The sequence below is a fragment of the Nicotiana sylvestris genome, chromosome 9 (assembly GCF_000393655.2).
Source record: "Nicotiana sylvestris chromosome 9, ASM39365v2, whole genome shotgun sequence".
In the NCBI taxonomy this organism is placed as follows: domain Eukaryota; kingdom Viridiplantae; phylum Streptophyta; class Magnoliopsida; order Solanales; family Solanaceae; genus Nicotiana; species Nicotiana sylvestris.
In genome coordinates, this window is record NC_091065.1 from 69,094,721 (window position 1) to 69,238,899 (window position 144,179).

The window sequence follows — 144,179 nt, forward strand, 5'->3', positions numbered from 1 at the left end:
CACAATCTAATATGACAAAGTTGGCCGGCAATATGAATTTATCAACACGGACAAGAACATCATCAATTATGCCAAAGGGTCGCTTCATCGATCGATTTGCCATTTGAAGTATCATTGAGGTAGGTCGAGGTTTCCCAATTCCCAAAGCTTTGAAGACCGAGTATGGCATCAAATTAATACTAGCCCCCAAGTCACAAATGGCCTTAGAGAAAATCCGCACTTCAGATAGTACAAGGGATAGTAAAAGCTCCGGGATTCTCAAGCTTGGGTGCCATTGAATGCACTATGGCACTCACTTGATGAGTCATCTTAATTGTTTCACACTCCATCGACCTCTTCTTTGTAACCAAATCTTTCATGAACTTCGCATACCCTAGCATTTTCTCAAGTGCCTCAACCAAAGGGACATTGATTGTGAGGCTCTTCATCATGTCAATGAATTATTTGAATTGATTGTCACTCTTTTGCTTTGCTAACCGTTGAGGATAAGGTGGAGGTGGCCTAGGCAAAGGTGCCTTGGCCTTTTGTACAACCGGCTCAGGCATGTGAATCACGTGTTCCCTAGACGGGTTCACGGCATCTTGAGTCTCCACCTCGGCTTCATCATCAATATCAATCCGCACATCATTGTTCACATTTTGATTAACCATATCATCAACAATCAAAGGTACATCAATATCCCGCAACTCAACATCTTCATCCATAGCTTGCTTTTGCATCGAGACATTCACATCACCGCCACTTCCACTTCTTGTTGTAACTGTCATCACATGATTATTATTCCCACCCTTCGGGTTCACCACCGTATCACTTGGTAGAGCACCCTTGGGACGAGTACTCAATGCTTGAGAGATTTGGCCTAATTGTACCTCCAAAATCCGGATAGATGTGTTATGCAAAGCTAATTGGGCCTCGGAATCTTGGTTCTTTTTCATCATTTGCTCGAACATGCTCTCAATTCTTCCCATATCACTTCCGGACGAACTCAGACCTTGAGAAAGAAAGGGGTGGATTGTTCGGTTGCCTTGGTTCTCGCTATTGTTCCACCCTCCTTGAGTGTTGTTGTTTCCCCAATTATTGTTATTGACATTCCAATTTCCTTGGTTGCTTTGATTACCCCAATTGTTGTTTTGGTTGTTGTTATTCCAATTACTTCCGCCTTGTTGTTGATTGTTCCAATTTCCTGGAGGACGCCATTGTTGATTCGAAGAGTTGCCTCTATTCCCTTGGTAGTTATTGACATATTGAACCTCTTCGCTTTGATCGTCATAGCATTCATTTGAATAACCACCACCAACATTGTTGTTGTCATATTGTTCACAATTACCTTGAGGTTGTTGTCCTCTTTGCCTCCTTTTCAACATATACACACCTTCCATTGTATTGACTTAGTGCGGGTTTTGGACTTGTTGCAATTGCGCCTTTGCCAATTGATTCATAGTTGTTGTAAGCTCGGCAATGGCTTGGCCATGATCATGTAATTCCTTGTGCAAATGGATGACCGTGGGGTCACCTTGGGGCACATTTGCTCGGCTTTGCCATGCCGAAGAGGTGTCGGCCATTTCATCAAGTACATCACATGCCTCTTGGTAAGAAAGTTTCATAAAGTTCCCTCCGGCCAATTGGTTCACAATGCATTGATTCGTGGTGTTGATGCCCTGATAAAAGGTTTGTTGAATCATAGCCTCGGTCATGTCATTATTAGGGTACTCTTTCACTATTGTTCTATATCTTTCCCATATCTCGTGCAAAGGTTCCGTTGGCTCTTGCTTGAAAGCTAGAATTTCATCCCGAAGAGCTGCCATATGACTTGGAGAAAAGAACTTGGAAATAAATTTGTCCGCCAAATCATCCCATGTTGTAATAGAATGATTGGGGATCCTTTCTAACAAATCCAATGCTTTACCCCGAAGAAAGAACGGGAAAAGCCTCAATCTCAACGCATCCTCAGACACGTTTGTCTGCTTGCTCCCCCAGCATGTATCCACGAACCCCTTCAAGTCATTGTAGGCATTTTGATCGGAGGCACCAGTGAAATACCCTCTTTGCTCGAGCAAGGTCAACATAACATTTGTGATTTGAAAGTGCCCCGCCCGGATTCGGGGAGGAACAATAGCACTGGCGTATCCTTGATTTGGTAGAACTCTGGGAGGCACTCTCAGCGGTGCCGGAGGAGGGTCTGGAATATTGTTGTTCTCATTTGCATTTACATTGGCATTTCAGCCTCTCCGTGGAACTTGAGGTAAGACCTCATCTTGTTCTATATCCTCTACCTCCTCCCCCGCTATCACATTGCCGAGAGGGTCATTTGCATTAAGAGCCATTGTACCTAATAGTGATCGACACAAACAAAATTAGTAAACAAGAAGGAAAGATAAGTAAAACACAAAACTAACTAAACAGATAGTCAACACCGTAAGCTCCCCGGCAACGGTGCCAAAAAGTGATCGTTGTCGACTCGACACTACACTATAGTAGGAAGAGCGGATCGCAATAGCTTTACCTGAATAGAGGTCCGGGATCAAATTTCCACAGGGAGCTAGTAGTGGAGTTGTATTTTCTGTCTAGCCTAGAGTTGCGGTTGTGCTTCTAATGTCACTTCAAACATTTCTTGAGTTTTTGTATTTGTAACCACTATTATAAAACTAAGGATTAAAGCTAAATTATGCTAGGAGAATATTGGTAAGTTGTAATTAATGGGAAAAAGAGCACAAGGGTCGTAGCATCACCTAGGTGGCTAATTGACGGGTAGATGTTACTAGGGATAGATTAACATATTTGGGGATTATGCTGAACCCGTTGCACAATTGCATCCACTCTCACACCTCTCAGTAGAGAGAGTGATTTTGCCCAATTGACTCTCTCGAGACCAATTGGATAGGCCAATGAGACCAAGCAACTAGGGTTCAAGTAGGGTGATTACTCTCTCGAGATTTAACCCGTTAATTGGGACTACCCTTTCTCATGGGTCCATCCCAATTTCTTATTGAGTCAATTTTGGGGGCATAGACTCTCTTTCTCAAGAAGAGTTAAACCCACTAAGCTTGAATCAGCGTTTGCAACCACCAATTCTTGAATAAAAACATAAAATCAACCCAAATAGCAAACATCCAATATCAATCTAACCCTAGATGGCAACACTCATCAATTACCCACACTAGGGTTGAGCCACAACCCTAGCTAATGGGTTTAGCTACACATAATTAAGGAAAAAACTGAAGAAATAGATGAATAACTAAACATATTAATTAATTATTAAGAAGAAACTACAATAATATATTGTTAATGGGAAGCAAAATATGCCAAAAATGGCTACAACACCAAGCGCAACTTTCGTCTCAAGTTCCCCAGATAAAAACCGACCCTAATAATGGTAAAATGTTCTATTTAAACTAGGCTGGAAAAACTGGAAAAACAAATACCCCTGCGGGGTCAGAGCGGGCTGTACAAAATGGACCGCGGCCGCACTGGCTCTTGGACTTCAACTGTTTGATAACTTGAACTGGGGGATGTAGATCGTATGGAAGTGTACCGCGGCCGCGATGGCAACTGGCGCGGTCCGCGCAATCGTGACTGCGGACCGCGTGATCAAAAGTGCCCTTCTCTGAACCTTATAAACGCGGACCGCACAAAGCAGGAGTGTGGCCATGAAGCTTCACCGCGGAATGCAAAAATCCTACCGCGGCCGCGTGTCTTTAAGCCTGAATATGTCATGTCTCTGAACCTCCAAGTGCGGCCGCGGGCACTGTTATGTGGGCTCCCCAAGGCCCTTTCTTCTTCAATTCTCTTGGTCTTTGATACTTGAGCAGGTTTCACTCCTTTTTGTGCCGATCTTTGACATTTCGTCACTTTGTCGATCAAACCTGCAATCGAGCACAACTTGTGAGCATTTTGGGACTATTTTGTATCAATTTATACTCAAAGTATAGTCAAGTAGGGGCATAAACACGTAAAGATCCTAAGTAATCAACTCCCCCAAACCTAAGCCTTTGTTTGTCCTCAAGCAAACAAAATAAAACCCACCCCTTAAAGGAACGTCTAAGTAATTCTAGCTATCCTGAAAGAACCTCAACAAGCATCAATTGGGACTAACAATGGCCCTCAATACGAATGCATCATTAACACATTTAAAACTTTGAAAACTATGGATCAAGTGTGACACAAGAGCATCAAGAGTTGACACATTTCATCAAAGAGCTTTTTACTTACTTTGGTCATTGTGGAACCTAAACTCCCACATCTTCAACTCTCCCTAAGCGAATCTCACCTTTTAAGTATTGACACACAAACCGAGGTTAATGGAATTTCGCTCATCTCTCTCAAGAAGAAGGTCACAAGTCTGGCTCTAAGTACCATATGTTTGCCCCTTATGTAAGTATCCACTAATGTAAGCTCCCTTCAACTCGAGATCAAATAGGGCTTTTGTGGAGTCATTGTGAAGGCTTTTAGGTAAGGGTAGGACATATTTTTATTCAAGTGGGTTCAATCTTCTCTTAAGCATTTCTTTTGATTCATTTTATCATAATTCTCTTGACTCTTTTGAGTATTTGACTTCTTTACAAGGGGTTAGAGAGACACATTGTCACTCTTTCTTATACAATTCAAAACATTTCTCCTTTTTCTACTTTTTCCACTCACCTTTTTCACTTTTGTTTTCCTTGAGTCCCTTTTTTTATTCTTGTTCACATTGGACTTTCTTTTTGTCTTTTTCTTTTCTTGCTTTTTCATTGCCTTCCTTTTCTTTTGCTTTTGTACCTTTTTACCACTTCACTTCCTTTCTTGTCCCCCCCCCCCAAACATAGATATTTGCCATTACTCAAGGGAAGATTTGGGTACCAAGAGAGGGTAATCATTTAGAACGGGTATAGTCTTGTAGCATTGGTTCTTGAAAGAAAAAGGTTTAAGGCTCAAAAGGGTTAACTAGGGATCATCTCATTCGTAGGCTATGGAATTGTTCAATTTAACATTTGGATCAAGGAGAGCCTATAATCATTTCTCAAGTTAAATTTCACCTAGGATTTCGCCTCAACAAACATTTAGGGCAAGTTCTAGACCATTGGCTCGGGACTTGATTCACATTTTGATTCCTCACCACACACGCTAGGGGATTGCTAAAGACATCGAGTCCAGGGCCCACCACGACCTTAGTTATGATTCAAGCACACAATGGTCCAAAAAGACCACATGATTGTTTGGTCAACGCAAGAGTCTCAAAGCCATGACTTTCCCCATCCGAACACAACATCATGTCTTTGACCATGGGATCAAAGGAAAATGTGCTAGGCCCAAGTGAAGCTTTGTTTGAGGTACCTTTAACTACAACTATCAAAAATAAAAGAAAAATCGAAGAAACGGACTCAAACCCTTAAGAAGGTAGTCACGCCATCTATCATTGGGAAGAGCCACCCGGTTTGCACAATACTCCACCCTTGGAAAGAACCGTGGCATTAAGAAAACCAAGGGCTTATTGGGGGCGTCAAAAACAAAACAAGAGGCTGCGATCTTAACTACAAAGCTAAAAACGAAAATTTTATGCGAAAATAGAAAATAGAATGAATATATACAATAGCGGAGTAGAATATACAACGGGGATGAATACATACAGAAATGTAAAGTTATATACAGCCCAAAACAAAAAAATATCAACAAAAATGTAAACTAAGAATCTATATATATAGTCATCCAGATAAAAGTAAGGCGCACCCCCACGAATAAAAGCTGGCATTGTCCTCAATGCCAACTATCAAATAAGCATCAAAAACAAAGTAAAGGATATAGGATCTCCCTAGGTCTGGTCCGTCTACATGAAATCATTAGTGGCCCCCAAGTCCTCTGTATGTACGGGAACCTCAGACTGGTTCCCGATCTCCTACTGCTCAGCTACTGGGACTGGGGCCTGCTCCTGGACCGGCTGGATGATAGGTGCATCATTGGAGGGGGTCTCTTATGGGTCTGCTAGCTCAATAACTGCACCAACTGAACTGGGGAGCTTCCTCTTCTTCCTTGGAGGCCTGGGTGCCTGCACCTGCTCCTGCTGTGGCTGTGGCACTGGTGCTGCTGCTGGGACTGGATCCCCAAATAGCAAGTCTAAAGGCATCTGGTCCGCCAATAGCTTGTCGACATCAGTCCTTAGCACTCTCACTGACTCCTTGGAAGCCTTTGACTTCCTCATCTTATTGTGCTACTTGGCAAGCTCCCTCAATGCCTTGCCATGTGAATCCACCGCCTTAGTCAAGGCGTCCTGAGTCTTCATAATCTTCTCCTGATTGTCTAGGAGCTTCTTCAGTATATCCTCAATGGACTGAGGAATCTGCGCACTGGAAGGTGCTGAGTGGGCCTCAACTGTAGCAGACAATGTAGACAACTTGGATGTGGCAGCTGACATCCAGTTGTTCAAACTGGCTAGTTTCCGGCTCAATTGATGGGTCGTGAAAGGATGAGTCCGGGAAGAAGGAACCCCCGGGTCAGCTGAAGTACTGTGGCCAGTAGAAGCGGAGGGTCCTGGAGGCAAATCATCTATAGTGGTGGCAGCCGGCATGGTAGAAGGCTTTGTGGAGGGCTCAATAGAAGACTCTACCGCAACTGGCTCCTCAAACTGGCCAGCTGGAGTAGAAACAAGCGGCTTGTAATTTTTGTACTTGGGGTTGTCTGAGCCTTCAAACTGTACCAGGAGAACGGAGCCACAGGTTTGACCTTAACGTCAAACAGTCTCTTCTCCACCTCCAAGTCCTGGAAATATATAGTGAGGGTGCTGGGAAAAGGGTAGTTCTGGTCATGCTCAACCCCTACTGCAGAAATGGTGCAGGACATCACATTGTCCACATTGATAAGATAGCCTGCCATAATAGAAGCAATAAGAACCGCCCGGGTAAGTGGAATAGTTTGATCATGGGTAGTCGGGTCGAGCCGACTACACACAAAGGTCAACTACCCTCTAGCCTCGAAGTTGAAAGTTTTTCGAAGTATTTTGGCCCCTGCTTGTAACTATTCTGGAACCGTACCCGAGATTGCCAGGTATAAAGCTAAACACAGACGAACCTCCTCGCCCATTGCTAACTTTTCATTGTAAAGGGACTCATCTTCATCAATGAACCCCAAGTTCATTCAGTGCCCTCCCGGTGAATACCACATTTTTGTTTCTCACCTTAGTCACCTTAGTGCCCTTCAAGATATGGGCCACATTGCTGTAAAATTCCTTGACCATATTCTCATTCGCCTTCAAACAATTGTCTTTAAAGAACTCCTAACCCGCTCGAGCCTGAAACTGTCTATGCACATTGGGGTGTAGGGGTAGAAGGTCTTTGTCAATGAAGCTTCTCTCAAGAATCAACTTCCGTGACAGCCACCATTCCCTAAACTTGTGGAATGCCACCTGACTGACAAATCGATCTTCCCAAACTTTAGGTTTTCTAGTTCGTTCAACACCCCCAACCTGGGGCACACCACTGTCTGGTACCTCATTATCACTATTAGTCCCACCTTCTGCACTCTCTCCAGATACTGAAGCTGTGAGGGAGGTGGAGTATTCACCGCTGCCTACTGCTGAGCCATCAGACGACTCAGAAGGTACATATTGTGAGGCTTGGGCAGTATGTGAAGCTGAGACTGCAGGAGCTGGCCCTGAGTCAGAAGAGAGGTCTTGAGAGGGTACGTACTCACTGCCCGATTGGTCATCTATAACAACTTGTTTCCTTGTTTTCAGTTTAGGTCGAGAAGTGAGTTTAACTTGTTTTCCTTTTCCTCCTCGGGAGGGGTCACCTCGACCGGGTTGTTTGGCACCTCTTCCTCGTTGTTTTACCATTGTCTTCAAGCAAACGCATCTAACATTGTTAGTTTAAGCACAAGCAGTTAAGCAGGTGAATGAATTAAAGTTGCAGACAGCAAACAAAATTATTGCTGACACTGCTGCAGAACCAGTCACCGCGGCCCGCGCACAAGGGAGCAAGGCTGCGCTGGAGGTACCGCGGACCGCACAAAGGCTATCGCGTTCTGCGTTGATCAAGTCACAACTAAAGTCTTTCTCTAAATCTAAGCACCGTAGTCCGCGTAAAATGGTTACGCAGTCGCGTTGGACCAGCGCGGACCGCATAAAAGTTACCGCGACTGCGCTGGTCACAAGTTATTCCTCAGTCAATCAAGCATCGAGGACCGCGTGGAAGTATAACGCGGACCGTGTTAGGGCACCGCGGACCGTGCTAAGGAAACCACGGACTGCACTGGGTCAATTTCAGGGACTAAGCTAGGGTTGCATGTTTTCTTCTATTTTTGTTCAAATTTTTACCCCTACTTGTCCCTACTCAGGTACCCAATCCTTAGTTACTTTAAACTAACATGAAAGATACCCTAGACTAACAAATTCGAAGAATATCGTGAAGAAAAATAAGTTACAGACTACTGGAAAGAAAATAAAATAAAAAAAATAAGAAAGTAATTAATCATGAATGCATGAAATGTTACCAGAATTAGGAAGAATGAATGCAATCTATCCAATCAATCAATAATTTCAGTATTGGTAGAGGATGAACAGTAGAATTAGGGTTTTGGGTTTTCAAATTGCGAAAAGGGTAAAATGAGACCCTTGGTCTCTATTTATAGGTACCCAGTGGGACTCGTGCTCACCTACCAGCGCGGTCGCACAAAATTGACCGCGGACTGCGCTGGGTTTATTTGTGTGACCCTTCAGTAATCACCCTACGCGGACCGCACACAAGTGCAACGCGGCCGTGAAAGTCCTCCGCGGACCGCACTAACTTGACCGCGGCCGTGGTGAAGAACTTCAGAGAGTCCCCTTCTAAACTCATGTCGGTGCGGACTGCACAAAGTGCACCGCGGCCGCACTGGCAACTTCAGAGACTATGCAATTTCATACTTTGTTTTGCACTGCTTCAACACAATCCCTGCAACATCTCACAAACAATTAGCTCAAAAATTCCTAAGCTATAAAGAAAATAAAAGATAAAGACATGGGTTGCCTCCCAAGAAGCGCCTGATTTAATGTCGCGGTACTATGCATGTTACCACCACATCACTTTAGATGAAGAAGCACCACTACGTGGCTGTCATCGAACTTTCCAAGATAATGCTTGACCCGGTGGCCGTTAACTCTGAAGACTTCACCATTTTTGTTTTTTAGATCAAGATTACCAAACGGGGTCACGAACACAGCTTCAAATGGCCCACTCCATTTTAACTTGAGCTTACCCGGAAACAGACGTAGCCGGGAATTAAACAAGAGAACCATATCCCCAACTTTGAACTCCTTGCCCCGAGCATATTTGTCAAGAAAATACTTCATTTTGTCCTTGTACAAGGATGAGCTGGAGTATGCATGGAATCTAAACTCATCGAGCTCATTAAGTTGTTCAACCCTCAGATTTGCAGCAACATCCCATTCTAAGTTCAACTTCCTCAAGGCCCATATAGCCTTGTGCTCCAATTCCACCGGAAGATGGCAAGCTTTCCCAAACACCAACCGGTACGGAGACATAGCAATTGGGGTTTTGTAAGCTGTCCGATAGGCCCAAAGAGCATCATCCAATTTTTTCGACCAATCGGTCCTATTAGCATTGACAGTTTTGGACAAGATACTCTTAATTTCTTGGTTGGAGACTTCCACTTGACCGCTAGATTGAGGATGATAGGGGGTGGTCACTTTGTGATTAACTCCATATTTGGCAAGCAATGAATCAAAAGCCTTGTTGCAAAAGTGAGATACCTCGTCACTAATGATAGCACGGGAGTGCCAAACCTCGTGAAGATACTCTTTTTGAGAAATGCCACAACACTCCGGGCTTTATTGTTGGGTAAAGCCATTGCTTCAACCCACTCGGAGACATAATCTACCACTACAAGAATGTAAGTGTTTCCACAAGAGCTCACAAAAGGACCCATGAAGTCGAGGCCCCAAACATCAAAAATATCTAGTTCGAGAATTGTATTGAGGGGCATCTCATCCCTTTTTGAAATTCCGTCGGCTCGTTGGCATTCATCACATCTTTTGACCACATCACCGGCATCTTTAAACAAGGTAGGCCAATAAAATCCACAACTGAGTACCTTTGAGGCCGTCCTCGCCCCGCCATGATGGCCACCATAGGGTGAAGAATGGCAAGCCTCTAGGATACTTAATTGTTCCTCCTCCAGAACACATCTACGGATCACACCATCCGTGCAAATATCGAACAAGTATGGCTCATCCCAATAGAAATCCAAACTATCCCGCTTGAGCTTTTTCCTTTGGTTAGAAGAGAGCTCACACGAGATTATTCTGGTCACAAGGTAATTGGCAACATCAGCGAACCACGGCATTCCACTCATTGACACCGCAAGGATTTGCTCGTCGGGAAATGTATCATTGATCTCAAGGCCGTCACAAGGCCTCCCCTCCTCCTCCAAACGGGACAAGTGGTCCGCCACTTGATTCTTACTACCCTTCCGGTCAACAATTTCTAAATCAAACTCTTAAAGAAGAAGAACCCATCTCATCAATCTTGACTTTGAATCTTTCTTGGTTATCAAATACCTAAGGGAGGCAAGGTCGGTGTTCACAATAACTTTGGCTCCCATACGATAAGGACAGAACTTTTCCATAGCAAAAACAATAGCCAATAACTCCTTTTCGGTGATTGTGTAGTTCCTTTGAGCCTCATTTATGGTCTTGCTTGAGTAGTATACTGGATGGAATATCTTGTTGATCCTTTGGCCTAAAATCGGCCCCACCGCAACATCACTAGCATCGCACATGAGCTCAAATGGTAAGCTCCAATTTGGTGCGGTGATGATGGGGATAGTTGTCAGCTTTTGTTTAAGGATCTCAAAAGCCTCCATGCACTTCTCATCGAAAACAAACTTGGCATCTTTCTCTAGCAACTTGCGCAACGGGTTAACTACCTTAGAAAAATCTTTGATGAACCTCCGGTAAAAACCCGCATGCCCAAGAAAACTGCTCACCCCTTTGAAGAAGTAGGGGGAGGAAGCCTTGAAATAATCTCGATCTTGGCCTTATCAACTTCAATTCCTTGCTTCGAGATCTTGTGACCCAACACTATACCTTCTTCTACCATAAAATGGCACTTTTCCCAGTTTAGAAAAAGGTTGGTATCTTCACACCGAGCCAACACTCTATCCAAGTTTACCAAGCACTCCTCAAAAGAATCACTAACCATGCTGAAATCATCCATGAAGACCTCCAAGATATCCTCCACCATGTCGGTGAAAATAGCCAGCATGCAACGTTGGAAGGTCGCCGGAGCATTACATAATCCAAATGGCATTCTAGAGAAAGCGAATGTGCCATAAGGACATGTAAAGGTGGTCTTCTCTTGGTCTTCCGGGGCAATTAGAATTTGATTGTACCCCGAGTAACCATCCAGAAAGCAATAGAAAGTTGGCCCCGCAAGACGATCAAACATTTGGTCAAGGAACGGCAACGGGAAATGATCTTTTCTAGTCACCTTGTTAAGCTTCCGGTAATCCATACAAACTCTCCAACCCATCACTATCCGAGTCGGAATAAGCTCATTGTTGTCATTGGTCACCACAGTCATTCCACCTTTCTTCGGTACACATTGTCGATGCCCCCTTTTTCTACGGGTCGAAATCGGGTTTACGACATTTGGAAGGACAACTCTATTCCCTTTCGAGAATTGGGTTTAGAAATTGAAGAGTCACCACCTAATGATTATAGTGCATTAGGACACTTTAAGAAAGAATTTGAGATGAAGAGACCAGAGATTAGGGTAAGAGCTAGAAATTATCCCGAGGGGAAGGTGTTAGGCACCCCTCAGGATCCACAAGTGTGGTTCCCGGCCATGCTACAATTGTGACTTTACAAGTAAACACTCAAGGCTCAAATAAGGACTCGCATATAACATTGCAATTAGGTTGAAAACTTTTGAAGACAAGTAGAGAGGGCAGAAATTTATGAAAAAGAAATTTGAAGAGTTTTACAAGAAGAGATGCAAGCAAATAAAGGGAAGGGGGGTCCTAGGTTTATGATTAATATGGATCACTTCAATGCAATATCCAGCAATCACTCCTCAAAAGAGGGGTCGCACGTGATATTAGCGCACTGGTCATCATATCCATATTCTACCCTTCCCACCCCGTTAAGGTATTTAAACGCGTGATTGGGTCACGAAAGCTTATTGCGTGTTGTACCCATCTCATCCTATAAGTCCTAGAGGGTATTTATGACCACTATTCCTATAGGGTAAGGACTAGGCTGAACCCTTAGGTTTAAAGGACAAAATGTTAGGCGACATACATAACAAGTAGGACTACACATAAAGGAAACATACAAAGGCAAATAAGAGGCTCACAAATCCCTCCACAAGTAAGCATGTAGTTAGCACGTCTCTAACACATTTATGGTCTCAAATATAGGTGTTTTTTTAGAAAAGAAAAGGAATAAGTGACAGCAGTTTAGGAATTAGTGAAAGTATAGACAGACTTGTTAAAACACCCTTTGAAAATATAGTAGAGGCATTAAAGATGCAGTATCCTGATAAGTCGTAGAAAAAGTAGCACAATTCTGGACAGGAAAGATAACCCAGTGGAAAATATGATAGAAAAGATGCATGATTCTGAGATTATCTCAAAATAGGGCGGAAGTTTTAGTAGAAAAACAGAGCAAACTTTAGAGAGGCAACAGAGTTCAGAAAGTTAAAAGAGGCTGAGTAGTCTCAAACTGGTAAAACATTATTAATAGATTTTTATTGGGCCTAAAGCTTTCCTAGGCGTCGTATGTATTGTCTACTTATCTTAAAGGTGAGCATGCATATTAATCCCAGTTTTAAAAGAACGCAGTTAACCAGACTTGTACTATTAGATTAAACATATTGGCGAGGCGTTCAGCAAATTGCAACTCGGACAAAAATAAAGACCCTAAGTAACATGGTGTCTAATGCACATAAAAGTCCTAAAACATGGTCTCTAAATGCCAGTGAGAATGCACCAGTTATTTTAACAGTTATTCGTTAGTTATTAGCTAGTCGTGATTACGAAATGAGTATGACAACAAAATGAAAGTAAAGAGTCTAAAACAGGATTACTACTATATGAGATGCAGTTTCCTATACATGATATCTATTGCACAAACAAGTATGTAAAGTCCTATAAGCATGTTTTCTACCCATTATTTAAACTAAGCATGCATAACCCCTCCCAATTTCACTATTCAACCCCAATCAGTTGTTTACAAGTTATTACAAACCATGATAGCTGAATTACAATAATAAAGAAAAATAAGAAGTTATTCTATAGGGAGCCTTCAACCAGGCCCAATCTTCTAGTCTCACATCTTTCGAGTTTCACAGCCATGGTCTGGGTGCGGCAAAGCTCCCTAGGGCCCCATTGGGTCCCTAGCCAATACCAGCACCCAAACATTTACCAAAAAATGTTGGACAAGTGCAGTGTGGAATTACCAACCTTGTGCATCAAAGTTTAGTGGGTATTTAGAGATACCCAAAGCAATGCTTACACGAGAGGGGGTAGAACCTATTTTCTAAGAGTAGTGAGAGTGTGTGATAGAGTTTTTTAAGAAATAGAGTTGAGAGGAGAAAACAGTTTAACATGATCCATATAGAATCAGTTCTTGAAAATATAGAAGAGTAAGACAGTTTTTGTGAGGAGATGAGTAAGACAATCTTAGAATCAAAGAATCACACATAGTTTAGGGAAACAAACACAAACGGGGGACTGGGGGGCATGGGGAAAAGTAGTTCACATGTAAGAGCATAGTTGCACATACATAGTCATCAGAGAAAAACATTTCAGAATTTAGGCAGCGACATCATTTTTACCAAAGAGGTTCAGGGTTACATGCTGATAATTGTACTGGGGTAAGGAAGAACATGCATTAGACAAATAAAGGAAGTAATAGGCATACTGAATTAAGGGAAAGATAGACACATCAATTAACACAGAGGCATGCTAATTGCAATGAGAACGGCAGAACCATAAGTAGAAGCATAAAAAGAAACAAGAGGAAGTGCAATACACATAAAAACATGTTGTTTTGGAAACTGTAAATCAAATAGGAGACATACCAGTCAAGAGTAAGATAATATAGAGTTGTGGTGTGCAGGGAAGTAGAGCAGGAGTGTATGCAGACCAAGAGAAGCAGAGCAATTCAGCAGTAGAGTAACAAGCTACTCAATCTTGGCTTTCAGCCGGCTGGGTAACCAGTAGAAGTGAGAGAATGTGTAGAAAAAATAAGAGAGAGAGAGAGCAGTGAAGATGCTTATGTGTGTAAGAGAGAGTTCAGAACAGTGATTGTTCGTGTCTTATGCCAAAGAGAGGGTAGACTATTTATAGTTTTTGAAAACAAGTGGAAAATAAGGTAACACGTATAGACTGATCATAGTTATGGAAATAATACCTATTAGAATCAATTAAAGCCTCGGACTCCCTTCAATTAGGGAGTCATAGTTCAAACGGGTACAAATTGTATCAAATAAGGAAATTATTATTTGCAAGACTGGTATTTCCATAATAAGAGTAGTAAGAGTATGATGCATGTGATAAGGACTGAATACATAATATTTCAAGTAAGAAAAGTATAAGGACAGCATATTGTGCATACAAATTTGTTCAAAGAATCACGGATGAAATTGAAAGTCACAGGGAATCAGTACTAAGTAAGGAGAGCATTTCACGAATAAGGAAGTGATTCAAAAATCAGTGTAAAACTTCTAAGGAAAACATATACAAATCAAGGATTCGAAGAGATGCACAAAATCAGTAGAATATTTGGTAAACGATGAACAATTAGACCTATAAAACACAATAGGCATGAAAATTAGATAACCCTAAGCAAGAAATCACAGAAACAGTAGAAGGTTGGATCCCTAACAACAAAAATAATACAAACATAGAACTCGGAGAACAACCTAGAAGATCACACAAACCAGCAAATAATACAAACACAAACATATAGTACTCAAAATCAGAAAGATAAAGTGATTTCGAAAAGGGGTTCAGAAACCCTAGTTTGAAAAAAGGAACGAAAACGTTTAAAACTTGAACAATCGTAAAGATCGAGTAGAGAGTAGTGTAAAACATAAAGGTGTGAGTTAAAAATCGTTAAAAACACAGAGATTTAAGGGGTTTGGGTCGAGATTAGGGTTTCGTAAGAAACCAGTGAGAGATAAGAGAAACCTGGTTGTGCAACTCAACAATAATGGTGTCCATACCACCATCGGACCAAAACCCATCGGAGAAAGGCTGGAGACAAACCAGACCAAGCCTTCAGTGACCATCTTGTATGGCAGAGGCTTCTGGGGTCTCACCGATAGAGGGAATCAATGAGGTAAGGTTTCACGGCGACTGGTGGTCGAAGAGGGTGAGGCTAGAGGTGGTCGGAGAGGCGGTGAGTTCATCAGAGAAGAAGAGAGAACCAGAAGGTTCTATAAAGAAAGGAGAGTGAGAGACGATATAGAGAGAGATAGAGAATCTCGTGGAAATGAAGGGTCTGGGGGGGTAATTGGATTTAATTAAGGCAAGCAAATCTGGGTCGTTGATCTCATTTGATCAATGGCTTAGATTAAATCGGAGCTGGGCCGGGTTGAAAATATGGGTCGGTCCAATTGGGGTTAGGACTGGGTAAATTGAGGGCTAAAATTGAAATCTGAATGGGCTATAATTGCAATGAGATGAGGCTAAATGTCAAATAGCCAGTTTTCCCTTTTTATTTTATATAAAATAGTTAAAATGATTTTTAAAACAAATTAAAAGCACTAAACTAATTAATAATGTATAATATTAATTTAAATATACTGTAAATAATTTAATAATTATGAAATGCTGTTAATTGTAAAATAGGCTATAATTGCAATTACATGCAATTTAGCTTTTAAATACCAAATAAATTTGTAAAAATATGCAAAAATTACCTTAATTATATTTTGGTGTAAATATAAGAAATAAATAAATTATTCACCAAAATGATGATTTTGGGAATAATTATGGATTTTGCGCTGATAAAATAGACAATAAATTGGTTTTGAAAGTCTTTAAAAATTTGGGAAAAATACCAAAACCTTGGGCATGCTTATGTACGCACATATATGTTATTTTGAAAGTATTTTGAGTGTACAAAAAAATAATACAAAAAAATACTTAGGGAAAAATTGGGTATCAACAACTGCCCCTCTTTACCCGGGAAGGATGAAAGAGTTGTCGGGTAAAGATATGATGGCCAATTTTGACCGAAAGAAACGATTTGAAAAGTTTTGACCGACCTCTAGTTCTTGGGCTGCCTACATATCCCTGGTCTTACAGGAATCAGGCCATGTGTAGTTCACGATCCATTGACGGGATATGCTGATGGAGATTTTGAAAAGAACGGACACGATGTTTGGTTGAGGAAAGTGCTTGAAGTCTGATAGGCTGCGGGAACTGGAGCGGGATCGCACCTGCTGAGACGGCTATTGATAGCCGGTTTACCTGCAAATGAGCAATACCAACATACATTGTGCATAAATTTAAACGTGATGCAAGTTCCCATCGGACCATGAATGTTGTCTTTGGACGGTTAGGATGACGTCCTTGGACCATGACGTCTCGGGCTATGAATAGCGTAAATAAAATTCACAGGACATGAAATGATGTTCTCGGGCCATGTATATGATGCCTCCGAACTATGATGCCTTTGAATAATGATGTGCAAAAGATAAAATGTGGTCCTCAGGCCATGGCATGGCGTTCTCGGGCTATGCAAATGGTGCCTCCGAACAATGACGCCTTTGGACAATTTGGCGATCTTTCAGCCCATGAAATACAGAAGGTGGCGATCTTTCAGCCCATGAAATGTAGGATTTGGTGATATTTCAGCCGATGCAAGACGTAAATAAAAGGCGGCAATATTTCAGCCATGCGAGAGAGATAAGGTGGCGATCTTTCAGCCGATGCAAGAAAATAAAGTGGCGATATTTCAGCCATGCAGGATGGAGACAGAGCTTAGTCTCGGAAGGCAGAAAGGTAGCCTTATGCAATGCAGGAAATGCAGATGGAGGTAGAGCTTAACCTCGGAAGGCAGAAAGGTAGCCTTATGCAAAATGCAGATGGAAACAGAGCTTAGTCTCGAAAGGCAAAAAAGTAGCCTTATGCAGATGATGATGGAGGTAGAGCTTAACTTCGGAAGGTAGAAAAGTTGCCTTATGCAGATGCAGAGAAATGCAGGATGGAGACAATGCTTAGTCTCGGAAGGCAGAAAGGTAGCCTTATACAATGCAGAGAAATGCAGGATGGAGACAATGCTTAGTCTCGGAAGGCAGAAAGGTAGCCTTATGCAATGCAGAGAAATGCAGGATGGAGACAATGCTTAGTCTCAGAAGGCAGAAAGGTAGCCTTATGCAAAATGCAGAGAAATGCAGGATGAGGACAACGCTTAGTCTCGGAAGGCAGAGAGGTAGTCTTATGCAATGCAGGAAATGCAGATGGAGGTAGAGCTTAACCTCGGAAGGCAGAAAAGTAGCCTTGTGCAATGCAGATAAATGCAGGATGGAGACAATGCTTAGTCTCGGAAGGCAGAAAGGTAGCCTTATGCAATGCGGAGAAATGCAGGATAGAGACAATGCTTCATCTCGGAAGGCAGAAAGGTAGCCTTATGCAATGCAGAGAAATGCAGGATGGAGATATACAGATGGAGGTAGAGCTTAACCTCGGAAGGCAGAAAAGTAGCCTTATGCAATGTAGAGATAAGCAGATGGAGGTAGAGCTTAACCTCGGAAGGCAGAAAAGTATCCTTATGCAATGTAGAGATATGCAGATGGAGACAAAGCTTAGTCTCAAAAGGCAGAAAGGTAGCCTTATGCAATGCAAAGATATGCAGATGGAGGTAGAGCTTAACCTCGGAAGGCAGAAAAGGAGCCTTATGCAATGCAGATGGAGGTAGAGTTTAACCTTGGAAGGTAGAAAAGTAACCTTATGTAGTGCAAGAATGTAAAAGGACGATTAGTAGTAAGATCTTTTAGCTGATAGCCGATTATGATAATATGACTACTGGGGAGATTGTGTACGGATAGCAATTTCGGGCACGTGATGGTTCTGAGAAGTTGCATTCTTGGGAAAGTGTGAGTGCATAAATATATCTATTGATATTGCGAATTAAGTGCCTGCATCCAAAGAAAAATCATGAGTTCTGTAAGGGGAAAAGGTTAGTTCGTCTTCCCCGGGCTCTTGACGTTATGTGTCATTGGGGTAGCGTCGCTAAACAACAGCAATCCGGATAATAATTATGCATGATTTAGTAAATATAACGTAAGTATATAATCGAAAATAGTTTTCTTTAGATGAACCAACGGTTGCAACGTGGTTCAAGACATTGCACCTCTTTCACTCCGGAATTTTGAGGGTCCTCCTCAAAATTCTGCCCCAGTTTGCTGAATGAACATTCCTGACGGCTGTGCTGAATGACTAAAAAAAATCGTCTTCGGAATTTTGATGGTCCTCCTCAAAATTCTGCCCCAGTATACTGGGCTGGCACTTCTGGCGATGCATGGACTAAAATCAACTTCGAAATTTTGAGGGTCCTCCTCAAAATTCTGCCCCAGTTCCAATAGCGGGGAAAATGGAATTTTTATTAAATTGTGACCGAACTCATAGGGCTGCCTACGTATCCCCTCTTAAATGGGAATCAGGTCAGGTGTAGTTCAAATTACATCATAGAGGGAATCATAAGTGGTTACACATAATATCATTTTACTGCATCTGAATTGATCTGCTTTGGCCAGACTTCTCCATCCATTTCTGCAAGAATAAGGGCTCCTCCAATTAGAACCCGGTGAACCACGTACAGACCCTACCAATTGGGAAAGAACTTCCCCTTGTCTTCATCTTGATGTGGGAATATTTTCTTCAACACCAGCTGCCCCGGTGTAAACTTTCTTGGTTTAACTCTTTTGTTGAAGACTCCGGACATTCTGTTCTGATACAACTAATCGTGGAAAAATGCATTCATCCTTTTCCCATCTATAAGGGCTAACTGCTCGTAGCGACCTTTTACCCATTCTGCATCATCCAACTCTACTTCTTGTATGATCCTTAAGGAGGGAATTTCTACCTTGGCGGGGATGACCGCCTTTGTACCATAAACCAGCATGTAGGGAGTTGCTCCGGTCGATGTGCGGACTGTGGTGCGGTATCCCAATAAGGCGAATGATAACTTCTCATGCCATTGTTTGTGCCTTTCGACCATCTTCCTTAGTATCTTTTTGATATTCTTGTTGGTTGCCTCCACAGCTCTATTCATCTGAGGCCTGTAGGTTGTAGAGTTCTTGTGTTTGATCTTGAATGTTTCACACATTGCTTTCATCAAGTCGCTGTTGAGATTGAAACCATTATCGGTGATGATTGATTCCGGAATTCCGAACCGACAAATAATGTGTTCGCGGACGAAATCTACCACAACCTTCTTAGTGACTACCTTGTATGATGCTGCTTCGACCCATTTGGTAAAATAATCGATTGCCATTAAGATGAACCTGTGCCCATTTGATGCGGCAGGCTCGATAGGTCCGATAACATCCATTCCCCAAGCGGCGAATGGACATGGTGAGCTTGTTGCAGTAAGCTCGTTTGGAGGCACCTTTATCATATCTGCATGTATCTGACAGCGATGGCATTTGCGAACATATTGGATACAGTCTGTTTCCATAGTCATCCAAAAATACCCTGCTCGGAGTATCTTCTTTGCCAAGACAAAACCATTCATGTGCGGCCTGCAGGTCCCTGCATGCACTTCGTCTAATAGCCTGGATGCTTCTTTTGCTTCGACACGCCTTAGTAAACCCAAATCGGGAACCCTCATGTACAGGATTCCTCCACTGTGAAAGAAGTTTCTGGATAACCTACGAAGTGTGTGCTTCTGAGTAGCGTTGGCAAGTTCTGGATATTCCCCTGTTGTCAAGTCCTCCTTGATGTCATGGCTTTCCATCCGCTTCTTCCTCAAATGGGCGCAATAAGTCGGCTGATCATGAATCTTTACTGGGATGGGATCAATGAAATTTGTATCTGGATGCTGGATCATGGATAATAAAGTAGCTAATGCATCAGCAAACTCGTTCTGGACTCTGGGGACGTGCTGAAATTCTGTCTTTGTGAAACTTTTCCTCAACTCATGTATGTGATGCAAGTAGGGAAGTATCTTAGAGTTCTTGGTTGCCCACTCTCCTCAAACCTGATGTATGAGCAAGTCTGAATCCCTGATTACTAGTAACTCCTGAACATTCATGTCAATGGCCATTTTGAGCCCCAAGATGCAGGCTTCATATTCGGCCATATTATTGGTGCAAGGGAACCTGAGCTTGGCGGATACCGGGCAGTGCTGGCCGGTTTCTGATACTAGGACTGCTCCTATGCCAACTCCTTTGAAATTCGCAGCTCCGTCGAAAAACAACCTACAACCATCATAGGATTCTGCAATATCTTCTCCTATGAAAGATACCTCTTCATCGGGAAAATATGTTTTTAGGGGCTCGTATTCTCCGTCCACGGGATTCTCGGTGAGATGATCCGCCAAGGCTTGCCCTTTGATTGCTTTCTGGGTCACGTAAACAATGTCGAATTCACTTAGCAGGATTTGCCACTTGGCGAGCTTGCCAGTGGGCATGGGTTTCTGGAAGATATACTTCAGAGGGTCCATTCTGGATATGAGATAAGTAGTGTAAGCACAGAAGTAATGCCTCAACTTCTGCGCGACCCAAGTCAGAGCATAACAAGTGCGTTCTAAAAGAGAATATCGGGCCTCGTATGGTGTGAACTTCTTACTGAGATAGTAGATGGCTTGCTCCTTTCTCCCTGTTTTATCATGTTGTCCCAGAACACAACCGAATGCTCCATCCAATACCGCAAGGTAAAGCAATAGGGGTCTTCCTGGCTCAGGCGGAACCAAGACTGGTGGCGTTGACAGGTATTCTTTGACTTTGTCGAAGGCTTTCTGACAATCAACAGTCTACTTGGTAGTAGCATCCTTTTTCAACATTTTGAAGATAGGTTCACAAATGACAGTGGACTAAGCTATGAACCGGCTGATATAGTTGAGTCTCCCTAGGAAACTCATCACGTCCTCCTTGTTCTTTGGCGGCGGCAATTCTTGGATAGCTTTGGCCTTTGATGGATCCAATTCTATTCCTCGGTGACTCACGATGAAACCCAATAATTTACCAGCAGGAACCCCGAATGTACACTTGGTGGGATTCAGTATCAGATTGTACCTCCTCGGTCTGTTGAAGAACTTTCTTAGGTCTTCCATGTGATCCCTAGCTTTCTTGGATTTGATGATGATGTCATCGACATATACCTCAATATCCTTGTGTATCATGTCATGAAAGATGGTAGTCATGGCTCTCATGTAGGTGGCACCAGCATTCTTCAAACCGAATGGCATCATTTTGTATAGTACATTCCCCATGGCGTGATGAAAGCCGTTTTCTATGCATCTTCCTCATCTATCCATATCTGATGATACCCAGTGATACAATTAACAAAAGACTGCAACTCATGCTTGGTGTATGTTAGGCAAGGGGAGGTTGTCTTTGGGACTGGCCCGATTAAGATCCCAATAGTCAACACAAACTCTAACTTTCCCATCCTTTTTTGGCACTGGCACAATGTTGGCTAACCATGTCGGATACTCTACTACCCTGAGAACCTTTGCTTTGACTTGCTTGGTAACCTCATTTTTTATTTTCAAACTCATGTCGGGTTTGAACTTCCTGAGCTTCTGCTTTACCAGCGGACATGTTGGATCTGTTGGCAGTTTGTGAGCTACAATGGATGTACTGAGACCAGTCATATCATCATACGACCAGGAGAATATGTCTCCATACTCCTTTAGGAATTCCGTGTACTCTTTCTTTTCTGATGGTGACAGGTGAACACTGATGCACGTTTCTTTAACATTCTCTACATCTCCCAGATTAATGACCTCAGTTTCGTCCAAGTTAGACTTAGGCCTATTTTCAAAATTCTCAACCCCTCTGACGACCTCTTCTGGTATATCATCTTCTTCTAAATCCGTATCCGTTTGTTGTGTTGTCTCGTTGCAAGTCACAATCGTTGGTTCATCGTCAAGGCAAGTAATAGTAATGCTGTGTAAAATAAAGTGAATGATAGAAATAATAATAAGAGCAAGATATATAATAAACTGAAATGGTTCGATTGAATTCATAATTGTTTTAAATATCCGAGCTCTTTTCAAAATTAAAGACAATGCGGAAATAAAATCAGCTAGTAAAAAGTAAAATGTGATGCATGGTGCTTTTGTTTAGCCTTGCTACCCCGAAGCTTTCCGGGCCCTGGTGGTTCTGATTGACCAATTGCTGAGGTGCTCTCCTCGATTCACAACTTGTATAGAAGGGCCTTCCTCCCCTTCCTCCTCGAAAATAACACAGCAGTCCATATCATCGTCTTCCAAAAATAGATTCTTCATGGCTGCCAAGGCTTTATCTTCCTCTGATCCATATATGATGTCTGTCGGCTGGAAGGTCTGCTCCAGGTGAGGTATCGGATGCTCCAGTGGGTAGTAGGGACCGCACCATGGTGGTGACCAGTGATTGAACTCCTCCCAAGTGTACTCATACCCCAAACCAAAAGTAGTGTCATGTTTCTTCAGCTTGATGGGTTTGGCGATTCCCTGGAGGTTTTTGCCGAGTCCCTTTCCAGGTTCATATACACACCAATTCAGGATATTTTCAATCTTGTTATCCCACCATTTATCTTTGTCTACAGCGTTGACTTTTTCAATGTGGTGGTATGTTTCTCTGCCTATTCTCCTTCTACCTCCAATCATCGGGATGGTCTGGCGACTATATATAGGGTTTCTACCATCGCTATGAATAATCACCTCTTGGTGATTCCATTCGAACTTCACTACCTGATGCAAGGTCGGTGCTACAGCTCCAGCGGCGTGGATCCATGGTCGTCCCAACAGCAAATTATAGGATGCTGGGACATCTATCACTTGAAAGTCAATGTCGAACCAGGTTGGCCCCATTTGTAAGCATAGGCTTATCTCTCCTATAGTAAACCTTTGGGACCCATCGAAGGCTTTGACATTGATGGCCCCATCTTTGATCTCGTGCAGGCTCTTTCCCAATGTTTTGAGAGTTATCAACGGACAGATGTTGAGGCTGGAGCCTCCATCGATCAAGACTCTAGTGATGAAGTAATCCTTGCATTGCACGGTGATGTGCAGAGCCATGTTGTGACTCAGTCCTTCCGGTGGTAGCTCATCTTCGTGGAAGGTGATTTTGTGGCTTTCCAGTATTTGTCCTACCATATTTGCCATTTCGCCTCCAGTTATATTACTAGGCACATAAGCTTCACTCAATATCTTCATCAAGGCATTTTTGTGTGCGTCAGAGCTCTGTAGAAGAGCTAGGATGGAGATCTGCGTTGATGTCTTGTTCAACTGCTCAACGAACGAATACTCCTTAGCTTGTATTTTCCTCCAAAGATCATCGGGCCCAGTTTCAATAGTTCATCCAAAGGCTTGCTTACTGGACTCATCTAGGTGCTCTGGAGTGTAAACCCTTCCTGTTCTGGTCATACCCTGTGCAACAATTGCTTCTCCCGTCTTGGTCTTCCCTTTCTTCCTAGCTTCAGCTGTGTAATCCCATGGTATGGCATTTGAGTGGAACGGTGCTATGTCAGACATTGCTACAGGAATGGGTACCCTCGGTGGTAACACAGCAACTTCAAAGGGTACAGGTGCTTTTGGATCCCCAAACTCAACCTCAATTGGCCCGGCCACCTTCGCAGAAGAAGGTGCTTCAAATTCGAGAGGTATAGACATGTTTACTTCATCGCCCTTGGAGGGCTGATTCTGTACAACAATCGGGTTAAGTGTGACTGCCGGTTTCTTTGGCTCATCATCCTCAGCAATCAATCCTATCGACCCCTTGGGGTCCCATTCATCTTCGATCTCAATCATGTGAATGTCTCCACCGTTGTGGTCAGGTAGAGGGTTGTTGTGGACATTAGGAGTGGGCTCCTTTGCTACGATAACCTTATTGTCGATCAGAGTTTGAATCTTGTCCTTCAACGAGCGGCACTCGTCAATGGTATGTCCCTTCATGCCGGAGTGGTACGCAAGGTCTTATTAGGGTTGACCCATTGGGAAGGATTTTGTAAAGTTATGGCAGGGATAGGGGAGACGTAACCAGCAGATTTAAGTTTCTCATACAGCTGTTCAATTGGCTCAGCGATAGCTGTATATTGTCTTAGAGGTCTGCGGTCAAAATTTGGTCTAGTCTAGGGAAATTTTGGTGAGTGGGAGGGGATTGGTAGTGAGAGGGTTGGGCATTATAACCTTGGTAAACATGTGCAAGTTGAGAGTATCTGGGTGAAGTGGGTTGATATGCGGGAAGTGGGGATGATTGGTAAACGGGTAGTGGATTTTGGTAAGAGGGTGCGGGTGCTTGGTAATTTGGGATGGGCTGATATGTAAGTGGAGGTGACGGGTAAGTGCGGTATTTTAGTGGTGATTTGGCTCCCTGTGTGACCATCACAGCACTCACATCATTCTTCGTGGATGTGCCACCAGACTGTAAAGCCTTGTTGGTGGCCTGCAATGCTTCAAGAATAGTAACCATACCATTCTTAATGCCTTCCTCAATTTTTTCTCCCAGCTTGATGATATCGGAGAATTTCTGGCCCTCGATCAGCATCAACCTCTCATAATATTGTGGATCCTGAGCCCGAATGAGGAATCTGTTCATCTGTTCCTCTTCTAAGGCCGATATGATCTTAGAAGCCTCTGATCTCTAACGAGTAGCATACTCGCGGAATATCTTGGTAGGCTTCTTCTTCAAATTCTGGATGAAGAATACATCCGGTGCATTCTCTATATTGAATCGGAACCTATCCATGAAATCCAATGCCATACCTACCCAGGTTGTCCATTTCTTGGGGTCCTGACTGATGTACCAGGATAAAGCATCCCCCTTCAGACTTCTCATGAAGAGTTTCATACAGATTTTCTCATTCCTTCCGACTCCGACCAGCTTATCACAATATGTCCTCAAATGGACTCTGGGATCTCCCATGCCATCGAACATTTCAAACTTGGGAGGTTTGTACCCCTCCGGAAGTTCAATATCTGGCTAAATGTAGAGGTCCTCATAATTCAGCCCCTCTATGCCTTTGTTTCCTTCCATGCCTTGGACTCGGCTGGTCAACTTCTTGAGTTCTACTGCCAAGTTTCTGATAAGAGAGTCCTTGTCATCGGACTCAGGTGCACTTGAGATTGGTTGAGTGTAGTGGGGTATGGTATCGATGTAGATGGGAGTGTTGTGGAGGTGGTCATTTGTGGTGTTCAGTGGTTCAGGAATGAGTAGTGGAGTGTTGTTTGGAGTGTGGCATGTGTTGCAGTGTTGAGCATGAGTGGGTTGCATTTGTGGTTGTGGGGTGTTCTGTGGAGGTGCGGGATTTTGAGCATTTGGAAAGTTGACATCAGGAGCGGTGAGAGAGAATGATAAATTTGCCAAGTTCCGAACTTGGTCCAATTCTTCTCGGAACTTCAATAATTTCTGCTCAAGTTGGGCAGCAGATTCCTTAGTAACCGGGTGAGGAATCTCAATTCTTTCAATTTCCTTTCTGGCGCTTGAATCTCTCATTCTACCTTTGTTCTTGTTCCGGATAGGACTCGGAGGAGGAGGAGGTGGAGGGTCCTTGGATCTTGTACTGTATGATGATGGTGCCAGAATGCACGAACTAACCTTTGGGGAGGGGAATAATAAAAGAAAAGAAAAACAAAAAAGGTAACAAGTTAGTGCGGATTATGAAAAAAAATGTCACATTATTTGAACATATTGTGCAAGGATGTAAATCGCGTCCTAATTTGGGTGCCTCGTTGTGCCCGAGGTAGGCCTAGTGACAAATTAATTTGAAGACCTTATAACGCTAAATGCCTCATTTTATTGATAAAAATAAAACGAATCCAAAACAACACTAAATAACGAAAAGTAAAATGTCACTAGTGGCCATTGGCCTTATTACATCATTAAAGCAAAATAAAAGACTCCTAACTACTTGGTCCCAGAAGGACCTTCCCCAGATTCGGCATCTTTGTCTCCTTCAAACGGTTACAGCAGCTCGCGCAGTCCTAGCAGCAGATAAGCTTGGGCCAAATGTCCGCCTGCATTCCCTCCAGCATTTCGACAGTCTTCAATCCTCTTGAGCAACTTTCCTTCTAGCTCCACTAGACCCCGCTCCAAATACCCAAGTCGTTTGTTGGCGCTGACAGCCATATCCTTCCATTCCTCGATCAACTTCTGATGGGCTTCTTGTATTTCCCGATGCTCACTTTCACACTCTCGAATTCTCTTTCGCAATTGATTGTACTTAACTCGCGCTTCAGCTTTCTCGTCGATAATTCTGTGTCCTCGAATGAACCCGGGTTGACCCATACCATTGTGATTATCTTCCAACCAACCCGAATAGTGCGGCACATAACCGGCGTGATACCTGTCTGGCTCAATAGATTCTCTCCCCAAAATGAGCTTGCTATGCCACATGTGCTGAACTTGGCATTTGTGAGTGCTATCATCATCTTGAAAATCAGCCCTAAAGTGACTCATTTTGTCGACCCTTGGTATGATTTGCTTTCTTCCAGCCTGCCTCATGGCCCGGAGGGAACGTAGGGATAAGTTCCTCTCAGACCAATGAGTATGAGAAATGGTGCGTCTCGGGATTGAACAATGAATTCTTCCGTAGGGAACCATTCGACCATCCACTGTATCTGGTCTTCTTTTAGATTCTCAAATAACTCCACCCATCCTCCAGCGTCCTCTGGCTGAGCGAACATGTTAGGCATATAATTCATATGCCTTTGCTGGTGGAAGGCAATGTGATCATCCCAGTCTCTGCCTAAGATCTCTTGTTGGTATTCTCCTTTCTAGAGGTGCTCCATGAGCCAGAGCTAAAGTAATAAATTGCATCCCTCAAAATGACTGGCCCTTCGCTGACAGTTGTCCAGGGCCCGGTATATCTCAACAATGACCATGGGCACTATACTAAAAGGTTGTCCGCCAATTCCTTCCATCAGAGTCTTGGTTACCATGGCCAGTCTGGTGTAGATCCTAGCCTTCTTCATAGGGAACACTATCATCCCCAGGAAACAAAATATGAATACGAAGACCCTTCTGTGAATATGCCCTAGTGAGGTGAGGGCAAATTCGTCTAAGTAGGTGCAGTATGACTTGCTATGGTCGTACCTCTCGTACAGATAGTTGAATGGGATGTAGGAGTCTTTCAAACAGTTCAAGTCTGGGTTCTTCTTTAGTCCCATCATCTTAAGGAAACCCCTACCCTTGCGATTCTCTGGCATAAGCAAACCCAGAGTCTCCCAAGGAATACCAGCTAAACCTCCTATTTCTTCGAGCAAAGGAGTCATTTCAAGGTCCCCGAAGCGGAACACGGACCTATCACTATCCCAGAACAGAGTTGCGGCCTCTATGATTTTGTTGTCAGGCTGGATTTCTACAAGAGAAGGCAGATTTCCTAAGTATTTGCGGACGAGCATCTGATCACTAGAGTAGAGATCTTCCCACCAATTTAGCAGCCTTAGTTACCATGCCAAATCTGGGGACTTCGTGCCGCATTTTCTGTAAAATAGAGTGTTATACCATTACCCCACCAGACTCGACTATTTAAACCAATAATTAGCATAGCAAGCACTTAGTTCTCCAAATAAATGCACAGAACATGTAGGTGTCCGTTTGGGTTTCAGGGAAACCCGATGGATTTTGGACAAGGCTATCTTAATGAGTCATTATGCGGACAACATAACTGACTCGGCTAGGTTTGACCCTGATGCATGCACAATTAAACAGAGTAGGGTTTCTATTAGGGTATTAGACAGGTACCCTTGAGCGGACAACTCAAGAGGGAAAAGCACGAAACCGTCAACTACACCGCTGATCGACTGGTTTTACCGCAAATACGCCTTTGCCAAACTTAAAGGGTGATAATATTGGAAGAGCGCAACCACTCATTATAAGCGTTGCTATGGTATTTGTTTGGCACGAATGGAATATGATGTTGAAGATGCAGTTTACAAGAATGAAACAAATTGACATGTATTGTCACGTTCATAAGATAAATGATTACAATAATTGCAGTAATTACAATAGTATTGAAATAAAGCAGTAAAGGAAAGCAGTTAAAGGAAAGAAAAGACATGAAGAGCCAAGTCGATTTCGTAGTGAAAGAATAAAAGACAGTGAATAAAGCAATTAACGAGATAGTAAAGTCACAAGCAACATGAAATGGTAAAAGCGTAAAGAAGCTCCCCAGCAGAGTCACCATGTTGTCGACGCCCCCTTTTTCTACGGGTCGAAATCGGGTTTACGACATTTGGAAGGACAACTTTATTCCCTTTCAAGAATTGGGTTTAGAAATTGAAGAGTCGCCACCTAATGATTATAGTGCATTAGGACACTTTAAGAAAGAATTTGAGATGAAGAGACCAGAGATTAGGGTAAGGGCTAGAAATTATCCCGAGAGGAAGGTGTTAGGCACCCCTCAGGATCCACAAGTGTGGTTCTCTACCATGCTACAATTGTGACTTTACAAGTAAACACTCAAGGCTCAAATAAGGACTCGCATATAATATTGCAATTAGGTTGAAAACTTTTGAAGACAAGTAGAGAGGGCAGAAATTTATGAAAAAGGAATTTGAAAAGTTTTACAAGAAGAGATGCAAGCAAATAAAGGGAAAGGGGTCCTAGGTTTATGATTAATGTGGATCACTTCAATGCAATATCCAGCAATCACTCCTCAAAAGAGGGGTTGCACGTGATATTAGCGCACCGGTCATTATATCCATATTCTACCCTTCCCACCCCGTTAAGGTATTTAAACGCGTGATTGGGTCACGAAAGCTTATTGCGTGTTGTACCCGTCCCATCCTATAAGTCCTAGAGGGTATTTAGGACCACTATTCCTATAGGGTAAGGACTAGGCTGAACCCTTAGGTTTAAAGGACAAAATGCTAGGCGACATACATAACAAGTAGGACTACACATAAAGGAAACATACAAAGGCAAATAAGAGGCTCACAAATCCCTTCACAAGTAAGCATGTAGTTAGCACGTCTCTAACACATTTAAGGTCTCAAAGATAGGAGTTTTTTTAAAAAAGAAAAGGAATAAGTGATTGCAGTTTAGGAATTAGTGAAAGTATAGACAGACTTGTTAAAACACCCTTTGAAAATATAGTAGAGGCATTAAAGATGCAGGATCCTGATAAGTCGTAGAAAAAGTAGCACGATTCTGGACAAGAAAGATAACCCAGTGGAAAACATGATAGAACAGATGCATGATTCTAAGATTATCTCAAAATAGGGCGGAAGTTTTAGTAGAAAAACAGAGCAAACTTCAGTGAGGCAACAGAGTTCAGAAAGTTAAAAGAGGCTGAGTAGTCTGAAACTGGTAAAACATGATTAATCGATTTTTATTGGGCCTAAAGCTTGCCTAGGCGTCGTATGTATTGCCTACTTATCTTAAAGGTGAGCATGCATATTAATCCCAGTTTTAAAAGAACACAGTTACCAGACTTGTACTATTAGATTAAACATATTGGTGAGGCGTTCAGCAAATTGCAACTCGGACAAAAATAAAGACCCTAAGTAACATGGTGTTTAATGCACATAAAAGTCCTAAAACATGGTCTCTAAATGCCAGTGAGAATGCACAAGTTATTTTAACAGTTATTCGTTAGTTATTAGCTAGTCGTGATTACGAAATGAGTATGACAACAAGCTGAAAGTAAAGAGTCTAAAACAGGATTACTACTATATGAGATGCATGTCCTATACATGATATCTATTGCACAAACAAGTAAGTAAAGTCCTATAAGCATGTTTTCTACCCATTATTTAAACTAAGCATGCATAACCCCTCCCAATTTCACTATTCAACCCCAATCAGTTGTTTACAAGTTATTACAAACCATGACAGCTGAATTACAATAATAAAGAAAAATAAGAAGTTATTCTATAGGGAGCCTTCAACCAGGCCCAATCTTCCAGTCTCACATCTTTCGAGTTTCACAGCCATGGTCTGGGTGCGGCAAAGCTCCCTAGGGCCCCATTGGGTCCCTAGCCAATACCAGCACCCAAACATTTACTAAAAAATGTTGGACAAGTGCAGTGTGGAATTACCAGCCTTGTGCATCAAATTTTAGTGGGTATTCAGAGATACCCAAAGCAATGCTTGCACGAGAGGGGCAGAACCTATTTTCTAAGAGTAGTGAGAGTGTGTGATAGAGTTTTTTAAAAAATTGTGTTGATAGGAGAAAACAATTTAACATGATCCATATAGAATCAGTTCTTGAAAAAATAGAAGAGTACGACAGTTTTTGTGAGGAGATGAGTAAGACAATCTCAGAATCAAAGCATCACACATAGTTCAGGGAAACAAACACAAACGGGGGACAAGGGGTCATGGGGACAATTAGTTCCCATGTAAGAGCATAGTTGCACATACATAGTCATCAGAGAAAGACATTTTAGAATTTAGGCAGTGACAACATTTTTACCAAAGAGGTTCAGGGTTACATGCTGATAATTGTACTGGGGTAAGGAAGAACATGCATTAGACAAATAAAGGAAGTAGTAGGCATGTTGAATTAAGGGAAATATAGACACATCAATTAACATAGAGGCATGCTAATTGCAATGAGAACAGCAGAATCATAAGTAGAAGCATAAAAAGAAACAAGAGGAAGTGCAATACACATAAAAATATGTTGTTTTGGAAACTGTAAATCAAATAGGCGACATACCAGTCAAGAGTAAGATAATATAGAGTTGTGGTGTGCAGGGAAGTAGAGCAGGAGTGTATAAAGACCAAGAGAAGCAGAGCAATTCAGCAGTAGAGTAACAAGCTACTCAATCTTGGCTTTCAGCATGCTGGGTAACCAGTAGAAGTGAGAGAATGTGTAGAAAAAATAAGAGAGAGAGAGTAGTGAAGATGCTTATGTGTGTAAGAGAGAGTTCAGAACAGTGATTGTTCGTGTCTTATGCCAAAGAGAGGGTAAACTATTTATAGTTTTTGAAAACAAGTGGAAAATAAGGTAACACGTATAGACTGATCATAGTTATGGAAATAATACCTATTAGAATCAATTAAAACCTCGGACTCCCTTCAATTAGGGAGTCATAGTTCAAACGGGTACAAAATATATCAAATAAGGAAATTATTATTTGCAAGACTGGTATTTCTATAATAGGAGTAGTAAGAGTATGATGCATGTGATAAGGACTGAATACAGAATATTTCAAGTAAGGAAAGTATAAGGACAGCATATTGTGCATACAAATTTGTTCAAAGAATCACGGATGAAATTGAAAGTCACAGGGAATCAGTACTAAGTAAGGAGAGCATTTCACGAATAAGGAAGTGATTCAAAAATCAATGTAAAACTTCTAAGGAAAACATATACAAATCAGGGATTCGAAGAGATGCACAAAATCAGCAGAATATTTGGTAAACGATGAACAATTAGACCTATAAAACACAATAGGCATGAAAATCAGAGAACCCTAAGCAAGAAATCACAGAAATAGTAGAAGGTTGGAACCCTAACAACAAAATTATAGCATAGAACTCGGATAACAACCCAGAAGATCATACACACCAGCAAATAATACAAACACAAACATATAGTACTCAAAATCAGAAAGATAAAGTGATTTCGAAAAGGGGTTCAGAAACCCTAGTTTGAAAAAGGGAACGAAAATGTTTAAAACTGAAACAATCGTAAAGATCGAGTAAAGAGTAGTGTAAAACATAAAGGTGTGAGTTAAAAATCGTTAAAAACACAGAGATTTAAGGGGTTTGGGTCGAGATTAGGGTTTCGTAAGAAACCAGTGAGAGATAAGAGAAACCTGGTTGTGCAACTCAACAATAATGGTGTCCATAGCACCATCTGACCAAAACCCATCGGAGAAAGGCTGGAGACAAACCAGACCAAGCCTTCAGTGACCATCTTCTATGGCGGAGGCTTCTGGGGTCTCACCGATAGAGGGAATCAATGAGGTAAGGTTTCACGGCGACTGGTGGTCGAAGGGGGTGAGGCTAGAGATGGTCGGAGAGGCGGTGAGTTCATCGGAGAAGAAGAGAGAACCAGAAGGTTCTAGAGAGAAGGGGGAGTGAGAGACTATATCGAGAGAGATAGAGAATCTCGTGGAAATGAAGGGTCTGGGGGGTAATTGGATTTAATTAAGGCAAGCAAATCTGGGTCGTTGATCTCATTTGATCAATGGCTCAGATTAAATCGGAGCTGGGTCGGGTTGAAAATATGGGTCGGTCCAATTGGGGTTAGGACTGGGTAAATTGAGGGCTAAAATTAAAATCTGAATGGGCTATAATTGCAATGAGATGAGGCTAAATGTCAAATAGCCAGTTTTTCCTTTTTATTTTATATAAAATAGTTAAAATGATTTTTAAAACAAATTAAAAGCACTGAACTAATTAATAAGGTATAACTATTAATTTAAAAATACTGGAAATAATTTAATAATTATGAAATGCTGTTAATTGTAAAATAGGCTATAATTGCAATTACATGCAATTTAGCTTTTAAATACCAAATAAATTTGTAAAAATATGAAAAAGTCACCTTAATTATATTTTGGTGTAAATATAAGAAATAAATAAATTATTCACCAAAATGATGATTTTGGGAATAATTATGGATTTTGCGCTGCTAAAATAGACAATAAATTGGTTTTGAAAGTCTTTAAAAATTTGGGAAAATACCAAAACCTTGGGCATGCTTATGTACGCATATATATGTTATTTTGAAAGTATTTTGAGTGTAAAAAAATAATAAAAAAATACTTAGGGAAAAATTGGGTATCAACACACATTGCACCAGAGAAGTCCATGAACTGTCAGAAATGGGATAAACCACAACGGCGTCAAGCCACTTGATAACCTCTTTATTTACTACTTCTTGCATAGCCTCATTTAGTCTTCTTTGATGCTCAAGTGAAGGCCTCGCATCCTCCTCCAATATGATTTTATGCATGCAAAAGGCGGGGCTTATACCCTGAATATCAGCTAAAGTCCATCCGATTGCCCTTTTTCACTTTTGAATAACTGCCAAGGTGGCCTCAACCTGCATGTTAGTATGGCAAGAAAAAAGAATAACGGGTAAAGTATAATTTGAACCCAAGAATTCATACCTGAGGTGTGGAGGAAGTGACTTCAACTCCAACACCGGTGGATCCTCAATCGATGGCTTTGTTGGTGGAGTTTTGCAGTTTTCAAGATCTAAAGATAGCCTTCTAGGCTTATAAGAATGTGAACCCATACCGTGCAATGCATTCACGCACTCCACTCTACTAGTATCATCATTGACATCCATATTAAGAAGCACGGCCTCAAGAGGATCTTCAACATTGATCATGGAACTTGTGTCATCCACTATCACAGCTGTGACAATGTCCACAAATGAACACACCTCTATGCTATTGGGTTGTCTCATTGATTTGCAAACATGGAATACACCTTCTCATCTCCCACTCGGAATGTCAACTCACCCGCTTCAACATCAACCAATGCCTTCCCCGTAGCCAGGAAAGGCCTACCAAGAATAATCGGCACTTCAAAGTCCACCTCACAATCTAATATGACAAAGTCGGCCGACAATATGATTTTATCAACACGGACAAGAACATCATCAATTATGCCCAAGGGTCGCTTCATTGATCGATTCGCCATTTGAAGTCTCATTGAGGTAGGTCGAGGTTACCCAATTACCAAAGTTTTGAAGACCGAGTACGGCATCAAATTAATACTAGCCCCCAAGTCACAAAGGGCCTTAGCAAAATCCGCACTTCCGATAGTACAAGGGATAGTAAAAGCTTCGGGATCCTCAAGCTTGGGTACCATTGAATGCACTATGGCACTCACTTGATGAGTCATCTTAATTGTTTCACACTCCATCGACCTCTTCTTTGTAACCAAATCTTTCATGAACTTCGCATACCCTAGCATTTGCTCAAGTGCCTCAACCAAAGGGACATTGATTGTGAGGCTCTTCATCATGTTAATGAAGTTTTTGAATTGATTTTCACTCTTTTGCTTTGCTAACCATTGAGGATAAGGTGGAGGTGGCCTAGGCAAAGGTGCCTTGGCCTTTTGTACAACCGGCTTGGGCATGTCAATCACGTGTTCCCTAGACGGGTTCACGACATCTTGAGTCTCCACCTCGGCTTCATCATCAATATCAATCCGCACATCATTGTTCACATTTTGATTAACCATATCATCAACAATCAAAGGTACATCATCATCCCGCAACTCAACATCTTCATCCATGGCTTGCTTTTGCATCAAGGCATTCACATCACCGCCTCTTCCACTTTTTGTTGTAACTGCAATCACATGGTTATTATTCCCACCCTTCAGGTTCACCACCGTATCACTTGGTAGAGCAACCTTGGGACGAGTATTCAATGCTTGAGAGATTTGGCCTAATTGTACCTCCAAATTCCGGATAGATATGTAATGCAAAGCTAATTGGGCCTCGGAATCTTGGTTCTTTTTCATCATTTGCTCGAACATGCTCTCAATACTTCCCAAATTACTTCCGGACAAACTCGGACCTTGAGAAGGAAAGGGGGTGGATTGTTCGGTTGTTGGTACATGGGGGGTCTTTGAAAGCCTTGGCCCTGATTGCCTTGGTTCCCGCTATTGTTCCACCCTCCTTGAGTGTTGTTGTTTCCCCAATTATTGTTATTGTCATTCCAATTTCCTTGGTTGCTTTGATTACCCCAATTGTTGTTTTGGTTGTTGTTATTCCAATTACTTCCGCCTTGTTGTTGATTGTTCCAATTTCCTGGAGGACGCCATTGTTGATTCGAAGAGTTGCCTCTATTCCCTTGGTAGTTATTGACATATTGGACCTCTTCGCTTTGATCGTCATAGCATTCATTTGAATAACCACCACCATAATTGTTGTTGTCATATTGTTCACAATTACCTTAAGGTTGTTGTCCTCTTTGCCTCCTTTTCAACATAGACACACCTTCCATTGCATTGACTTGGCGTGGGTTTTGGACTTGTTGCAATTGCGCCTTTGCCAATTGATTCATAGTTGTTGTAAGCTCGGCGATGGCTTGGCCATGATCATGTAATTCCTTGTGCAAATGGATGACTGTAGGGGTCACCTTGGGGCACATTTGCTCGGCTTTGCCATGCCGAAGAGGTGTTGTCCGTTTCATCAAGTACATCACATGCCTCTTGGTAATAAAGCTTCATAAAGTTCCCTCCGACCAATTGGTTCACAATGCATTGATTCGTGGTGTTGATGCCCCGATAAAAGGTTTCTTGAATCATAGCCTCGGTCATGTCATTATTAGGGCACTCTTTCACCATTGTTCTATATCTTTCCCATATCTCATGCAAAGGTTCCGTTGGCTCTTGCTTAAAAGCTAGAATTTCATCTCGAAGAGCTGCCATATGACTTGGAGAAAAGAACTTGGAAATAAATTTGTCCGCCAATTCATCCCATGTTGTAATAGAATGATTGGGGAGCCTTTCTAACAAATCCAATGCTTTACTCCGAAGAGAGAACGGGAAAAGCCTCAATCCCAATGCATCCTCAGACACGTTTGTCTGCTTGCTACCCCAGCATGTATCCACGAACCCATTCAAGTGCTTGTAGGCATTTTGATCGGAGGCACCCGTGAAATACCCTCTTTGCTCGAGCAAGGTCAACATAACATTTGTGATTTGAAAGTTCCCCGCCCGGATTTGGGGAGGAACAATAGCACTGGCGTATCCTTAATTTGGTAGAACTCTGGGAGCCACTCTCGGCGGTGCCGGAGGAGGGTCTAGAATATTGGTGTTCTCATTTGCATTTACATTGGCATTTCAGCCTCTCCGTGGAACTTGAGGTAAGACCTCATCTTGTTCTAGATCCTCTACCTCCTCCCCCCGCTATCACATTGCCAAAAGGGTCATTTGTATTAAGAGCCATTGTACCTGATAGTGATCGACACAAACAAAATCAGTAAACAAGAAGGAAAGAGAAGTAAAACACAAAAATAACTAAACAGATAGTCAACACCGTAAGCTCCCCGGCAACGGCGCCAAAAAGTGATCGCTGCCGACTCGACACTACACTATGGTAGGAAGAGCGGGTCGCAATAGCTTTTACCCGAATAGAGGTCCGGGATCGAATTTCCACATGGAGCTAGTAGTGGAGTTGTATTTTCTGTCTAGCCTAGAGTTGCAGTTGTGCTTCTAATGTCATTTCAAACATTTCTTGAGTTTTTGTATTTATAACCACTATTATAAAACTAAGGATTAAAGCTAAATTATGCTAGGAGAATATTGTTAAGTTGTAATTAATGGGAAGAAGAGCGCTAGGGTCGTAGCATCACCTAGGTGGCTAATTGACGGGTAGATGTTACTAGGGATAGATTGACATATTTGGGGATTATATTGAACCCATTGCACAATTGCATCCACTCTCACACCTCTCAGTAGAGAGAGTGATTTTGACCAATTGACTCTCTCGAGACCAATTGGATAGGCCAATGAGACCAAGCAACTAGGGTTCAAGTAGGGTGATTACTCTCTCGAGATTTAACCCATTAATAGGGACTACCATTTCTTATGGGTCCATCCCAATTTCTTATTGAGTCAATTTTGGGGCCATAGACTCTCTTTCTCAAGAAGAGTTAAACCCACTAAGCTTGAATCAGCATTTGCAACCACCAATTCTTGAATAAAAACATAAAATCAACCCAAATAGCAAACACCCAATATCAATCTAACCCTAGATGGCAATACCCATCAATTACCCATACTAGGGTTGAGCCACAACCCTAGCTAATGGGTTTATCTACACATAATTAAGGAAAAAACTGAAGAAATAGATGAAGAACTAAACATATTAATTAATTACTAAGAAGAAACTACAATAATCTATTGTTAATGGGAAGCAAAATATGCCAAAAATGGCTACAACACCAAGCGCAGCTTTAGTCTCAAGTTCCCCAGATAAAAACCGACCCTAATAATGGTAAAATGTTCTATTTATACTAGGCTAGAAAACCTGGACAAAAATACCCCTGCGGGGTCAGTGCGGGCCGCACAAAACGGACTGCGGCTGCACTGGCTCTTGGACTTCAACTGTTTGATAACTTGAACTAGGGGACGCGGACCATGTGAAAGTGTACCGCGGCCGTGATGGCAACTGGCGCCGTCCGCGCAGTCGTGACCGCGGACCGCGTGATCAAAAGTTCCCTTCTCTGAACCTTATGAACGCGGACCGCACAAAGCAGGAGTGCGGCCGCGAAGCTTCACAGTGGACCGCGAAAATCCTACTGCGGCCGCATGTCTTTAAGCCTGAATATGTCATGTCTCTGAACCTCCTAGTGTGGCCGCGGTCACTGTTATGCGGTCCGCACTAGGCCCTTTATGCTTCAATTCTCTTGGTCTTTGATACTTGAGCAGGTTTCACTCCTTTTTGAGCCGATCTTTGACATTTCGTCACTTTGTCGATCAAACCTGCAATCGAGCACAGCTTGTGAGCATTTTGGGACTATTTTGTATCAATTTATACTCAAAGCATAGGCAAGTAGGGGCATAAACACGTAAAAATCCTAAGTTATCAGGTACCCGCGTTCACTGGGGGTGTACAAACTCCGGAAGGGGCCCCTGACGGCCCAAGCATAATATCAAGCCATCTCGTGGCATAATCCATAGGCTCTCGGCCTCATATCAAGCCACCTCGTGGCATAACAACTTAGGCCCTCGACCTCATAATCATAAAACAGTACAATACTGTTGCGGCATATAGCCCGATCCCATAATAACCGCACAACACAGGCCCTCGGCCTTACTCAGTCAGAAATCTCTGAAAGCCACTCGGGCACAGTAAAATATGATACTCAGCTCAAAATATCATATAAGATGTCAAAACAGAGTAAACATGGCTGAGTTATAAAAATAGTAGAATATAGCATGACTGAGTACAAGTATAAAGTCAAAACAGTGAGGAATAGGAGTAAAAATCCCCTAAGGGTCCAAAAACAGTTAGCCCGAGGCCCAATATGGCATTCAGCCCAAAACATGATGATAGCAAACAATTTTCAATCAAATACACAGTAAAATAGTCTTTTGGGACGAACTAAGTCAGAATCCCCAACAGTGCATGACACCACACTCGCCATCTAGCGTGTGTGTCACCTCAAAATAGCACAACAATATGAAATCCGGGGTGTCATACCCTCAGGACAACATTTAAAATCATTACTCACCTCTATCCGGTCCAAACTCTAACATGTGATGCCTTTGCCTCTTTAACGGCCTCCGGATGCTCCAAATCTAGCCAAAATCAGTGCAAAACCATCAAAATATGCTAAGGGAACAAACCCCACTCAAAAATATCCAATTTATACCAAAAATTCCGAAATTGGCCAAACTCGGCCCCCGGAACCACGTCTCAGAATCCGATAAAAATCACACCAATCGAACCCTTACACTCTCACGAGTTTGTACCTACCCAGAACATCAAAATCAAACCTCAAATGGCCCCTCAAATCCCCAATTTACACTCTCCAGTTTCAAGCCCTAATTCCCCAATTTTAGGCTTTAAATTCCACAAATTTCATGTTTAAACAAGTAAGAATCAACATAGGATCGAGTATCGAGTTCAAAAATCTTGCCTCCAAGTGTTCCCCTTTGATTCCCTCTTCAATCCTTCTCAAAAAGCTCCAAAATCGCTCAAAATTGGTGAAAGATAGACCAAAAATCGCAAACATGGCTATTTAAACATTCTGCTCAAGCCAAAAACTCCTTCTTCGCCAATACGGTCAAAGCCTCGCGTTTGCGAAGCACAATTAATTCACAACTCAAATTCCTCTTATGCGAACGCATTTCTTCAGTCGCGAACGTGATGCTTTAGGACCTGGTGCCCAAGACTGCTTCACCCTTCTACGCGAACGCGAACCATGCCACGTGTTCGCGATGTACAATCAGACTCAACCTTCGCGAACGTGGGACCAACATCGCGAACGCGAAGGGTAACTGGCCTACCTTACTCAACATCTCTTCGCGAACGCAAAGAGCAAAACTCTGCAACACTGATCTGAAGAAATCTACAACTTTTAAAACAAGAATTTGATCCTGTTAACCACCCGAAACTCACCCGAGGCCCTCGAGACCTCAACCAAACATTCCAACACATCCCATAACATCATTCAAACTTGTCCAACCCTTGGAATGCTGAAAACAACATTAAAACACCAAATTTACATTGGATTCAAGCCTAAGAATTCCAAAAACTTCCAAATTCCGCATTTAATCAAAAAGTGTATCAAACCTTGTCCGAATGACCTGAAATTTTGCACACATATCACAAATGACACAACAGACCTACTCCAACTGTCGGAATTCCATTCCGGCCCCTATATCAAAATCTCACCTATCAACCGGAAAACGCCAAAATTTCAATTTCGCCAATCCAAACCTAAACTTTCCACGGACCTCCAAAGTACATTCCGATCACGCTCCCAAGTCCCAAATCACCTAACGGAGCTATCCAAATCATAAAAATTCCAATCAGAGATCATATACTAACAAGTCAAAACTTGGTCAAACCTTTCAAATTTTAAGCTTCAAACTGAACTGTTCTTCCAAATCTGTTCTGATTACCCTGAAAATCAAGACCGACGATTTACACAAGTCATAATACATCACACGGGACTAGTCATGCCCGAGAACTGGCGAGCGAAGTGCAAAAACTCAGAACGACCAGTCGGGTCGTTACATGCTCCCCCACTTAACCATACGTTCGTCCTCGAACGTGCTCAAAGTTGTTCCGAAAACCATCAAATCGCTATGTAATCCTACCATGCACATACCCGAGGGTGATCCCACGTCACCCTATCTCATATAGGTCCAATAACACAATGTAACTGAAATTTCACAATCCAACTTAGCCCATAAACCTTAGAACCACATTTTCACTTCTGAAATCATCCGTAAGTCCAGAATCTCACAACTATACTCTGAATAAGCCCGAACAAGCTGTAAGAAACCATACCTACAACCTCATATGTAATTACATGCTATACTACATAACTCAAACACTTGTAGCGATAACTTCTGATCACAGCAGTTGCTCAAAACATCCGAATTTCGATAATAAGCCTTTTATCAAATAAAGCCTTATTCCAACACTTTCGTATACTATCAGTGATAAATGAAACACGTAGAAAGTCAACCATTCCTAAGATCAACCCTTCGTGAAGCCACTTCTCCTTTGGCAAGGACCATAGCAAATCTTTGAGCCAAACATCGATATTATCTTTCCAACACGCTGAAACCGAATCCATTTGTATTCATTCTAGATCCACATGATCTCATCTAATCCAACACAACTACTCTGGTGACATGACACATCAACACCATCTAAAGCTACAACTCGTGCAATCCGCGCACCAATAAGCAATAATTCGAACATACTCAAATCATGAGAATGACTCAAATGAGAGAGTTGTACCGCAAGCTCACCAGTACCATCACAACACAATGTTGAGAACCCATCACACGTCGTAGAAACATAACACACGAATCCAACCCGAAGGATTATACCTCCACATAACTTCGCTATAACGCGCAACCCTATCCAAACACTGGTCCACATGAAACACCTCAAGTTACTATGCTCAAAATGGACAACTACGCGCAATTTGATGTTTAGAACCAAAGCAAATCATCATAACCACGGCGAAGCAATTGACATAACATTACACAAACCCGAAAGGACATAACCGATGCGCCATCCGCCGAGCAATACCCAATACTTTTCTCGCTCGAATTCCACTATGAAATCCCAATAGAACCGCACCATACGTGCGTATAACCAACAAATCATATGCCTCCCAACACGGAAAAATAACTCCTAGATCACCTCAGAACACTAATAGCTCAATAACAACCGAATCAACGCATCCCTCAATAATAGCAACTCGAAGTCAACCAAGCCGACTCAAGTTAGTACACACATCCATATGGGCCTAGCAATGAACCCCTTATCAAGGAGTCCCTAAAGTTGTTCCTTCAACTCCTTTAACTCTGCCGATGCCATACGCTACGGTGTCTGGCACCATATCAATACCAAAATCAACAACCCTGTCTGGCGACATGCCCGGCAGCAGGAAACACATTCGGAAAAATCTCTTATCACCGGAACTGAATCAATGGTAGAAGTCTCTACACTGACATCCATCACGAAGGCCAAATAAGAAAGACAACCCTTCCCAACAGTCCATTGGGTCTTCAAAAATGAAATCACCTTACTGGGAATGTAATCCGTCAAACCTCTCCACTCAATTTGTGGCATCCCCAACATAGCCAACGTCGCTGCCTTAGCGCAACAGCCCATAATAACACGACACGGAGACCACCAATCCGTACCTAATATCACATCAAAATCCACCATATTAAGCAACAAAATATCCACCTGGTCTCCAAACCTCCCACTATTACCACACAAGACCGACATACGCAGTCTACAACCACGACCTAACCTGTTTGTGAGAACTCCTAGTCTCCAAATCCATACAACACGCGAATCACCATATCTGATCCCAATTCCACCGTTTGAATATGCAACACATCTCCAATACCCAATCATCCCATGAGAGGTACTCCTATAATTCTTCTGTGCCACCAAGAAAACTCAAATATCAATAGTTGATCCAACAAGAGAGTGTCGCAATACTAATAAAGTATCATCAACTCATTACATTGACCTTTTCTAAAATGTATACCCTCATCATGCCACACCAATTAGTAATATCATTTCCCTAATCATCTAAAGCTGCCCGTGCTGCTTAAGAATTTTATGGCCTTCCTTTCAGAACTGAACTGTGAACTTACACATACAAATCTCAATCCTGCACAACATAATGCATATACCATACCATCCTAGGATAAACATGGAAACTTCGTATCCTTTTCGAGACACAAGCATCTACGTACTCAACTAGCCAAGAACTTTCCAAATGATCCCATCCAGAAGGAACTCACTATACATCACATGTTCCTCACACCCGTAGAAAATATACATCTCTAACCGTGGTAGAAATCATCAAGAACTCCCCGAATTCCATTTGCACAAAACTAAACCATCAGGACTGAATCTTTTTAACTCAACCAAGCTATGCATGCCACTAAAACCCAAGAGCATTGCCGCGAGACACTTGCAGAAACTTATTACCTCGTAAGCATCCAAAGAACTAATCATATCCTTACCATGCCGATCAGTCCTGCTACCAAGTTATCCCATCTATCCAAGTTAAGTCTGATTTACCTTTACTTGATACTTCTTTTTGCTATAACACCACATTTCCTCAACCCAGACTCCCCACACGAGACCCAAGCATAAAACCACGCTGTCTAAGGCTTATACGCCACTGGATACTCTCTTAAATATTCCCAAACGCACCACACACAAAATACCTACCCTTAAGTGACTCCCTGCGAACCCAAAGCCATTACCTTCACCCTCCTGATACTGATATATATAATCCCATAATGATATAGAAATACCACGAGTCTTGACACCCTCCAATGCAAACTTTCATTTCTAGCAAAATATACAACTTGAAAATCTCCAATTATTACATGTAAAGTGTTGAACCCATTAAGACCATTCTCAAGAGTCATCCTCTCTACTCAAACCGCAATTAGACCTCTCAAACGGACCAGACGACCTGTGCTCCAATAGCACTCCAACACCGCAGAATGTAACCTCACATTAATGCAACCAAGCAACTTCCTGTCCTATGCACCGTACATCCTTTACCAATAACAACTCAAGTCATCACGTGATTCTCATACACCCATAAAACATAACATAACCTTTGTTGAAATTTCCTTTATTCGAGCCATCCTCGGTCTCAACCTCCGTAAGCCATAACTGATTCGCCAGTACGCCTCAAAATAGAACTAACATAGCATATAATCGTGCAATCAACTAATCAATAGCAGACTCCCCCACTTGGATCAAAGCCATAGATCAAAATACTCAATAACTCATAATGCATATACTCTATTACTGCCATAATACCATAGTGAGATTAAACTCAATCTTTCATAAGCTCGTGCAACACAGACCATCTAGTACTTCAAATCTTCTACAAATCTCGCGTTCACCCTTGTAACAGTCAAGCCCACTCTCTTAAGCGACCCAAATTTAAATTGCAATACATATATTTCACTTGTAAAAGAGATCTTCCAACAGACAACATAAGGATCACACAAACTTTAGAACACTCTGAAGAAGATAACCCACCTGCTTCGCCTCAAACTAACATCTCTTTATACCCTTCCACCATCATAAACATTACGCATTCACTTAATCTTCCTGAGTCTGAACTCATATCACAACATGAAATTTACTTCACTCCCCAACTAGAAAACATGAAAAGATTCTTTACACTCCCATAACTCGGGGCTATACATCAAATCAAGATGAAAATCAAGCACCAAATAGTTCTTTCCATCCTCATGCAGACCCTTCTCGTCTCATTCAATTCATATGAACACATCTCGCAGTCACATCACACTCATCGCGTAGCTATCCAGTCATCACTCCTACTAATAGGGACACTATCGGACATGTAGATCCAAAAGCACATGCTCACGCGATCAACACCTCAGAGCTCAAGCTATAGGCATAATTGGCCCTCAAGTCCTCCAAACTGGCCCAACATCAACACAGAGGGATCACACCTTGCCCCTCGATCAGGGAATCACAAACCAAATATGCATATCTGATACCGAGCACTCATGCGCGCATACAAACGCGTGAAAGGAATACAAATAGTTCCATTTCAAGCTGAATCAAGGACGTACGATAAGAGTTCAAGAATGTGAAGTTTTTCTTAAAGGTTCTGCAGCCTCCCGAGGATAAGTACAGACATCTCCGTACCGATCCGCGAGACTATACTAAACCTGCTCATGACTCGTGAGACCTATGTAACCTAGGCTCTGATACCAACTTGTCACAACCCTAAACCCGGACTCGGTCATGATGGCGCCTATAGTGAAACAAGGCCAGCCGACACAATCTCCCAATCCTTTTTTAACAGTTATAATAATCCAATTTAAAACATTAACAAATGATAAATCCCAAAATAAAGTGACATAGAACAACGCGGAAATAAACACAGCCCGACATTGGGGTGTTACCAGTCATGAGCATCTAACATAATTCTAAGAATATGGAAAAGGACTAAACAATCGATTACAGAATCCAATACAAGGGAAATATAAGGATAGGAGGGAGAAACACTGGGCTGCAAACGCCGAGCAGCTACCTAGTAAACTCTACAATGGCTTGCTGGAAGCAATCAGCCCTCGCTAGCAGGATCCGAGACTCCTGTATCTTCACACAGGGTGTAGGAAGTAATGTAAGTACGCCAACTTAGTGAGTAATAAAAGTAAAGCAGTTGAGCGATAAGAAAACATGTAGAATACAACAACATGCTACAAAGAGGTAGTATAAAGCCAATACAATGCAATAAAATAGTGAAAATTTATAAAAACACCTTAGTTCAACAAAAAGCTCTTTAAAACCTCTTTTAATAGTTCGAACGAGTAAATGAAATACAGGGAGAAAAGACAGAAACCCAAATCAGCCCCTCGGGCAAAATGCCAACACAACCAGCCCCTCGGGCAATAACATGGAACAACATCAGCCCCTCGGGCTATATCACATCTCACACTGGGTACCAGTGCTCACTAGGGGGTGTACAAACTCCGGGAGGGGCCCCTGACGGCCCAAGCGCAATATCAAGCCATCTCGTGGCATAATCCATAGGCTCTCGGCCTCATATCAAGCCACCTCTTGGCATAACAACTCAAGCCCTCGGCCTCATAATCATAAATAAGTACAACATTGATGCGGCGTAAAACCCGATACCATAATAACCTCACAACACAGGCCCTCGACCTTACTCAGTCAGAAATCTCTAAAAGTCACTCGGGCACAATAAAATATGATACTCAGCTCAAAATATCATATAAGATGTCAAAACAGAGTAAACATGGTTGAGTTATAAAAATAGTAGAATATAGCATGACTGAGTACAAGTATAAAGTCAAAACAGTGAGGAATAGGAGTAAAAATCCCCTAAGGGTCCAAAACAGTTGGCACGAGCCCAAATATTGCATTCAGCCCAAAACATGATGATAGCAAATAGTTTTCAATCAAATACACAGTAAAACAGTCTTTCGGGACGAACTAAGTCAGAATCCCCAATAGTGCACGATACCACACTCGCCATCTAGCGTGTGTGTCACCTCAAAATAGCACAACAATGTGAAATCCGGGGTTTCATACCCTCAGGACAACATGTAGAATCATTACTCACCTCTATCCGGTCCAAACTCTAGCCTGTGATGCCTTTGCCTCTTGAACGGCCTCCGGATGCTCCAAATCTAACCAAAATCAGTGCAAAACCATCAAAATATGCTAAGGAAACAAAGCCCACTCAAAAATATCCAATTTATACCAAAAATTCCGAAATTGGCCAAACTCGGCCCCCGGACCCACGTCTCGGAATCCGATAAAAATCACACCAATAGAACCCTTACATTCTCACGAGTTTGTACCTACCCAGAACATCAAAATCAGACCTCAAATGGCCCCTCAAATCCCCAATCTACACTCTTTAGTTTCAAGCCCTAATTCCCCAATTTTAGGCTTTAAATTTCATAAATTTCATGTTTAAACAAGTAAGAATCAATATAGGATCGAGTATCGAGTTCAAAAATCATACCTCCTAGTGTTCCCCTTTGATTCCCTCTTCAATCCTTCTCAAAAAGCTCCAACATCTCTCAAAAATGGTGAAAGATAGACCAAAAATCGCAAATATGGCTATTTAAACATTCTGCCCAGGCCAAAAATTCCTTCTTCGCGAACTCGGTCAAAGCCTCGCGTTCGCGAAACACAAATAATTCACAGCTCAAATTCCTCTTACGCGAACGTGAACGCGATGCCTTACTCAGCTCAGCCTACACGAACGCGTTTCTTCAGTCGCGAACGCGATGCATTAGGACCTGGTGCCCAAGTCTGTTTCACCCTTCTACGCGAACGCGAACCATGCCACGCATTCGCGATGCACAATCAGACTCAACCTTCGCGAACACGGGACCAACATCACGAACATGAAGGGTAACTCGCCTACCTCACTCAACATCTCTTCGCGAACGCGAGGGCTCTCTCGCGAACGCGAAGAGCAAAACTCTGCAACACTGATCTGAAGAAATCTGCAACTTTTAAAATAAGAATTTGATCCGTTTAACCACCCGAAACTCATCCGAGGCCCTCGGGACCTCAACCAAACATGCCAACACATCCCATAACATCATTCAAACTTGTTCCAACCCTCGAAACCTTCAAAACAACATTAAAACACCAAATTTGCATCGGATTCAAGCCTAAGAATTCGAAAAACTTTTAAATTCCGCTTTCGATCAAAAAGTCTATCAAACCTCGTCCGAATGACCTAAAATTTTGCACACACGTCACAAATGACACAAAGGACCTACTCCAACTATCGGAATTCCATTCCGACTCCTATTCAAAATCTCACCTATCAACCGGAAAACGCCAAAAATCGAATTTCGCAAATTCAAACCTAAACTTTCCACGGACTTCCAAAATACATTCTGATCACTCTCCCAAGTACCAAATCACCTAACGGAGCTATTCAAATTATAAAAATTCCAATCCGAGATCATATACTAACAAGTCAAAACTTGGTCAAACCTTTCAAATTTTAAGCTTCAAACTAAGAACTGTTCTTCCAAATCCGTTCCGATTACCCTGAAAACCAAGACCGACGATTTACATAAGTCATAATACATCTCACGGGGCTAGTCATGCCCGAGAACTAGCGAGCAAATTGCAAAAGTTCAGAACGACCGGTCGGGTCGTTACAGTTTGCCATATTCTCTTCTGTATACATGTGTTTAGAAGAAAACTAAGCAATTCAATCTCTGTGTGACATATAGTCACTGACTTGCCACATAATTACACATTCTTTCCTAACCATTTGAATGATGATTAGAGACTCTGATTCGATACAAACATTGTCAAATCCATTATCTAAGCACAATGTGTTTCTGCATTGGGTGTGAATACAATAGCAGCACACGAAAGGCCTCTGTATTCCAAACCTCTGTACAACTTCTTTCTATGCCATATTTTAGTACTTGTCAGTCTAGTATATATTCTTCACCTGCCTAAAGGTTCAATAAGCAGTTCTACAGGAAAATTTATCGGAGCGATCAGGGGTCCAAATCGTGAGGAGAAGTTACAACATCCATACGAGGAACCAAATACTGCAAAATGTTTCTTAATAATTTATCCTAACATAACATATTATATACTATAAAATGTCAAACGTTTACAAGATAGGAGTAGTACAAGATAAAACAAAATGTTCTGCTAACCAAAAACAACTACAACTCTATTTTGTTTTTTATCTAAAACATATCTTGATCTTCTATTTTTTGAAACTAGATAATACAAAACAAAACAATTATTCTCACAAAATTTCAATAATAATATCCCATACCAAATCCAAGCACTCGAAAAAGAAAGAAAACAAAACAAAACAAAAGTAAAACTATGAAACAAACAAGCACCATCTGACGGATATAAGTTGAACATGTAGTGTGCCTCTCCTTGTTGCCTTCAACTGAATGCACATTTATTTTAGACTGATGAATAAAATCAGTTCCCTTTTCAACAAAACAAAAAAAATCCTAAAGCTCACATGTCATTCCAACTTTTAACATGCGCTTGGTAGGGATATCAAATAATTTGTTACTCTGCCTTAAGTTACTCTTGAGGAAATTGTACGCGTAATCGATCACCACTCTTTTTGCTAAACCAGACCCTTTGCTTGCTATCACATCTTGTTCTCCTACCAAATGAACCACCCCAGTACTAGAAGCTTTCTCAAGCATTTCTACGTCTCTCTTAATTAATGAAGCAGCATCCTCTTGGTTATCACCATTTGCTGCGATTGAGAACATGTAATCTTCCTTGATAAAGTGCTTTAGCCTCTCTACTAGTAATTTTTCGAAGGGCTCTTCCTCGTTTCGTATATCATTGTATCCATTGTATTGGAAAAAAACTGAATTTATATTAAAGATGTTGTGGCATGACACGTGGATTAGTTGAATGGTCAAAGAACAGCAATTGACTAAGAGGCACGGTGAAAACAGCCACGGGAAGAAGAATTTAAATAGGCACGAGACGACGTATAGATACGAGTCTCGTACCAATTTAAATTATTTACAGCCAACGGATTAGAAGGCATTGAAAGCAAGGATCAGATGACAGAAAGGAGTCCAAATTCATTATTAAACGTTTGATACGTTATAAAGTTGGTATTTAATAGGAATGATTGTATAACGGCTTATTTAATGTCATTTATTGCTCATGATTATATCATTAAAGCTGAGGCTTTATTCCTTTACCTAGAATGATCTATAAAAGGAAGAAGTATCATCATTTGTAAGGACACGGAATACTATTGAGAATTCATTGAAATACTTATCTATTTACCTTCTACCATTGTTCTCAAAAGTATTTTATTTTTTGTCTCCTGATTATCAGTAACCCGAATTTCTTTTTTAGCTTTGACCAAGGACTCAGATTTTTGGTTAAACAAATTGGTTCCGTTACCGGGAATCTGATAATCTTTCCTTTTAAGCTATATCTTATCTATTATCGTCACCATGTCAAACAATAACGCCGACAACAACAGTAACAACACATTGGGAAACCATGAGAATCAAATACATCAAAATCAAGATATCGTGGTTCCCTCTCCTTTAAATTCACCACGTCAATCTCGTGAAGGCACTCCTGTTACTGAATCCCGTGCTGATCAACAAGAGCAATCTGAACATTTTGAAGGAGTTACAACTGAAGCTTTGCAAAAGCTAATCGATGCACAAGTCGGCAAAGCTCTTCAGGCACTTGTTAGTCGATTGCCTGCTGCGCCACCTACACCAACTCCTAATAATAATACATTGGAGAACCCCCGTTCTGGTCTTGATAATTCTGGAAACGGAGCAACCCCCAGTGAACCACAAGAAGGGGGACCAGGTAATTTAAATAATTCATATTTGCAAAATTTAGTACTAACCTTGCAGAAACAGCTGAAGGAACAAAATGAGCGAATAGAACAAATCCCTGGAGTTCCACCTGTAATAAAAGGAGTAGACATGGACAAATACTCACAACAACCATGGAAGCCTAGTGCTGCTCCCCTTCCAATTCCGAAAAAATTCAAAATGCCTGACATCCCGAAATATGATGGTACTACAGACCCACGTGACTGCATTTACAACCGGCGTAAAAGGCAACGACTTGACCAAACAAGAAATTGAATCAGTATTGGTCAAGAAATTTGGAGAAACACTCACCAAGGGTGCATTAACCTGGTATTCTCTTTTATCTGAAAATTCTATTAATTCTTTTGCTGAGCTTGCAGATTCTTTTATTAAAGCACATTCGGGAGCACAAAAAGTTGAGAAAAGGGATGGAAGATATTTTCAAAATCAAACAAGGGGATTCGGAGTTGCTTAGAAACTTCGTTGATAGATTCCAACGTGAAAGAATGACTCTACCTCGTGTGCCAGACAATTGGGCTGCTATAGCTTTTGCAAGTAATTTAAATGACAAAAGTTCTGAAGCCACGAGACGACTCAAAGAAAGTCTTCGAGAATTTCCTGCAACCACATGGAATGATGTTTACAACAGGTATAGCACGAAGCTGCGAATCGAAGAAGATACCGTACCTAAGCTCCATCATGAAGAAAGGGGCGGTACCCGAAGGTCAGATTCCGAAAAAAGATCAGGTAAAAACAGGTACGATCCATATATGGGACCCGCAGGAAAGGACCAACGGTCGAAGCAAGATAACCAGCAATATGATCAAAAGTCAAGGAACCGGGATTCTGGCTCTTCTTCAAAGTTCAGGAATGATCGGAATAGACAAGAATCACGTGATGATGACAAGAGTTTAAAGGCATGATTCAGTGGATATAATTTTAACGTCTCTACCTCCGAGCTCGTAGCTGTTTTAAGAAGCATGGGAGATAAGGTACGGTGGCCGAAAGAAATGCGGTCAAATCCAAGTAGACGCAATCCGGATCATTGGTGCGAATTTCACAACGATCACGGGCACAAAACTTCAGAATGCAGATTCCTGCAGAGTGAAGTAGATCATTTATTGAAGCAAGGATACCTCACTGAGTTATTTAGTGAGAAAGGAAAACAAGCTTATATGAAAAACAGACAAGAACCACCACAACCTCCTTCACCCAAGAGGACAGTGAATGTCATAAGCGGGGGAGAAGATATTCATGGCATAACTTACACAGCTTCCAACAAGGTTTCTAAGGTAACGATTACACACGGGAAACGGGTGCGGCAGGTCCTTGACAATGAAAGCATTTCGTTCGATGACGCAGATACCGAAGGAGTGACAACTCCACATAATGATGCACTGGTAATATCTTTACTTGTACATGATACTAATGTAAAACGAGTTTTGATTGATCCAGGAAGTTCTGTAAATATTATATTACTAAGGGTACTGCGGGAAATGCAAGCTGAAGACAAAATGTTACCCAAGGCGCACACCTTGTCAGGCTTCGACAATTCAAGTGTAGTAACAAAAGGTGAGGTAATACTAACAACTTTTGCTATGGGTGTTGTGAAGGAAACTAAATTTCAGGTAGTTGATATGGAAATGGCCTACAATATGATCATGGGAAGGCCATGGATACACGATATGGATGCTGTCCCATCAACCCTGCATCAGGTTATCAAATTCCCATCACCATGGGGAATTTGTCAAATTCGTGGGGATCAGCAGATGGCCAGAAGTGTCGACGCTGTAACAAGTACGAGCGTCGTAAATAAAGCAAAATAGCAATTACAGGAAACAGTTGAAGGTAAAAAAGATCAAACTTCAACTGAACAAGAGAAAACAGATTTGGACTCAAGGCCTGACACAATTCAAGAACCTGAAGAGAATGAAAGCATCAAAACGACGATTGAAGAGCTTGATGCAGTGATGTTATTTGATCAACAACCTGAACGGAAGGTTTATATCGGGGCTAATTTAAACACGAACATGCGAGGTATGATAATCGAATTTTTAAAAGCTAACTTAGATTGCTTTGCTTGGTCCCACGCTGATATGACAGGGATACCACCAAATGTGATGACTCACAAACTCAACGAGGACCCTTCTTTCACACCAATAAAGCAAAAGAAACGGAAACAAGGTGCTTTCAAGTTTTTGGGTTTTCTTGTTTCTAACCGTGGTATTGAAGTGAATCCTTCTCAGATCAAAGCAATAGAAGAAATCCCGGATATCCTTACTAATAAAAAGGAAGTACAACGATTAACGGGAAGAATTGCAGCTTTGGGGAGATTTATTTCCAAATCCTCAGAAAGGTGTTTTAAGTTTTTCTCTGCACTTAAAAAGCAAGATCATTTTGAATGGAATGAAGATTGTCAGCAAGCCCTTAGAAATTTGAAAGCTTATTTGTCAAAACCACCGTTGTTGGCAAAACCGAAGGTAGGGGAAAAACATCTCATTTATCTGGCCGTATCTGAAGTCGCGGTAAGTGCTGTTTTAGTCCGCGAGGACCAAGGTAAACAATCTCCTATTTATTACGTAAGTAAGTCCTTATTGGAAGCTGAGACACGATACCCACAGCTAGAAAAATTAGCATTAGCTTTGGTCATGGCATCTAGAAAGTTAAGACCTTATTTTCAATGTCATCCCATTGTTGTAGTTACTGCTTTTCCGCTTCGAAATATTTTGCATAAACACGAACTTTCAGGAAGATTAGCAAAATGGGCTATAGAACTAAGTGAATATGAAGTTATTTATCAACCCAGGACCGCTATAAAGTCTCAAGTACTAGCTGATTTCGTGGCTGATTTTAGCCAGGGGATGCATTTAGAAGCAGAAAAAGAATTATTAGTTTTTAATGGTGCGAACCCGGGGACTTGGGTTTTATACACTGACGGTTCATCTAATGTAAAAGGGGCAGGCTTAGGAATAGTCCTCGTACCACCTGCGGGTGAGACCATTAGACAGGCTATAAAATGTCATTCTATAACTAACAATGAAGCAGAATATGAAGCTGTAATTGCAGGTTTAGAATTGGCACGAGAACTCGGCATAACACAGATTATAATCAAGAGTGATTCTCAACTCGTGGTTAATCAGATGCTGGGGACTTACACAGCCAGAGAGTCACGAATGCAAGAATACCTCGCAAAGGTACGGGAGTTAATAAAGCAATTCCAAACTTGGAAAGTAGTGCAGGTCCCAAGAGATGAGAATGTAGAGGCATATGCTTTAGCAAACCTTGCATCCGCAGCAGACGTGGCAAACAATACAGATGCTTCAGTCATACATCTATTTCATTCCGTTCTTGAACCTGACAAAAACGAGGTAAATTTTAATCATCTAACATGGGATTGGAGAAATGAAATTGTTGCCTTTTTACAGCACGGAACCGTGCCTAATGACAAAGGAAAGGCTTACGCGCTTCGCAAAAAAGCTGCACGATATTGTTTATATCAAGGTAATCTTTATCGAAAGATGTTCGGCGGACCACTAGCAAGGTGTCTCGGTCCTTCTCAAACCGAATATGTCATGAGAGAAGTACATGAAGGACATTGTGGGAATCACGCAGGAGGACGGTCACTGGTAAGAACGTTAATTCGCACAGGATATTATTGGCCTAAGATGGAAGAAGAGGCAACCAGTTTCGTGTCCAAGTGTGATAAATGTCAAAGGTACGGCAATAATATGCACAGACCAGCTGAGTTACTACATCCTGTTTTAGCCCCTTGGCCCTTTATGAAATGGGGAATGGATATCGTAGGTCCACTTCCACAAGCAAAAGGTCAGGTAAAATTTCTACTTGTACTTACAGATTATTTCACTAAATGGGTAGAAGCAGGGGCATTTAAACAGGTACGAGAAAAAGAAGTTAAAGACTTCATATGGCGAAATATAATATGCCGCTTTGGAGTACCAAAGGAGATCGTGTGTGACAATGGACCACAATTCATTGGAGCACAAGTTACAGAATTTCTTCGAAGTTGGCAGATCAAAAGAATAACGTCTGCGCCATATCATCCAGTGGGGAATGGACAAGCGGAATCAACTAACAAAGTTATTATCAATAACTTGAAAAAGAGGTTACAAGATTCAAAAGGTAATTGGCCTGAGGTGTTACCCGGAATACTATGGGCTTATCGTACAACGACCAAAACAGGCACTGGAGAAACACCATTTTTGATGGTTTATGGTACGGAAGCCTTAATTCCAGTTGAAATAGGTGAGCCAAGCACATGGTACGATCAGGCAACGGAGGAATCCAATAATGAGGAGATGCGGGTTAGCCTAGATTTACTTGAAGGAAGAAGAGAAGCTGCTTTGATAAGGATGGCAGCACAAAAGCAAGTAATAGAACGATATTACAACAGGAAAGCACGCCTCAGATTTTTCAAAATTGGGGACTTCGTGCTTAAAAAGGTGTTCCAATCTGCAAAAGTTGTTAACTCAGGAAAGCTAAGTCCAACATGGGAAGGACCATACAAAGTCCGTGGCATTGCGGGAAAAGGAGCATACCAGTTGGAAACAATGGATGGTAAAGTTTTACCCTCACATTGGAATGCTGTCCACTTAAAAAGATATTACTTTTAAGAAAGTACCTACGGTCAGGTATCATCATGTTAAAATTTCTCTCTTGGTTTATTAATATTTTACTAACGATTTTAGATGCTAGGCTAAATATCCTAACTCGTGCCAAATGATGAGTCACAACCTGCAAGGCAAAATGGAGTATGCTTAAATTCCTAGCCCAGGGTTACAATTAATCTGATGGAAATACACACGAGTTAGGCAGTCTTCATCTATAATCACACCGTCGAGTCCCGTATATCTTTCTGTTTCAGGAAAAGGGCCAAAGTAAAAGAAATAAACAAGTGTTCGAGGCTTCATACTTCACCGCTCAAACACTTGGGGGACTACATATTATACACAGATAGGTGCAAAGAAACAGATACGAGTATCGAACAAAAATCGGCCACAAAGAAGCAAGTGGTTAGAAAAAGTTACGAAGTCTTCAGCATTCATGAGAACAACAGAGTCATCTCTCAAACTCATAAACAAAGTCACCTCTCAAACCCTTCTTAACATGTAAAGATAGGGTCATGACTATGTACTGAAACAGGTTATAAAAAAAACCTTGTTTAGTTTATGTTATTTACAAATCTGTTACAAGAAAAACAGTTACGAGAAAAGTTGTAGATGTATTGTAATACATGTAACAGTCAAACACTTGTTAAAAGTTTATGAATGAAAACTTGCCAAAGTTGTTTCATACAAAACGTGTGTTTTCCTATTACTTTCATCGTATTTTAACACCATTATGAAGTTGAGACGTCTTCTTCATTAAGTGTCGATAAAATAAAAGGGCCCTCTTTTATAAGCCTCATGTCAATAAGTCATGGGAAGAATCATAAAGCATTTTCAAAGGATAAAAATGCTAAACTATTCTATAAGTCCTAAATAAGTAAGGAAAAGGCAAGAGTAGAACACATTGAAGTACTAACAAAACTTCTTGATATAATTAAAAAGACTAAGTAGAAACTTAGTCAATAAAAGTTTATACAAGTGCCCCATTATGATAACTGGGGACTTTCACCAAAAAATCCTTTAAAAAAACTAAGGGATAAAACCATCATTCAATTGAGGGGGTTGTCACGGAAGCTTCAACTTCCACAGACTGGGTTGTAGAAGTTTCACCCTCTGAAGCTGGAATAGCAACATTTTCAGGAACTTCAAGGGCAGGAGAAGGAGTATCAGTAGACTGTTGGCTTTTCTCGATGGTATCTATGACTTTGGCCAGTTCAGACTGCAAGTCAAAACCCTCTTGAGCAGCTTCCGTCAAAGCATCACGACGAGAATTCAGGAAAGCCCAACTCACTTCTATGTTAAAATTTTCCTCTAGAAGTCCATATTCCTTTTCCCACATAGCAAGATCGTTTTTTAAAATTTGATTTTCAGCTAAATGGGAATCAAGGGAAGCTTCAAGAGAAGCATGAGAACTCTTCAAGGCTTGAATCTCGTCAGAAGAAGTCTGTAAGTCAGCCTGAGCTTGAGTCAAGCTTTGCACTAAGCTTTGACTGTTGCCAGTTCAGAAGTTAAACCACGGTTTTGCTGCTCTAGGGGATTTTTATCTTCTTGCAACTCTTCTATGGTCCCTTGAGCATTTTCGAACTGCTCCTTCCAATTGGTTGCTTCAAGTTGGGCTCCCCTAGCTATTTCCTCAGCCTCGTGGACAGACTTTTCAAACTCACGAGCTTTTCTTTCTAGTAAGGAAATTCTTCTCATTAATTCCGTGCCAATAAGGTTAGCCTACATAGGTAAGTCATGGAAATGAGAAATTGAAGATAATTTAAAAAAAAAGAGAAAAAAACTTGTTGGTAGAAATACCTTCAAAGTAGAATGAACTACGTCATTCATCAAAGTTAAGCAGCTATGGCTCTCCATCTTCTTCTTCTCGATATCTCCAATTAGAGGTTCGAGCCAAACATCGGCTCTGCCGGTCTTTCTCAGGAGGCTATGATTGGCAGGAACCTCCAAAGTAACACTTCTCATTGTCATATTTCCGCTGCTAGAACCTGTCTCTGTATGATGAACAGAGGGAAGAGGAGCAGCGGAAGGAATGGAGGGAAAAGATGTAGAAACCAACACCGGAGCAGAAGCAGGTGCGGTCGAAGCAGCCAAGGGAACAGATATAGGAGCGGTAGAAATTGGCAAACAAACGGAAGTTGTTAAAGCTGGTAAAGAAATACTTACGGCTGGCAGAGGAATAGAGGAAATAGGAACAAATGAGGAAAGAGGAGCTTCATCAAAAACAGGTCCGAGCTCGCCACTCCCGAAACCACTGTCAAAAAGGTGCTGAATTGACTCATTATTATCTCTTGGTTCGGCATCCTCATCAGATTGAATCAAAACAGGCTCGGTGGCGGAGGTACGAGCAGGAGTGTTTTCAATTTCATTATCAATGATTATTCGTCTCCTGGCCCTTGGCCTGGTAATTAGGGAGGTACCCTCCTCTTCTTCTTCAGAACTTTCCTTTGTAGCTTTTCTTTTAGGCAGCAAGGCTCGAGCCTTATCTAAATCCAGAGCAGCATTCGCAGACATGCGAATGGCCATAGCTACTTCAGCTGTCATTCCTCTAATGCCAAATCCTGATTAAAGAATGGATATACATGATTAAAGTTGAGGAAAAAGTGCTTAACATGTAAAACAAAAAAAATTTTAAAAAAAAGGGGATACCATGTGTTTTGACTTTCCAGCCATGTAAAGAAGAAATTGATTTCCAAGTTCTCTGCTCCCTAGTAGCAATCTTCAAAAGTGAGTCTACCCAACCACGAAAGTTGGGAATAGGTTCCACATCTCCCATGGTTGCTACAAAAAACCAAGAAGGGACGAGGTTAAAAACAACATTCTTTTGAAATTCTCAAAAGTAGGTACGGTAAATAAGAGGAAACTTACGTTCAAAATTCCACTTCTCAGGAAAGGGAATATTTGTTTCGCCAATCAAATCCACTGTACGGACAGCAACGTAACGGATATACCATCCACGATCTTTATCATCCTCAGGGTTTACCAAAACTTTTTTGCTCCTTGCAGTTAAAGGTGAAAACCCCATGGCGTATTAAGTTGGGATGGTATAGATGAATGAGATGAGAAAAGGTGAAATTGACATTGGCCTTGGATGATAAATATCTCAAACAAGCCACTGTTCTCCACACCAATGGACCAATTTGGGCCAAACAAATTGTAAAGAAACGACAAAAATCGAGAATAACTGGGTCAATCGGAGGATTAAAACCTAAAGTGAAGGGGTAAGTGTAAACAGAAGAATACCCATTTCTAAAAGAGGAAATTCTTTGATTTGGGGAAGGAATTGACATTCGGAGACTATCCTTCCAGTTACAATCTCTTCTTATGGTGGGGATTGTAAGCTCGGTTACTAATGTTGGGTAAGTATCGGCTCTTTCTAAATTTTTAATTTGTTTTTGAAGAGATGTTTTGTCACTTTCAAAAGACAAATCGCCGGGAACTATATCATCAACTGAGGGTTCTTGAGAAGTATCAAGAATTTCCCTACTTTTAGAAGAAGGGGCTTTTGGGACAAAACTCCTTGAAGAAGAACCAGAGGAGCCGCCTCGCGTAGATTCTAACCCTGTTCGAAGCCTACTTCCTCCGCCTCTTCTGTGTCTAACAGGGGCGTTGGGGAACTGATCTAGAATTGGAACTTTTTTACGGTTAGGGTTTGAAGAAGACATTGTTAAGAAGAAAGTATGTGCTGAAGATTTGTGAAGAAGACAAAGGAAGACAAAGTTATGTGTAAAATGGGAACCGTCAACTTTTTAAGTATAATGATGAAAAGCCTATAATAAAGGCAGCTATCACTTCGTAAATAGTGAGAATGAAGAAGTCTCGAAGAAGGGTATGAATAGCGGAATCAATTATAAAATGACACATGGACAGAACATTAAATGGAAAAGACTGCTGAGACGTTAGTACTGTCATGAGCATTAATTGTGGCAAAAGTTCTTTTTACATGAAGATCCACTTCCCAATTATTTAATTGATAAAAAAAATGGAAAGTGGGGGGACTATCTGTATTGGAAAAAAACTGAATTTATATTAAAGATGATGTGGCATGACACGTGGATTAGTTGAATGGTCAAAGAACAGCAATTGACTAAGAGGCACGGTGAAAACAGCCACGGGAAGAAGAATTTAAATAGGCACGAGACGACGTATAGATACGAGTCTCGTACCAATTTAAATTATTTACAGCCAACGGATTAGAAGGCATTGAAAGCAAGGATCAGATGACAGAAAGGAGTCCAAATTCATTATTAAACGTTTGATACGTTATAAAGTTGGTATTTAATAGGAATGATTGTATAACGGCTTATTTAATGTCATTTATTGCTCATGATTATATCATTAAAGCTGAGGCTTTATTCCTTTACCTAGAATGATCTATAAAAGGAAGAAGTATCATCATTTGTAAGGACACGGAATACTATTGAGAATTCATTGAAATACTTATCTATTTACCTTCTACCATTGTTCTCAAAAGTATTTTATTTTTTGTCTCCTGATTATCAGTAACCCGAATTTCTTTTTTAGCTTTGACCAAGGACTCAGATTTTTGGTTAAACATCCATAACGTACCACACAACGAAACACGTAGAGATCATATGGCTTCACCCTGCGGAAGAGGAACCTTTCTTCTAATGGCACTTTGCTTATGGGAAGCGATTTGACCGAAGCAAAGACAAGGACAGAGTGTAAAGCTGGCACATTCTCCACATAATGTTTGAAAATTGGTGGAATTCCATGTACAAGCTCAGAATAGAAAATTGCAAGTCCGGGAAGACGATGATATGAATTTGTCTCATCGACCGTTTCTTTAACTTTTTCAGGAGAGATCTTGTTTTTTAGCTCGAAGTGGTATTTCTTTCGGTACACATAATTCCATACGTACATGATAAACAATAGGAACATTGCAAAAGCCAGTGGAAGGTAACCACCTTGATCAAACTTGTACAGGACTGCACTTAGGTATACAAGCTCAACCGAACCAATGACTAGAACGTAGGCGATTATAAGAAGAATGTGAGTTTTCCATATCATGATCATGACTAGTACGAGGAAGCATGATGTTAGTACCATCACAAACACCACCGCTATTCCTGTAATTAATAACAACAAAACGGATGTGTTAAAATATAGTCCTTTTTTTTACACTATCGATAATTGTATATAACTAACGAAGTTCCAATGATAAATGGCCTTACCATATGCATTGCTAAGCTTTTCAGTGGTTCTGAACGCAAGAGTGACAAGAACACAAGCCAACATGAGAAGGGTATTGATTTCAGGAATGTAGATTTGACCATGATGCTTTTTTGATGTGTGCATAATTTTAACACGAGGAAAACATCCTAATGCAAGGGATTGTTGGATTATAGCGAAAGTCCCAGAGATCAAGGCTTGACTTGCAATGATGGCTGCCAATACAGCTACCCCAAACATTGGCCAATATATACTCTCTGCATTTGTAAGGCAAAAGAAAAGAGCATGATGAGCGATACATAACTATATGTTTGTATAAAAGAATTTAAATTATATACACAGACCGTACAAAAGAATTGTACTATCTATGCTTACTAGGTAAGGACTTGTAGAAAGTATCAGCAACATCATCACTGTGCTTTGTTAAAAAGGCGCCTTGACCAAGATATGCTAATATGAGCGCTGGGTATGTTACACAGCACATGCTTATTTGTACAGATCTAACAGTAAAATGACCAACGTCAGCAAATAGTGCCTCAGCTCCTGCAATTATTCATCCAACATTTTACTCGTCATAAAAATTGTTACAAAAGCTATTTATATTTTTCTTCTTCTCCTCTCGAAATTTAATTAAGGGTGTTGGAATTATTGTAACCTGTTATGCACATAACAACCCCGCCAAGGGAAACCCAAGCATCCTTTCCGTTCCTTTGAAAATAGGCGACGATGTACATAGGATTAAGAGCTCGGAATATAGTTATATCAATGGTCACGAAGTTGTAGATGCCAATGCCAGTAATCAAAACAAACCACATGCAAAGTATAGGTGCAAATGTGTAGCCAACTTTTTCAGTTCCAAATCTTTGAAACACGAATAGCAATATCAAGATGGCTACTGAAAGCCACACGATTCTATCTGCATTCAATGTCAAAAAAATATAAACATTAGTCCGCATTTCATATGACTTTCAAAATTAACTCATAGGACAAATTTAAGATGCAAAGTTTACCTTCAGTCATGACTGAGGGAGCAGCTGCTTTGACTCCTCCAACAGCAGACAAAACTGGCCACATCAATTATAGAAATTCTCATTAGTACCATAAACGCCTATGATGTTCTTAACCTAGTATCATTCTGTTTAATAAAAAGGGGAAAACTGTGACGTGCCTGAAATACAGGGCGTGAGGACACCATCTCCAATAACCATGGAAGTACCAAGCATTGTGGCTAATAACAAAAAGAACTTTGCAAAGTTGCTGTTTTCTAGCGTTGACTTAAGCTTTGAAGCTCGACGTGTACGTCTATCTGGCATATCAAGTTTAAAAGTCGACACATCTTTGTCTTCTGCCTGTGTACTTGGAATTAATCCCACCTTAGTATATCGGCATATCAATGAATATAACGCAAATGTACCTCCTGCCATAATAATAATAATAATAATAATAATAATAATAATATGATTTAAAGAAATTAATGCATTGGGTACCTAGTAAAAGAAGTGAAGTTACCATCTCCGTTGTCGTTAGCTTGGAGAACAATGAAGACATACTTGACGACAGGAATCAAAGTGATAGTGTAAATGATGAGAGAAAGAGCGCCAAGTACATCCTCTTCATGTTTTATACCATCAAGGAAAATGGTCGAAAACACGTACAATGGTGACGTTCCAATATCTCCGTACACCACCCCTAAGCTCTGAAATGCCAGTTTCATTATCACTGACCATCCCACTACCTGCTTGGCACCGGGCATTTTGCTGGATTCCAAATCTAAGGGGTCGTGTCGCTTTAATTTCTGGCTAGTAACTGTCTTTTCCTTAAGATTTTTCTCATGAGGAACATCATCTTGGCTTTGCTCAATGTTGCTCCCCATCTTTTTTTATTCATTAAAAGATTGGTTTATTACCCTTCTTTTGTTTGGAAAAAAGAGATGATCAAAATTAGAGTTCCATCGACATGGTATACTTACTAACCAATGAATTGGTTGATCAAAGAGAAAAGGCAAGAGAAGTAGGTGGGAGACACCAACGAAATAAAAATGAATTTTGAGTCCGAGAACTCAATATGAAATTTCGCACAAGCGTTTCCCAACACTACAATTCTCTACGAGAACTTTGAAGTAGATACAAAAATCGACTTAATAAAAATGAGGAAAAGGAGGCACTTATTTATACGAGAAGAAAACCGTGTTCGTCCTCTCATCTTATACGTAAATGGCGCCTAAGATGTCATGACCAACAAATATACCAATGGACAACCGCGTTTCTCGTATCTCCTCTAATTCTCAACTATCATATGTCCTGTTTTCTCGACTCTCATATGTCCTGTTTGTTAACTGGTGGTCAATGTACGTAACTAAACTTAGAAATAACACATTTCTATTAATGGAATAAGATGAAATTTTTATGTTTAAAAAACAGATTGCAAAGCATATGTGGAGTATCCAAATACTTACTACTACCTTCGATCCTAAATATTAGTCGTATTAGCAAACAAAATTTGTTTCAAAGTATTTGATATTTTAAAATTACAGCAAATCATTTATTTATTTTTATTATTTTTTTTCAACTCTATCCTTACTGTTTTCTATTATGTAGTTTAGTTAAGTGATATGTTTAAGGAGAAATAAAGGGTAGTTTATACAAATAATTTAAAATATTAAATGGTGTACATAATAGTCTTAGAAGGCAGATAATATGTACAAGAGGAAGTATTGTTTAATGGACATGCATTTCTTTCTTGCTGAACAAGACAATCGTCAGTCAAAAGCTTTTAATAATTTTCCTCTAGAAATGGTAGTTTTTTAGAAATTACAAGGCATTTGGCAATGCAAATCTTATCATGAAGTATGTGAGCTTTTGAAGAAAAAAAAGGTTTTCAAAAAACAAATTTAGAAAATCCAAGCTTTTTCAAAATACTTATAAAATTTCTCAATCCGAAATAACCAGTTTAACTCTTATATAAGAAAGTTATTTTCCAAAAAAAAAAAAAAAAGACACTTACCCAGAAACAGTTTTCTTCCAAAAATGTTGTTCAAACTGCGTAGCATACGGTTTCTTAGGGTTTCAATCTTTGCTATAATTTCTCAAATTTACTCTTTCTGTTTAATTTTGATTCGATAATAAGCGTTTCATTTATTGATCTCCATGTATAATATGGACAAACCTAGTATATAGTGAGATGAGTTTCTGGTTAAAGTTTGCTTCTAATCTATGGCCTAATTGGCTAAATCAATAAGGTAGTTTCATTTTGTTCCACTCCCGTTTATCCTCTTGCCTAACCCCTAATTTTTGCATGTGTGTTGTTTTTTTTTTTGGGAAGGCAGTTTTTGGTATGAGTTTTAATGTAAATGTAACAAGATAAGTATGTAAATATTTTATTTACTACCAATTAAAAAAGTGACAATTTTTCAAAGGACAAACTTTTTATGGGCGCTGTATTTTTTTTTTTCTATCTTTCTCGTGCTATTTTAACCGGGCTGACTTATAGCGTGTTTCAATTTGGCCAAGCTTCTCCGAGGTCAAAAGTATCTTTTTTTTCAAAGTTGAAGTGTTTGGCAGAAAGTACACTTAGAAGTACTTCGAAAAACTTAATCAAACATTAATTGCTGCTTAGAAATGCTTTTCAAATTAATTAGCCAAACACAGAGCAGATGTAGTGTGTACTAGATGGGTTCAATTGAACCCATAACTTCCGACGCGAAGTAAAAATTTATATGTAAAAATTTATTAAAATTACAAAAATAATAGATGTGAATCCATAACTTTAAAAATATAATGGGTTCAATGCTAAAAAATTTAAAAGTTAAACCGACAGGATTTGAATCCTGGATCCGCCTCTGGCTAAACACAAAATCTTTCTCACCAAAAGTAATTTTAAAAAGCGCTTCTGACAAAAAAAAAAAATACTTGGCCAAAATAAATTGATTTGAAAAGTTCGGTGAAACAGACTATTAAAGCTTAGCCGAATTTTTCAACGGCTTTCCTTTTCATTTATTCGTTTTTCTTTTTTTAAAAAAATATTGGCCTGCATCGTGAATATATACGTGAAGGCAAATGAAGAATTTAGAATTTACTGGTGCAATTTGAACCCCGCACCCAAGGAAACTTGTTTGAACTGCAGTAATAGATACAACTCCAATCCCGCCGTTTTTTTCAACTTCCCATCTAGAAGTTTTCTCCTCCTTCTCAAATCTCACTACACTTTTAGAGTGAGAAACCACATTTCTTCAACAAAGGGCAAGCCACTACCCCTCACCAATGAACAACATGCAGGAAAAAGAAGACCACCAGATGACAGAATAAGAAATTGACCAGTTGGATCGCAGCAATCGTAAACCAAAATCGGCACAACCAATAACTAACACTACTAGAAATTCGGGCGAAATCGTCCAAAAAAACCGATCAAAATTGATCGGTAATGGCCAAACCGTCCAAAACGCGATCATTTACGTGTGAACTGTATTTTGAAGATCGGAAGGGCATACCGACCAAAGTTGGTCGAAAATTTACCGACCAACTTTGGTCGGCCAATTAAATTCAAAAAAAAATATTGTCGGTCGGTATTTTAATTATGTAATTAAAAAAATACACCGTCTAAAAATCGAACTGGGGTCTGTACTGTGGCACAATACTATTCTACCACTAGACTATTGGTGCATTTCGTTTTTAAAATGTCGTACAAAAATAACCGACCAAAGTTGTTTTATTAAAAAATAAAATTACCGACCAAAGTTGGTCGGTTTTTTAAAATGACCGGCCGAATTAACCGACCAATTTTGGTCGATTTTTTTAATATTTATTTTAATTTATTTTAAATAAAAACCCGACCAAAGTTGGTCGGTTTCTTGAAAAATAAATTTCACGGACTCAAAAATAGTTTCCCGTATTTTTGCGCCATAAAAAAATTAAAAATATCGATCAACTTTGATCGATTTTTTGGCCGGTTTCTTGGTCGATTTTTGCCGAATTTCTAGTAGGGCAACCTGTCCTCAACTGAACATGTAAGTTTTCGTGATAAATTATTTCTAGAACCATCCCCTATGCCTACTGATGTTGATACTCAATTTCTTAGCAAACTTTCACTAGAAGATAGAAACAAAAAATCAAACAAACCACCCATATTTTATTTTCATTACCCACTGTGATAAATCACAATTTTATCATCCTTGGAACCAAGCCCTTATTATAAAATTACTTGGAAAAAAAATCTCATACCATCTTCTAAAACATAAAATAGAACAACTAAGGAAACTAAATGAACCTCTTATTCTGATTGACTTAGGTTATGAATATTACTTATTAAAAATAGCAAACTTTGTTAACTACAACCACATGCTCCACAATGGACCATGGTTTATTGGATCCCAATATCGTACTATTCGACAATGGAAACCTAAATTTAACTAGGCGACCGCTAATATTAACTTATCCACTATATAGATTCGCCCACAGGAATTGCCCACTGAGTATTATGACTTGGAGATACTCAAAAAAAAAATAGCAAATCACATTGGTACCCTTTTAAAAATAGACACATGCACAGTCCACACTATTAGAGGTCGATATGCACGTCTTTGCATTCTCACACCCCTAGGCAAACCGCTGCCTAAAAATGTGTTATTAGGATCTCACCTACAATAAATTTACTATGAAAATGCTACTTCCATTTGCACTAATTGTGGATGTTTAGGACATACTAATTCCCAATGCCCTAACACCCCACCTACAACATCCCCCACTACTGCTAATACAATAACAACGCCTTCTCAACCTACAACATAATCACCCACACAGGGCCAATGAAAAACAGTTACCTATACCAAACCTTCACGTATTTCCACTAATCGCAATTATCCTAACCAAAACAACCTTCTTCTTCCAAAATCGCCCACTACTCCTTGACATGCAAACATATCAAATATCCCCAAGTAGGGACCCACAAAATCAAAAACAACCAAACCACTCCAAATACCATCTCCCTAACCAATAAATTTTCCTATACCACTACCAACGAAAATCCTGAGCTCTATAAATAACCTAACACTATGGTCCCTCCACCCTCAGTAATTATTTCCTCACCGGATACACCCCCTGCCATACACCCCGCCGAAATTCAGCCTACCAATCATCACATACACATGCATCCATTACCTACTATTTTCACTATCTATACCCCATCATCAAACTCTACCCTAAATAATCCTCTTTTTACCTCCCATGTATTAACAGCCAATGACCAACCCAGACACCTTCTAATCGCTGTCAAAAATAATAAAAAAATAAAGCTCTTATTACACAAGCTACCAACCAAAAATAAAAAATAAAGTCGGATATAAAATTAGCTCCTCCAGCATCCTTACCTGATCCTATCACCTCTTCTACTCTACCCTCCTCAAACGACACTACGGAACCTATACTACCACCCATAAACTCCCAACACATGCAAAGCCAATCCATGCAACAACAACACACCATACTGCTACATGCCACCTCCAACACTGATACACCAGATCCTAACATGCAAACCACCATTTTCAAAGCTACCTTACTTCCTTCAATAACCATAAACGTCGCTGCAAACACTCACGTTAGCCAAAACCTCAAGAAACATCATGAATCTATAATACCCTCTACTGAACCTACTTTTTCATTTATTCCCCTACAAAACATTCTTGATAGCCAGGGCCATAATCACACTCAATCACCACTGCCACAACCCACTTCCACCAACAATACTCAAATTCCCTACTTGCCACTTCCCGTTTCAACGGATGACTCCTCAAACCTACCCCTTGCACTTCAACCAGACCATGACATCCCTACGACCCCCATTGCCGGCATTTCAAAAAATCACAATCAAAGCCCACCAGTCACTTCAACAATTATACCACTGCAATCACCGCCATTTCCACCTACAAAATTTGATTCCCCTTACAATATGTTAATCCAACCTTCCTTCTCAAACACCACTACATCCCCTACTAATATTAACTCTACAATTCACGCTATAATCTCAAAGATTGATATCCTAACAACTAACAGTGTACCCCCGTCAACACCCACATCATAATCGTCGTTCTCATAGGCAGCAGAGACACTACCACCACCATATGCATATAGCCCAATCTACCTTTTCACCTCGACTTCTTCTTCCACCACTTCATCCCCTACCAACATTGCCCATGCATCAACTAACACACACCTTTCAACCACCCTACACCTACCTCCATGCCCAACACAGACTCATCCTTCCACCACACATAACTATACCTCCACCACTGCAAGACATCCCCTTGATGTAACAACAAGCAGTGATCCTCCTGGACAACACGGAGGCGCTTACCAACATTATTCAGCAGGGCATCTTCACGCCCATGAATTACGAAGCTGCCATGCAAATACTACAACAACAGGAGATTATCACGTTGGCATTCCAAACACAACTCCTCAACATTCATCAATGGAATGCACACCTCCGTCAACACTATCAGCATTGGAATAGACACCAACCTCACAGCTGCTTGCCATGGTTTGTGCCTCACCAACAATACGTGGAGGACGATCTGCATCCAATACCTCCAACCCAGGAGCAGATACAAGTGACAGGATAGGTATGTACCCACCAACATCTCCACCAACGCCGCCGATGGAAGAATATCCTCAACACCAACCAGCAGAAGAAGAGGCAGATGCTCCGGAGACATTTATGGAATCATAACACTGAACGACTCTCTCACGATCTCCATGCCCGAAAATATAGAAAGAAAATTCTTAATCTTCATTCCACCACACTTGGAAAAGATATCATTGAATGTTCGCCCCGACCCTTATTCCTTGGAAGACAAATATATTGTCCTGATGATACCAACTCTCAACGACACGATACTGCCACAGGCTCTTTACCAACCTCCACACCTTCTCATGCATCTGGAGCTCTCATTACCACAGGAGGGAACTCAACGCAATGATCATCTCATGAAGATTATGCTATGGAATTATAGGGGAGCAAATGGTCTGGAATTTCGTAGGAACCTACAATTTTTACTATAATGAAACAATCCATCTATATTGTGCCTCACAGAGATAAAGATGCAAGATTACACCTCACTACGTCAAGAATTTGATTTCACTGATCTTATACAAGTAGTTGCACATGGACACTCTGGCGGGATAGTTCTCTTTTGGCATGCACATGAGTTAACTGTGGATCATGTGGCTGTTACAGGCCAAAAAATGCATGCCACTATTTAGGTTAGTCACTATTTTCCCAAATGGTATTTATCTGTTGTTTATGCTAGTAATCAATATGTTAATAGAAAGATGTTATGGCAGAATCTTACAGAATTTAATAAATATACTAACAATTCGGCTTGACTATTATGTGGGGACTTCAATGAATTGTGTTCTGATAAATTTGGGGTAACCCTATTAAACTAAATACAACGGCTAATTTTAATAATTTCCTTAATTCTATTAATATGCTAGACCTTGATTTTAGTGGGTCTCGTTTTACATGGGCTAACAAACCTAAATTAAGAACTATTGCCCACTTGTCTAATACAGTACCTAAAAAACTAATAATGGAATGACTGGACAAATTCTTTGCAAATGAATCTTGGATAAAATTATATGAAGATGCTACAGTTTTACACCTACCACGCACTCACTCCGACCATTGTCCACTAATTCTTAACTTACAAAAACCCTTCTCCAAGCCTACCTTTAATTTTAAGTTTGAAAAAATGTGGTTTTGCCACCCGGATTTTATGCATATTGTGTCTATCTCATTGGCACTCTAGTCCTTTATATTTCAATTCACTTAAAAACTTTACTACTCATATTAAAGAATGGAACTTTAATATATTTGGCAATATTTTCTACAAAAAGAAAAATCTCATCTCTAGAATAGGAGGCATTCAACGAATGAACCCAAACTAAAAAAATTCCTTCTACTACAATCTAGAAAATCGACTAATAACAGACTTAAATATAATCCTAAAAGCTAAGGAAGATTTTTGAAAATTAAAATTTAGGGTTCAATGGCTAAATGAAGGAGATGCAAATACCAAATTATTTTACCTTACAACTATTCATAGACGCAGATTCAAACGTATCCTTGGGCTACTTAATAAGGTAGGTAATTGGACGTTTGATTCTAATATCATTCACACTACAATTATCGACCGCTTTCAACTTTTATACACAATGCAATTCACCTCAACTCCAAAATCTTATACTAACTATTACTATAATGTACTATTCGATGATATACACCCAAAACTAATACAACCTCTAACCCTTAATGAAATCTATAAAGCAATCTCTTCATTCCAACCCTTTAAGGCACCTGGGCCAGATGGCCTGCATCCTTTTTTTCTTCCAAAAATTTTGGGAAGATACAAAAATAGATGTAACTACTATTTGTACAGATGCTTTCTCTTCAGCTACTATCCCAGATGACCTTAATAAAATATTTCTAACATTGATTCCTAAGGTTCATCATCCTGAAAACATTGCACAATATCGTCCCATAGGACTTTGTAATATAATTTATAAGACAATTACAAAGATAAGTACTAACCCTATTAGATCATATCAATCTACAATTATTAGTCCTGCGCAAAGTAGTTTTGTACCAGGGAGACGTGCCATTGACAATACTATCATAGTTCAGGAAGCAGCACACTCCTTTAAAAGACAAAAAGGAAAAATTGGTAACATGTTACTAAAAATTGACCTCGAAAAAGTCTTTGATTTTTTAGAATGATCTTTTATTCACTATTCACTACAACAATTAAATTTCTCACCACATTTAATCAAACTAATCATGTCATGTGTCTCAAAAACTACCATATCAATACTAATCAATGGCAAACCTACTCATTTCTTTCAACCCACACAGCGCATTAGGCAGGGAGACCCCTTAAGTCCTTATCTTTTTACCATCTGCATGGAATCACTCTCCCACCTGACTGACCATGCGGTAGACCTATTATAGTGGACGCATGTTAAACTATCTCGTAAATCAATACCCCTTTCATATCTACTCTTTGCAGATGATGTAGTCTTATTTGCCAAAGCTACTGAGAAGAATGTACACACAATCAACAACATCTTCAACCAATTACATAACCACTCAGGACAACGCATTAACTTTTCCAAATCAAAAAATCTTTTCTCTAATAATATTCCTACTCACACTCAAAAATAAATTTCGTCCCTACTTAATATCACACCCACCACTACTTTCGGCAAGTACCTAGACCTGCCTATAACCAACACCACACTAACTTCCACTAATTATCAATACTTAATCGATCAGTTAACTAGAAAACTGGTAGGTTGGAAACAAAACTTCTTAACGTTTGTTGGCAGAACGACACTCGTCAAGTTAGTCTTAAATACTATCCCCACATATGCCATGCAAATAAATCTCCTCCCAAATAAGACACTAAAAAATACAGATCGTATTCAAAGAAACTTTCTCTGGGGCTCTTCTCCTGCCAAACAAAAGCTTCACCTTATTAACTAGGACAAAATTACTATACCAAAAAGTTATAGAGGCTTAGGAATTCAAAAACTCTACCTAAAAAATATCTCATTATTAATGGTCCTCCTTTGGCGTCACTACAATAATACTAACACTTCTTGAGCAACTACTCTACATTTTAAATACCAATCTCATCTACATTAACCTCACCCTCAATTCCATCACCCAAAAATTAACTCTTCTTCCTACATTTGGAAAAGCATGGTAAAAGCTTACCCTTCTTTCAAACAAGGACTAGGTTGAAATATAGCTATTAGCAATCAAATTCAACTTTGGTCTGACTATTGGCTACCTACGCACCAACTTTTACGCCATCTAATTCATTGTCCACTTAATCAAAATGAGGAAAACCTTCCACTAAGCTCTGTAATCCGACATGGCTCGTGGAACCTCCAACCACTTTCCTTTGACATATCCCAATCTCTATTCTCACTCATCCATCATATTTTGTTGAGCTCGGTATTAAGAGATACCGACCAATTCTTTTGGCATCCCTCCTCCACCGAGGTTTTCTCCACCTCAACTGCCTATGCCTTAATAACATCTCCTCCGCCTAAGGAACAACACTATTCTCCACTCACTTGGATATGGAAGATACATGCCACCAACAAAATTAAACACTTCATCTAGATCATGCTACAAGCAAAATTACCAACCCTTACATTTCTCTCTAATCGAAATCTTACTAATGATCTCATCTGTCCATTATGCTGACAAGCACAAGAAGATATTGTTCACATATTTTTTCATTGCACCACTGTCTCCAATATATGGTATTATTTAAATATCTCTCTTCCCCCATGCATCACTCTAAATTGGATCAAACAACTTTGCCTTCCAACCACCTCACCTCCTAATATAATTCCATTACATATTCTAGTTATAATTACCTTCTAGCACATCTAGATCAATCATAATAACAATATCTTCAATCACACACATGCGAACGTTAATCCCCTTAATATATACAACTAGACATCCCAATATTATTACCTAGCTAACGCAGTTACTCAAAAACACACGCTAACTACTACAATTCCAATCAAATGGCAACCTCACCCCAAGGTTCCTATAAGTTAAATATTGATGGAACATTTGACAAGCATAACCACATGGGTGGGGCCGCTGGAGTTTTTCGTAATGCCTCTGGCACTTGGGTGTATGGTTTTACCAAATCACTAAGTCATACCGATTTTCTCCAAGCTGAACTGCTAGCCTTATATCACGGGCTACAACTAGCAAATGCTCACAATTTTCGACCTTTACAAGTGGAAACGGACTCTCAGGTACTCCTACACATCCTATCTAATGCTCCACTAAAACACTTACAAATCATTTTTGCATGCAAGTCGATACTCCAGGGTCTCCAGGTGCCCCAGATCCAACACACATTTAGGGAAGGCAATGTTGTGGCGGATGTATTAGCCAAACATGGGAAGGCAATCAAGAATTTCCAACCTACTGATGTTATCCTTTTTGAAAATCCACCTTATTTTGCTTTACTGCTTTTAGCTACTGATGTAACTGGAATTGTAACTTACCGTTTAGTTCCAACCCCTATAACACACTAGTTATGTTTTAATAAAAGCCTTCTTAGCAACCAAAAAAAACTCCAATCCCGCTTATTCGTTCATCCTTTTTGTGTCTCTCAAAAAAAAGTTCTTTACAATTTTCCATTCATTTGTTACAAAAGAAGAAGAAAAAAAATATTGACAGCAACAAACAGAAAGAAGAATCATAGTGAGGTATAACACTTGGAACAATAAAAGGTCAAGCTGACCACTAGACCGTAGACATTGAGCAAAGTATATATATAGCCTTGTGCCCTTGTCTACTGAATGAGGATTTTCCCAATAACTTTTCTGTCGGACAAGTTGATTTATTCTATTTGCTACAAGAGAAAGCCTTTTCTAATCGCCTAAATAGGCTGCCCTGTCATAAAATAAAGACTATAAAATAAAGACAAGTATAGAAAGAAACTGATATATTATTCAACTTCAAATTGATGCACATAATGAATTGAAATCTCTTCTATTTATAGAATAAAGGAAGCTGATGTGTAAGCTGCTACTATACCAGATATGGATAATGTTTTACTGAGAGTAATGTTTATCCATAACGGAGTACTGAAAGGATAAGCTCATTGTACCATGTATAGATAATCTTCTACTATGGGTAATATTTATCCATAACGGAGTAATAAAAGAATAAGCTCATTGTACCCGGTGTGGATAATCTTCTACCAGTGGTAACATTTATCCATAATGGAGTATTGAAAGGATAAGTTTATTATACCTGGTATGGATAATCTTCTACAGGGGTAATATTTATCCATAACGGAGTATCAAAAGGATAAGCTTATTATACCCAGTATAGATAATCTTCTACCGGGGGTAATATTTATCCATAACCGGGTATCAAAGTGATAAGCTTCTTCAGGAGGCTTATTTCCAATAGAGTACTAAATAGATAAACATATTTACGGCAGAATCCCATATGGATAAGCTTCTTCAGGAAGCTTATTTACAACGAAGTAATAAATGAACATCCATAATATAATACATTTATAACACTCCCCCTTGGATATTCATTAAAAGATAATGTACCTCATTAAAACCTTACTAGGAAAAACCACGTGGAAAAAAAAACCTAGTGAAGAAAAAAGAGTACACATATTTAGTAATACGCATTGCTAGGTGCCTCATTAAAAACCTTATAAGGAAAACCCTGTGGGAAAAAACCTTAGTAAGGAAAAAAGAGTGCATCGCGTATTTTACTCCTCCTGATGAAAATCTTGTTTCAAATATTTGAGTCTCCGCATTCGAATCTTGTATCTTCATAACCAATACGATCTGCACCACCTATAAATGCATAACAATTACACTAAGATAGAGTATTTCAGAACCAAGGAGTTCATCGTCCTCTTCTGGAGGTCGGAACGGATCCTTATTCACTTCAAGTGATCGAACACCCATTGTTGTACTTAATGAGTGCGTTTTGTCCATGAAAAAGCATTTAAAGACCCTTTCTATATAGGCAAATTGATGGATAAAGATCTCGTCTGCTAAATATTCAATTTGCAGACCAAAGACAAATTTTTATTTTTCGAAGACCTTTCATCTCAAATTCTTTCTTAAGATATTCAATTGCCTTTTGGAGCTCTTCTGGAGTTCCAACAAATTTTATGTCATCAACATAAACAGCAAGTATAACAAAATCTTATAACATTTTCTTTATAAAAATATATGGACAAATAACATCATTTATGTAATCTTCTTTCAGCAAATATTTACTGAGACGATTATACCACTTGCGCACTGATTGCTTTAAATCGTACAAAGATCTTTATAATTTGATCGACTACATTTCTCAAGACTTTGAAATATATGCTTTAAGCATTTTCAATCTTTCAAGGATCTTCATATAGATTTAATCAAATAAGTCATATAGTTAAGACTTGTATCTAAATGGTATGACATCTTCAAGTGTCTGGACTGCTGGTCCGATCCTCACAATCTTTTACAATATTGTGCACTATATTGTATCAAATATATCGTCGAGGATCATTTTGTGTCAGTTCCTAAGCGACATAACTTTGAGATATCATCACTTTCTTTATTTTCAGGTACCTGAACTTCTTCGGGAGTTTCATGAAATGTTATGTTGTGGGCTCTTCTAGAGCTTCTTTCCTCCTCATTATGAGCATTTTGATCATTAGCTCCTACCATTTTTCAAGGATTGTTACCTTTGAAACCGATTGGTCTACCACACTTCATGCGTACAGTAAACTCTATCCTTCAGGGACTTTAATTTTAATAGGAGCGTTTGTAGCTGAAATATGATATTAAATTTTGGATCAGCAAATGTTTCTGGTATTTGACTTGAATTATCTTCTAAGTGAGGATCATATTAATGATAATTCGATTCATATAGCATATTTTTCAGTTGTTTATTCCATCCCCCAAATGTTAGAAAAATTAACATATATCCCCAATCTTCTTTGAGGAACATATCTTTGTGTATTTTGTAGAGAAATTAATCATATACCACACATCAAAAGATAGTAAAAATATTTGATTTCTGATCCTAAACCAATTGTGAGGGGTGGGCTTTATCATATATTGTTGGTCCGATGCATACAAGTGTTGTTGTATACAATTTAGAATATCTTAGACCAATACATGAAGCTTTGTTCTCATAAGCCATAGTTTAGCCATTAGTATGAGGTATTCAATGCTACCAGCTTGGATATAAACCAGCATTATTAAGATGAACTGTCTTGATTTCATAATCTGAAAGTTATGCTCTTAATTGAGAAAACCAATCTCAAATGCCAAACTGCAGGTTGACAATAAACATGCATGTAACCATCTTATATATGCATCTATAAGTGGTTCACATGACAGGTGAATAGGCTCATATTCACCTTTTATATATTTCAGAATTAGGGGTCTTAGTCAATTTATTATGAGAACAAGCAACACATGAGAATTCTTGAAGAATCTTCTATTTCTTCAATATATGGTTATCTGAATTCTTAAATAGCTCATTCAAAAATGGCAAATGAAAACTTCAAGTTTATCATGACATGTGCTATCTCTTAGTAAACTTCTGGTTTACTATGGCATAAACGTTTGCATTAGTAAACTTCTGGTTTACCGTGACTGCTTTTGCATTAGTAGATTTCTGATTTACTGTGATACATGATATAATATAAATTAAAGAATAAGGTGGGTAACTTCTCATATACATATTATTTTACCCTCTATGATTGTGGAAACATGAAAATTTTCAATCTTTCAGTCATTTGTAGTCTCAATATGATAATCATTTGTATTAGTAAACCTTCAGGTTTAATACAACATATGTTTTGACCATAATCATATAATATGAATGACATATTTATATATAAGATCTTCGAGAGCCTTCATTTATTATCCACAATCTAATATTTATCGGACACTACTGGTGTCATGTGTCTTCTAGGCAAACAGTTAGCTCTTCAGGAGTTGTTGATACATTTTGTACTATCAAATATTGCTCATACACTTCTGGTATCATGAGAGAAAATCACAATCAAATAAACAATGTAAAATAATTGTTTAAGCGCAAGAAAACTCTTCTTCATAATATTTTCCTACTTCAGGAGGCAATTTCAATTGTGTTACTTCTTCGAGAGCAAATTTAAAATACGAAATATTGAGTATATATTCTCTCAATTATATTACTTCTTCTGGAGGTGAATTGTAATATCTTCACATCAATAGCGCGTTCATATTTACTAGATTTATTAATATTGTCACATTCACTTCAGGGAATGGATTAATATTATCAAAAGTTCTCATCATTTAGGAAATCGAACATAATTATCTGAATGCGCATTAATCACATCAAATTGTGATGCCTCAAACTCTTTCAAAATATTTACTACTTCAGGAGCAAATCAAGGCGTGCATTTAATATAGAGAATATTTATGAAGTTTATCTTCAATTGTAACCATAGAAAGCTTAAATTATCACTTCTGGTGATCATAGTCATATACCACTTTTGGTGGTTAACAAAATATAATTACAATGAGATATACGAAATATAACCACTTCTCGTGGTTGTATATTTCCTGCAAACTCTGCTAGAGTTTGAGTTGATCTAATAATGTTATCCATATTCTTCAAAATAACATAAATAAGATATATTATAGTAAACATCATTATCAAATCATAATTTTTTTTTATGTACAACAATTACATAACCATACTATATATTACAAACAACAAAAATTAAAATATTTACACTTCTACAGATTCACCACCGATTACATGACTTGTTTCTCCTTCTGGGAGTGCAAGGTAATCAACTACATCCAAATGCATGAAGTCTAAATTATCTTCAGAAATAAAATTTTCTTCAGCATTTTTCTCTGTCTTCTTTAGGGAGGCTTGATAAAGCTCAACCAGGTACTTTGGCATACGGCAGGTACATGACCAGTGCCCTTTTCCTCCACATCTATAACATGCATTTTCTGCATTTGGTGCTTGCACCGCTTCATGCTTTTGTTCCTTCCTTTTTCGCTGCTAGTGGTGAGGAGGGTTCTTTGGTGCATTACTATTACCATGATTAAAATTTCTTCCCCGACCACGGCCATGACAACAACTGGGGCCACGACCTCTTCCACGTTTAGCTTGGTGGAAGTTCGTCTCATTCACTTCAGGGAATGGACAAGAACCAATAGGTCGGCTTTCATGATTTTTCATTAATAGCCCATTATGTTGCTCTGCTATAAGAAGATGTGAGATAAGTTCAGAATACTTTTTAAATCCCATCTCTCGATATTGCTGCTGCAGGAGCATATTCGAGGCATGAAAAGTGGTGAAAGTTTTCTCCAACATATCATGATCAGTAATATTATCACCACATAATTTTAATTGGGAAATAATTCTGAACATAGCAGAATTATACTCACTGATAGATTTAAAATCTTGTAGCCTTAGATGAGTCCAATCATAACGTGCCTGTGGAAGAACGACCATCTTCAGGTGGTCATATCTATCTTTCAAATTATTCCACAGTATGACTGGATCTTTAATAGTGAGATATTCCATTTTCAGGCCCTCATCAAGGTGATGGCGTAGGAATATCATTGTTTTGGTACGGTCTTTGTTTGATGCCTGATTTTTATCCTTGATAGTGTCTGCCAGACTCATCGCATCAAGATGAATTTCAGCATCAAGCACCCAAGACATGTAACTTTTGCTCGATATATCCAGGGCTGCAAATTCAAGTTTAGAAAGATTTGACATTATATAGAAAAAGAAAGTTCTTACATCAGATACTTTCAAAGTATTTGCTCGAGATGGCAGAGTATCGTGCTGATAACGTGTTATAAAATAAAAACTATAAAGTAAAGACAAGTATAGAGAGAAACGGATATATTATTCAACTTCAAACTGATGTACATAATGAACTAAAATTTCTTCTATTTATAGAAGAAAGGAAGTTGTTGTGTAAGCTGCTAGTGCAAGCTGCTGTGTAAGCTGCTACTGCAAGCTGTTGTGTAAGCTGCTACTGCAAGCTGTTGTGTAAGCTGCTACTATACCAGATATGGATAATCTTTTACTGAGAGTAATGTTTATCCATAATGGAGTACTGAAAGGATAAGCTCATTGTACCAGGTATAGATAATCTTCTACTGGGGATAATATTTATCCATAACGGAGTACTGAAAGAATAAGCTCATTGTACCCAGTATGGATAATCTTCTACCGGGGGTAATATTTATCCATAACGGAGTATCGAAAAGATAAGCTTATTATATCTGGTATGGATAATCTTCTACCGGGGGTAATGTTTATCCATAACCAGGTACCAAAGTGATAAACTTCTTCAGGAGGCTTATTTCCAATAGAGTACTAAATAGATAAACATATTTATGGCGGAATCCATATGGATAAGCTTATTCGGGAAGCTTATTTACTAACGAAGTACTAAATGAACATCCATAATATAATATATTTATAACATGCCCCTTTTTTTGGGATTTTTTCGTGTATATACTATATTAAGAAGTTATTTACTCAGTTTATCTTATTTCTAAGTTTTCAAAAAGTATTTTGATTTTTTCACATTTTGTGTACAGAAGTGTTTAAATAGACTTACAGCGCCAGAGCACAAATATCCATATAGATACGTGATTCACCTATAGTTGTACCGCATATCCTTCCCAAAATAATCCATGTTCAACTCCATAGCTAATTGCTATTGACGATCACCTTCTTCTTCACCAAAAATATCCTTTATTTATCTTACTAAAGCGAAATCAGCCATTAATGATTACTTTATAGCATCACAAATTGACAAATTCGACTTAGTTTGCTACAATCAGAAAAGCAAATTTTGTTCGGCGTCAATATACACAATTAGCAAGCTACAAAATGCAATAATTCTCTCTCGCACAGAATCTGCCATTAACGGTCATTGAAATTCTTCTCAAAAGCTTTCAATTGGAATACAAATATTTTGAGAAACAACAATCAATTTGATGCGAGCATCGAAAGAAAAATTGATATAGTTTTGAAATATTGCAAACACAAATAAATTCAAAAGCAACAGACCAATCTAATCAAGTAGGAACAAAAATTTCTGATACATCATAAAAGAATATGCAGCGTGTGTTCATTATCGGTTAAAGTTTGTTGTCATGCCTCATATAATTTCATACAACTTTCATGCAATTTTCATACAACATTATATAACTTTCATAGAACTCATCATACATACTTTATACAACTCATCATACCAGCTTTCATACAAAATTGATACATCTTCAAATGTGTGGTCAATTATAATTTGCTTATCATGCTTCATACAACATCATACAACTTTGATACAATCTGCATACAGCTTTCACACAATTATGTCATTGTATATATTTTGTATATCGTATGTAGAGCTGTCAAAACGGACCAACCTAGACCAAGCCTCGCGTGCTTTTAAATTGGTAGGCTAGGACGGGCCAGCCCGCCATCTAAATGGGTCTTAAATGGCCAGTCCAACCCAACCCTAAGAGGGTCGCGGGCTAGGGAAAAACATTCTTCAAATTTTTAAATATTTCTTTCGTGACATAGTCTCATAATCATATGAACTACTTCTGTTTGTTTAGAGCATACAAGAATCTTGATATTTGAGAAGGAATCTCGTAATTGAAATGCAAATTCTCTATATTTCTAGCTCTTTTTTTTTTAACGTTACATGAATAATCTTTTAATACTTTTTTTTTTACTTTCTTCAGGTTCAGGGATTGCTTCAATAAATTTATATGTTGAGATATTTTTAATTTAGATTTAACATTATTTGCTGATTTCATCATTATAGTCCATAAAATTTTTAAAATTCCTGAAATTTTCTAGTGTTGTCAATTTTTGTTGGGTATTAAAACTTGATCATTTCCTGTACTGAAGAGCAACTTAATTATTAATAACGTATTAAAGTAACCAAACTGATCATTGGCCACTTAAAGTAACATTTTCTTTTGAAAAAAATTATTATTGACCACTTAAAACATTCCTAGTTCGTTATTGAGTAAGCAAAAAGAAAAACTAATCTTGTCATACGATATGCATATCAAAAATTTATATTCTAGTTGATATGGAAGGGTAAATGAGCAATCTAGGGTTGAGGAATGAGGATTATAGATAATAGTTTTTTTAGTTTTTACTTTTTAAAAATATTAAATATATAATTATAAATTTAATTAATTTTTGGCCCACGGACCGGCCCTAGCCCAGCCTCGGCCAAGCCTCAATGACCAACTGGCTGACTTGGACCTGGCTTATAAGCTTCAGCTTTAAATAAGCTAATAAAATTGCAATCCAACCCTACCCAAGTAGCGGTTGGGTTGGGCTGGCCTCATGGGCCAAGCCCATTTTGACGGCTCTAATTGTATGTTCTTCTTGGGGTATTTGCATCTATACCCGCTTTTTGGGTCACGTTTTAACTTGTGCCCGCTTTGCAAAAAAAATTGCAAGTGTACCCATTTTTTCGCGTAATTTCAGCATACGGGGTTGAAGTAGCAAAGACAATCACGCAAAACTTTAGCATTCTAGTAGACGGGCCTGAAGTAGCAAGTGTGCTGAAGTTTTTGTTTGTAATTACTGAACTTAAGCATAGTAGCTAAAGTTTTGTTCTCTATTTGCTGAAGTTTTTGTTTGTAATTGCTGAACTGAAGCATAGTAGCTGAAGTTTTGTTCTCCATTTGCTGAAGTTTTTAATTGTTTGTAATTGCACTAAATAAGTTGAAGTTTTTTTTTTGTCCTAGACAAGCTTTTTCAAAAATTTCAGCAGAAGATGCTGAAGTTATTTAGTTCATTTGTAAAAACTTCAGCACTAAAAACTGAAGTTTTTTTGTCCGGGATTCATTAATTTTGTCATAAAGCTTTTTCAAAAACTTCAACAGAAGATGATGAAGTTATTTAGTTCATTTGTAAAAACTTCAGCACTATATAAGCTGAAGTTTTTGAAAAAGTTTTCTAACATACTAGATAAATAATCAGATTGTCAACAGTATCTAAATCATAAATTTTGAAAACAATAAAGGTGAAAAGAACAAAATTATCATTGTCTACTAACTTACGTACGTGAAAATATTCACAAATTATTATTTATAATTTGTTTTTAAATAATCTGATAAACATATTTATGACAATCATCACATGAACTGAAGTTTCATAGCAGCACCAACAACAGCAGAAGAAAGAAGAAGAAGAAGAAGAAGAAGAAGGAGAAGGAGAAGGAGAAGGAGAAAGGGGGTTGAAGTTGTTTAAAAAGTGGGTACAAGTTAAAACTTTTTTTAAAAAAATGGGTATAGGTTAAATGGGGCGACCAAATAGGGCACCCCGTGCAATTTTTACGTTCTTCTTCCTCTTCCAGTTTCAATCTAAAAATTCACCCAAAACAAACTCTAATCTTAACCAATCTCCTTCAAAATTGAGATATAAATTCCAAAGGATATTCTCAATCTTGCAATTTTGTAAAACCCAAATTTTGAATTCAAAGTTCAAAACTTTTTAATAGTTGTCAGTAAAGTTTACAGCTTTGTCATTATTTCTTAATCATTATTATTGAATAAATAATATATGATTTGGAAAAACTTTCGAACCACGCCAGCACGTTCAATTAATTAATGTTTATTGGTGTGATTGCATTTTCATAAGCTTATATATTTGGTAATTCATTAAAAATTAAAATGATTGTATTATTGTGTGGGATATGATGATTCAGAAATCGGCAGTAGAATTTTCATGATTTTTAGAGAGAGGAAACGGGGTTTTGAAGAGGAACAGAGGGTCAGATCAGAACATGAGTCAGAGGGGTTTGGCTCTTAGGAGTGGGTTACCCATTTAATTGCCTATACTTGGGGGATCACTACTAGTCTGAAGTCAGAAATTTTCTTATTTCCGTCTGCAGAATACGACTACAAAAATGTAGCCGGAAGTCCGACTACTTTTCCGACGTTTATTGTTTCGGCTACTAGTTTTTGGTCCGTACGGCATCAGAAATCTAATTTTTCGACTACTTTCTAGCGATTTTGATGGTTGAAAAAATGTGATTTTCTAGTATTAGATCCAATATTAATATAGATTTGTATACAAATTATAAATATAAATATGATATGCTATTAAAAAGAATCTCTATAAAAGTGGTAATTAAGTCTATAAAAAAGCATAGCTATAAAAATTCCCCGTAGAACACCATTTTTTCATCAAAAAATGGGCTACCCCTTATTCTTTCATAGAATCACCAAACTCCAGGAGAATAAAAGGACAATTATTTTAGACAGATAAATGCAGTTATTATTGTTGTAAAAATATTGGATTATGGAGAATAAGATTTAGCTTGAGGCGTGTCAAAGACACTGTCCTTAAGGATATTTCGCTCACACCGTGATAAATAAAATTAGACGTATTCCGGCGAATTCAACAAGCCCTTCTAGTATAACTAGGAGCAGAAACAACACAGATTGAATAAAAAAAAACCAAGCACAAAAGAAAGAGAAGAAAGAAACTTTCTTAGGTTTTTTCTCCTTTTTCCAAAATAACCACACAAAGGACTTATGTAGTCCAAAAAATTGAATGCACCATCTCATCAAAAAATGTCTGAGCTAAGCCATAAAGGCTCTTCAAAAGTTTATACGTTAAAAGCATAAGCCATTAAGGCTATCAAATGTAATAGACGGTTAAAATTTTGTAACCAAACGTAACGTTCAAATCTCATTCAATAGCCAAATTAATTTTGTCCAAATTGACTACAAAATTAAATTAATTTGCTGTTACAAATATATTTAAAATAATTAGTACTATAATAAAGGCTCATTAACATAATATCAAAAGAATGAATCTAGACATCAATTTGAATATTTCTTTTTGAGTTATCAAATTATTTTCCAACAATTATAACTTAATTAAAGCTCATATATCATTCCAACTGTTAGCATACGCTTGTGAGGGATGTCAAAAACCTTGTTACTTTGCCTCAGGTTCTTCTTCAAGAAATTGTAAGCATAATTTCTTTGCTTTACCAGACCCCTTACTCGCAATCACTTCATGTTCACCTACCAAATGAACCACCCCCGTACTATATGCTCTCTCTAGTACGTACTTCTACTTCTTTTTCCCCTAATATAGCAAAATCCTCCTCTTTTTCGACTTGTTTTATATTTGAATTCTCCTCCTCGGACTTCATTGAACCAACATTAATGCATAAATCATTCTCTAATTGTTTGATTTTTTCAGTAGATAGTCTGTGACTTTTTATTGCAACTGAAAACAAGCAATATTCACGTATGAACTCTTTGAGCCTCTCCACCTCGAGGTCGTCTTGCTCATTACACACATCATTGTATCCATAACGTACCATGCACACAGCGAAACACGTAGAGATCAGATGGCTGCACCCAACGGAAGAGGAATCGTTCTTTTACTGGAACTTTACTGATGGGAAGTGATTTGAATGAAACAAACACAAGATCACGGTGTAAACATGGCACATTCGCCACATATTGCTTGAAAATTGGTGGAATTCCATGAACAAGTTCAGAATAGAAAATGGCAAGTCCGGGTAATCGAGAGAAATTTGTCTTATCTACTATTGCCTTAACTTTCTCAGGAGAAATCTTGTGTTCAAGCTCGAAGTAGTATTTCTTTTGATACACGTAATTCCATACGCACATGCATTAGGAACATAGCATAAAAGCTAGTGGAAGGTAACCGCCTTTATCAAACTTGTAAAGGACCGAACTTTGGTACACAAGCTCAACAGTTCCAATGATTAGAGCATAGGCGATTATAAAAGAATGTGAGTTTTCCAGATCATAATCATGACTAGTATAAGGAAGGATGATGTTAATGTCATCACAAACACCACTGCTATTCCTGTAAATATTGAGAAACACAAATGGTTTCATGATGTGTTAGATATATGTCTCTTGGTTTGATTTGACGTATAGTCACTGAATTTTATCCATTATTACAATAAAGTTAAAAAACTAAAACATAACTGAATTTTATTCATTATAACAGTAATGTTACTAAACGTTACCCACTAAAGCATTAAAACTCAAGTGAATTTGATCAGTTACTTTAATATGACAAAAATAGTTTTGTGATTTTGTTGTTATAGTAGGTAATTAATTTCAGTAACTATACGTAAAATTAAACATGTACATTACCACCAACAAACATCAGTTTGATATATCTTCAAGAAAGAGAGGGAATAACTAGAAATGAAATGTCTTACCATAAGCGTTGCTAATTTTTGCAGTAGTCTTGAATCCAAGAGTAACAGCAACACAAGCCAACATGAGAAGGTAATTGACTTCAGGGATATAGACTTGCCCTTGATGTTTGGTTGATGTATGCACAATTTTAACCCGAGGAAAGCATCCTAATGCGAGCGATTGCTGGATTATAGCGAAGGTCCCGGAAATCATGGCTTGACTTGCAATGATAGCTGCAAACACTGCCACCACATATATGCCATCTACAATATGTGTTCATGAGGAAAGAAAAGCATAAATGTTCATTAATTTTGTCTCACGATAACATAAAACCTATGTTGTTTAGACTGTTCAAAAAAGTTATCAGGTACGTCTAAGATCCTCTAAAAGTAGTGTAGTTTTGGAAGATTTAACATGGGTGCAGCAACAGTTTTAGAGAGTCCGAGCAATATAACATAAAACCTAAGTATTTATATGTATATAGATGTTATGCTTACTGAGGTATATACTTGAAAAAAGTATCAGAAACGTCATCCGCATTCTTCCTTAAAAAGGAGGCTTGACCAGTGTAAGCTAATATGAGCGCTGGTTATGTTACACAGCACATGCTTATCTGTATAGACTGAACAGTAAAATGACCAACATCTGCAAGTAGTGCCTCCGTTCCTGCAATTCGTCATTCACTATTATATTTACTCCGGACTCACAGTACTCTTTCTTCGCTGAAAAATTATAGTTTTTTTAATCTAGTATTTACACAAAATCCATCAGTTTAACCTGATGAATACTCAAATATTAATTAAAGTGAAGGATGTTAGAGCCCAGTCAACTGCACACACAGCTGGCTCAAATACTATGACCCGGCCCAGTCTCCTTTATTCCTTATTCTTTTATATTCAATGCATTGTATAAGTGTAGTATTGATTCTTTCATTTTACACACATTTTCCCGTAAATATAAATACTGAACAAGTTGAGAAATAAAAGGTTAGACGGATATTTTCCAAATTTCATTTCTCTGTTTCTCTTTCTTCTCTCTCGAACTTCTAGGGTCTGTTTCTAATGGAGTCACCATAGCTCGTTGAGCTTCATCCTGACAAGGTATCAGAGCGGGATTTTTGATTCCTTGCCATGTAAGCTTCATCTTCAACGGTAAATCGATTGAAGATCTCACTGAAATCGGTCCTTTGGGTAAAGTTCGAAAACTCGGTGAATTCGCTACTACGGGACAGAAAATTTGGGTTTTTTACTGGAATCTCTTCTTATATCAATTAAGTCGACTGGAATTCATGATTTCGTAATGAATTCAAGCGATTTGGGGCTAATCTCAAGCTAGGGTTTGGTTTCTGTTCACTTCTTCTGGTTTTGAGTAGAAGGTTGGTAATACCGTTCTAATCTACAACTCTGAAACTTATATTGATGTGATTTAGGTCATGTAGTTTGGAGATCCATGTATATGACAGATTGCATGTTATTTTTTGAGCCTATTGTCTATTACTGTGTCGATTAGATTGTGTTAGTAGAAAATACGGGTAGTCATGGAGATGATATCACTTCACCCTCAGTTCCCACTACTGAAGGATTTGCTCCCTTTACAATAGATCCTTCTCATCCTTTCTATGTGTACCCATCAGACAATCCGGGTAGCCAATTAGTACATGTTCCCTTCAATGGACATGGTTTTGTATTGAGGAGAAGTAGCATGCTTACTTCTCTTTCTGCTAAAAATAAATTAGGTTTGTTAGATGGGAGAATTGCCCAACCTCCTGCCAACTCTCCTTTTTTATTACTATTGGGAGAGTCTTGGATTATCAACTCTGTTTCCATAGACATAGCCACAAGTGTCATGTGTTTTAGGGCTGCAAAGGAGGTTTGGACTGACATTAATGAAAGATTTGGACAGTCCAATGGGTTTAAATATCTTCAAATTCAGAGAGAAATCAGTTCAACTATCCAAGGGTCATCTGATATTGCCACCTACTTTACCAAATTTAGGAGTCTTTGGGATAAATTAAATTCCTCATATGTAGGCCCTATATGCTCTTGTGGAGCTCTTCCCAAGTTTATAGAGGATCAACAACTATTTCAATTCCTAAATGGGCTAAATGACTCTTATTCAAATGTGAAGAGTGCTATTATGCTCATAAATCCCTTACCACCAATAAGCAAAGCTTACTCTCTCTTACAACAAGATGAGAGTCAAAGAGAAACTCCAGCTTCAGTTACAAATTTTTCTAATGAATCTTCCTCCTTCTCTGTATCCTCAACAACACCAAATAGAAATTTCAATCAAAGATCAACTTTAACTCCAGGAAACCCAACTCTGTTTCTTGCAAATACTGCAAGAAACCTGGACACACAATGGAGAAATGCTATATATTACATGATTTTCCTGCAGATTTCAAATTTACCAAAGGCAAGAAATCAGCCTCATGTGTCCAGTCTGACATCCCAATCAATCAGTTTGCAGTTTCTCCTCAACCATCTACTGAGAATTCTGCCCATGGTTTCACCAAGGAACAGTATCATCACCTAATAACTTTATTCCAACAAGTCCAGGTGTCTTCTAGTGCTGGATTTGACAATCTTCATGTTGAGAAATCTGGATTTGCACATTTTGCAGGTTTGTTCACCGATTATGCTGCAGAATCTACTGATTTTCATGTATGTGCATCTTCTCAATTAGGTGTAAATCCTTGGATATTAGACTCAGGGGCAATAAATTAGATGACTCCACACAAACACTTACTTTACAACCTTATACCTTTACCTAAACCATTTCTTGTCACTCTATCTAATGGATATAAAGTTAAAGTGTTGTCAACTGGCTCTTTATATCTCAGGCATGACATAACTTTACTCAATGTCCTTCTTGTGCCTTCCTTTCATTTTAATCTAATATCTATACATCAACTAATATCCCAGCTGAATTGTATAGCTATTCTTACCAAATTTAATTGTTCTTTACAGGGCTCTTCTCTGAAGATGCCACCGGTAATTGGTAAGGCTGCTGGAAGACTATACTATCTACATCCTAATGCTGAATTGTTTCCATCTCAACATATTTCTTCTGTTCTTTCAAATTCTATTTCTTGCAATAAGTCTGTTTTCTTCCAATTTCTGTAAATAATCTGCCATGTAATCAGACATCTACTATGAATAAAATGGATTTGTTTTGGCACCAAAGGTTAGGGCATATGCCTTTCATATAATGATATCTATTTCATTCTTGTCTGATAAAGTTTCTTCAAAGCAGTCTTTCATATGCTCTATTTATCCAGTAGCTAGACAACAAAGATTACCTTTTTATGACAGCCACATTCATTCCACTACTCCTTTTCAGCTGGTTCACATTGATGTTTGGTGACCCTATAATACTAGGACATACAATGGATTTATATACTTCTTAACTTTAGTTGATGACTATAGTAGAGCTACCTGGACCCATCTTTTATCTTGTAAAGGTAATGCTCTTTCTGTGTTAAAAGCATTCACCTCTATGGTCAAAACACATTTTCAATCCTTAGTCCATACTTTCAGGTCTAATAATGCTTATGAGCTTGGTAGCAGCTCTAAAGCTACTGCTTTCTTAAGCAACCAAGGTATTCTACATCAAACTACTATTCCACATACACCACAACAAAATGGTGTTGTGCAAAGAAAACATAAACATTTATTGGAAGTTTCTAGAGCTCTCTTTTTCCAATCTAAACTTCCTCGCAAATTCTGGGGTGATTTTATACTAACTGCTACCTACCTGATCAATAGAATGCCTCTAACTGTCTTAAACAACATTTCTCCTTATGAAAAACTGCATGGAAATCCACTTTCTTATGTTCACTTAAAGTCTTTTGGTTCCTTATGCTTTGCAACTTCTCCCAAGTTTGGAAGGGATACAAGTTCTAATCTAGAGCTATACATAGTCTTTTCTTAGGATATCCCGGTGGCAAGAAGGGTTACAAACTCATGAACCTTTCTAATTATTCTATTTTTTACTCTAGGGATGTGGTATTCCATGAACACATCTTCCCTTATGGTTCAACAACATCTTCTACCACTCCTCCCTCCACTTTTCCACCTTTTGTGGATATTGATACATCTTCTGCTCCTGCTCCTACTTATGCAACAGAAGTGCCTACAACATCTAATATTTCCTCCCTTCCTATTGCTGAAACAAACATTCCTGATGCATCCTCTGCCTCACTTCTTCCTTCTCCTTCTTTCTTATTCTGCCCCCATTCCACCTTGTGTGGATCAGCCTTCTCCACTTCCACCACTTGCTCCTGCTTTAAGAAAATCCACCAGAACTATCATTCAACCATCCTACCTTCAAGACTATGTCTGTAACTCTATCCTTCCTCTTACTCCTATTTCTGCAATATCTAAGGTGTCCTAAACTTAGCTACATGTGCATGAACCTCAATATTACCAGCAGGCAGCTTCGCATCCTGCTTGGCAAGAGACAATGCTAAAGGAATTTCAGGCTCTTGAGTCCAATCAAACTTGGGACATTGTTCCCCTTCCTCCTCACAAAAAGGTCATCCCTTGTAAGTGGGTTTACAAGATTAAACAAATGGCAGATGGTTCCATTGAGATATACAAAACAAGGCTTGTTATTAGAGGGGATACTCAGAGAGAAGGTATTGACTTCACTGAGACCTCTTCACCTGTTGTCACGCTGACAACCATCAAATGTCTCCTGACCTTAGTTGTGAAAATGGGTTGGACTATTTTTCAGTTGGATGTGAACAATGTTTTTCTCCATGATGACCTTCATGAGGAAGTTTATATAAAGATCCCACCTAAGATGGATGTCTCTTCTACTTCTGAATCTTCTCCTTTTATTTATAGACTCAAGAAGTCTTTATATGGCCTCAGGCAGGCTTCTAGGCAATGGTTTTCTAAATTGTCTGAAGCACTGCACTCCAGAGGCTACATTTCTAGTCTCAATGACTATTCCCTCTTCACAAAGTCCTCTTCTGATTCTCTAGTTGTATTGGCAGTCTATGTTGATGATATATTGTTAGTTGTTGATGACATTTCTGAACTTAACTCTTTAAAACAATTCTTGGACTCTCAATTTAAAATCAAGGATCTAGGTTTGGTGCACTACTTCCTAGGTTTGGAAATTTCTCAGCATCCCCAAGGATACTTAATGAATCAACAAAAGTACACCACTGATCTCCTTCAAGAATTCAACTTTCATCACTTCTCCCCTGTTACTACTCCTTTGGATTCTTATGTTAAGCTTACTATGGACATGGGTACTCCTGTTTCTGATCCTAATATATACAGAAGATTAATTGGGAAATTGAATTTCCTCCAACATACAACACCTGATATTTCTTTCTTTGTTCAATACCTAAGTCAGTTTCTTCAGAAGCCCCAGGTACCTCATATGATGGCAGTTATCCATGTTCTAAGATACCTTATGAATGATCCTGCTCAAGGTATACTGCTCTCTAGTTCTGATGATTTGTCTCTTGTGGGATTTTCTGACTCTGATTGGGGATCTTGTGCCATCTCTCGCAAGTCTGTGAGTAGGTTTTACATATCTCTTAGTGGCAGTCTTGTGTCCTGCAAGAGTAAGAAATATCCTACCATCTCTTTGTCTTCAGCTGAGGATGAATATAGAGCATTGAGGAAGCTGGTTGCAGACGTTGTTTAGTTGGTCAGGCTTTTGGGTGACCTTGGTTTGGTTATTTTATATCTTGTTCCTGTCTATTGTGACAGTCAAACTGCCTTCCACATAGTCAAGAACCCTATTTTTCATGAGCGAACCAAACACATCGAGATTGATTGCCATTATGTGAGGGAGTGCGTCACTGCTGGTTTTCTTACTTTGCATTTTGTCTTTTCTTCAGGATAGCTAGCAGATATTATGACTAAAGCATTACCCAGCCAGCTGCATTATGGTATTCTTGGCAAGCTTGGTGTTTCATCACCCTCAAGCTTGAGGGGAGTGTTAGAGCCCAGTCTGCTGCACACACAGCTGGCCCAACACTATGATCTGGACCAGTCTCATTTATTCCTTATTCTTTTATATTCAATGCATTGTATAAGTGTAGTATTAATTTTTTTTATTTTACACACATTTTTCCTGTAAATATAAATACTGAACAAGTTGAGAAATAAAAGGTTAGACAGATATTTTCCAAATTTTATTTCTCTGTTTCTCTTTCTTCTCCTTCGAACCTTCTAGGGTCTCTCTCTAATGAAGTCCCCATAGCTCGTTGAGCTTCATCCTGACAAAGGAAATGATACATGTAATTGAAAGAACAACCAGCCAAGAGAATCCAAGCATCTTTTTTATTTCTCTTGAAGTAGTCTATGATGTATTTAGGATTAATAGCTTTGACAATTTTTTATCATGCTTTACGAAGTTGTAAATTCCAATACCATCAATGAGTGAGAACCACACACAAATTATTGGTGCAAATGTGTAGCCAACTTTGTCAATTCCAAATCTTTGAAACACAAACAGCAAGACCAGGATAGCAATTGAAATCCAGACAACCCTTTCTGCATTCCAAGAAAACAAATATTATATTATATTTACATATGGAGCGTAAAACAATTAATTTCACGAACAATTTTTCTCTCAATATTTCTGACTATTATTTTAAATACTTTTTTACTAGAGTCAATAAAATTTTCTGGTAAAGAAAATGATCTTAACTAAAAGTGGGTAAATGCTTGCTCGCACCCAATATTAACACCAAATCATATCAACTTATCATGGTTAAGTGATTTAATGATGTGAGAATAAATATTAATTATTCATATTAAGTACTACAAGCTTATGTACAAATACATGTCATGCATTAATTCGTATAGTTTACTTACTGGGAACTATAAGGGCCAAAATTCGACCAAGGAAATTCCGTGCGAAGAGAAACCGTAGTGGTGGGATCGTGATTCGCCATGGGCGCCTTGGCTAAGCACGACCCAGGCAAACACCTGAAAATTCCATCTTGGACAAGGTCGAGGACAAACAGAACAAGCCATGTTCGAAAGTCAATTGGTCTGAGGTCATGTTTCTGAAGCAACGCTAACGAGCCGAACAACCGAGGTCGAAGTCACGCACTTAGGTTGGCCAGAAACGGCTTGTTTTAGCAATAGAATATTAAAAGGAAATATTCTATTGGATATCCTCTGCAACTTGTACTTTCAGTAGATAAGAGATATATCTCATATAAAAAGGAAGAGAGAGAGGGGAGAAAGGGGATCCCATTTTTGGAAGAGTTATCTCTAGAGAAGTTGATTCTCATGTAAATAACTACTAAACATCATCTATAAAGAACATTCAATTTGTTGAGTCGGTCCAGGCTGTTCCACACTAGATCCGATAAAATGATAGATGCTTACACATTTGGCCATCATACATCACTATCAGAAAGAGAATCATCCACTTTGTTGCACGGTTGGGTGAATTACTCCTTTTATAAATAAATACTACCATTCATTTCATTTATGGCTTGTCTTCATTTCTTCGTTTGTTCATAAGAACATCATTAAACCACTCTTTTGCTTTAAATAGCTTTAAATACGATTTTTGAATGTTTTATTTCTTACTAACCTTGGATCTAGAACTTATTACATTTAACCAGAATTTACCCAGCATCATTTACTTAATTAGTTTAACAAAAAAGGTTCAAGACTTTTTGGTCAAATAATTTGGCACCGTCTGTGGAGATTTTTTAGTTAAAATTTTAGTCCTATTTAGATCTGAGAAGAAAAAGGCATAAACTTCGCAAAAACTGGTGTTTCCTTTGTTTGCAAGAATTTGACATGACAGGCAACAGAGAGGAAAAGAGGAAAGCAGTAGCCGACACCCCTGCCAACCTCTTCCGCACCATCAACAAAGAAGAAATCGGTGAACGGCTCCTCGTCTGCTTGGCTACATCTGATGTAGCTGTGAGCGCGGTCCTAGCCCAAGAAATCCAAGCTACACAATCTCTAATATACTACATTAGCGAAACCCTGGTCAATGCCGAAATGAGGTATCTACACCTCCAGAAGCTGGCCCTGACTCTAGTTGTAGCTTCAGAGAAGCTTAGACCCTAATTCTAGTTCCACCCCATCTCGGCAGTAACAACCTTCCCCCTAAGGAGTATTCGGCACAAACCTGAACTATCAGGCTGATTGGCCAAATGGGCTGTAGAACTCAGCGAGCACGACATAACCTATCAGCCACAAACGGTGATAAAGCCATAAGTGCTCGCCGACTTCAGTGTAAATATAATGCTCGAAGTCGAAAACCATCTACACTCGTACCAAACTACACAACCTAGGGGTACAATACATGGATGGCGCATCTAATGTCTTGGGATCGGGACTGGGACTCGTACTCGAGGTCCCGACTGGCAAAATAATTCACCAATCCATTCGATGCCCTGACATGACTAGCAATGAGGCCGAGTACAAGGCCGTGATTGCAGGTTTAATCCTGAGCACCCCCTCGAGCTCGCTGTATCGGTAAATGGTTTGTACGAGCTCGTCATCTTTCTATTTTAACTCCTCCCTGAGAGATTGAAGATCCCCCTAGATTGGAACCGAGTACGCAGCACACGGTACTTATCATGGATTCGGCAGTACTTGGTAACCATCTTTATAAATACCACCTTCTTCTTATTTGCTCGGCGGGCACTCTCAATCTCTAAGATGAGTGTCTATAAATAAAGATAGCAAGCAAGAAAAAAAGAGGAGGGTCAGTAGGGTACAAAAAAAAAGAAGGGAAAACAAAAGAAGTAACTCACCCATAGAGCCAACCCGGATAGGTCGGCATCCTTGAACGACTCCAGAGTCTTATGCTCGATGCTAGAACAAATGGTCACCAGAGCAGGGACTACGCTTTCCATGCTGGTCATCAAGTTGCAGTCCAAAGGAATCACTATCAAATGAGAAGTCCCATCGGTCCTCACCTCGACCGGGGTAAGCCCCTCATCGAACATCCTCTCTTCCTCGGGATCGATGTAGGAATCGGATTCAAACTCGTCGCCAATCTCACCCTTCTCCGCCTCCTCGGTAGAAGAAGGAATCTCGACTGGCACAGAGCTTGAAAGATCACTCGCCGGCACGACTGCGGCAGCCACTAGCGAAGCAATCTCAGCATCGGGAGCCGGAATCTCAGCATCCGAGGTTACGCCAGTATCATGCACAGGAATGGCGAGCTCGGGCTCACCACCACCGAGCCTTCAACCATATCGACACCACCTCCGGTTCCAATTCACCGCCTCTTTAAGGGACCACTTTCTTCCTCGTTTGCCGATGGCTCATCCACCAAATGAAACAAGGATGGGTCAGCAGCCTTCGTCGATGGAACATCCGCCCTATGGACAGATCTACGCAAAACTAAAATCTTGGATGAGGTGGCAGGCCGTGCAGACTCGCCCATGGTCATAGAAGTTGAAGGCTTGACCAAAGCACTCGATTGGCAGAATGGGGGGTGGGAGCCTTTGTTTTCTTTGGGGCTTTCCGACCTGGTAATAAGGGAAATGACGTAAGCAATAAGGAAAGGTGGTAATGAGGCCTAATGGAGAAACGGAATGACTTACTAGTTAAAGAAGGTGGACGCCCAAATTTCTTGTTGAAAGACGACCATTCATGGATCCCCACCATGTGTGGCAAAATTTGAGCCCCCCAATCTCGGATGTCTGCAGCCAACACAAGAGGATCCCTCTCGGCTGCACCACAAAGAGTGATTAGGTAATCCAAGAAAGAAAGCAAGCAACCAATTAAACAGAATACTTGCGGTCAAAGTTCCACGCGTCGGTAAACCTGGTAGGGTTTGCTACCACGTGCTCGATCTTGATATAGAAAAAATCGACCCAAAACTTGCGATTAGCCTTGTCATCCATCTTTACCACCAGCCCTTTGGTTCCCCGGTGGCAGAGATGTGTGAAAGTTATGAGCAAAAAGATACAACAAATGATGGATGGAGAGTTCGCGGCCGGCCAGCTCAGCGTACTTTATCAATATGATAAAAAGCTTGTAGATGTAAGGAGAGGGCTCGGTTAGGCATACGTTGTAGTAATGGCAAAACTCCTCTGCTAGCGGGGGAAGATGAAGAGAATAAAACACCAGAAACGGGTACGCATAAAATACGCAATACCCAGGATGGTGGATGTGGACCACATCGTCTCCGGCAGGAACCAAATCGACACGAGGAGGGATGTCGTACTTGGCCCTAAGCTCAGAAAGGCGTGACTCTCCCATTTCGGACTTCGCTGACTCGGGCTCGTCAATAGGGGACTTCGAGAAATTAGATTTGGCCTTATCACTACGAGGAACGATCTCCTCCACTGTAGGGAAACGATCATCTTCCATGGGTTGAACCTCCTCCTCAACACGAACAGGTATGGCCACTGACAACGGGTTTGGGCTAAAAATTTCCTCGGAGTTAGGAGATGTACAGCCCTTTGTGTGTTTATGTGTGAACGAAGATCCTTGGTCAAAAAAATTAATAAGCGACGGTAACGATGCAAGAAGTTGCAGAAAACAGAAAAAGATGCAAGAGAAGGAAATGAATCGCCTTTAAAAGTTTGAAGAAATAAAGTTCTGAATAAGGAGGTCCTCCCCCTTCTTATAAGAAAGCATCAGCCAAAAAATCGAGAAATGTAACTGCCATGCACAAGAATCGAAGTGATAGAAACGCGAGAAACTAGGTGACACCTCGGGAAAAACACACAATCGTGATGCGTGAAAGGGTGACATCACTCTGACCCCTCACCATTGGGCGTGACCTTCTAAGTACCGCCCACCACGGCTAGGATAACCGTTATTCGGCATCTGGTTCAGATTTTGCAAAGCCAGGGTTGGCGCAGTTCGTTTACCAAGGTCGACCTAAAGGACGATTTCGCAAGTGGAGGGACTAACTGTAAAGGACAAAATCCGACCAAGGAAATTCAGTGCAAAGAGACACCGTAGTGGTGGGATCGTGATTCGCCATTAGCGCCTCGGCTAAGCATGACCCGGGCAAACCCCTAAAGAAGTCCGTCATGGATAGAGCTATCAAAACGGGTCAGCCAGCCCAGCCCAAGCCTCGCGGGCTTTTAAATATGGTAGGCTAGGACGGGCCGACCCTTCAATTTTTTTTAAGAAAAAAGAATTTCTTTAAATCCTTAAATATTTTTTGTGACATAGTTTATTAATCATGTAAATAACTTCTGTTTGCTTAGAGTGTAAAAAAAAAGCTTGATATTTGACGAGGAATCTCGTAATTAAAATACAAATTCTCTATATCTCTAACTTTTCTTTTTTAAAGTTACATGAATATTTTCTTAATGTTTTTCTTTCATTTTCCTCAGATTCAGGGATTGCTTCAATAAGTATAAATGCTGAGATTTTTTAATTTAGGATTAATATCATTTATCATTATAGTTTATAAAATTTTAAAATTCCTGAAATTTTCTAGTGGTCAATTTTTTTTGTGTGTATTCAAAATTGAACTTTCTCTATACTAAAGAGCAGTTTAAATATTAATAGTATATTAAAGTAATCCAAACTGATTATTGGTCACTTAAAGCAATATTTTCTTTTGAAAATGATTATTATTGGCCAATTAAAACTTTTCGAGTTCATTATTAATTAAGCAAAAGAAAAACTAATTTTGTCATATTACATGCATGTCAAAAATGTAAATTCTAGTTGATATGGAAGGGTAAATGAGCAATCTAGGGTTAGAGAATGGGGATTCTAGTTAATAGTTTTTTTTTTAGTTTTTACTTTTTTAAATATTAAATATTTAATAGTTAATTAATTTGTTAAATTTTAGCCCACGGGCCGGCCCAGGCCCAGGCCCAGCCTTGATCAAGCCTCAAGGGCCAGCGGGCTGACTTGCACTGGGCCTATAAGCCTCAGTTTTAAATGGGCTAAAAAAATCCTAGCTCAACTCTACTCAGTTAGCGGGCTGGCCTCACGGGCTAAGCCCATTTTGACGGCTATCATGGACAAGGTCAAGGACAAACAGAACAAGCCATGTTCAAAAGTCAATTGGTCCGAAGTCATGTTTCTGAAGCAACGCTAACGAGCTGAGCAGCCGAGGTCGGAGTCACGCACTTAGGTTGGCCAGAAACGACTGGTTTTAGAAATAGAATATTAAAAGAGAATATTCTATTGGATATCCTCTACAACTTGTACTTTCAGTAGGTAAGAGATATATCCCATATAAATAAGAAGAGAGAGAGGGGAGAAAAGGGATCCCATTTTTGGAAGAGTTATTTCTAGAGAAGTTGATTGTCATGTAACTACTAAACGTCATCTATAAAGAATATTCAATTTGTTGAGTCGGTCCAGGCTTTTCCATAGTAGATCCGATAAAATGATTGATGCTTACACATTTCGCCATCCTACATCACTATCAGAAAGAGAATCATCCATTTTGTTGCACGGTTGGGTGAATTACTCCTTTTATAAATAAATACTACCATTCATTTCATTTATGGCTTATCTTTTTTTTTAATAAAGTTGCCCAGACAGACGTCTAGGTTGTCTTATATTCAAAAAAGTGCAAGAGGGGGGCTAGACCTGACCTCACAAAAATACAACAATGGTGATGCAATCACCCCAAAAGAAGGACAGGAGGTTCATATATATACACCCTCCTTCCTTAGATCTATGAACAACATTAACTAACAAAGAAATTAGATTTTTCATACTTTGTCCTTATACTGGGAAGTTGCCATTTATCAAGGAGAAAGAGTCCTTTTGCATTGCTAGGCAATTCTTGGAGTGAGTGATACAACCTTCTCTAATTTGTGGTTGTAACCAATTTAGCAAGACAATCCGCAACCTGATTCCCCTCTCTGAAACAGTGCTTGACCGTAGCTCTAGTTTGTTTAATGATGAGGGAGGCTCTGTCTATAACCTTTTTAATCTTCATGTTGTTAGGATTTCCATCCGTGAGCATATCCACTATGATCTTTGAGTCCAGTTCGATAGAGAAATTAGTGTACCCATTCTGACTGCACCATTTTCCTCCAAACTCTGCTGCTTTAGCCTCTGCCATGGTATGATCATCACAGCTGATATGAATAGAAAAAGTCGCAAAAAGGTCCCCTTGACTGTTCTTGACCACCCCTCCAATGCTTGCCTTACCACTTTCTTTGCAAAAGCTTCCATCTGTATTAACTTTGATAGTGCCGGGTAGTGGAAACTCCCATGTAACTTGTATCCATTTCTGATATGGTCTGAGTCTCTCGACCTTATCACATAATAAAGGTCATTCCATCTGAGTGTAATCACCTGGTACCATGTTGGAGATAGCCGTTTTCAATATCCATGTGATTTGGTGTCTCATCGAGTTCAGCTGAAACTTCTTTTGTTTTCCATATTTGCATGCATTTCTTTGTTTCCACAGTTCCCAGCATATGATTGTAGGAGCTATCTGAAGCATTTGATTGTGCACTTTATTGTTGGTCGTTGTTTCCCACCATCTTTTGAAGGTAGTAATAATAGGCTCCTGCTGATGTTTGATTCCAAATGCATTACCTATGTTGTTCCATATGAAGATGGCAGCTTCACTACCATTAAAGACATGTTGAACTGTTACTACCTGTGCAGAAGAACAACAAGAACATCTGGAAATAATTTTAGTACCAAATCTGCAAATAACATCATCAAAAGGTAACCTATTTTGAAAATTCTCCAAGAGATAAAGGACATTTTAAAAGGGAGAGAGTTATGCCAGATTTTGTTTATGAAGATATTCTTCTGTTTCTTGAATCTAATACAATGTCATGCTGAGTTAGAAGAAAATATCCCATCATTAGAAGTAGTCCAAATCGGGAAATCATCCTCATTTGGGTCACCTATATCAAGTTGAGCAAAACTATCCATAATATGCACGGGAAGAACATCGTTGAGTTTGACAATATTCCATTCTCCATTAATTATGAAGTCTTTCACATGTACTTTAGAGGATCTGCCACTACCTTGTAATATGTTGGCCAATGCACCTTTACCTGTCCAGTTATCCCACCAAAAGCTACAATTACCTTTCTGTATTTCCCATCTAATGTTTTCCTCTGCTTTATCTCTGATTTTGAGCATGTTTCTCCAAATATGAGAATCAGTGGGATTTGACTTTTTGTTCACTGGATGGGCTCTTTTGCAATATTTATTCTTGAGAAGGTTGGCCCATAGGGAGGGGTGAGTTCTTAATCTCCACCATCTTTTAATGTTAAGTGTATCTATGATATCCTCCATTTTTCTGACACTGGCTCCTCCCTCATCTTTGGGGAGACAAAGATTATTCCATGAAGACCAGTGATATTTATTTTTACCTTCATTTGTGCCCCAAAAGAAGTTTGCAAAGTGTTTCTCCATGAGCTTAGTAATTCCTTTAGGAGGGTTCATAGCAGAAAGGATGTATGTGGGGAGGGATTGTAAGACATGTTTAATCAAGATCATTCTCCCTCCAGCGGACATCATATTGGTTTGCCATCCATTAAGTTTCTTGACCACCTTAGAGAGCATACCGTCAAAAAGATTGTTAGTCTTCCTCCCAAAATAAATGGGGCATCCCAGATAAGTGAAAGGGAAAGACTTATCCATATAGCCTGTAGCATTCCTAATTATATTGATTCTAGCAGCGCAGGTGTGAGGGGATGTAATAAAGAAGCTCTTATCGTTGTTAACTTTCTGCCCAGAAGCCTTTCCATACCTGTCAATAGCCTTTTTGATTAACTTGAGAGTCATGTTGTTTCCACCACAGAATATAACAATATCATCAGCGTAGGCTAAATGATTGATCATCGGACCTCTCGGATCCATGCTAAAAGGAGTGAAGCTGATAAAGTCATTTAGAGCATTTAGAGATCTAGAAAGAACCTCAGCTCCAATAATAAACAAAGAAGGGGATAAGGGATCTCCCTGTTTGAGGCCCTAAGTAGATGTGAAAAAACCTGTTCTAGCCCCATTGATGATGATAGAGTACCATATATCTTGTAGAAGTCCCCAGATCATGTCAATCCAATTCTCAGAGAAACCAAATTTCCTCATAACTGCTATCAGAAAGGTCCAGGAAATTCTATCATAAGCTTTTGCCATGTCAAGTTTTATAATAACATTGCCTCCTCTGTTGTTCTTGTTCACGCCCTGAGCAATCTCCTGAGCTAAAAGGATATTTTCAGTGATCAATCTTCCTTTCACAAAGCCACTTTGATTCTCTGATATAAGCTTCCCAAGAATAGGATTCAGCCTTCTGGAAAGGATCTTGGAGATAATCTTGGCAGTAAAGTTACTCAAACTAATAGGTCTCAAGTCGGAGAAACTATTATGGGAGTCAACTTTAGGAATAAGAACTAAACAAGTATGAGAAAACAATTTAGTGAGCCTCCTGCCATTGAAAACAGCTTGAACAAAATCAATGATATCCTCCTTAATGATATCCCAACAGGATTGAAAGAATTTCCCATTATAACCATCCGAGCCTGCTGCACTATCTGGATCCATGTTAAAGACAACATCTCTAATCTCCTTTGTGTCAGGAATGACAGTGAGACTTTCATTATCTGCATTAGTTACACATCGAGGAATACAGTTGATGATATCATGATCATTGTAGTGATGATTGATGTTAAAGAACTGTTGAAAGTGATGGACAACTGCCTTGCCAATATTAGCATCCCCCTCAATCCATTGGCCTCTATGATCTTTGATTTTAAGAATTTTCAGCCTTCTCCTTCTCTCTCTGATGGTGCTATGGAAGTATTTAGTGTTAGCATCTCCTTCTTCAAACCAGTTCACCCTAGCTTTCTGTCTGAGAATGTCATCATGCATCCCCATCTATCTAATGTACTCAGCTTGTCCTTTGTTCAGTTCAGTTCTGGTTGTATCATTACTGTTCATAAGATCCATTTGTTCAAGGTCTTTCATTTTATCTTCCCAGTATTGATCTTGGTTAAAAACATTGCCAATGTCGTCTGGACCATTGAGTTAGTCTTCTGCTCAGCATTTTAAGTTTTTGATGAAGTCTCCACAGAGGATTTCCATTGACATGATTTCTCCAAACTTCTTCAACTACCTGCAAAAACGTTGGCTGATTAGTCCAAAAATTTAGAAACTTGAAGTATTTAGGCCCCTCCTGGTTAGAGTCCTTGCATTGAATTAGAATAGGTCTATGGTCAGAGCCAATTCTAGCCAAATGATTGACAATATTATTTTGAAAGATTCGGGACCAATCATCATTGATAAACACTCTATCCAATCTCTTCCATATTCTTCTTCTTGGATCCCAATTGTTACACCATGTGTATTTTGGACCAACAAAACCCAGGTCCATCATACCACAGTTATCCATGCAATTGCTGAATTCTAGACTTTTGTTCATTCTGTGAGGTCTACCACCTTTTTTCTTATCCGGATCTAAAATGACATTGAAATCACCTCCAATGCACCATGGACCGTTCACATGAAGATTGGTTAACTCAAGACTATTCCATAGCTCTCTCCTTTCTTTAGGAGTGCATTTAGCATATACTGCTGTGATGTAGAGATCACTGTTGGCAGCTCCATAATGCAATTTGATAGTAAGTTGTTGATCATGGTTGCTCAGAATAATAGTCATGTTGTTGCATGACCACAGATCCAAATCTGACCATTTGAATTAGAAATACAGTGTTGATAACCAAGGAACCTTCTGCACCTTTCTATTTGATTAGTACTAATAAAAGGCTCCATAATAGCAACAAGTTCCACCTTATATATGGAGATCAATTTTTTGAGCCTTGATAAGGCTTTTTTGGTATTCACGCCCCTAATGTTCCAAAAAATGGCATTTATCATGGAAACAGTTCAGGCTAGCATGGGTGTCCCCCTTTAGGAGGTGTAGTATATTTGTTTTTGTTCTTCTTTACTTTTTTCCTTTTCTTTTCTTTGGAGCATATGATCTGGAAAGACTCATCCTTTGAATCAATTTGTATTTGATCTTCAGGAACCATAATTGTCACCCTATTAGGCGATCTCACCTCTATTTGTTGACTAGTCACATATCTATCCTGTTTTAAGTTGGATTCCATATTGAGATTAACTACCATCTCAATCCCAGGAAGATTTCGGATTTCAGAAGGCACACTAGTAGATTCATTGACATAATCACTTAGGTTAAGGGCTCTCTTTTGAATTTGACTGTTTTGATAGTCACCCCTCTCACTCATGTTCTCATTTTCTCGAATGGACTCCTGCATATTCTCCCTTGTTCCAATATCAATAGTATAAGCTTTCTGCTCCTGCTTGTCTAACTTAGATCTCGAAGGCAATTGATCATTAACAGCCTCAGTTTGGTCGTTGACTGACTTAGTTTGCTCATTGATAGCTTTAGGTTGATCTCCCAATTCACAAACATTAGCTTGACCTCCCTGTTCACAAATATTGTCATCAGCACTGTTTTGGTTCATGTTTTGAAAGGCCAAGCTTATTTCTTTGTTATGTTTCTTCCTCCAGCTAGAGTCATCAGATAAGTTGTACATTGGTTTGAACAAGACTTTGGCTCTCTTCTGAGGAAGTTTTCTGTTTTTGCTTTTTTTGGTTTTTTTCCCTCGATCTCTCCCTGATGTTGCTAGGTGGTTGTTGCAAGTGTTTATCACACTTAGACTCATTATTTTCCATTCGACTAATTCTGTTAACAGTCTGCTCAGTATTAGTAGCAGTTCCAGTTCTATCAATTTCAGCAGATTCATCAACCTCAAATTCTTTATTTTGATCAACTAGTCTCAAATTTTCACTATATACAACAGTTCCAGGTTTCTGTTTTTCACTTTTTTCCTTTTGACTGAAACTGTATTCTTGTTGTCGAGCCTTATTAGCAGTTTCAGATGCAGCAGATTTAGCAGAGATATAATTTTTGTTTTGATCAGTATGCTCAGCAGGTCCAGCAAATTCAGCAGCCTTAGATTCTTTATTTTGATCACCTAGTCTCACACTTTCCCTATCAACAGCAGTGCCAGTTTTCAAATTTTCATTTTTTGTTTTTGATTGATTCTGTGTTCAGATTGCCCAGCATCGGCATCCGTTCCAGCTTCAACAGATTCAGCAGAAATAGTAGCGGCAGTTTCACTGCTTTGATCAACCAGCCTAGTATTTTCTCTATTAGTAACAGTACCAAGTTTATTTCCAGATTCCATATATTGATCCCCAAGTAGTTTGTTGTCTTCATTTTGATTTTCAGCATTCTTTGGGCCTCTAACTCCCTATTTTCAGCAGCTTTTTTCCTTTCTAAAGATCTACAATTGACCAAGTTATGTCCCTGTTTTCGGCAGAATTTACAGTATTTAAGAACATCATCAAACCACTCTTTTGCTTTAAATAGCTTTAAATACAATTTCTAGATGTTTTATTTGTTACCAACCTTGGATCTAGAACTTATTTCATTTAACTAGAATTTACCCAGCATTATTTACTTAATTAGATTAACAAAATGATTCAATACTTTTTGGTCAAACAAGAACGTAACGTGTTGGACTTGTATTGAGCCATGTATTTAAATTATTTGTAGTGTTATGATGTATGTTTCGTTCCAGTTTAGTATTTTGTATTTGGGTTGTCCCGGTTGTACGTGGATTGTATGTAAATGACATGTAATTCTACTTTGGAACTGAGATACCCATTTTATCAAAACATCTGGCAGCTCCCACTCTCTTGAACCTTCTGTTCTCTCTTGTTCATGTTTGATTTCCACTTATCTCATCAAATCCAACAGAATGGTTAACATTTTAGGTGTTGGTCCAATTAAGATGACAAGTTAAAATAAATTTACAGGTATCATTTAGACATATAGCACCAACGGGTAAAATTTATGGAATCAAGTCATCAAATAAGAAGGCACATCGGCCTATATATGTATCGGTCATGGCTTTGGGATCTGCTTCTTTAATTCCTCCAACGGCAGACAAAACTGGTCACATCAATTGAAAGTTCAGGTTATCAGTACATATATCTTATACTTCAACTAAAAAAGCTAATGAGAATGTTGATTCCATGCCTTAAGACTGATTGACGATTCCCTCTTTCCTGGTCTTCATTACCCTTCTCACAAAAATGCTTTTTCAACGCTCTGAGCTAAGGTTGGCAAACGGGCCGGGCCTGGGCCTAAATAGGCCTCGTGGGCCAATCCTATGTAGGCCCGAGCTTCGTGGGATTTTGGAGGTAATCAGACCAGGACCGGGACCACGAACTAATGGGTCATTTGGATCTATACCCGCTTTTTGGGTCACATTTTAACTTGTGCCCGCTTTGCAAAAAAAATTGTAAGTGTACCCACTTTTTCGCGTAACTTCAGCATACGGGGCTAAAGTAGCAAAGGGAATCACGCAAAACTTCAACATTCTAGTAGACGGGACTGAAGTAACAAGTGTATTGAACATAGTGTGCTGAAGTTTTTGTTTGTAATTGCTGAACTTAAGCATCATAGCTGAAGTTTTGTTCTCTATTTGCTGAAGTTTTTGTTTGTAATTGCTGAAGTTTTTGTATTTGTAACTGGCAACTTCAGCTCTAGAGCTGAAGTTTTTGTTTTGTAACTGGTGAACTTCAGCTCTAGAGCTAAAGTTTTTGTTTTTGTAACTGGTGAACTTCAGCTCTAGAGCTGAAGTTTTTGTTTTGTAACTGGCGAACTTCAGCTCTAGAGCTGAAGTTTTTATTTTGTAACTGGCGAACTTCAGCTCTAGAGCTGAAGTTTTTGTTTGTAACTGGCGAACTTCGGCTCTAAAGCTGAAGTTTTTGTTTGTAACTGGCGAAACTCAGCTCTATAGCCGAAGTTTTTGTTTGTAACTGGCGAACTTCAGCTCTATAGCCGAAGTTTTTGTTTGTAACAGGCGAACTTCAGCCTTCTATTGGTTCAACAAAAGGGACCCATAAGTACTTCTCCAGGCGTCATGAAACTAATACCGGACTCGAACTCAATGCCTTCGTTGGTGTAATGTTGTAGAGAAGGCAGACCAAGTACAACAGCTAAATGATCAGAAGTAGAAGCAGAGTCACTGTCTCCAAAGCTGTAAATGGATTAAAAAGGGGAAGATTCTTTATGTGCCTTAGCGGAAGAAGCAGCAAAAAAAGACTAACAACAAGATGAGGAAGAAACAGTGGTCGGAAGAAACAGCTCTTAAATCGAGCCATTATATTTTATATCAATATTAAGTTCCGGAGAGATATGGAGATCACTGGGAGAGGGAGGAGGAGAAAGGGGGCTAAAGTTGTTTAAAAAGTGGGCACAAGTTAAAACTTTTTAAAAAAATGGGTATAGGTTAAATAGGGGCGACCAAATAAGGCGCCCCGTGCAATTTTTACCGAACTAATGGTCACAGGCTAAGTGGGCCTGGCCTATTTTTTTTAAAAAAAAATTATCTAAGGCAATTTCTTGTAAATTATATAGCTTATATATATATATATATATATATATATATATATATATATATATGTGTGTGTGTGTGTGTGTGTGTGTGTGTGTGTGTGTGTGGGTTGTGTGGGTCTGGCCTATTTTTTTTAAATTTTTTTATCTAAGGCAATTTCTTGTAAATTATATAGTTGAACTAATGGTCCCGGATTAAGTGGGCCGGTCCCGGGCCTATGTGGGCCTAAGTAGGCCTAGCTTATATTTTTAAAAAAAAAATTATCTAAGGCAATTTCTTGTAAATTATATTATATAGTTGTGACTTAAAAAAATTTAATTCAAATTTATATTATATATTGCCTTAGATAATTTACAAGAAATTGCCTTATATAGTATAGTGTGTGTGTGTGTGTGTATAGTATTTTACATATACTAAGTGTATAGTATATAAGCTATATTCGATATAACATTAGCTATATTAAGACGCATATATATATAAAGATGAATTCGGTATCAAAACTGCAATTATTAAAGTTTACATTTAATACTTCAAATTAAAGTTCAATGCATTCAACATAATACTTCAAATTAATCTAACAAACTAAAACATTAAGCATAATACGTCTAATAATTTTAAAATAACACAAATTGTCTCAAGTCAACTTAAAATCTTAAATACGAATGTCTGGAGAACGCACAAGACAACTCTTTATATGCATCCTTAAACAACATGTGCCCTCCAACTTTGGACAATGAGTGAAGACTCGATCACAGTTCTTGCACTTTATTATGTAAAGTTATTCATTTTCTTCTACCACATTAAAGTATTCCAAAATAAATTGGCGCACTCTAGAATCACCAGGCATGATTTAACTTGAATTAAGAATTTGAGTTTGAGAAATGAGATATGAGTGAAGACTTGAATACTTCAATTTGAGTTTGAGAAATGAGAGAGATTGATGATTTTGTGAGAAAAATGAAAGAATGGGGGGGGGGGGTATTTATAATTGAAAATAGGAAAAAAGTGTAATTATAAAAAGTTTGGGGTTAAAACAAAGCTGGGGGAGGAGGGGGGAGGGGGGTTAAATGGCTATTTTAGAAAGCCCAAACGGCTATGTTTTAAATATTGCAACGGCTAAAAAAAAAAATTGGAATTTTTTTTTTCTAAAAATAGTTGTTGGGCCCGGTTAGGACCGGTTGAACCGGCCCACTTAGCACCCGATCCCGGGCCCAAACGGTCCGGTCCTAATGGGCTTCTTCAAGGAACCGGCCCACTTAGCAGGCCCACCTCCCCTGGTCCCGGGCTTAAACATTAGGCCCGTTTAGGCCCACTACCATATGGCTCGCGGGCCTGGGTCGGGCCTAACCGGCCCACATGCCAGCCTTACTCTGAGCTCATCAAGTGGAATAGTTAATTACGTTTAACAATCTTCAGCAGTTTTAAGGTATAGATGCCATTTGCATGATCCAAGGCCTTCCCTGCAAAAGGCTGTATTGGAAGTCTCGTTCTCGATCACGGAGCAAATTACTTCTGACTTAAGATCTGCAATCTAGCACTTGAGCCGAATCTTGCCCATAGCTTTATGAGACTCATCGTTGTATCATGTTTAAGTTCTATGCATTAATGATGTTGGTGTTAGAAATATTTATTTATAAAATAATACAGGTAAATCTTTGTAATAAATATTAATCGTAACGTGCCTGAGATGCAGGGAGTGAGGACACCATCCCAATAACCATGGAACTACCGAGCATTGTGGCAAAGAGCATAAAGAACTTTGCAAATGTACTGTTTTCTAACATCAACTTCAGTTTTGATGCTCGACATATGCGATTATCTGGCAACTCAAGTTTGAAAGTCGACACATTTCTGTCTTCTGCTTGGAACTAATCCCACCTTAGCATATCGACATATTAAAGAATATATAGCAAATGTTCCTCCTGTCCAGTATTCAATTAAATCATGCGTTAATTAACTCTAACTAGCTTCTTATTTCTACTCACAAAATAGTGTTCGAAAGAAATTTTTACATTCCAGTATAATTTAACCGGTTATGCCATATAATTTTAATTTATCTTTCATGTTATCATCACATTAATTAGCATACTATTGTTGGAATTTGGACTTACGTTAATTGGTTATAGCCTGAAAGGATAGTGACGTGGCCCAAGTGGTGGATAAATAAAAGGCTTAATATTAAATATTATGTGTGTGGATAAGTGAGGCCCAATAACTATTGGTCTGTGATGGGTAGACACTCTTTATAAATAAAGGCCAACCCCCATTTCCCTTTCTATTAGAAAACTCTAGCGTATTCTGCCTCTTGAATACGTGGTAACGGTAGACGTCCCATCAGTCAAGTTCTCCGGGCTGTGAAAGCGCGTAGCTAGTGGATTGTGGAAGTTGGTCTCAGGCTTAATCGCCGTTTGCTATCGCTGCTGAATCCATGGAGTTTAACGGTACGCTTCCTTAGACTCTAACTCTAGATTGATTGTGTAATTGTGTCTTAATCTCTGCTATGGCTACGAATTAATTATCTTACGGTTGGTATCAGAGTCACCATAGTTAGGGATTTAGATCAAGAAATAATCTTGAGTTTAAAAGTAAAAACAATCGTTGTGAATTGCGACGATGGCTCGAAATTGTCTTTCTCTGATATTGTTTCATCGCCGAAAGTCGGCGACTGTTGTGAGTGCATTAGAAGCGGCGGTGAAAAAGTGAAAACAAGGAAAATAGATGAAGTGTTCTTCTTCGTTTAAACTAGTTATGCTATTATGTGATTAAAATAGTTAAATCACACAAGTTTTAGCCATTGAAAGCCGACATCGGTGAAAAGCAGTGTGGTGTTTTCTTTTGTCTTGCCAAACTTTTTATCTTTGGCATGTTCTTCTTTATTATTATGATATTTTGATTTGAAGCTTGCTAATTACAAGCACTATTTTATTAGTTATTTCTCTGAGAATGACTGATCCTTAATCAAATATCTCATTAGGCTGCAAAGTCTGACTTTTCGGTTTGGTTATAAAACAATTATCTTTTCAATAGAATTCTGTATTGATGTTTACATGTTGCATAATAGTTATTCCTTAAATTTTGCCGAGTAGTTATTCCTTTTAAGTCAAAGGATGGAATTAAAAGCAGTATAACACTAAACGGGTTTTATTGTATGGGCCCTATTTTGATTTCACATCTATATAATATTATTTGAATAAGAATTTATGATTAATAAATAGTTTCCACCAAAGTGGTCTATTTATTTGGAGTCATTGAAAATACTTAAAATTTTATACATGTAAAATAATATTATACATGGATTGAGAATTATGATTAATAGATAGTTTCCACCAAAGTGGTCTGTTTATTTGAGTCATAGAAATGTTCTCAATGTACCATGTCTAAATTGTCCTTTATAAGTGTACGCTAGTGTTGGAAGTTTACCTTTTAATAAATGATGCTAAATTAATTTATGAGATAAGATATTATATTTCAACCCAAAGGATGAAGCTTAATATCTTGGATTCTCATGTATATATATACAATAAATAAGGATAATTTGATGTAAGAGGAGGTTTTGTGTCTCTTACCTAAAGGAAGGACACAATTTATGCCTTGCGCTCTTGGATAACAGGGAGGAGGTTTTGTATCTCTTGCCTAAAGGTGAGGATGCAATGAATTCCTTGGACTCCTTGATTTTTAAAAGGGGAGACAGTTTCATCTTCTATCCAAAGGAGGGGTGTGATGGATGTCTTTGACTCTTTTGATTTATATATTCCTGCCCATAATTTTATCTAATTTTGTATTGTTTGCTTATACAGTTGTTAATAACATGACTATTCATTTGAATTCCATTGAAACTCTAACTAGTAGCAACTACAAGAAGTGGAAACAGAATATTGAAATAGTGTTAGGCCTGATGGACATGGACTTTGCATTGATTGAACAAAAACCCGCTGAACCCACAACTACTAGCTCTGCTGATGAAAAGGCTAAGTATGAGAAATGGATGAAGGCTAACAAATTGGATCTCATGATCATGAAGAGATCCATTTCTGATCACATAAAAGGTGTAATTAAGGATAATGGGAATGCAAAAGATTTTCTGAGTGCCATTGGATAGAAATTCCTAGAATCTGATAAAGCTGAGATAGGTAGCCTGATTAATTCCTTGTCCACCATTAAGTATGACCTTGTAGGTAGTGTCCGTGATCATATAATGAAATTGGTTAACATTGCAACCAAACTGAACAATTTAGGTGTAACCATTACCGATGATTTTCTTGTTCACCAATCTCTAAGGTCCCTTCCTGAGCAGTTTAACCAGCTTAAGACAACCTATAATGCACAAAAGGATAAATGGAGTGTTGATGAGCTTATTACTGTTTCTGTGGTAGAGGAAGGAAGGATCCAAAAGGAGAAAGTTGAGGGTGTAGTGAACTTTGTTAGTTCGTCTAGATCAGCTGACTATCCCTCTTATAAAAGAAAAGGTGGACCCAAATTTCACAAAAAGAAACATGGTCATTCTCATCATCCAGGTGGTAATAGTGGTCATACTAATAAGCATGGTGTTAACCAAGGTCAGTCTCATAATTCTCTTGGTCCTCAAGCTGTAATTAAGAAAGAAATCAAGTGTTGGAATTGCAAACAAGTAGGTCATAAGAAAGCTGGCTGTCCTCTGAAAAAGAAATCAGGTAATCTTTTGGCTTTTGTCTGCTTTGAAACTAGTCTTGTTCATGTTCCTATAAATTCCTGGTGGTTGGATAGTGGTGCAACTGTTCATGTAACCAATGACTTGCAGGATCTAGTAAGCAGACGGAAGCTAAAAGAGGATGAAGCTAGTGTTATTGTGGGCAATGGACTCAAAGCAAAAGTAGAGTTTATAGGGATATCTATTTTACCTTTTAAGAATAATTCTAGTATTCGTTTAGAAAATACTGTTTTTGTACCGTCTATGAGACGGAAATTAGTTTCGGTTTCCCATTTGGACAAAGCTGGTTATTCATTTCAACAAAATAATGATATTATTAAAATTTCCTATGATTCACGTGTTGTTGTTGATACTTTTTTAAGTGATGGTCTATATCGCTTGAATATATTAAATGAAACTTTTTCTGCAATGCATGTGAAAAATATTGCCCACAAAAGGTCTGCTATGAGTAAAACATCTTACCTATTATGGCATAGGCGTCTTGGTCATATTTCTAGAGAAAGAATTGAACGATTAATAAAGGAAAATATTTTACCTGTTCTTGATCCAAAAGATTTTGAAACTTGTGTGGATTGTGTTAAGGGTAAAATAACCAAGGTTAAGAGAAAGGGTTCACTAGGAGCTCTGAACTCTTAGAAATAATTCATAATGATATTAGTGGACCTTATATACCTACTTTGACCAATCATAAGTATTTTATTACTTTTATTGATGACTTTTCAAGGTACTGTTATATATATCTTTTTAAAAGAAAAATCTGAAGCACTTGATAAGTTTAAAATTTACAAGATTGAAGTTGAAAAACAGCTTGGGAAGTCCATTAAGATAGTGAGGTCTGACCGTGGTGGTGAGTACTATGGAAAATATGATGAGTTTGGTCAATGTATGGGGCCTTTTGCTTTATTTTTGCAAGAATGTGGGATAGTAGCACAATATACCATGCCAGGTACTCCTGAGCATAATGGTGTGGCTGAAAGACGAAATCGTACTCTCATGGAAATGGTTGGAAGTATGATGTCAAGGACTAGCCTACCTGAGTCTCTTTGGGGTGAAGCCTTAAAAACAGCTAGTTATATCCCGAATAGAGTTCCTACAAAATCTGTCTTGAAAACCCCCTTTGAACTATGGACAACCCGAAAACCTAGCTTGAACCATTTTCACATTTGGGGATGTCCAGCTGAAGTTCGTATTTATTCATCCACAGAAAAGAAAACTGATCCTAAAACTACCAGTTGTTTGTTTATAGGCTATCCTGATCACTCTAAAGGTTTTAGATTTTTCTGTCCTGGGCGTGGCACTAGAATCGTTGAGTCTATTAATGCGAAATTTCTTGAGCATGATGTTTGTGATTGTGATTGTTCATGTGGTAAGGAAATTGTATTGAAAGAGAAGGAAGTCATTGTCCTTGTACCTGTTATACATGAAAAGGTGGTAAACCAACCTATTTATGAGGGGGAGAATCAAGGGAACAATGACGTAGATCCCATAGTTCCTGAACAAAATGTACACAATGAACCACTCCGTAGGTCACAAAGAGAAAGAAGGTCTGCCATCTTTGATGATTTTATCGTGTATGTGATTGAAAATTTTAGCGATACTGGAGAGCTGACTGATCCTTTATCATATGCTCAAGCTATTTCCTCTCCATTTGTTAATAATGGCGTGAGGCAATGAAAGATGAAATGCGCTCCATGAAACACAATGGAGTGTGGGAGTTAGTTGAATTGCTTGAAGGTTTTAGACCTATTGGTTGCAAATGAGTGTTTAAAACTAAAAGAGACTCTAAGGGAAACATAGATCGTTATAAAGCAAGGTTGGTTGCTAAGGGTTACACTCAGAAAGAAGGTATTGATTATAAAGAAACATTTTCTCGTGTTCCATCCAAAGATGCATTTAGAATTATGATGGCTCTTGTGGCTCATTTTGATTTAGAATTTCACCAGATGGATGTTAAAACTGCTTTCCTGAATGGGAGTCTACTTGAAGAAGTTTACATGGTTCAACCTGAAGGATTTAAAGAAGCTGGTAAAGAAAATCTAGTGTGCAAGCTTAACAAATCCATATATGGGCTTAAATAAGCCTCCAGGCAGTGGTACTTGAAATTTGATGAAATTATTACAAAATTTGGATTTGTGGAAAATAAGCTTGATGAATGTGTTTATCTCAAAATAGCTAATGGCAATTTTATTATTATGGTTCTCTATGTTGATGATATTTTGCTTGCCACAAATGATTTGGGCTTGATGAATGAGACCAAACAATTTTTGTCTAGGTCTTTTGATATGAAAGATCTTGATGAAGCCTCTTTTGTTCTTGGGATAGAAATTAAAAGAGATAGGTCACGTGGTTTATTGGGTTTATCACAGTGTTCCTACATTGAGAGTGTTCTTAAAACTTTCAATATGCAAGACTGTAGGCCTAGTGTTGCACTTGTTGTAAAAGGAGACAAACTTAGCAAGGATCAATGTCAAAAAATGAAGTTGAAATGAGAACTATGAAAGATGTGCCATATGCAAGTGTTGTTGGTTGTTTGATGTACATACAGGTTTGTACAAGGCCTGATATTGCATTTTCTGTTAAGATGTTGGGAAGATTTTCTTCTAATCCTGGGTGGGCACATTGGGTGGCTGCAAAGCAAGTGATGAGATATCTACAACGCACCAAAGACTTCATGCTTGTATACAAAAAGGTTGATGATCTAGATCTTCTAGTATATTCAGATTCTGATTTTGCAGGTTGTCAAGACACTATGAAATCAACTTCTGAGTATATTTTTATGTTGGGTGGAGGTGCTATTTCTTGGAAAAGTGAGAAGCAAAGCATCACTGCTACATGTACAATGGAAGCTGAGTTTATTGTTTGTTTTGAGACTGCTTCACATGCTGTCTGGATGAAGAATTTTCTTACTAAATTGCAAATTGTGGATTTTATATCTAAGCCGATGACTATTTTCTATGACAACAGTGCAGCTGTGTTCTTCTCCAAGAATAACAAGAGAACAAGAGGCTCTAAGCATGTTAGCCTTAAGTTTCTTAAGGTTAGAGACATGGTAAAAGAAGGTGATATATGTATTGAGCATATTAGCACAGAATCTATGCTGGCTGATCTTTTGACTAAAGGTCTTAGGCCTGTGGTGTTTAATGAACATGCTAAAAATATGGGTATTTTAGAGTCTTTTGATGTGTTTTAGTCAGTGGGAGTTACTTTGTAATTGCTGACTGAGATATTCCTTTTAATAAATTCTAGTTTTACGCAAGCTTGTGCTATTTGATATTTGTTATGCATATGACTAACATGATAATTTATTTATTTTTATTTCCACTTGGATATTGCATAAACTCGTGATATCTTTGAGTCTTGCGGCTTGTTGCCTTGATCATCCTGGGTAAGGCATAAGGGAATCCTCCTGAGGTGATACAATTTTGTGTCACTTGGAGGCTCCTGAGGTGATATGGTTATAATATCACTTGGAGGATTATTTCTTTCTAAGAGGTGTGAATCTATTCACCTTGATTAGAAAGATAAAATGCTTAGCACACATTTTTGATCCATGTTGATGGAAATTCTAGCATATGTGGTCGTAGATAGAATTCATACCTTAAAATGGTATGATGCCTGCTATGATTCATTGTTAGTTTTTTCTATTGAGACTTAATGGATTGTTATATGGGTCATTCTATCCTTGGCTATGTGAGTAGTGTGGCCACCGTAGAGTCTAAAGTCCTTTTTCAAAATATTTTTTTTAAACTCAAATATTTAAAATTGTTTTCTTGTCCTCAATTAACGTTGGCATCCAAGTGGGAGAATGTTGGAATATGGACTTACGTTAATTGGTTATAGCCTGAAAGGATAGTGACGTGGCCCAAGTGGTGGATAAATAAAAGGCCTAATATTAAATATTATATGTGTGGATAAGTGGACCCAAAAATTATTGACCTGTGATGGGTAGACACTCTTTATAAATAGAGGTCAACCCCCCTCTCCCTAGCTATTAGAAAATCCTAGCGTATTCTGCCTCTTGAATACGTGGTAACGGTAGACGTCCCATCAGTCAAGTTCTCCGGGCTGTGAGAGCGCGTAGCTAGTGGATTGTGGAAGTTGGTCTCAGGCTTAATCGCCATTTGTTGTCGCTGCTGAATCCATGGAGTTTAACTGTACGCTTCCTTAGACTCTAACTCCAGATTGATTGTGTAATTGTGTCTTAATCTCTGGTATGACTACGAATTAATTATCTTACAACTATAAATAGTTATTTCTTGTTGCAGATATAGTATAAAACACACAATATATAATGCATTGAAGTTAAACTCATAAAAATTTGAGGGAGAGTGAAAGAAACTAAAGCCTTGGGAAAATATTAGTGTTATTTAATTCATCATTGAAGAATATCAAGATTCTCGGACTAGAATATTCTCACACTAGATTATATGCTTTAATAAATAAACAAGGACAAGAAATTAAACCACCTCGCTACCGCCTATGTTGGTATAATTGCATCATGGTTAAAATAAAACAAATAGTATCTATATATTGTCATAAAAAGTATCAAAGCATAAAGTGACAAATTAAAATTCAGATGAAAGCTATTACTAACTCCAGTTTGCTTTGTTTTCTACTCCTAAGAACTCAAGATACCGTCTCCTCCTTTTGGCTTTTACTATTGGCACTATACAATCTTGAAGATACGATTTCGGCTGTGTTTCCAACAAACCCTTATCTCTATTCCATCTCAGAGCCCAAAATAAAGAACAATTCCAGCAAATGCAATTTTTAATTTGATTTCTGTATGCAACAATATAAAGAACTTTAAATTATCAGTTAGTCAAAAATCAATTACAGGTAACTTTTAATGGTAAGTATAGGTTTATCATAGCCTACCAAAAAAAACTATGACTTGTTGGTAGGTTATGACCTGTTGTATAGGATAAACACACACTAATAAATACATCATCTAAAGAAATCTTTATACTATCAGGTCACCCAAGCATATTTACGAGTAAGCCTCGTAAAAAATTGAAATTTGTAATCTTAAATTAAAGTAATAGGTAACAATAACCTATAGTGGAAAAAATTCGTTACACTAACGGTGAATATAACTTCATCTCATAACTAGGAGTGCAGAAAAAGAGGTGAAAATTTACCATCTCCATTGTCATTAGCTTGGAGAACAATGAAGACATACTTCATGAGAGGAATCAAGGTGATAGTGTAAAATATGAGAGGAAGTACGCCAAGTATATCATCTTCGTGTTTAATCCCACTAAGAAATGTGCTTGAGTACACATACAACGGCGACGTTCCAATATCACCGTACACCACCCTTATGCTCTGAAACGCCAGTTGCATTATCACTTACCATTCCGCTGCCTGTTTAACCACAAAAAAGAAAAATTATTTCTTAGACACAGAGACGAAGCTTAAGGATTTAAGATTCTAGTCATTTCAAATTACGGAGTTTTAATTTAACAATTTGTATGATGAGTTTCTTTAAGGCAAATAGAGAGTTTGAACCAAGCTACTTTTGACCAAATTCATTTTTCTTCACATTTTTATATATGAACTTTTAATTTCATATCATTGTTTTAATCAAGACTATGACCATAACAATTGAGCCAAAATTAATCAAAGAGGTTAGAGGTAGCAGACCTTTTTTGCGTGGGGTACACGGCTGGATTCCAAATCTAAGGAGTCATATCGTTTTAAGTTGTGGCAAGAAAGTTCCTTTCCTGTGAGCTGACGTTGCGGAGGAACATCAAGAGTTTCTACATTGGTGCTCTCTGGCAATATTATATGATCACTGCTGCTTGTCATCTTTATTTTAATCTATGAAAGATTGGTTTTCTTTTGGTCCCTGCAAAGAGGTATGAACTGGCTATTTATAGACCCAAAAGAGTGATACCGAATTGGCTTTAACGCCTCAGTCGCAACTGTTTGATGGAAAAAATGATTCTCACGTAGGGTGTGTTTGGTATAACGGAAAATATTTTCTGTGGAAAATGTTTTTCAAGAAAATATTTTCTTGAAAAATAAGTAGTAATCTTATTCATTTTCTAGTGTTTGGTATGTAAATTAAGGAAAATGACTTCTCAAAAGTATTCATAAATTATTTAGATATAATAAACATGAAGCCATAAACTTTCAAACCAACAATCTTCCGAACCCACAAATTTCATAAACTTTCAAACCGCTAAACTTTCAAAATCGCAGAATTTCAAACCCGTAAACTTTATAATTTCTAAACTCGTAAACTTCCAAACACATAAACCTCCGAACTCATAATTTTGGAACTTATAAAATTTTAAACATTTAAACCGATAAATAAAAAAATTAAAACTAAAAAATATATTTAAAAAAATTTTTTTAGGGGGGGAGGGGGGTTGACAGTATAACGAAAAAAAACAGAAATTTAAATTATAAATTTAAATTACAAAAAAGAAGTATAAAAAAAATTGTGCGGGGTGGGGGGTGGGGGGTGCAAAAAAATGAAAAAATAGAAATTTGAAATTGCAAAAAAAAAATTAAGGTAAGGGGGTGAGGGTGGAGGTGGGTGGGGTGGAGGGGTAGTAGGGTGAGTGGTAACGGAAAAACTGAAATTTGAAAAGAAAAAAAAATGCCTTTTTTGGAAAAGGGGTGGGGTGGCTTGGTGGGGGTGGGGAATGTTGATAAAGAGTTTTAGAAAATGTTTTCCCTTCTCTTGATAAGGAAAACATTTTCCTCCAATTGGAGGAAAATGAGTTCATAAGAAAAATATTTTTCAAAACATTTAAGCCAACCAAATATGGAAAAATTGAAAAATATTTTTCTTCGTGCCAAACACACCCTTAGTGTTTTTATGAAATCACCAAATGCAAGACTGTTTATTTTTATATATACACACACTTTATCACTCAACTAGGCATGGTTAAGCCTTAGGGGATATGCATACTCACTTTAATTTTAAACAGTTATGGTTAAATTGATTGATTTAGTGAAAACTCATGAGTGAGTATTTACTCTGTTGAATTTAGTTTTTTTAATTAATTCACAACATTAATTAAAAATATTGAAAGACATCTTAGAAATTTATACATACACAAAGGTAAATTTGAAAAAATAAAATAATATCTTGATTTTTTGGAGAACCCGTGTATTATAAATAAAATTTGAAAACTAAAAGATCACTTATTGTGGATCGAGTACTCTCTATTTTAAGTAATTTAACTCGTGCATTGGAAAAATCTGAAATTCTGAATATTCTTGTGCTACGACAGGAAACAACGCGACAAGACATTCGATTCCGTTTACTTCCAATCTTATTCAGTCGTTTTTAGTTTAAATTGGATATGTACCTTTTTATTTATACTATATTTAGCTTGATATTTGTATTTGGTCTGTGCTTGATAATATGTGAAAAGTATTTTCAAGATTTTACTTTCATAGTAATTTGATAAATTTATTAGTGTTACTTAGGCTAATGATAGTGGAAAGAGTAAAAATAGGTGAGAAAAATAAATGGAGTAACGAAATATTTTTATAAGGTAAAAAGTGTAAAAGAAAGCGTGTGCTCAATGTTCAAAACTCGGATCTATATATTCAAGATCAAATTTGATTCCTAGAACGAACTAAATCCAGATTAAGGCCAAGTTCACATTACTCGCAAATCCAATTTAGGATGTGCCTTCGGCATTACATTGACAGTAAATCTCTGGTACTGTTGACAAGCGAAATGAAAATTTTTGTGACAATTTCCAAAAGCCAAACCCTAAGAACATGATTAGGAAGCAAATCGTAGAGAGATAAATATCTAAGATTCCATTGATATTTTGTTTTCAGAAAATGAATATTACACATGCGCAAAATAAAATCCCTTATTATATACATAAGGAATACAGCCAGGACGGATCAATCACTTAAATAGAAAAGATCTGCGTACTGTCCAGTTACGGAGGCCTTGGTCTTTCTTGGGCCGATAATACTCTATCGGGTTGAAACTGAATACTTGGAGTTCAACAACCCTCCCCCCCTCCCAAGCTGGAAGGGGAGTCCATTCCAAGCTTGGAGATGAAATGATGCTGCTGAACACCGGGCAAAGACTATTGATGAAAATATCAGCTAATTGAGAAGCGGTAGAAATGGAATGAAGACTGATAACCCCAGCAGACAAAGCATTCCTCACAAAGTGGCAATCCACTTCTATGTATTTAGTGCGCTCGTGGAACACCGTGTTCTTATGTGATGACCCGATAGGTCATCTCGTGCTTTGAAATCTAATTCTGTGATCCAAAACCTTCAAAATCATGTTTAGGCCTTCTTCGATTTGCGTGCGCATTTCGAGCATCTTTCTGGAAAGCTTTTATGTTAAAAACTGTTAAAAATGAGAAAATTTTCCTAAAACTTCATTTGAGTTGACTTCGGTCAATATTTTTGGTAAACGAACTCGGATTCGTGTTTTGATAGTCCCGGTGGATTCATATCGTGATTTGGGACTTGGACATATATCCGGAGTCGAAATCGAAAATCCCTAGCCCAAGATATCGGACTTTATCGAAATTTGATAGTTAAAGGTTTAATGTATTTGAGATATTTGACCAATGTTTGACTTCTTAGATAACGGGTCCGTATTTTGGTTCTGGAACCCGGTATAGGTCCAATATCACATTTAAGACTTGTCTGTGAAATTTAATAAAAAACGGAATTGGTTTGACGTGTTTCGGATGTCCGGTTGAGAAATTAGAAGTTTCAAAGTTTTCTTGAAAATCTCATTCGATTTGATATTAAATTCGTAGTTCTAAGTGTTATTTTGGCGATTTGATCGCGCGAGCAAGTTCGTATAATATTTTAAAACTTGTGTGTATGTTTGGTTTGGAGCCCCGAGGGCTTGGATGAGTTTCGTATAGAATACAAAGTGAAAATAGGACTTAGAATATTGCTGGTGATTCAGTTGCTGGTGTAGGCCTCTGATCTCGCAAATGTGAGATCAGGTATCGCATTTGCGACCTCTGCAGGTTCCACATTTGCGAGCTATTTCTTGCATTTGCGAGGAGTAGCCGGGCCATACAGTCTTGCGAAGAATTCTTCGCATTTGTGAAGTAAACCTGGGAAGGGCAGTGATCGCAAATGCGATCCTAGAGTCGCAATTGCGGAGGTCCATGTTCGCATTTGCGAACAAACCTTCGCATTTGCAAAGGTAGCAGGGGTGTGAAGGATTTTGCATTTGCAGGCTTCATATTTGCGAAGCCAAGGTCGCATTTGCGACTTCTGTAGCTGTGTAAAAGTGACTTAGATGGGATTTTTCTCCCGTTCTTCAAATTTTTAAAACCTAAAACACAAGAGACGATTTTTCAAAGAACTTTTCTTCCCCAAATCATAGGTAAGTGATTCTAAACTAGTTTCTTTCAATCTTTTACTACATTTTATATGATTTCAACCTAGAATCTAAGGTTTTCATGGTGGAATTGGGATTTTTAGGCAGAAATTAGGGATTTAGAAAATTGGGGATTTAGACCTCAAATTGAGGTAGGATTCCAAAATCAATTATATATCTGGGCTCGGGAGTGAATGAGTAATCGAGTTTCGGTCCGAATTTCAGCTTTGGGCCAAGCGGGCCCGGGTGTTGACTTTTTCAATAATGGCCTAAATTGAATCCTTTACAATTGTGGGTAGTTCCTAAGGCTTAAAATTAATCGTTTGGTTGGTAATTTACTAGATTATATTGGTTCAGAGGCTTGTTTGGAGGGAAAAGCTGTGGTTGAGCTTTGAGTTTGGCCATTGGAGCGAGGTAAGTGTCGTGGTTAACCTTGGCTTAAGGGATTAGGTCTTATTTGCCAATTTGTTATGTGTTTGAATATTAGGTACAACGTATAGGTGAGGTGACGAGTACATATGCGTTGTTGTCGAGTTATAGCATACCCAGGATCTTACTCTTGTAATTATTGCTTTCTTTGATCATATCATCCATGCTTGGACTAGCTACTCGTTATGTTGAGCATTCTTATCACGTTTACGAACCCTAGGTATTGATTGAGTATTGATTCAAGTTGAGGTTGGTATTCTGGCACCAAATGTTGAAGTAAGACTTGTTATTGTCATTTCTATCTCCCTGTTATTATTATTCATTGTTTTGGTGAGGGAGAGTTAATGCACGAAGGGTGATTTCGTGCCATGTTTTGTGAGTGATAATGCACGAAGGATGATGTCGTGCCATATCGTGAGTGTTAATGCATGAAGGGTGATGTTGTGCCATGTTATGAGAGAGTTAATGCACGAAGGGTGATGTCGTACCGTTTCTATTGTTTCATATGGTGAGGTTGAGAGTAAAAGCACGAAGGGTGATGCCATGCATTTTCCTTTACCGTGTTTACTTGTTTCTATCTGTCCTTATGCTTATTGAGCAAGATCTTATTACTGTTGTGATCCTTTATATTGTGATCCCTTCAGCATGTCCCCTCCCTAGTATTTCTTGTCTTGTTTCTTTCATTGTTGTTATTGATATGTATATTGTTATACTGCACAGATTATTTGTAGGTGTCTTGTCCTATTCTCGTCACTACTTCGTTGAGGTTAGACTCGACACTTACTAGTACATGGGGTCGGTTGTACTGATACTGCACTCTGCACTTTCTGTGCAGATTTCGGTACTGGTCTGAGCTAATTCTGAGGTTAGCTGCTAGCTTTACTTGATCAGAGACCCAAGGTAGACATATTGGCGTCTGCAGGCCCTGGCGTCCCTTTCTATACATTCTCTTTATTGTTTCTTTTATATCGAAAATAGTTGTATTTCCTTCAGACATTTACTTATAGTTAAATCTTAGAAGTTCGTGAATTGTGACTCCAGATTCTTGGTAGTATTATTTATTGAGGCTGTTATGAAGTTTTGCACTCTTTTTAACTTGTTAGGGTTTAATTGTTGTTAATCACTGAAAGGTTTAATAATTGGCTTAGTGATTCTCTAATGTTGGCTTGCCTAGCAAGTGGAATGTTAGGCGCGATCACGCTCCCGACGATGAGAATTCTGGATCGTGACATCTTAGCAATATGGACAGCTGCTTGGTTGTCACAGTAAACATCAACAGGAGTAAGAACAGTAACACCAAGTTCACCAAGGAGTCTGTGACAACCCGGCCAGTCGTCTCATGAGTTACCGCTTCGTTTCCCCTATTTCTTCTTCTTTATGCTTCATTTTCCGCGTTTTATGTGATCGAGTTGATTAGTTTGCGTTCGGGGTGGAATTGGTAAGAAATGAGACATTTAGTCTCTTTTAAGAAGGTTTAAGTTGGAAAAGTCAACAGGATATTGACTTATGTGTTAGAGAGGTCGGATGTGAGTTCCGATGGTTTGGTTAGCTTTGGGAGGTGATTTATGACTTAGGAGTGTGATCGAAATTGGTTCTGGAGGTCCGGTGTAGAATTAGGCTTGAATTGGCGAAGTTAGTATTTTGGCGATTTCCGGTTGGTAGGTGAGATTTTGATCCGAGGGTTGGAATGGAATTCCGAGAGTTGTTGTAGCTTCATTATGTCATTTGTGATGTGTGTGCAAAATTTCAAGTCATTCGGATGTGGTTTTGTTGGGTTTTTGATCGAAAGCGTATTTCGGAAGTTTTTAGAAAACTTAGGCTTGAATTCAATGTGAATTGATGGATTTGGTGTTGTTTGAGGGGTTTAGATGATTAGAACAAGTTTGAATGAGGTTTTAGGATGTGTTGGTGCTTTTGGTTGAGGTCCTGGGGGCCTCGGGTGAGTTTCGGATGGTCAATCGGACCATTTTGGAGTTTGAAAGTTGCAGAAAAATCTGCCCAACTGTTGCAGAGAATTATCTCTTCGCGTTCGTGAGCGGAGCCTCGCGTTCGCGTAGAAGAATTTGAGGAAGGCCACAATTAAGCCTTCGCATTCGTGAGAGGTGCCTCGCGTTTGCGGAAGGCTAGGAGTTTGTGTTTCGCGTTCGCATGAGGTTGTCCGCGTTCGCGTATAAGGATTTGGGGTCCAGTGGAATTTGCTCTTCGCGTTCGCGTCAGGTGTCTCACGTTCGCGAGGGTCAAGGCGGAGGAGGCATCTCATTCACGACTGCGTGTCACGTTCGCATAAGGTAAAAGTTGGTCAACGTAAATTTGTGCTACGCGAACGCGAGAGGTTGACCGCGTTCGCGAAGAAGGAAGGGTCAGACCTGGACAGAAAGTTTATAAGTTATTTCATCCGCGATTTTGGGCCATTTTTACTCCATAGTTGATCATTTTGGGAGCTCTTTGAGGGAGATTGAAGAGGGATTCAAGGAGAACTGATTGGAGGTAAGATTGTTGAACCTAAAACGTGATTCTACTGTGAAATTAACCTAGAAATTCATGGAGCTTAAGCTAAAAATGGAAGAACTAGGGTTTGGGATTTTGAACTTTTGAATTGGGATTTGAAGGACCATTTGAGGTCGGATTTGAGAACTTTTGATATGTATGAACTCGTGGAAGGATAAGGAACCCATTGGTGTAAAAATTTCTGAGTTTCGAGAAGTGGGCCCGGGGCTCAAGTTTTGCCAATTTCGGGATTTTTGATATTTTTTGATTGTTTTCGCTTGGGCTTTGTTCCCTTAGCATATTGTGACGTATTCATTCTGCTTTTGGTTAGATTTGACGCACGTGGAGGACAATTCGAGGGGCAAAGGCGTCGCAAGCTAGAGTTGTAGCCGGTTCGAGGTGAGTAAATATTGTAAATGATGTCCTGAGGGTTTGAAACCCCGGATTGTACATCGTAGTGCTATGTTGAGGTGAGACAAGCACTTGATGATGAGCGTGGGGTCGTTTACTATTGGGGATTGTGACTAGGTCCATCCCGATTGATGATTTTACTGCGTATTTGACTGAAATTTACTTGTTATCATCATGATTTGGGCTGATTGCCATATTTGGGCTTCGTGCCAATAATTTGAACCCTTCGGGGATTTTATCACTAATTCCTCACTATTTTGACTTATTACTTGAACTCAGTCTTGTTGATATTTTCTATTTTACAAACTCAGCCGTTGTTACTCATATTTGAAACTTAAATAATATTTCTAAATGATGTTTTGGGCTGAGAACTATTGTTTTACTAATACCCGAGGGGCTTGTGATGATTTTTGGACTGAGTGAGGCCGAGGGCCATATGTGAGGATATGCTGAGTGATATGAGGCCGAGGGCCTGAGACACTTTTATACGCCACGAGGTGGCTTGAGTGATGTGAGGCCGAGTGTCGAGTGATGTGAGGCCGAGTGTCGAGAGATGATACCACGAGGTGGCTTGATATAGCGCTTGGTCCGTAAGGGGCTCCTCCGGAGTCTGTACACCCACAGTGAGCACGGGTACCCATCATGATCTGAGAGTGAGCCCGAGGGGCTGATACTATACTGAGAGTGAGTCCGAGGGGATGATACTGTTCTGAATGATTGTTATTGTGCCCGAGGGGCGGATTTCTACTTGTTAATTACCTGCTTTACTGGGTTTAAAGGGATTCCATTTGACTTCTTCATTGATTTACTGCTTTAAGTGATTTTACTGCTTGATATAGAACTGCTTTGTGCCTTTACGTGTTTTCTCGCTTTTAGCCATTATTTATGATTATTACTCACTGGGTCAGAGTATTCACATTACTCCCTGCACCGTGCGTGCAGATTCAGGCATCGCAGAGTCCGCTCCTGAGAGCTGATCCTCCTAGTACAGGCAGTGTTTTTGGAGACTACGAGGTAGTTATTGGCGTCCGCAACCCCCGTGCCTCCCTTATCTTATTACTTTTATATTCTTCAAATAGTTGTACCAGATATTATATCTAGTAGACTCGTATCAGGATTCTTAGTTGCTCATGACTTGTGACACCCCAGTTTGGGCTGTGTCGGGATGGTTTCTACTGTTGTTATCGTTATTTCCGCAAATTATGGTTATTATATCATGTTTTAGAACTATTTATGGTATTTAACTGTTTAAAAGAGGTGGCCTGTTTTGGTCTGGTTGGCCTTGTCTTCACGAGTTGCGTCATCACGACCGGGTTCGGGGTTAGGGTCGTGACAGAGTCGTAACAACCAAGATACCTTATACTCTGCCTCAGTAGAGGATAAAGCAATAGTAGGTTGTTTCTTGTATTTCCAAGAGACAGGACAACCACCAACAAAAAGGATAAACCCACTAACAAACCTCCTCGAATAAGCACAACTAGCCCAGTCAGAATCACAAAAACCTTTCAGAGAAAAATCAAAATTAGTAGAGAGAAACAACTCCAAATTATGTGTCCCAGAAAGATACCTCAACACACGTAAAGTTGCATCCAAATGAGGAACCCGAGGAGAAGACCTAAATTGGCTTAGGTGTTGGACTGTGTAGGACAAATCAGGCCTAGTGTGTTGAAAATAATTCAGTTTACCCATAAGTCTTCAGTAGAGAAAAGCATCAGGTTACTCACTCTCATCAGCGGACAACTTAATATGAGGATTAAGAGGTTCTACCACAAGAGACACATCAGAACAATGAAACACAAAGTAAATCCAAACTAAATTTATGTTGGTTGATGAAAAACCCAGAAGACTGCCTAACAATTTCAGAACCAAGAAAGTAGTGAATTTTCCCAAGATCTTTGATCTTGAATTCAGCATCTAGAAAATACTTAAGACTAGTAATTTCAGCCAAATCATCCCCAACAGCCAGAATTTCGTCAACATATACAACAATTACAGTCAAAGAACCATTCACCAATTTTGTAAACAAAGAGTAATCATTTAGGCTAAGAAGAAACCATTAGACTGAAGTGTTGAAGACAACTTAGCATACCACTAGTGTGAAACCTGCCTAAGTCCATAAAGAGACTTATTTAACTTGCAAACCAAGGTGGAAAAAGCAAAACTAACAACAGAAATCCCCTAAGGAATCTTCATGAAGACCTCCTCATCCAAATTCCCATGCAAGATGCGTTGTTAACATCTAATTGAAAACCCATCCAGTTTTATTTAATAGCCACAGAAAGTAAACATCTAATAGTAGTAAGTTTCACTACAGGAGAAAATATTCTGTGAAGTCAACACCCTCATTTTTACTGTCTACCTTAATGACCAACCTAGCTTTATACCTCTCAATAAAACCCATCAGCCTTCTGTTTGATTTTATACACTCATTTAAAAGGGATAGCCTTCTTCCCACGAGGATGTGGGATAATGTCCCAAGTGTTGTTGGCCTCTAGAGCCTGAAACTCTTTCATCATAGCTTCCTCCCATTTGGGAGTAGCAACTGCCTGATGATAGAACTGAGGTTCTAGCAAATAAAGGTTGTTAGATAAAAAGGCGGTCTTAGACTTAAATACAAAGGTGCACACATAGTCTTTCAACTAAGCAGGAGTTGTATGAACTCTAGTGGACTTCCTAAGGGAAGGAAAAAGATTAGAGGGAGATGTAGAAGGAGGAGTCTCAGTGCAAGGCATAGGATTTGGAGTAGGGACATGAGCAAAAACATAAGACGAAGGTATAGCAGAGGGAGAAGCATGGGAAGAAGGAATATTAGAGGGAGAGATAGAAGGAGAAAACAAATGAACAGAAGATGAATCTGAAAAAGGAAAAAGATGTTCATGAAAAACTACATCTCTCGAGTGAAATATGGCTGAAGAAAAAAGGTTAAGGAGTTTATAAGCTTTCTTCCCAAGACTGTATCCAATGAACAAAGAAGAGATGGTCCTTATTGTCACACCTCCTTTTTACATACCCGAGAGGGTGCAAGGGAGTTTTTTCCAATTAAAGGACAATCGAAACGGGATTTGGTTATTTATTTCAGAGTCGCCACTTGGGAGATTTAGGGTGTCCCAAGTCACCAATTTTAATCCCGAATCGAGGAAAAAGATGACTCTATATTACAATCTGCGTACCAGAAATCCGGATAAGGAATTCTATTAACCCGGGAGAAGGTGTTAGGCATTCCCGAGTTCCGTGGTTCTAGCACGGTCGCTCAACTGTTATATTCAGCTTGATTATCTGATTTTATACATGTTAAACCTATGTGCAAGTTTTAAACTCTTGACCGCTTTTATTATTTTTTTTTGAAGGAATGTGAACATCGTTTTAAAACATGCCTTTGGCTTGCGTCACATGAAATGCACCCGCGATCCGGAACATATTTTTATTCAATGTTTTAGGGTTTGGATTTGGGTCGCATGAAATGCACACCCGAGTTTAAGAAGGTAAGATTATTAAACACGCGCCTAAAGCGACTATCGTGTTATTATTTTGGGAAGGCCGTAAAATTCGCTAAACGACCTGTCCTCGAATTCTAAGTATTTATATACATTTAGAGGGCCCAGCGACTTGTACATTTGTTTGTCGAGGCTCGTCTCATTTATTATTAAAGAATTTGCAACGTCATGGAAATGCATCTCGGGCCACGCCATAATCAATATACCCGTGATTAGAGACACATTTCGATTCCGTTGAGATTTGGATTTGGGTCACATAAATGTGCACCCGAGTTTAAGAAAATTAAATTATTAAAGGCGCGCCTAAAGCGACTAGCGTATCATTTATTTTGGGTAGGGCCGTGAAATTTGCTAAACGGCCCGTCCCGGAATCTAAGTATTTAATACATATATTTTGTGAGGGCTCCGCAATCCGTACATTTTTTATTTTTGGCGAAGCTTGTCTCGTTTTTTATTTTTATTTTTTATTTTAAAAGGATGCCATTTTTATGCCTTTAACAATACTAAAACTTACAGCCTCTTTACAACTAAAATCCCATAACTTGTTAGAAGTTTAATAAAAGGAGTTTAGCGAATGAGTGTTTCGGGAGTAGTAACAGCATGTACTAATAATAATTTTGTCCGAATGACCTAAGCAAAGGAAAGGACGAACAGATTAATGTTAAACTTATGTCACAGAACCACTAGTCCAACTTAATTAAATGACATCGAATAAACAAGAATCACATAGCGCAAAATGAGCAAAAATGCATACGATGAAAACATAAGCAGAAAATTATCATACCAATTTCTATATTGCATCTTCGAGCATTTAACGTAACATTTCCTTATCTAATACCTGAGGTTTACTAACCTTTGAACCTCGACAACCTCAGAACGACAAACACGACCCCGACGGAACTCAAGCCGGACCTCACTGAATGAGGAACAATGACGGAACCTCGGACAAACACCTCGGCGTACCGGACCTCGACGAACCATAGACGACCTCGATGGAAACAGAAAGCTCGGACCCAAAGCTATCAACGACCAGAGATTGTTGGTTGCGGCTGTATTTTTTACGCGTCCGACTGATACGAGAAGATGGAGCAGAAGGGATCGTTTGGACAGTGACGACGCAGCAGGAGCTGGGCGTCGTTTGTGGTGGTGTTCGGACGTAGGCTGGGGAACAGTGACAACGAGGGGGGAAAGCTGGTGGTCGACGGACATTGGTTATGGCGTTTGGACAGTAGGGTCGACTGGTTTGGGTTTATTTGGTGGTTGTGTGAGACGATGGTGGGTGGTTGAGTTGGACTGGTAGGCTGGGTAGTGACGACGATGGGCAGTGACGGGTTGACGACGGGAGGAGCTGGTGGGTTTTTGAGGTCTGTTTCCGGCATCGGGGAAGGTGAGGGTGACGGGCTGATAGGTTGACGATGGCGGAGCTGGGGAGTTGCGGACGGTTTGGGTGGTGCAGATGGAGGCGGGCTGGTGGTCTTTTTGGTCAGTTGCTGGGGGGTGCGAGGGTGGTTTTTGGACAATCCCCGCTAGGGTTTCCCTTCTTCTTCTTTTTGAAGAAGAAGGATGAACAGTGCCTCCGTTTTTTCAAAATCTGTCCAAATTTTCAAAATCCCTCTTTGCCTTGTGTTTGCCCGTGCATTTGTAGCACTTGCCAAGGAAAATGAGCCCCACGCGTGGTGGGGTTCGAGACTTGTGTCCCCCACGCGTGGTGGGGTTCCCAGTGCGTCGTGTTTCGTCCGTGTTCCCCACGCGTGGTGGACTCGGATTATTATGGGCTAGGTCCGAAAACTAGGCCTAAAAACGGGTAATTTGAACCCGAATATTATTCTTTTGCCCGGACCCGAGATTAAGAACACGACGTTGCTCGACTAATTATGTGAGCAAAATAGCTACTAAAATAAGACTAATTATTTAAAACAAAACTATATTATTAATTAATTTTTAATATTTTTCCGAGATTAAAATTGCTACAAAACATTAATAAAACTATTTTTGTAATTTTCGTTTTTTATATAAAGATAAAATATAGAGTACTATTTTTTGTATTTTTTTCAAAATGACTACAAAACATTAATAGAACTATATTTTTTGGTAATTTTTGAAATTATGTTAAGTACAAAATAAGGTACTATTTTTTTGTGTTTTTCAAGTTCATGAGAAATACATAAACTAAAAATTTATATATATATTTTTTGTAATTTTCTTTTTGCAACGAAATAAAGCAAAAATAGTCAAAATAGCTATATTAGACCTAAATTACATATTTATGCTAAAAATGTGAAAATTCTCGGGGAGGGTCAAAAATCAGGTGTCTACACTTATCACGACCCAAAATCTATTAAAGGTCGTGATGGCATCAGACACCACTGTCAAGCAAGCCAACAATAAATAGTTAATTAAATCCTCAATTTAATATTTTTGAAATCATAAATTTTCCGTCAACTTAACTAGTAAAAGATGAAATTTAAAGAATAATAATAACGTTTTCTAATTTCAATACTAAATATCTCATAATCATCCCAGAACCCGGTGTCACAAGTGCATGAGCAGTTACTAGAAATTAGAAATATAATACGATAATTGTCCGGAATAAAAATTTAGACAGAAAAGAAAACACAAGTCATGCGCAAATCATAAATTATCAATAATTCCAAATGAGGCCACATAAATTATAAATAATTCCAAAACAATCAATCAAGTCATGCGTAAATCATGTCGAAGTCGTACGACTCGATCCAACATAATATTTAACTATGCACGGAGGGCATAGATGCATCTATTTAATATACCGAGGCGTTCGGCCTGTTCCACAAAAGATAAGCACATTCAAAAAACCAAATCAAGAATTTATTAAGGGATAATGTTTCAAGAAATATCAAATTCTCATTGACGGTCAAGTGAGCCGCCCTCAACTCAAGTAGGCGGAGTTTACCATTTTTAAATTCCTTTATCAAGTTCCAAGATGGCTTAGACAATTAAATTAACATGTAGGATGCAAGCATCGCAAATACCACATGATTTGGGTCCTAAACTACCCGAACATAAGCATAATAGTAGCTACGCACGGACTCTCGTAACCTCGTGCATACGTAGCCCCCACAAATAGAAGCATGTATTAATTTAGTTCACTTATGGGTTTAATTCCCTCCTACAAGGTTAGAAAGGAGACTTATCTCGTCTCAAGGCCTGCTTTCCGGTTCAAGAATGAGCTTAAACCCCCAAATCGGTGCCGAACAATCCAAAACTATTCAAATGGTGTATAAACAAATCAATATACGCTCAAAAATTCATATTCCAACTATTAAGGTGATTACCAACCCTTGCAAGATTCCTAAAATTCACCCCTCGGGCCCACGTGCCCAGATTCCAGAAATTTTCGAAGAAAGTAGTTACCCATAACCTTATGAAGTCAAATATAGGATTTTTACCAAATTCCATAACCATTTTCATGGTCAAATCTCATTTTTATCCAAAACCTAGGTTTTCATCTAAATCCTTGACTTCACCAATTTTTACATGTTAATCTATCCATAAACAATGTATTAAACTCATGTTGTGTAGAAATTACTTACCTCAAAGTGCTAGGTGAAAATCATCTTCCAAAAGCTCCAAAATCCCCCAAGAGATGAAAGAAAATGAGCAAAATGGTCTAAGTCTCGAAATTAATAAGTTGTGCGCAGGCCTCAGATGTTGCATTTGCGACACCTGGTCATTAGACAGTCGCAAATGCGACAATACCATAGCAAATGCGAACATGGGACTCCACTACCAAGGTCGTAAATATGACCAATGAGTCGCAAATGTGACTCTGCTGAGGTCGCAAATGCGAACTCTGCCTCAGGTCAGGCTCAATCGAAAATGCGAGGTTCGCAAATGCAAACAAATTCTCGCATTTGCGAGACCTGCAACTGCTGCCAAGAAACACCAGAAAAACTGGAGTTTTTCTCATCCTCCTGAACGTCCGAAACTTACCGGAGCCCTCGGGGCTCCAAACCAAAGACCCCTACAAGTCTAAAAATATAACACGAACTTGCTCGAGGCCTCAAATCACATCAAACAACGTCGAATTCATGAATCGCACCTCAATTCAAGCTTAATGAATTATAGAACTTCAACTTCCACATTCGATGCCGAAACCTATTAAATCACGTCCGATTGACCTCAAATTTTGCACACAAGTCACATTCTACATAAAGGACCTACTCCAACTTTCGGAATCGAAATCCGTGTCATACCCCAAACTTGAAGAGGCATGGCAGGCAACTGGTGACGTACTTGGCCCAAGCGTACCACTTTGTAACTGTGGACTCTGGAGGGGTAACCCTCAACTTAAGCCGATGAGGCCATATTTTGAATCGTCTGAAAATAATGTCTCTCTCGTCTGTGGGGTAAACATACTCAAAAGCTCATATATATATATATATATATATATATATATAACTGTGGAGGCTGATGAGGCCGCCATGAACATCTACTGATATACAAACTATACAGGACTCGTCTACAAGTCTCTAGAGATAACTGAACTGTACCATGGTCGGGACAGGGCCTCGACCTACCCATCAAATTTGTATATATAAAATGGACTCAAAGGTCTAGACCCGGTAACTCCGAGGAAGTGGAGCTTACCAACCAAACTGATGTTTGACTCTGTCTGCTGGGAGGGTCTGTCCAATTGTCAATGAGGACCTGCAAGCATGAAATGCAGCGTCCCCAACAAAAGGGACGTCAGTATGAAATAATGTACCGAGTATATAAGGCAACATAATAACTGAAAGCTAAAACTGAACTGATAATATAATAACTGAAGCTAACTGGGAGTCAAAGATAATCTGAAGGTATGCTTACCTGCTGATACTGACTCAACTCTCTCAATATAGTAAGTAAAATAGTTGTTCGATATATATATATATATATATATATATATAACTTCTCTGCCATAGTAGGCTCGCTCATAGGCGCTCGGCCATACTAGGCTCTGTATCTCAACTATTCTAGGCTTGCTCATAGGCGCTCGGCCATAGTAGGCTCGGTATATAACTCACCATCTGATCAGAGGTTGCCTAATATGGGCATGTCCATCAATTATAGCTCGATGGTAGTGAAAATACTGTAATATTATATATATATATATATATATATATATATATATATAAACTCTCTGCTCTCTTGGCTGAAAGAAAACAATACTAAATTGAATATGAAGTCCTGATAAGGGAGAATGTTGTAACTTATGAGACTAGGAAAATGTACATAAATTCAGGAATATGAACTTCTCTTTATGTCTCGTTATCAAACATATATAGTTACTGGATCATACCAAAATGAAAGAAAGGTTTAGCCTTAACATATCTTAACTCCGTTGAGTCCTTAATACCTTCGATGATATTCTTCAAACAACTCAACTCAATCTACCACAGAATAAAGAGATTCAAAATCAGCGCTGAGTAATGGCTAAGTCCGTAACTTAAACTAGCAGCTTGTTTACGTAAATTTGGAAGCATATCCCCTATAACAAGGCCCTCCTCCAATACCATATATCAACAACAGCAAGAACACAACAATAACAACATGTATGCATCATGTTCCAACCTTATCTCCATCACAATATACCACAAAAGTAGTGTCCAACAACCTAAAAAAGTAATGACGAACGACCAGCCAACCACCTTGCCATTATGTGGTGTTTCTCCAAACTCTTTCTCCTCCCAAACTCCATAAAAACAGTAGCAAAATTGACAACCCAACAGCAATATGAAACAGCCCACAAAACAGTCCAACAATTCAACAACTCAAAATTGATTTTTTCAATTTACTAAAACATGTTTCGACTTATCTTTTCTTTCAAATTGAGCAACACAACTAACGGTACATAAGTAAGACGCGTCCTATAAAATAGACATCAATACAGCTTAAAAATAAATTGACAATCATCCAACAGTGATGCAACAAAAACAACATACTACTCATTCGAAACTCGCTAGGTCTAGTCTTTACGGTCGAGTTACAACTCGTACAAGCATAGATAATGGAAGTAGAAGAATAAACTTACCATGGACTGAGTAGAACCACGAAACCTAGTCCTTCTCCATCAAAAACCAGTCCCCCAACGCAGCTACATGAAGGAGAAAGAGAAACTAGCAAGCTGTCCGGGGTTTTCGGCACTAGAATCACATCGTAACATCCGAAATAACCTAGGGTTTGTGTGGGATTTTTGGGGAGAAGGTGCAGGGGTTCAATCTGATTTTTGGTCTGAGAAATAAGTGAATGAAATAAGTTAATATGTCCTTAAAACACCCCTCCTGGCTGACTTTATCCTGGCTGACTTTAGGGCTTTTAATTGTGGCCTCTCCTTTTGGCAAGTAGGTGATGCACCTACTTGTCACCTACCATTCTGCGTAGTCTCGCGAAAATATGAATATCTCTCTACTAAAATGTTGTATCAATAAATGGTTTAATCTGTTGGAAACTAGACTCGTATATCTTCTATTTTGTAGGTAGATCATCCCATAATTCCAAGTACATTGGGAGAAATGCTCAGCTACATTTGACCTAATTTTCACCATATTTATGAATGTAACTTGTGATGACCTTTTCCAACTTTTGTTTCACAACTCGCTTGACTTCAAAACATGATACACGACTATCATACGACTAAAATAACTCATAAAATAATCTCCTTATAAGGTTAAGCACCCTAGTCTCACCCCAAAAGTACATGTTATAACATTCCCAACTTGTCGACTTTTGACGAAACTTATTTTCTTCAAGTCATTTAGATTCAAAGCCTTCAAACCCTCTTGGTACTTGGTATTCATGATCTTAAATATATATAACTTTAGAGGTAACATGATAACTTACTTTATATACTTCCAAGTATGATCTCATTTTTGGTCTTACATCAACTGACTTAAGATGTACTCTTACGTATGAAAACATGGGGTGTAACATCATTCCTCCCTTTGGAACATTCATCCTCAAATGTTGGCTGATGCGCTTATCAGTCTCATAACCCATAGCTGTTACAGATATTTTAATGTTGTCCTTGCCATCTAGGAAACTGTTCTTTGAATAAATTTGAAGGCTAGGGCATTCCCCCCTTTTGGGCCTCTTTCTCACACCATGACTTTTTGTCAAAATTCTTCCAATCTCGTAACTGTTGCGACCTTGTGCATGCAGCGTGTACGACTTTATCCTTGTATGTGTGCCTATGCGTCATTTTTGTCCTTTTTCCTCCAGCTTTTAGTCAATCTCTAGGCCTCACTTTGGGAACATATACAGAACTATGGTAAGTTGCCCCTCTAGTCATCTATAGGTGTACTGAAGCCCTTCACTTGGTACTTTGTCAAACTTACGACTATTGTTGTATCTTGTTTCATAGCCTCGAATATCTATCCTTATGGCTTTACTGCATCTAGGTAGGCCATACTATACTATAACACATGATTTGATTTATTATTACCGAGGTTTGCTACCAAACTCCATGTTACTCTCTTGGTGCTGATCCTATATGTATAAATCTAAGCCCTTTAATGCTTTCTCATTACTGTTCATCTTAAGAATGACAAACAAATCTCATCTCGTACTTTGGAACTTCTATCTCACTATTATTGATTCACCTTAATGTTGATCTATAATCTACCACAGATAACTTGAAACTCTTATGTAATATATTGTCACTAGGGCTCACGTCTCATCGGGGAACATCTGGAGTTATTTCCCTGATCCACTTAATGTTAATACTATATTTCAACAATCGTATTTCATAGCATCCCAATGTGATTCATCTTATGGGGGTATTCCAATCCCGTGTAATTCATGAAATACCTTTTCTTAAATTCATTATCCAATCAAAGGCCTAATCCCCTTATCTATCACAATTACACCCTTATTCTACCACTAGGGAAGCATTCCATCTCTTTTAAATTCTCCTAGTCTTAAACTCCTCCGAGTTCACTCTGGCTATACTGAGCTTTTTATAACTTATGGAAACCATCAGTTCTCTTGTTGTGATTGGTTTAATTTTGAGGACTTACCTATTCTCATCACTTTCTCACTCACCTTTTCTTATCCTTACTCCTGTCTACCTAAAACCTTGGCACTTTACCATACTTTAGCTTGCGACCTACACATATCTATTTATGCTACTCGCAACCTCCCTTTAACTTTCTAGCACCATATATTTTCTTATGTTATTCTAGAACTTCAAGTGAGACATCACGTCGTCTCTAACTCTTCTTTACTCTCTTAACTAAACCTCTCAGTACCTGGAAACCATAGGCTGGAAGATATTCCACTGACGACACCACTATCATTGTTGAATACTGAATCACAGTGCTTCTAGCCCTTTATCTAAAATGTGGACTATTCATAACCTTCTGTACTTGGGCATCTCGTACCTTCTTCACATGTATCTTACTTACCTTTAAATCTTGCATCGTATCTTCTATCTCTTTCATAACCTCCCTTCCACATAGGTGGAATTCACATCCACACCTTAAATCTCTATTATAATACTTGCACATCATGTGCATACACAATCCGACGAAAGCTTCATGCTGACTCCTTATGAGATTGGTATTGTTATAACTAGATTTATCGTAGAGCCGTTATAGAATATGGTCGTTGTACTATCTCTTTTGTACCTCTAATATTTAGAGTGATTCTACAATATTCTGAATCACGATTTCTATACTCATCGAGGTCTAGTAATCAGACTCCTAATTCACTTAGTTGATGTAACTCTTAAGTTTTCTCTTCTATTTCAGCCTTTAAGTAGGCTTACTTTATCTTCTGTTCTGCGGCTTAGGGTACTAGTTATTACTTTAGACCCTCGTGAAAGCTATGGAACATCCATGATATAACCTTCTAGCAATTCAAGATTTTGTCTGTGACGATGACTCAATTCTTTCTTTTAACTTATGCTGGAGTCTCCTATAGCTGTATCATTGTCAACATATATGCTGCATGGATAACACTCCGAAATCTTATGTCTATTCATAACATAACTAACTCTGGGTCATAGATCGAATAATTCCTTTTGTTCCTTCTCAGCTTTCATTAAAAGTAAGAAATTACCTTTCTTGGTCGTTCTGCCACTTGTTGCATGAATACATGGCTTATCTTAGTGCCCAGATATATTGGAATTTTGTGCAACTCATATGATCTCGAATATTACTTTGGATTTCACTTCCCGTTCCTTAGTTACGACAGGTGCCACTTTGTTATGGAGAGCATACAATGTCGTAGTGAGATTGTTGTTCCAAGATCATTTCTTCTTTAGGTCACTATGCTTATGTTGATGCCTTCTTCCTTATTTCCTGAGCTAGTCTTTCATTGTATCACTTAGGGAAGACCCTCTGACTCTTGTAAAGCTGCGAGCTTATTACATTGTATACCCGACAGAATTTTTGATGTTCTTACTCGCCTATAATTATCCTTAGTCACTTACCTCTGTGCCCTTGTGCTCGTCGGGTTACTTCTGAACCCAAATTTTGATAGTCTCCCCAGTAGCACTCTTTTTTTTATGCAACACTTATGTTGTACCTTCTACTACCCCAAATATTATCTAAAAATTTCTCGAGGATTACGATGGCGTGTCTGAGAGACTGAATTTTCTATGTTGGGTTTCACTATATTTATCTTGCATGGTCTACTGATTTATCTGAGACCTCTTGTCTAGCCATAGCCAAGCTCTTTCTGGATCAACTACTAACTACTCGTCAGTCCATGCTCATATTTATATTCTGTGTAACTTCTCTTGTGTTATGTTATTTGCCTTAACTTACATCTCGTACTGGCTTCTTATATATCAAGTGCCCATTAACACTTATTTATCCATAACATCCTGGCCAGGAACCCTTACTGCCTCTCCCCGGTATCGTGTTTGCATAGTGTTCTACAGTCGTAGTATATATGTATGATCTGAATAAATTCAATCCCACTCCTTTCGCCTTTTTATCGCGTTACTCCTTTAATATTTCGTAGCTACCTGAACCACTTAACTCCGATGTAACACCATATCACCCCATCTCCCCCCTCTTTGGGGAGTAATAACATTTAATGCTATGAAGATTCACCAACAATTATTTTACCTCTTCTTCTTCGCGTCTTTTCACATCTTCATTGACTTCTACTCGCCTTGCGGTAATCCTTCTGTACCAAGGATAACTGAATTCCTTACACACAAGGGTTATACCTAGTGTAACTGGCACACTTAGTCCCTTAAGCTTAACTTTGCTCACAGTGCTCGCTTTAGTGAAGCATCTTCCTGAATGACATTTAAATGTTATTCTTTTGTTGTCCAACTCCATTCTATTATTATCGGAATGAAATCTCTGAAATTATCACGATGTCAACTATTATCAAATCCTTCGGTCTCTAACTCATGTTCAGTTTTATCTTGTTTACTAGCCCATAATAATTTCAATTACTCAGAGGGTCTAACTTAGCCTTCTAGTAATCATGTTGGAGTCACCAACTCATTTCTCAAAATAAGGATACAACTTTGTGGCATATACTCTTTTATTGTCTCAAGGCTTGTCACCTCTTGTCTTTTCCTTCATTTGACTATAGATTCTGTCATCTTGTCATATTCTGATTTACTGTTATCACTCATTCATCATACCTTACTTATAATGCTTTATTTACTCTCTTTGTATTCTCCTGCCAATATTTCTGTCTATCATATTATTCTGAAAAACTCAATAAAACATTGTTTCAATTTAGCTCCCCTGGCTCAATCCACCATTTTGGGTTACTCTAACCCAAGCTGGATCCTGATATTCCATCCTCCTCTTAAACTATATATGTTAGCTCACATATGGCATAACTGAGATGAGTGTGGCCAATTGTACATAACTCTATTACGTTTGAAAGTAAATTCAGAGTACTTGTATTTCTCTGCCTGAATTGTAAATATTGATAATCTCCACTAACTGGGTACCTCGTACCCTCCTTCGCCTTGCTTCCATTACATGTTGAAACTAAAACTTTTACCTTATGATACTCACATGTTATTCACGGTGTGTATTTCATATTCCCATCTTAGGGTCTTAAGCTGAAAATTTGCACATTTGATATGCACGATATGATAGGGCCTCAAACAGGGCCACGTTGTCAAGAACTCTCTTCTATTAGTGCCCTTACTTGTTGCTATATTAGCCCTCTAGCTAGCTGTTATTTTTTCTAATTGAAAGCATCTCTATATCATTAGCAAACATAAGTCTTGGCTCGAACTCTTATAACTCAGCTCTATAGCATGATTTGGAATTGAAAAAAGGGTAACAGACTCCTAAATGCCTTGTATCTTCCTGTTTATATAATGTGGTGCACAACACATCTATAAACAAGGCTCTACTAGACACGGCTTGTAGACTCCCTAGGACAGAACTGCTCTAATATCAAGTTTGTCACGCCCCAAACTTAAAGAGGCATGGCAGGCACCCAGTGTCGTACTCAACCCGGGCATACCACTCTATAACTGTGGACTCTGGAGGGGTAACCCTCAACTTAGGTCAATTAGGCCATATTTTGAATTGTCTGAAAATAATGTCTCTCTCATCTGTGGGGTAAACATACCCAAAAGTTCATATATATATATATATATATATATATATAACACTGTGGAGGCTGACGAGGACGCCATGAACATATACTGATATACAAACTATACAGGACTCGTCTACAAGCCTCTAGAGATAACTGAACTGTACCATGGTCGGGACAGGGCCTCGACCTACCCATCAAATCTGTATATATAAAATGGACTCCAAGGTCTAGACTTGGTAACTCCGAGGAAGTGGAGCTTACCAACCAAGTAGATGTTTGACTATGTCTGCTGGGAGGGTCTGTCCAACTGTCAATGAGGACCTGCAGGCATGAAATGCAACGTCGCCGGCAAAAGAAACGTCAATACAAAATAATGTACTTGTTGATACCCAATTTTTCCTTGTATATTTTTCATATATACACAATAATTTCAAAATAACATATGTACGCATATATAAGCATGCCCAAGGGTTTTAGTATTTTTCCAATTTTTAAAAGATTTTTAAAACCAATTTATTGTCCATTGTAGCAGTACAAAATCAATAATTACTCCCAAAATCATCAATTTTGGTACATAATTTATTTTATTCCTATATTTATACCAAAATATAGTTAATTTAATTTTTATATATTTTTACAAATTTATTTGGTATTTTTAAAGCTAAATTGCATATAATTACAATTCTAGCCTACTTTAAGATTTAATAGCATTTTATAATCATAAAATTGGTTCCAGTATTTTTAAATTAATATTTATATATTATTTACTGATTCAGTACTTTTAATTTGTTTTCAAAATCATTTTTACTATTTTTGTAAAATAAAAGGGAAAACTGGCTATGTAAATTTTAGCATCATTTCGTTTCAATTGTAGCCCCATTACATTTCAATTTTAGCCGCCAATTGACCCAATCTTAACCCCCAATTGGACCATCCCAATTTCAATTTCAACCCAACCCCTTAACCCGTTTATCCAACCCGCCCGGTCTTCCTTTTAATCCAGGTCGTTAATCATTTTGATCAACGGCCACGATCACCCCTTACCATTTTTAATCCACTGACCCTACCCTAATCCTCTCATTTCTATCTCTCAACCGCCTTTGAATACTCTCCTCACTCAAAATCTCTCGAAGGTTCCCTGGAACCCTAGCCTCTCTCAACCTCTCCGACCATAACCTCACTGGAATCCATGGCTTCTCAGGCCATGGATGGCCTGTACTCACCTCCCTCCACTCTCAAACGTCTGGGGTTCGAAGCTTTGAGGTCTGACCTCAGTGGTGTCGGTTCAGATCCTCTCAGATCCATGGTTTTGAAGCCTCTCCGGCCTTGCTCCGGCACATCTAAAGCATTTCGAGCCTGGTTCTAACTCATCCGACTCAAGATCGGACTTTTCTTCCAAGCCTTTCTCATTTCTAAGGTTTCTCTGAAACCCTAGCCATTCGAGGTTTTTATCTGGTTGTTTTCTTAAATCTATGCTATATTTGTGCTCTACTGGAGTTTTAAAACGTTTTCCCCAATTTTTTCTTTCAAAATTTGTTTCTCTTCGATTTAGGGTTTCTGAAAAATTTTCGAAATGTTTATCTGACTCTTCCTCTTCTTTTCTTTGTGTGTATCTGTCTATGCTATGTTTGTATGTTTTCTTTTTCTACCTAGCATGTTCTTCTTATGTATCTTTATGTTTGCCTTATTTTGCATGTTCTTCTATTGTGATCCATTCTTTCTTCTACCGGTTTCTATATCATGCTTTCACATGTTTATCTTATGTGTTCATTTACCCTTATGTTCCTTTACTGTATTTTCTACTAAGCTTTTAGGTCTTTAGTTGCCTTCTTCTGGACTTTGTTTGAGTTCTTTGTTAAACATGTTTCCTCTACTATTTTCTTAAGTGCTATACTATCTCGTTTCTCTTCTGAAACTTGTTTAAGTTCCAAGCTTTCTTAAAACGTGTTCTTTATGCTTCAAATCAGCTTTCTCACTTTGTTGTTTCAAACTTGCTATTACATCTTTTTTTCCGCATAAGTCTCTGAAAAAGACCTCTGAGCCTGTTTCCGTTATTTGTCTTCTTTCTTTGTATCTGACTCGAGTTGAAAACCCTAGGGTTTGGGGTATTTGGCGAGTTTCGATCTTGTGTTTGAGACTACGGTTCTATTTTGGAACTCTAGGTTTGTCAGACTCGTTTTGAGTCTTTGTACTGAACTCGAACTTCTTTGACTCTAAACTTTTCTATGCTAGGCTTTTCTAATTAGCATGACAACTCTTTCTTGATTCACATGTCTGTGCGCTTTATATATGATGAATTCTTCCTTGAAAAAAGGTTTTGCCAATTTGTGATTGATTCAGAATTCCTTTTAATAAGGATCGATTGATTGTTACTGATTTTTCTTTAATTAAACCTATCTTCACCTTTTCTGGTTGGATTCATTCATACCAAAACTCAATTTTTGATTTTTTTTACTAGCTGTTGATTGATTGCCTTTCCCTATTTGCACAAACCGTATTGCTATCAAACTCTTTCCTTAAATAACTTCTGTGTATTTACCCTTCTTGTGCTACTTTGGAAAATATTTTGATCAAACTCTTTCCTTAATTATCTTGCCCGTTTGAAATTAGAATCCCTTAATTGAAGGGAGACCTTATGTGATTGATTTTGAAACTATTTTCTTACCTTTTCTTACTTGCTTTCTGCACTATAAAGGGCACGACCTTTCTGCACTTTTAGGACTTCCAATTCAATACTCTTTAAGACCTTGAGTTCAATACTTACACAACACTTATTGAACACTTTCAATTTCGATACTCCTACATTCTCAATTCAACACTCTACTCTCTTCTGAAATCGTCTGGCTGTGTGTTTGCACTTTGGCTGTACTACTGCTCTTCTCTTCTTATTTCCCTAAAACTGGTATGTTCTAATTTAACTTTCAGCTTCATCCCTATGTGTTTGCTTTACAGTTTCAACAATCGTGTCTACTTTGCTGTTTATGTTCTGTATTGAATATGATGTTCTCTTTGCATCTGTTGCTGTATGAATTCCCCATACCCATATTCCCTTCTATGTTTTGAGTTAAGGTTCAGACATGGCAGTATCCAAATTGCTGCTCATGTCTGGACATGATCCTTTAATGGATCCTAACTCCCAAACAATGTGGCTAACAGGCTGGTTAGAGGTGTGCCAGCACTCCTAATTGCTGGGTATGACCACCAGCCTGTCTTGGCTTCCCCAAAATCCCCTCTATGCACTTTCACTCTCTCTTAGATTCTAAGTTCTTCCCCCTTCCTATGAGCCTTACTTTAGGACCTTGAGCTCCCTCTGAACTTGGACATTTGAGGGCCGGCCCTTCCACACTTCACTATAATCCAATTCTGCAATATATTTGGGTGTAAGCACTGCTCGTAGTCCACTTGAGACTCTTAGGGAACTCTGACACATCCCAAATAGGAGAAAGGCTTTGGAATTTGATCTTTGGAGTTGGTTTACTTCATGCTTCAGACCGAAGTCTGAATCAGGCTCTCCTTGGTTGGGATTTTAGCTTTCTGATGTAATTTTTACTTTCTTTTCTTCATTTTGGGCTTTAATAATTTGTAATAACTCATGGGGGCTTATAGTGAAAAGGGGATAGGTTCTCATGTATGCATAAGGGTAGATATCATGCTCATTAGGTCTTTATTTCTGCAAATTATGGCAAGTTCTGCCTTTCGGCATCTTTGAAATCCTGTTTTAAGTTCTGTACTTCTACATTTTCATATAGAAATCCTGTTTTAGGTTCTGCACTTCTACATTTTCATATAGAAATCTGGTCTATAAACTTCTGCGCTTTTGCATCTTAGAAATCCTGCCTATAAGTTCTGCATATATATCATATCAATAGCTTTTGCATTTCTGCATCTCATATAGAGAACATGACTATAGGATTCTGCATTTTGCCTAGCATATAGAAAGCATGTCCATAGGGTTTTTGAATACTGCATACGTATCCATCACTAGGCAAACGATATATAGGCTTAAATAATAAAATCAGCGTTTTAGACGCCATGCCTATAGGATTCTGCATTTTCGCAATCACACTTAGAAATCATACCTATAGGAATAAGCAACTAATCTGAATCCCTCAACTTGCTTATAAGTTTAAAATTAGTAATAGCATTGGTTAAACACTTGCGGAACTTATGTTCCTGCTGATAATAAATCTGCTTCTGAAATCAGTATCTTTCTCTCGTATTTAGATATCATGCCTATAGGTTTCACCTAAGAAAGCTATAAGGTAAATTAGCTAATTGAATCAGACTCTGTTAATTCCAACCAGCAAGCAGGTCTGATTCCGGTTTCTTATCTGAAATGTGTAATAGACCAGTCTGCCTCCTTAACGTTTAAGTTTAATTCAGACCATAACTAGTATCTGCAAGACATGCTAAACAATCTGTCTTTAAGTGAGAAGGCTTGTCTGAGCCTTTTAAATTGTTATGTGTTTTCCATATCTGCCTTATGTGTTTTTGTTTGTCGCTTAGAATTTTATCCTTTTAAACCATACAAAGCCCAAATCTTCCTTCCCTTTAGGACTAGTAGTCCTAAATGCCTTCGGTACTGATAGGATTGGGGCGGGTACTAGCATGCAATAAGTAAATGAAACCATTCTGCGTTTAATAACTCAACGGGGTGGGAAAGGGTAGATATGGATATGATGACCGGTGCGCTAATACCACGGGTAACCCCTCTTCTGAGGAGTGATTACCGGGTATTGCATTGATGTGATCCATATTATTTATAAACCTAGGACCCCCTTCCCTTTACTTGTTTATTTTATTACTTTCAAAATTTCAAAACTCCTTTTTCTCAAATTTCAGCTTCCTTGTTTCTTCAAACTTTAACTTATTTGCAATCACAATGTGACAACCCCTCATATTTGAAACCCTTATTTGCTTATTTATTGTTTGTACTTAAGTCACAATTGTAGCATGGCCGGGAACCACACTAGTGGATCTTGAGGGGTGCCTAACACCTTCCCCTCGAGATAATTTCTAGTCCTTACCCAAACTCTGGTTTTTCTAAACAAATTCTTCCTAGTGTCCTAATGCACTTAATCATTAGGTGGCGACTCTTCAAATCAAAAAACCCAATTCCCAAAAGAGAACGAGTTATCCTTCCAAATGTCATAAACCCGATTTCACGAGAAAAAGGGGGCGCGACAGTACCGAGTATGTAAGGCAACATAATAACTAAAAGCTGAAACTGAACTGATAATATAATAACTGAAGGTAACTGGGAGTCAAAGATAATCTGAAGATATGCTTACCTGCTAATATTAACTCAACTCTTTCAATATAGTAAGTAAAATAGATGTCTGACCCTATAAGGCTCGGTATATATATAACTGATCTGCCATAGTAGGCTCACTCATAGGCGTTCTGCCATACTAGGCTCTGTATCTCGACCATTCTGGGCTCGCTCATAGGCGCTCGGCTATAGTAGGCTCGGTATATAACTCACCATCTGATCAAAGGTTGCCTAATAGGGGCCTGCCCATCGATTATAGCTCGATGGTAGTGAAAATACTGTAATATTATATATATATATATATATATATATATATATATATATATAAACTCTCTGCTCTCTTGGATGAAAGAAGACAATACTAAATTGAATATGAAGTCCCAATAAGGGAGAATGTTGTAACTTATGAGACTAGGAAAATGTACATAAATTCTGGGATATGAACTTCTCTTTATGTCTTATTATCAAACATAGGTAGTTACTAGATCATGCCAAAATGAAAGAAAGGTTTAGCCATAATATACCTTAACTCCGTTGAGTCCTTAATACCTTCGATGCTATTCTTCAAACAACTCAACTCAATCTACCACAGAATAAGGAGATTCAAAATCAGCGTTGAGTAAAGGCTAAGTCCGTAACTTAAACTAGCAGCTTGTTTACGTAAATTTGGCAGCATCTCCCATATAACAAGTCCCTCCTCCAATACCATATATCAACAACAGCAAGAACACAACAATAACAACATGTATGCATCATGTTCCAACCTTATCTCCATCACAATATACCATAAAAACAGCCTACACACCCTAATCACTTCATACATAAAACAACAACTAAAGTAGTGTCCAACAACCTAAAAAATGTAATGACGAACGACCAGCCAACCACCCTACCATTATGTGGTATTTCTCCATACTCTTTCTCCTCCAAAACTCCATAAAAATAGTAGCAAAATTGACAACCCAACAGCAACACGAAACAGCCCACAAAACAGTCCCACAATTCAACATCTCAAAACTGATTTTTTTTTATTTACTAAAACATGTTTCGACTTGTCTTTTTTTTCAAATTGAGCAACACAACCAACAGTACATAATTATGACTCTTATCCTATAAACCAGCCATCAATTCAGCTTAAAAATAAATTTACAGCCAGCCAATGATGCAACAACAAACAGCATACTACTCATTCGAAACTCGCTAGGTCTAGTCTTTATGGTCGAGTTACAACTCGTACAAGCATAGATAATGGAAGGAAAAGCATAAACTTACCTTGGACTGAGTAGAACCACGAAACCTAGTCCTTCTCCATCAAAAACCAGTCCCCCAACGCAGCTACATGAAGGAGAAAGAGAAACTAGCAAGTTGTCCGGGGTTTTTGGCACTAGAATCACATCGTAACATCCGAAATAACCTAGGGTTTGTGTGGGATTTTTGGGTTGGAGGTGCAGGGGTTCAATCTGATTTTTGGTCTGAGAAATAAGTGAATGAAATAAGTTAATATGTCCTTAAAACACCCCTCTTGGCCGACTTTAGGGCTTTTAATTGTGGCCTCTCCTTTTGGCAAGTAGGTGATGCACCTACTTGTCACCTACCATTCTGTGCAGTCTCACGAAAATATAAATATATCTCCACTCAACTGTTGTATCAATTAATGGTTTAATCCGTTGGAAACTAGACTCGTATATCTTCAATTTGGTAGGTAGATCATCCCGTAATTCCAAGTATATTAGGAGAAATGCTCACCTACATTTGACCTAATTTTCACCATATTTATGAATGTAACTTGTGATGACCTTTTCCAACTTTTGTTTCACAACTCGCTTGACTTCAAAACATGACACACGACTATCATACGACTAAAATAACTCATAACATAATATCCTTATAAGGTTAAGCACCCTAGTCTCACCCCAAAAGTATATGTTATAGCATTCCCAACTTGTCGACTTTTGACGAAACTTATTTTCTTCAAGTCATTTAGCTTCGAAGCCTTCAAACCCTCTTGGTACTTGGTATTCATGATCTTAAATATATATAACTTCTGAGGTAACATGATAACTTACTTTATATACTTCCAAAGATGATCTCATTTTTGGTCTTACATCAACTGACTTAAGACGTACTCTTACGTACAAAAACATGGGGTGTAACAATCCAACCCCGATATCAAAAAGTCCACTTCCGGTCAAACTTCTAACTTTCGCCAAATGACTCCAAAATGACATAGGGACCCCCAAATCCACTTCCGGATGTGCCCTCAATACCAGAATCACCATACGGACCTATTCCCAAACTCGAAATACCAAACGGACATCGATAGTATAAAAATCCATCTCCACCCCAAATTCACGAAATTCTTCCAAAATGCGAACTTCCACAATAGGCGTCGAAACGCTCCCGAATCATCCAAAACCTTATCCAATCATATGAACAAGTCCAAAATCATCATACCAACCTGCTAGAACCTTCAAATCCCGATTTAGAGGTCTTTTACTCAAAAATCCAACCTTAGTTAATCCTTCCAACTTAAAGGTTTCGAAATGAGAATTTTCGTTCCAAATCAACCCCGAACTTCCCGAAATTCAATTCCGACCATGTGTACAAGTCATAATACCTTAAGTGAAGCTGCTCATGGACCCAAACTGCCGAACTACGCGCTAGAGCTTAAAACAACCGGTCGGGTCGTTATATTCTCTCCCACTAAAATATACGTTCGTCCTCGAACGTGCTAAGAATTGCTCTAGGGTTGTTCGAAATCACTACTTAATACCTTATGCACCTACCCGTGACACCACAACTCAGTTGAGCACACTAGCTCGAGCCAGTCTGAAGCTTCTCCCTTTTTCTTAGTTAAATAAGCCTTAGAACCCAATTCCAGCATTCGAAATTCTCTACCAATCATGTTTCCATCATACGAATATCGTATCAATCTCTATGCAATGCACTAATACGTGATTTCATACCTTTGTTGAATCCACACGATGCACTGCATAACTTACATGATCCTAATAACATCCTCTGATGACGATAGCTGAAATTTCATGAATTCGTTGCTCACAACACACCTCATGGCTCATAAAAGTCCTGTTCCAACTCTTGCAATACTACCATGACGGAAGAGATGTGTAGAAACTCATAACCAACTGCTTAGTCAACAGATCATTGGGTTTATTCTCCTGACCAGAACCTATACCTTATTCTGAACTGAATATCGAAAATCACTCTATGTGCCTTATATAAATCTTATCGTACCAATCCCAGGTCCAATAATTTCGTCTCACCCAGTATAAGTTATTCAGGCAATAAGCCGCCCAGACACAACCAAGAGTCTCATATGATGTCAC

The 144,179-nt window shown here is 38.9% G+C and overlaps 1 protein-coding gene and 1 pseudogene across 5 annotated transcripts; both read right to left on the bottom strand.

Annotated features, from left to right (window-relative positions):
• Positions 1–56,689: 56,689 nt before the first annotated feature.
• Positions 56,690–61,120, bottom strand: LOC104213319 (potassium transporter 5-like). 5 transcript variants are annotated; one of them, XM_070156470.1, is made up of 8 exons: positions 60,506–61,120; positions 60,165–60,413; positions 60,007–60,060; positions 59,652–59,912; positions 59,372–59,539; positions 58,999–59,253; positions 58,732–58,893; positions 56,690–56,802 (listed from the first exon to the last, which is right to left on the bottom strand). In XM_070156470.1, exons 1-8 carry the CDS (start codon positions 60,867–60,869, stop codon positions 56,783–56,785), a joined length of 1,533 nt encoding a protein of 510 aa, XP_070012571.1. In that variant the 5' UTR covers positions 60,870–61,120; the 3' UTR covers positions 56,690–56,782. The 5 variants fall into 5 exon arrangements, with proteins under 5 accessions (XP_070012571.1, XP_070012568.1, XP_070012569.1 ...); XM_070156467.1 differs by having other exon boundaries at positions 58,373–58,893; XM_070156468.1 differs by lacking the exon at positions 56,690–56,802 and adding an exon at positions 56,892–56,918 and having other exon boundaries at positions 58,373–58,893.
• Positions 61,121–81,674: 20,554 nt separating this feature from the next.
• LOC104213320 (potassium transporter 5-like) lies at positions 81,675–113,579 on the bottom strand (annotated as a pseudogene).
• Between the last annotated feature and the right edge of the window lie 30,600 nt (positions 113,580–144,179).

Bases quoted from the DNA above. Each gene is read 5' to 3' on its own strand.
- LOC104213319 (XM_070156466.1), bottom strand. From the start codon at position 60,869: ATGGGGAGCAACATTGAGCAAAGCCAAGATGATGTTCCTCATGAGAAA. The intron at 60,414-60,505 runs GTAACTTCACTT...TTATTATGGCAG, and splicing joins AGCTAACGACAACGGAGATG to GAGGTACATTTGCGTTATAT. The intron at 59,913-60,006 runs GTAAACTTTGCA...CATTGAATGCAG, and splicing joins TCCCTCAGTCATGACTGAAG to ATAGAATCGTGTGGCTTTCA.